Below are 144,179 nucleotides of genomic sequence, written 5' to 3' on the forward strand. Positions count from 1 at the left end.
CTTCGAAGAGTATGTACTTTGACTCTTCCCTGGGGGCCCAGTGTTAGACTCTGATGCACCACAGCAGGTTTACTGTACCTTTTCGACCATCAAATTGGCGATGAAACACAGCAATTGCATCGGGAATCAATACAAAATAAGCAATGCCGATTCATATTGACGAGAGTAACATTTCGGGGACTCTGTTTTTTGGCTCTTCCCTGGGGCTCAGTGTTAGACTCCGATGCACCACAGCAGGTTTACTGGAACCCTTCGACCAGCACATTGACGATGAAACACAGAAATTGTATAGGGCATCAATACATAATTTACAATGCCGATTTCTGTCCACAGGTATACCGTTTCGAAGAGTATGGCTCCTCCCTGGGGGCCCAGTGTTAGTCTCCGATGAACCACAGCAGGATTACTGTTACCCTTTGACCATCACATTGTCAATGAATCACAGAAATCGCATCAGGATTCAATACAAAATTCGCGATGCCGATTTATATTGACGAAAGTAACGTTTTGGGGAGTCTGTTTTTGGACTCTTCCCTGGGGGCTCAGTGTTAAACTCCGATGCACCTTAGCAGGATCACTGGAACCCTTCGACCATGAAATTGACGATGAAGCACAGATATTGCATCTGGATTCAATACAAAATTCGCAATGCCGATTTCTGTCCACTGGAGTACCGCTTCGAAGAATATGTACTTTGGCCAATCCCTGGGGGTCCAGGGTTAGACTCCGATGCACCACAGCAGGTTTACTGTAATTTTTCGACCATCACATTGACGATGAAACACAGAAATTGCATCCGGATTCAATACAAAATTCGCAATGCCGATATCTGTCCACTGGAATCCCGCTTCGAAGAGTATGTACTTTGGCTCTTCGCTGGGGGCCAGTGTTACACTCAGATGCACCACAGCAGGTTCACTGCATCTTTTCAAACATCACATTGACGATGAAACACAGCAATTGCATCCGGATTCAATACAAATTTCGCAATGCCGATTTATATTGACGAGAGTAACGTTTCGGTGAGACTGTTTTTTGGCTCTTCCCTGGGGGCTCAGTGTTAGACTCCGATGCACCACAGCAGGTTTACTGTTACTCATCGACCATCACATTGACGATGAAACACAGAAATTGCATCGGGAATCAATACAAAATTCGCAATGCCGATTTATATTGACGAGAGTAACCTTTCGGGGAGTCTGTTTTTTGGCTCATCCCTGGGGGATCAGTTCTAGACTCCGATGCACCACAGCACGTTTACTGTAACCCTTCCACCATCACATTTACGATGAAACACAGAAGTTGCATCGGGAATCAATACAAAATTCACAATGCCGATTTCTGTCCACAGGTGTACCGTTTCCAAGAGTATGTAATTTGGCTCTTCCCTGGGGCCCAGTGTTAGACTACGATGCACCACAGCAGGTTTATTGTTACCCTTCGGCCATCACATTGACGATAAAACACAGAAATTATATCGAGCATCAACACAAAATTCACAATGCCGATTTCTGTCAACAGGACTACCGTTTCGAGAAGTATGTACTTTGGCTCTTCCCTGCGGGCCCAGTGTTAGACTCCGATGCACCACAGTAGGTTTACTGTAACTTTTCGAACATCACATTGTCGATTAAACGCAGAAATTGCATACGGATTCAATACAAAGTTCGCAATGCCGATTTATATTGACGAGAATTAGGTTTCGGGGAATCTGTTTTTTGGGTCTTCCCTGGGGGCTGAGTGTTAGACTCCGATGCACCACAGCAGGTTTAATGGAACCCTTCGACCATCACATTGACGATGAAACACAGAAATTGCATCGGAAATCAATACAAAATTCACAATGCCGGTTTCTCTCCACAGTAGTATCGTTTCCAAGACTATGTACTTTGGCTCTTCTTTGGGGGCCCACTGTTAGGTTCCGATGCACCACAGCAGGATTACTGTTACCCTCTGACCATCACATTGACGATGAAATATATAAATTGCATCCGGATTCAATACAAAATTCGCAATGCCGATTTATATTGACGAGAGTATTGTTTCGGGGAGTCTGTTCTTTGGCTCTTCCCTGAGGGCTCAGTGTTAGACTCCGATGCACCACAGCAGGTTTACTGTTACCCTTCGACCATCACATTGACGATGAAACCCAGAAATTTAATTGGGCATCAATACAAAATTCGCAATGCCGATTTATATTGACGAGAGTATTGTTTCGGGGAGTCTGTTCTTTGGCTCTTCCCTGTGGACTCAGTGTTAGACTCCGATGCACCACAGCAGGTTTACTGTAACCCTTCGACCATCACATTGACGATGAATCACAGAAGTTGCATCCAGAATCAATACAAACTTCACAATGCCGAATTCTGTCCACAGGTATACCGTTCGGAAGAGTATGTACTTTGGCTCCTCCCTGGGGGCCCAGTGTTTGACTCCGATGCACCACAGCAGGATTACTGTTAACCTTTGACCATCACATTGTCGATGAATCACACAAATTGCATCCGGATTCAATACAAAATTCGCAATGCCAATTTATATTGACGAGAGTAACGTTTCGTGGAGTCTGTTTTTTGGCTATTCCCTGTGGACTCAGTGTTAGACTCCGATGCACCACAGCAGGTTTACTGTAACTTTTCGACCATCACATTGACGATGAAACACAGAAATTGCATCCGGATTCAACACAAAATTCGCATGCCGATTTATATTGATGAGAGTAACGTTTCGGGGAGTCTGTCTTTTGGCTCTTCCCTTGGGCCTCAGTGTTAGACTCCGGTGCACCACAGCAGGTTTACTGTAACCCTTCGACCATCACATTGACGATAAAACACAGAAACTGCATCGGGAATCGATATAAAATTCACAATGCCGATTTCTGTCCACTGGAGTACCGTTTCCAAAAGTTTTTACTATGGTCCTTCCCTGGGGGCCCAGTGTTACACTTTGATGCACCACAGCAGGTTTACTGTTACCCTTCGACCATCACATTGACGATGAAACACAGAAATTGCATCGGGAGTCAATACAAAATTCGCTATTCCGATTTATGTTGACGAGAGTAACGTTTTGGGGAGTCTATTTTTTGTCCCTTCGCTGGGGGCTCAGTGTTAGACTCCGATGCACCACAGCAGAATTACTGTAACCCTTCGACCATCACATTGACGATGAAACACAGAAATTGCTTAGGGAATCAATACAAAATTCACAATGCCGAATTCAGTCCACAGGAGTACCGTTTCGTAGAGTATGTAATTTGGCTCCTCCCTGGGGGCCCAGTGTTACACTCCGATGCACCACAGCAGGTTTAGTGGTACCCTTCGACCATCACATTGACGAAGAAACACAGAAAATTCATCCGGATTCAATACAAAATTCGCAATGCCGATTTATATTGACGAAAGTAATGTTTCGGGGAGCCTGTCTCATGGCTCTTCCCTGGGGGCTCAGTTTTAGACTCCGATGCACCACAGCAGAATTACTGTAACCCTTCGACCATCACATTGACGATGAAACACAGAAATTGCTTAGGGAATCAATACAAAATTCACAATGCCGAATTCAGTCCACAGGAGTACCGTTTCGAAGAGTATAAAATTTGGTTCTTCCCTGGGGGCCCAGTGTTAGATTCCGATGCACCACAGCAGGTTTAATGTACTTTTCGACCATCACATTGACGATGAGACACAGAAATTGCATCCGGATTCATTACAAAATTCGCAATGCCGATTTATATTGACGACTGTCACGTATCGGGGAGTCTGTTCTTTGGCTATTCCCTGGGGGCTCAGTGTTAGACTCCGATGCACCACATCCGTTTGACTGTAACTTTTCGACCATCACACTGACGATGAAACACAGAAATTGCATCCGGATTCAATACAAAATCCGCAATGCCGATTTATATTGACGAGAGTAACGTTCCGCTTTGAAGAGTATGTACTTTGGCTCTTCCGTGGGGGTTATTATCCGATGCACCACAGCACGTTTACTGTAACTTTTCGACCATCACATTGACTATGGAACACAGAAATTGCATCCGGATTCGATACAAAATTCGCAATTCCTATTTAATTTGACAAGAGTAACGTTTCGGAGAGACTGTTTTTTGGCTATTCCCTGGGGGCTCAGTGTTAGACTCCGATGCACCACAGCAGGTTTACTGGAATCCTTCGCCCTTCACATTGACGATGAATCACAAAAATTGCATCCGGATTCAATACAAAATTCGCCATGCCGATTTCTGTACACTGGATTACCGCTTCGAAGAGTATGTAATTTGGCTCTTCCCTGAGGGCTCAGTATTAGACTCCGATGCACCACAGCAGGTTTACTGTTACCCTTCGACCATCACATTGACGGTGAAATACAGAAATTGCATCCGGATTAAATACAAAATTCGCAATGCCGATCTATATTGACGAGAGTACCGTTTCTAAGAATATGTACTTTGGCTCTTCCCTGGGGCTCAATGTTAGACTCCGATGCACCACAGCAGGTTTACTGGAACCTTTCGACCATCACATCGACGATGAAACACAGAAATTACATCCGGATACAATACAAAATTCGCAATGCCGGTTTCTGTCCACTGGAGTACCGCTTCGAAGATTATGTACTTTGGCTCTTCCCTGGGGGCCCATTGATAGACTCCGATGCACCAAAGCAAGCAGGTTTACTGTAACCCTTCGACCAGCACATTGACGATGAAACACTGAAATTGTATCGGGAATCAATACAAAATTCACAATGCCGATTTCTGTCCTCTGGAGTACCACTTCGAAGAGTATGTACTTTGGCTCTTCTCTGGGGGCCCAGTTTTAGACTCCAATGCACCACAGCAGGTTTACTGTAACTTTCCGACCATCACATTGACGATGAAACACAGAAATTGTATCGGGAATCAATACAAAATTCACAATGCCGAATTCTGTCCTCAGGAATACCGTTTCGAAGAGTATGTAATTTGGCTCCTCCCTGGGAGCACACTGTTAGGCCCCAATGCACCACAGCAGGTTTACTGTAACGTTTCGACCACCACATTGACGATGAAACTCAGAAATTGCATCCGGATTCAATACAAATTTCGTAATGCCGATTTATATTGACGAGAGTAACGTTTCGGGGAGTGTGTTTTTTGGCTCTTCCCTGGGGGCTCAGTGTTAGACTCCGCTGCACCACAGCAGGTTTACTGTAACACTTCGACCATCACATTCACGATGAAACACAGAAATTGCATCGAGAATCAATACAAATTACGCAATGCCCATTTATATTGACGACTGTCACGTATCGGGGAGTCTGTTCTTTGGCTATTCCCTGGGGGCTCAGTGTTAGACTCCGATGCACCACATCCGTTTGACTGTAACTTTTCGACCATCACACTGACGATGAAACACAGAAATTGCATCCGGATTCAATACAAAATTCGCAATGCCGATTTATATTGACGAGAGTAACGTATCAGGGAGCCTGTTCTTTTGGCTCTTCCCTGAGGGCTCAGTGTTAGACTCCGATGCACCACATCAGGTTTCCTGTAAACCTTCGTCCAACACATTGACGATGAAACACAGAAAATGCTTGCGGATTCAGAACAAAATTCGTAATGCCGATATAAATTGACGAGAGTAACGTTTGAGGAGCCTGTTACATGGCTCTTCCCTGGGGGCTCAGTGTTAGATTACGATGCACCACAGCAAACTCACTGGAACCCTTTGACCATCACATTGACGATGAAACACAGAAATTGCATCCGGATTCAATACAAATTCGCATTGTTGGTTTCTGTCCACTGGAGTACCGCTTCGAAATTTATGTACTTTGGCTCTTCCCTGGGGGCCCAGTGATAGACTCCGTTGCACCACAGCCGGTTGATAGTAACTTTTCGGCAATCACATTGACGATGAATCACAGAAATTGCATCCGGATTCAATACAAAATTTGCAATGCCGATTCATATTGACGAGAGTAACGTTTCGGGGAGTCTGTTTTTGGCTCTTCCCTGGGGGCTCAGTGTTAGACTCCAATGCACCACAGCAGGTTTACTGTTACCCTTCGACCATCACATTGACGATGAGACACAGAAATTGCATCCGGATTCAATACAAAATTCGCAATGCCGATTTATATTGACGAGAGTAAGGTTTCGGAGAGTCTCTTTTTTGGCTCCTCCCTGGGGGCTCAGTGTTAGACTCCAATGCACCACAGCAGGTTTACTGTTACCCTTCGACCATCACATTGACGATGAAACAGAAATTGCATGAGGATTCTATACAAAATTCGTAATGCCGATTTATATTGACGAGATCAACGTTTCGTGGAGTCTGTCTTTGGCTCTTTTCTGGGGGCTCAGTGTTAGACTCCGATGCATCACAGCAGGTTTACTGGAACCCTTCGACCATCACATTGACGATGAAACACAGAAATGGCTTCCGGATTTAATACAAAATTCGCAATGCCGATTTCTGCCCATTGAACTCCCGCTTTGAAGAGTATGTACCTCGGCTCTTCCCTGGGGGCCAAGTGTTAGACTCCGATGCACAACTGCAGTTTTACTGTAACTTTTCGACCATCACATTGACGATGAAACACAGAAATTGCATCCGGATTCAATACAAAATTCGCAATGCCGAGTTATATTGACGAAAGTAACGTTTCGGGAAGTCTGTTTTTGGCTCTTCCCTGGGGGCTCAGTGTTAGACTCCGATGCACCACAGCAGGTTTACTGGAACCCTTCGACCATCCGATTCACGATGAAACACAGAAATTGCATCGGGAATCAATACAAAATTCACAATGCCGATTTTTGTCCACAGGTGTACCGTTTCGAAGAGTATGTACTTGGCTCTTCCCTGGGGGCCCAGTGTTAGACTCCGATGCACCACAGCAGGTTTACTGTAACCCTTCGACCATCACATTGATGATGAAACACAGAAATTGCATCCGGATTCAATACAAAATTCGCAAATCCGATTTATATTGACGAGAGTAACGTATCGGGGAGACTTTTCTTTGGCTCTTACCTGGGGTCTCAGTGTTAGACTCCAATGCACCACAGCAGGTTTACTGTAACCCTTCGACCATCACATCGACGATGAAACACAGATATTGCATCCGGATTCAATACAGAATTCGCAATGCCGATTTCTATCCACTGGGGTTCCGCTTTGAAGAGTATGTACTTTGGCTCTTCCATGGGGTCCAAGTGTTATACTCCGATGCACCACAGCAGGTTTACTGTAACTTTTCACCATCAAATTGACAATGAAAAACAGAAATTGCACCCGGATTCAATACAAAATTCACAATGCCGATTTATATTGACGAGAGTATCGTTTCGGGGAGTCTGTTTTTTGGCTCTTCCCCACGGGGCACAGTGTTAGACTCCCATGCAACACAGCAGGTTTATTGTTAACCTTCGACCATCACATTTACGATGAAACACAGAAAATGCATCCGGATTCAGTACAAAATTCGCAATGCTGATTTTTATTGACAAGAATAACGTTTTGGGGAGCCTGTTTCATGGCTCTTCCCTGGGGCCTCACTGTTAGACTCCGATGCACCACAGCAGGTTTACTGGAATCCTTCGACCTTCACATTGACGATGAATCACAAAAATTGCATCCGGATTCAATACAAAATTCGCCATGCCGATTTCTGTACACTGGATTACCGCTTCGAAGAGTATGTAATTTGGCTCTTCCCTGGGGGCTCAGTATTAGACTCCGATGCACCACAGCAGGTGTACTGTTTCCCTTCGACCATCACATTGACGATGAAATACAGAAATTGCATCCGGATTAAATACAAAATTCGCAATGCCGATCTATATTGACGAGAGTACCATTTCGAAGAATATGTACTTTGGCTCTTCCCTGGGGCTCAATGTTAGACTCCGATGCACAACAGCAGGTTTACTGTAACCCTTCGACCATCACATTGACGATGAAACACATATTTTGCATCCGGATTCAATACAGAATTCGCAATGCCGATTTCTGTCCACTGGAGTAAAGCTTCGAAGAGTATGTACTTTCGCTCTTCCCTTGGGGGTTGTACTCCGATGCACCACAGCAGGTTTACTGTAACTTTTCGACCATCACATTGACGATGGAACACCGAAATTGCATCCGGGTTCAATACAAAATTCGCAATGTCGATTTCTGTCCACAGGAGTACCGTTTCGAAGAGTATGTATATTGGCTCCTCCCTGGGGGCCCAGTGTTAGACTCCGATGCACCACAGCAAATTAACTGTTACCCTTCGACCATGACATTGACGATGAAACACAGAAATTGCATCCGGATTAAATACAAAATTCGCAATGCCGATTTATATTGACGAGAGTAACGTTTCGGGGAGTCTGTTTTTTGGCTATTCCCTGGGGGCTCAGTGTTAGACTCCGATACAGTACTGCAGGTTTACTGGATTCCTTCGACCATCACATTGACGATGAAACACAGAAAATGCTTGCGGATTCAGAACAAAATTCGTAATGCCGATATAAATTGACGAGAGTAACGTTTGGGGAGCCTGTTACATGGCTCTTCCCTGGGGGCTCAGTGTTAGATTACGATGCACCACAGCAGAATCACTGTAACCCTTTGACCATCACATTGACGATGAAACACAGAAATTGCATCCGGATTCAATACAAATTCGCAATGTTGGTTTCTGTCCACTGGAGTACCGCTTCGAAGTTTATGTACTTTGGCTCTTCCCTGGGGGCCCAGTGATAGACTCCGTTGCACCACAGCCGGTTGACAGTAACTTTTCGACAATCACATTGACGATGAATCACAGAAATTGCATCCGGATTCAATACAAAATTTGCAATGCCGATTCATATTGACGAGAGTAACGTTTCGGGGAGTCTGTTTTTGGCTCTTCCCTGGGGGCTCAGTGTTAGACTCAGATGCACCACAGCAGGTTTACTGTTACCCTTCGACCATCACATTGACGATGAGACACAGAAATTGCATCCGGATTCAATACAAAATTCGCAATGCCGATTTATATTGACGAGAGTAGCGTTTCGGGGAGTTCGTTTTTTGGCTCTTCCCTGGAGGCTCAGTGTTAGACTCAGATGCACCACAGCAGGTTTACTGTTACCCTTCGACCATCACATTGACGATGAGACACAGAAATTGCATCCGGATTCAATACAAAATTCGCAATGCCGATTTATATTGACGAGAGTAGCGTTTCGGGGAGTTCGTTTTTTGGCTCTTCCCTGGAGGCTCAGTGTTAGACTCCGATGCACCACAGCAGGTTTACTGTTACCCTTCGACCATCACATTGACGATGAAACAGAAATTGCATCCGGATTCTATACAAAATTCGTAATGCCGATTTATATTGACGAGATCAACGTTTCGTGGAGTCTGTCTTTGGCTCTTTTCTGGGGGCTCAGTGTTAGACTCCGATGCATCACAGCAGGTTTACTGGAACCCTTCGACCATCACATTGACGATGAAACACAGAAATGGCTTCCGGATTTAATACAAAATTCGCAATGCCGATTTCTGCCCATTGAACTCCCGCTTTGAAGAGTATGTACCTCGGCTCTTCCCTGGGGGCCAAGTGTTAGACTCCGATGCACAACTGCAGTTGTACTGTAACTTTTCAACCATCACATTGACGATGAAACACAGAAATTGCATCCGGATTCAATACAAAATTCGCAATGCCGAGTTATATTGACGAAAGTAACGTTTCGGGAAGTCTGTTTTTTGGCTCTTCCCTGGGGGCTCAGTGTTAGACTCCGATGCACCACAGCAGGTTTACTGGAACCCTTCGACCATCCGATTCACGATGAAACACAGAAATTGCATCGGGAATCAATACAAAATTCACAATGCCGATTTTTGTCCACAGGTATACCGTTTCGAAGAGTATGTACTTGGCTCTTCCCTGGGGGCCCAGTGTTAGACTCCGATGCACCACAGCAGGTTTACTGTAACCCTTCGACCATCACATTGATGATGAAACACAGAAATTGCATCCGGATTCAATACAAAATTCGCAAATCCGATTTATATTGACGAGAGTAACGTATCGGGTAGACTTTTCTTTGGCTCTTACCTGGGGGCTCAGTGTTAGACTCCAATGCACCACAGCAGGTTTACTGTAACCCTTCGACCATCACATCGACGATGAAACACAGATATTGCATCCGGATTCAATACAGAATTCGCAATGCCGATTTCTATCCACTGGGGTTCCGCTTTGAAGAGTATGTACTTCGGCTCTTCCGTGGGGGTTATTATCCGATGCACCACAGCACGTTTACTGTAACTTTTCGACCATCACATTGACTATGGAACACAGAAATTGCATCCGGATTCGATACAAAATTCGCAATTCCAATTTATATTGACGAGAGTAACGTTTCGTGGAGTCTGTTTTTTGGCTCTTCCCTGGGGGCTCAGTGATAGACTCCGATACATCACAGCAGGTTTACTGGAACCCGTCGACCATCACATTGACGATGAAACACTGAAATTTCTTCCGGATTCAATACAAAATTCGCAATTCCCATTTCTGTCCACTGGAGTCACGCTTCGAAGAGTATGTACTTTGGCTCTTCCATGGGGTCCAAGTGTTATACTCCGATGCACCACAGCAGGTTTACTGTAACTTTTCACCATCAAATTGACAATGAAACACAGAAATTGCACCCGGATTCAATACAAAATTCACAATGCCGATTTATATTGACGAGAGTATCGTTTCGGAGAGTCTGTTTTTTGGCTCTTCCCCACGGGGCACAGTGTTAGACTCCCATGCAACACAGCAGGTTTATTGTTAACCTTCGACCATCACATTGACGATGAAACACAGAAAATGCATCCGGATTCAGTACAAAATTCGCAATGCCGATTTATATTGACAAGAATAACGTTTTGGGGAGCCTGTTTCATGGCTCTTCCCTGGGGGCCCAGTGTTAGACTACGATGCACCACAGCAGGTTTACTGTAACTTTTCGACCATCACATTGACGATGAAACACAGAAATGGCTTCCGGATTCAATACAAAATTCGCAATGCCGATTTATATTGACGAGAGTCACGTTTCGGGGAGTCTGTTCTTTGGTACCTCCATGGGGGCTCAGTGTTAGATTCCGATGCACCACAGCAGAAGTACTGTTACCCTTTGACTACACATTGACGATGAATCACAGACATTGCATCCGGATTCAGTACAAAATTCGCAATGCCGATTTATTTTGACAAGAGTAACGTTTCGGAGAGACTATTTTTTGGCTCTTCCCTGGGGCCTCACTGTTAGACTCCGATCTACCACAGCAGGTTTACTGGAATCCTTCGACCTTCACATTGACGATGAATCACAAAAATTGCATCCGGATTCAATACAAATTTCGCCATGCCGATTTCTGTACACTGGATTACCGCTTCGAAGAGTATGTAATTTGGCTCTTCCCTGGGGGCTCAGTATTAGACTCCGATGCACCACAGCAGGTTTACTGTTACCCTTCGACCATCACATTGACGATGAAATACAGAAATTGCATGCGGATTAAATACAAAATTCGCAATGCCGATCTATATTGACGAGAGTACCATTTCGAAGAATATTTACTTTGGCTCTTCCCTGGGGCTCAATGTTAGACTCCGATCCACAACAGCAGTTTTACTGGAACCCTTCGACCATCACATCGACGATGAAACACAGAAATTGCATCCGGATACAATACAAAATTCGCAATGCCGGTTTCTGTCCACTGGAGTACCGCTTCGAAGATTATGTACTTTGGCTCTTCCCTGGGGGCCCATTGATAGACTCCGATGCACCAAAGCAAGCAGGTTTACTGTAACCCTTCGACCATCACATTGACGATGAAACACATATTTTGCATCCGGATTCAATACAGAATTCGCAATGCCGATTTCTGTCCACTGGAGTAAAGCTTCGAAGAGTATGTACTTTCGCTCTTCCCTTGGGGGTTGTACTCCGATGCACCACAGCAGGTTTACTGTAACTTTTCGACCATCACATTGACGATGGTACACCGAAATTGCATCCGGGTTCAATACAAAATTCGCAATGTCGATTTCTGTCAACAGGAGTACCGTTTCGAAGAGTATGTATATTGGCTCCTCCCTGGGGGCCCAGTGTTAGACTCCGATGCACCACAGCAAATTAACTGTTACCCTTCGACCATGACATTGACGATGAAACACAGAAATTGCATCCGGATTAAATACAAAATTCGCAATGCCGATTTATATTGACGAGAGTAACGTTTCGGGGAGTCTGTTTTTTGGCTATTCCCTGGGGGCTCAGTGTTAGACTCCGATACAGTACTGCAGGTTTACTGGATTCCTTCGACCATCACATTGACGATGAAACATAGAAATTGCATCCGGATACAATACAAAATACGCAATGCCGATTTCTGTCCACTGGCTTACAGTTTTGAATAGTATGTGCTTTGGCTCTTCCCTGGGGGCCCACTGTTAGACTCCAATGCACCACGGCAGATTTACTGTAACTTTCCGACCATCACATTGACGATGAAACACAGAAATTGTATCGGGAATCAATACAAAATTCACAATGCCGAATTCTGTCCACAGGAATACCATTTCGAAGAGTATGTGATTTGGCTCCTCCCTGGGAGCACAGTGTTAGGCTCCAATGCACCACAGCAGGTTTACTGTAATGTTTCGACCACCACATTGACGATGAAACTCAGAAATTGCATTCGGATTCAATACAAATTTCGCAATGCCGATTTATATTGACGAGAGTAACGTTTCGGGGATTCTGTTCTTTGGCTATTCCCTGGGGGCTCAGTGTTAGACTCCGATGCACCACAGCAGGTTTCCTGTAAACCTTCGTCCATCACATTGACGATGAAACACAGAAAATGCATGCGGATTCAGAACAAAATTCGTAATGCCGATATAAATTGACGAGAGTAACGTTTGGGGAGCCTGTTTCATGGCTCTTCCCTGGGGGCTCAGTGTTAGATTACGATGCACCACAGCAGAATCACTGTAACCCTTTGACCATCACATTGATGATGAAACACAGAAATTGCATCCGGATTCAATACAAAATTCGCAATGCCGATTTATATTGACGAGAGTAACGTTTCGGGGAGCCTGTTCCTTTGGCTCTTCCCTGAGGGCTCAGAGTTAGACTCCGATGCACCACAGCAGGTTTCCTGTAAACCTTCGTCCATCACATTGACGATAAAACACAGAAAATGCATGCGGATTCAGAACAAAATTCGTAATGCCTACATAAATTGACGAGAGTTACGTTTGGGGAGCCTGTTACATGGCTCTTCCCTGGGGGCTCAGTGTTAGATTACGATGCACCACAGCAGAATCACTGTAACCCTTTGACCATCACATTGACGATGAAACACAGAAATTGCATCCGTATTCAATACAAAATTCGCAATGTTGGTTTCTGTCCACTGGAGTACCGCTTCGAAGATTATGTACTTTGGCTCTTCCCTGGGGGCCCAGTGTTAGACTCCGATGCACCACAGCCGGTTGACAGTAACTTTTCGACAATCACATTGACGATGAATCACAGAAATTGCATCCGGATTCAATACAAAATTTGCAATGCCGATTCATATTGACGAGAGTAACGTTTCGGGGAGTTTGTTCTTTGGCTCTTCCCTGGAGGCTCAGTGTTAGACTCCGATGCACCACAACAGGTTTACTGGATCCCTCCTACCATCACATTGACGATGAAACACAGAAATTGCATCCGGATTCAATACAATATTCGCAATGCCGATTTCTGTCCTCTAGAGTACCGCTTCGAAGAGTATGTACTTTGGCTCTTCCCTGGGGGCCCAGTGATAGACTCCGATGCACCAAAGCAGGTTTACTGTTACCCTTCGACCAGGACATTGACGATGAAACAAAGAAATTGTATCGGGAATCAATACGCAATTCACAATGCCGATTTTTGTCCTCTGGAGTACCGTTTCGAAGAGTATGTACTTTGGCTCTTCCCTGGGGTCCCAGTGTTAGACTCCAATGCACCACAGCAGGTTTACTGTAACTTTTCGACCATCACATTGACGATGAAACACAGAAATTGCATCGGGATTCAATAAAAAATTCGCAATGCCGATTTATATTGACGAGAGTAACGTTTCGGGGAGTCTGTTCTTTTGCTCTTACCTGGGGGGTCAGTGTTAGACTCAGATGCACCACAACAGGTTTACTGGATCCCTCCTACCATCACATTGACGATGAAACACAGAAATTGCATCCGGATTCGATACAAAATTCGAAATGCCGATTTATATTGACGAGAGTAGCGTTTCGGGGAGTTTGTTTTTTGGCTCTTCCCTGGAGGCTCAGTGTTAGACTCCGATGCACCACAGCAGGTTTACCGTTACCCTTCGACCATCACATTGACGATGAAACACAGAAATTGCATCCGGATTCGATACAAAATTCGAAATGCCGATTTATATTGACGAGAGTAGCGTTTCGGGGAGTTTGTTTTTTGGCTCTTCCCTGGAGGCTCAGAGTTAGACACCGATGCACCACAGCAGGTTTACTGGAATCCTTCGACCATTACATTGACGATGAATCACAAAAATTGCATCCGGATTCAATCTAAAATTCGCAATGCCGATTTCTGTACACTGGAGTACCGTTTCGAAGAGTTTGTAATTTGGCTCTTCCCTGGGGGCCCATTGTTAGACTCCGATGCACCACATCCAGTTGACTGAAACATTTCGACCATCACATTGACGATGAAACACAGAAATAGCATCCGGATTCAATACAAAATTCGCAATGCCGATTTATATTGACGAGAGTAACGTTTCGGGGAGTCTGTTTTTTGGCTCTTCCCTGGTGGCTCAGTGTTAGACTCCGATGCACCACAGCAGGTTTACTGTTACCCTTCGACCAACACATAGACGATGAAACACAGAAATTGCATCGGGAATCAATACAAAATTCGCAATGCCGATTTATATTGACGAGAGTCACGTATCAGGGAGTCTGTTTTTTGGCTCTTCCCTGGCGGCTCAGTGTTACACTCAGATGCACCACAGCAGGTTTACTGGAATCCTTCGACCATTACATTGACGATCAATCACAAAAATTGCATCCAGATTCAATACAAAATTCGCAATGCCGATTTCTGTACACTGGAGTACCGCTTCGAAGAGTTTGTAATTTGGCTCTTCCCTGGAGGTCCATTGTTAGACTCCGATGCACCACAGTAGGTTTACTGTAAACCTTCGACCATCACATTGACGATGAAACACAGAAAATGCATGCGGATTCAGAACAAAATTCGCAATGCCGATTTATATTGACGAGAGTAACGTTCGGGGAAGCTGTTTCATGGCTCTTCACTTGAAGCTCAGTGTTAGACTACGATGCACCACAACAGGTTTACTGGAACCATTCGACGATCACATTGACGATAAAACACAGAAATTGCATTCGGATTCAATACAATATTCGCAATGCCGATTTCTGTCCTCTGGAGTAACGCTTCGAAGAGTATGTACTTTGGCTCTTCCCTGGGGGCCCAGTGATACACTCCGCTGCACCAAAGGAATTTTACTGTAACCCTTCGACCAGCACATTGACGATGAAGCACAGAAATTGTATCGGGAATCAATACAAAATTCACAATGCCGATTCTTATCCTCTGGAGTACCGCTTCGAAGAGTATGTACATTGGCTTTTCCCTGGGGGCCCAGTGTTAGACTCCAATGCACCACAGCAAGTTTACTGTAACTTTTCGACCATCACATTGACGATGAAACACAGAAATTGCATCGGGACTCAATACAAAATTCGCAATGCCGATTTATATTGACGAAAGTAACGTTTCGGGGAGTCTGTTTTCTTGCTCTTACCTGGGGACTCAGTGTTGGACTCCGAAGCACCACCGCAGGTTTACTGTAACCCTTCGACCATCACATTGAGGTAGAAACACAGAAATTGCATCGGGAGTCAATACTAAGTTCACAATGCCGATTTCTGTCCACAGGAGTACCGTTTGGAAGAGTATGTCTCTTGCCTCCTCCCTTGGGGCCCAGTGTTAGACTCCGATGCACCACAGCAGGTTTACTGTTACCCTTCGACCATGACATTGACAATGAAACACAGACATTGCATCCGGATTCAAAACAAAATTCGCAATGCCGATTTATATTGACGGGAGTAACGTTTCGGGCAGTCTGTTTTTGTCTATTCCCTGGGGGCTCAGTGATAGACTCCGATGCACCACAGCAGGTTTACTGTTACCCTTCGACCATCACATTGACGATGAATCACAGAAATTGCATCGGCAATTAATACAAAATTCGCAATGCCGATTTATATTGACGAGAGTCACGTATCAGGGAGCCTGTTTTTTGACTCTTCCCTGGGGGCTCAGTTTTAGATTCCGATGCACCACAGCAGGTTTACTGTAACCCTTCGACCATCACATTGACGATGAAACACAGATATTTTATCGGGAATCAATACAAAATACACAATGCCGATTTCTGTCCACAGGTGTACCGTTTCGAAGATTATGTACTTTGGCTCTTCCCTGGGGGGCCAGTGTTAGACTCTGACGCACCACAGCCGGTTGACTGTAACTTTTCGACCATCACATAGACAATGAATCACAGAAATTGCATCCGGATTCAATACAAAATTCGCAATGCCTATTTATATTGACGAGAGTAACGTTTCGGGGAGTCTGTTCATTTGCTCTTACCTGGCGCTCAGTGTTAGACTCCGATGCACCACAGCAGGTTTACTGTAACCCTTCGACCATCACATTGACGTAGAAACACACAAATTGCATCGGAAATCAATACAAAATTCACAATGCCGATTTCTGTCCACAGGAGTACCGTTTGGAAGAGTATGTCCTTTGGCTCCTCCCTGGGGGCCCAGTGTTAGACTCTGATGCACCACTGCAGGTTTACTGTAAACCTTCGACCATCACATTGACGTAGAAACACACAAATTGCATCGGGAGTCAATACAAAATTCACAATGCCGATTTCTGTCCACAGGAGTACCGTTTAGAAGAGTATGTCCTTTGGCTCCTCCCTGGGGGCCCAGTGTTATGCTCCGATGCACCACAGCAGGTTAACTGTTACCCTTCGACCATGACATTGACGATGAAACACAGAAATTGCATCCGGATACAATTCAAAATTCGCAATGCCGATTTATATTGACGAGAGTAACGTTTCGGGGAGTCTGTTTTTTGGCTCTTCCTTGGGGGCTCAGTGTTAGACTCCGATGCAGCTCAGCAGGTTTACTATAAACCTTCGACCATCACATTGACGATGAAACACAGAAATTGCATCAAGAATCAATACAAAATTCACAATGCCGATTCTGCCCACAGGAGTACCGTTTCGAAGAGTATGTAATTTGGCTCCTCCCTGGGGGCCCAGTGTTAGACTCTGATGCACCACAGCAGGTTTACTGTTACCCTTCGACCATCACATTGAAGATGAAACACAGAAAATGAATCCGGATTCAGAATAAAATTGGCAATGCCGATTTATATTGACGAGAGTAACGTTTCGGGGAACCTGTTTAATGGCTCTTCCCTGGGGGCTCAGTGTTAGACTACGATGCACCACAGCAGAATCACTGTATCCCTCCGGCCATCACATTGTCGATGAAACACAAAAATTGCATCGGGAATCAACACAAAATTCACTATGCCGATTTCTGTCCACAGGAGTACCGTTTCGAAGAATATGTAATTTGGCTCTTGCCTGGGGGCCCATTGTTAGACTCCGATGCACCACAGCCGGTTTACTGTAACCCTTCGACCAGCACATAGACGATGAAACACAGAAATTGTATCGGGAATCAATACAAAATTCACAATGCCAATTTCTGTCCTCTGGAGTACCGCTTCGAAGAGTATGTACTATGGCTCTTCCCTGGGGCCCAGTGTTAGACTCCAATGCATCACAGCAAGTTTACAGGAACCCTTCGACCATCACATTGACGATGAAACACAAAAATTGCATCCGGATTCAATACAATATTCACAATGCCGATTTCTGTCCTCTGGAGTACCGCTTCGAAGAGTATGTACTTTGGCTCTTCCATGGGGGCACAGTGTTAGACTCCAATACTTCACAGCAGGTTCACTGCAACTTATCGACCATCGCATTGACGGTGAAACACAGAAATTGCATCCGGATTCAATACAAAATTCGCAATGCCGATTTATATTGACGAGAGTAACGTTTCGGGGAGTCTCTTCTTTGGCTATTCCCGGGGGGCTCAGTGTTAGACTCCGATGCACCACAGCAGGTTTACTGGAACCCTTAGACCATCACACTGACGATGAAACACAGAGATTGCATCCGGATCAATACAAAATTCGCAATACCGATTTCTGTCCACTGGAGTACAGCTACGAAGAGTATGTGATTTGGCTCTTTCCTGGGGGCCCAGTTTTAGACTCCGATGCACCACAGCAGATTTACTGTAACTTTTAGACCATCACATTGACGATGATTCACAGAAATTGCATCGGGAATCAATACAAAATTCACAATGCCGAATTCTGTCCACAGGAGTAACGTTTCGAAGAGTATCTACTTTGGCTCTTCCTTGGGGGCCCAGTGTTAAACTCCGATGCACCACAGCAGGTTCACTGTAACTTTTCGACCATCACATTGACGATGAAACACAGAAATTGCATCCGGATTCAATACAAAATTCGTAATGCCGATTTATATTGACGAGAGTAACGTTTTGGGAAGTCTGTTTTTTGGCTCTTCCCTGGTGGCTCAGTGTTAGACTCCGATGCACCACAGCAGGTTTACTGTTACCCTTCGACCATCACATTGACGATGAAACACAGAAATTGCATCGGGAATCAATACAAAATTCGCAATGCCAATTTATATTGACGAGAATCACGTATCGGGGAATCTGTTTTTTGGCTCTTCCCTGGGGGCTCAGTGTTAGATTCCGATGCACCACAGCAGGTTTACTGTAAACCTTCGACCATCACATTGACGATGAAACACAGATATTGCATCGGGAATCAATACAAAATACACAATGACGATTTCTGTCCACAGGTGTATCGTTTCGAAAAGTATGTACTTTGGCTCTTTCCTGGGGGCCCAGTGTTAGACTCCGATGCATTACAGCAGGTTTACTGGAATCCTTCGACCGTTACATTGACGATCAATCACAAAAATTGCATCCGGATTCAATACAAAATTCGCAATGTCGATTTCTATACACTGGAATACCACTTCGAAGATTATGTAATTTGGCTCTTCCCTGGGGGCCCATTGTTAGACTCCGATGCACCACAGCCGGTTGACTGTAACTTTTTGACCATGACATTGACGATGAAACACAGATATTGCATCCGGATCAATACAAAATTCGCAATGCCGATTTATATTGACGAGAGTATCGTTTCGGGGAGTCTGTTTTTTTTCTCTTCCCTGGGGCTCCAGTGTTAGACTCCGATGCACCACAACAGGTTTACTGGAACCCTTCGACCATCACATTGACGATGAAACACAAAAATTGCATCCGGATTCAATACAATATTCGCAAAGCCGATTTATGTCCTCTGGAGTACCTCTTCGAAGTGTATATACTTTGGCTCTTCCCTGGGGGCCCAGTGTTAGACTCCGATGCACCACAGCAGGTTTACTGTAACCCTTCGACCAGCACATTGACGATGAAACACACAAATTGTATCGGGAATCAATACAAAATTCACAATGCCAATTTCTGTCCTCTGGAGTACCGCTTCGAGGAGTATGTACTATGGCTCTTCCATGGGGGCCCAGTGTTAGACTCCAATGCTTCACAGCAGGTTCACTGCAACTTTTCGACCATCGCATTGACGGTGAAACACAGAAATTGCATCCGGATTCAATACAAATTTCGGAAATCCGATGTATATTGACGAGAGTAACGTTTCGGGGAGTCTGTTGTTTGGTTCTTACCTGGGTGCTCAGTATTGGACTCCGATGCACCACAGCAGGTTTACTGTAACCCTTCGACCAACACATTGACGTAGAAACACAGAAATTGAATCGGGAATCAATAAAAACTCACAATGCCGATTTCTGTCCACAGGAGTACCGTTTGGAAGAGTATGTACTTTGGCTCCTCCCTGGGGGCCCAGTGTTATATTCCGATGCACCACAGCAGGTTTACTGTTACCCTTCGACCATCACATTGAGGATGAAACACAGACATTGCATCCGGATTCAATACAAAATACGCAATGCCGATTTATATTGACGAGAGTAACGTTTCGGAGAGTCTGTTTTTGGCTCTTCCCTGGGAGCTCAGTGTTACACTCCGATGCACCACAGCAGGTTTACTGTTTCCCTTCGACCATCACATTGACGTTGAAACTCATATATTGCATCCGGATTCAATACAGAATTCGCAATGCCGATTTCTGTCCACTGGAGTACCTCTTCGAAGAGTATGTACTTTGACTCTTCCCTGGCGGTTATACTCCGATGCACCGCAGCAGGTTTACTGTAACTTTTCGACCATCACGATAGAACACAGAAATTGCATCCGGATTCAATACAAATTTCGCAATGCCGATTTATATTGACGAGAGTAACGTTTTGGGGAGTCTGTTTTCTCGCTCCTACCTGGGGGCTCAGTGTTAGACTCTGATGCATCACAGCAGGTTTACTGGAACCCTTCGACCATCACATTGACGATGAAACACAGAAATTGCATCCGGATTCAATACAAAATTCGCAATTCCGATTTCTGTCCACTGGAGTCCCGCTTCGAAGAATATGTACTTTGCCTCTTTCTTGGGGGCAAGTGGTGGACTCCGATGCACCACAGCAAGTTTACTGTAACTTTTCGACCATCACATTGACGATGAAACACAGAAATTGCATCCGGATTCAATACAAAATTCGCAATGCCGATTTATATTGACGAGGGTAACGTTTTGGGGAGTCTCTTTTTTGGCTATTCCCGGGGGGCTCAGTGTTAGACTCCGATGCACCACAGCAGGTTCACTGGAACCCTTAGACCATCACACTGACGATGAAACACAGAAATTGCATCCGGATCAATACAAAATTCGCAATACCGATTTCTGTCCACTGGAGTACAGCTACGAAGAGTATATGCTTTGGCTCTTTCCTGGGGCCCAGTGTTAGACTCCGATGCACCACAGCAGATTTACTGTAACTTTTCGACCATCACATTGACGATGAATCACAGAAATTGCAACGGGAATCAATACAAAATTCACAATGCCGAATTCTGTCCACAGGAGTAACGTTTCGAAGAGTATCTACTTTGGCTCTTCCTTGGGGGCCCAGTGTTACACTCCGATGCACCACAGCAGGTTCACTGTAACTTTTCGACCATCACATTGACGATGAAACACAGAAATTGCATCCGGATTCAATACAAAATTCGCAATGCCGATTTATATTGACGAGAGTAACGTTTTGGGAAGTCTGTTTTTTGGCTCTTCCCTGGGGGCTCAGTGTTAGATTCCGATGCACCTCAGCAGGTTTACTGTAACCCTTCGACCATCACATTGACGATGGAACACAGATATTGCATCGGGAATCAATACAAAATACACAATGACGATTTCTGTCCACAGGTGTATCGTTTCGAAAAGTATGTACTTTGGCTCCTTCCTGGGGGCCCAGTGTTAGACTCCGATGCATTACAGCAGGTTTACTGTAACCCTTCGACCAACACATTGACGTAGAAACACAGAAATTGAATCGGGAATCAATAAAAATTCACAATGCCGATTTCTGTCCACAGGAGTACCGTTTGGAAGAGTATGTACTTTGGCTCATCCCTGGGGGCCCAGTGTTAGATTCCGATGCACCACAGCAGGTTTACTGTTACCCTTCGACCATCACATTGACGTTGAAACTCATATATTGCATCCGGATTCAATACAGAATTCGCAATGCCGATTTCTGTCCACTGGAGTACCTCTTCGAAGAGTATGTACTTTGGCTCTTCCTTGGGGGCCAAGTGTTAGACTCCGATGCACCACAGCAGGTTTACTGTAACTTTTCGACCATCACATTGTCGATGAAACCCAGAAATTGCATCCGGATTCAATACAAAATTCGCAATGCCGATTTATATTGACGAGAGTAACGTTTCGGAGAGTCTGTTCTTTGGCTCCTCCCTGGGGGCTCAGTGTTAGACTCCGATGCACCACAGCAGGTTTACTGTTACCCTTCGACCATCACATTGACGATGAAACACAGACATTGCATCCGCATTCAATACAAAATTCGCAATGCCGATTTATATTGACGAGAGTAACGTTTCGGAGTGTCTTTTTTTGGCTCGTCCCTGGGGGCTCAGTGTTACACTCCGATGCACCACAGCAGGTTTACTGTTTCCCTTCGACCATCACATTGACGTTGAAACTCATATATTGCATCCGGATTCAATACAGAATTCGCAATGCCGATTTCTGTCCACTGGAGTACCTCTTCGAAGAGTATGTACTTTGACTCTTCCCTGGCGGTTATACTCCGATGCACCGCAGCAGGTTTACTGTAACTTTTCGACCATCACGATAGAACACAGAAATTGCATCCGGATTCAATACAAATTCCGCAATGCCGATTTATATTGACGAGAGTAACGTTTTGGGGAGTCTGTTTTCTCGCTCCTACCTGGGGGCTCAGTGTTAGACTCTGATGCATCACAGCAGGTTTACTGGAACCCTTCGACCATCACATTGACGATGAAACACAGAAATTGCATCCGGATTCAATACAAAATTCGCAATTCCGATTTCTGTCCACTGGAGTCCCGCTTCGAAGAGTATGTACTTTGGCTCTTCCTTGGGGGCCAAGTGTTAGACTCCGATGCACCACAGCAGGTTTACTGTAACTTTTCGACCATCACATTGACGATGAAACCCAGAAATTGCATCCGGATTCAATACAAAATTCGCAATGCCGATTTATATTGACGAGAGTAACGTTTCGGAGAGTCTGTTCTTTGGCTCTTCCCTGGGGGCTCAGTGTTAGACTCCGATGCACCACAGCAGGTTTACTGTTACCCTTCGACCATCACATTGACGATGAAACACAGACATTGCATCCGCATTCAATACAAAATTCGCAATGCCGATTTATATTGACGAGAGTAACGTTTCGGAGTGTCTTTTTTTGGCTCGTCCCTGGGGGCTCAGTGTTAGAATCCGATGCACCTCTGGAGGTTTACTGGAACCCTTCGAACATCACATTGACGTTGAAACACATATGTTGCATCCGGATTCAATACAGAATTCGCAATGCCGATTTCTTTCCACTGGAGTACCGCTTCGAAGAGTATGTACTTTGACTCTTCCCCTAGGGGTTATACTCCGATGCACCGCAGCAGGTTTACTGTAACTTTTCGACCATCAGATTAACGATGGAACACAGAAAATGCATCCGGATTCAATACAAAATTCGCAATGCCGATTTATATTGACGAGAGTAACGATTCGGGGGTCTGTTTTTTGTCTCTTCCCTGGGGGCTCAGTGTTAGACTCCGATGCACCACAGCAGGTTTACTGTAAACCTTCGACCATCACATTGACGATGAAACGCAGAAAATTTATGCGGATTCAGAACAAAATTCGCAATCCCGATTTATATTGACGAGAGTAACGTTCGGGGAGTCTGTTTCATGGCTCTTCCCTGGGGGCTCAGTGTTAGACTACGATGAACCACAGCAGAATCACTGTAACCCTCCGACCATCACATTGACGATGAAACACAGAAATTGCATCCGGATTCATTACAAAATTCGCAATGTCGTTTTGTGTCCACTGGAGTACCGCTTTGAAGATTTGGTCTTCCCTGAGGGCCCAGTGTTAGACTCCGATGCTCCACAGCCGGTTCAATGTAACTTTTCGACCATAACATTGACGATGAAACGCAGAAATTGCATCCGGATTCAATACAAAATTCGCATTGCCGATTCATATTGACGAGAGTAACGTTTTGGGGAGTCTGTTCTTTGGCTCTTCCCTGGGGGCTAAGTGTTGGACTCAGATGCACCACAACAGCTTTACTGGAACCCTTCAACCATCACATTGACTATGAAACACAGAAATTCCATCCGGATTCAATACAATATTCGCAATGCTGATTTCTGTCCCCTGGAGTACCGCTTCGAAGAGTATGTACTTTGACTCTTCCCTGGAGGCCCAGTGATAGACTCCGATGCACCAAAGCAGGTTTACTGTAACCCTTCGAAAAGCACATTGACGATGAAACACAGAAATTGTATCGGGAATTAATACAAAATTTACAATGCCGATTTCTGTCCTCTGGAGTACCGCTTCGAACAGTATGTATTTTGGCTTCTCCCTGGGGGCCCAGTGTTAGACTCCGATGCACCACAGCAGGTTTACTGTACCCCTTCGAGCAGCACATTGACGATGAAACACAGATATTGTATCGGGAATCAATACAAAATTCACAATGCCGATTTCTGTCAACAGGAGTACCGTTTCGAAGTGTATGTATTTTGGCTCCTCCCTGGGGGCTCAGTGTTGGAATGCAATGCACCACAGCAGGTTTACTGTTACCCTTCGACCATCACATTGACGATTAAACACAGAAATTGCATCCGGATTCAATACAAAATTCGCAATGCCGATTTCTGTCCACTGGAGTACCGTGTCGAAGAGTATGTACTTTGGCTCTTCCCTGGGGCCCAGTGTTAGACTCTGATGCACCACAGCAGGTTTACTGTAACTTTTCGACCATCACATTGACGATGAAGCACAGAAATTGCATCCGGATTCAATACAAAAATCGCAATGCTGATTTATATTGACGAGAGTAACGTTTCGGGGAGTCTGTCTTTTGGTTCTTCCCTGGGGGCTCAGTGTTAGACTCCGATGCACCACAGCAGGATTACTGTTACCCTTCGACCATCACATTGACGATGAAACACAGAAATTTCATCGGGAATCAATTCAAAATTCGCAATGCCGATTTATATTGACGAGTGTCACGTTTCATGGAGTCTTTTTTTTGGCTCTTCGCTGGGGGCTCAGTATTAGATTCCGATGCACAATAGCAGGTTTACTGTAACCCTTCGACCATCACATTGACGATGAAACACAGATATTGCATCGGTAATCAATACAAAATTCACAATGCCGATTTCTGTCACAGAAGTACCGTTTCGAAGGGTATGTACTTTGGCTTTTCCCTGGGGGCCCAGTGTTAGACTCCGATGCACCACAGAAGGTTTACTTGAGCCCTTCGACCATCACATTGACGATGAAACACAGAAATTGCATCCGGATTCAATACAAAATTCGCAATGCCGATTTCTGTACACTGGAGTACCGTTTCGAAGAGTAAGTACTTTGGCTCTTCCCTGGGGGCCCAGTGTTAGACTCTGATGCACCACAGCATGTTCACTGTAACTTCTTGACCATCACATTGACGATGAAACACAGAAATTGCATCCGGATTTAATACAAAATTCGCGAACCCGATTTACATTGACGAGAGTAACGTTTCGGGGAGTTTTTTTTTTTTTTTTTTGTTCTTTCCTGGGGGCTCAGTGTTAGACTCCGATGCACCACAGCAGGTTTACTGTTACCCTTCGACCATCACATTGACGATGAAACACAGAAATTGCATCCGGATGCAATACAAAATTCGCAATGGCGATTTATATTGACGAGAGTAACGTTTCGGGGAGTTTGTTGTTTGCCTCTTCCCTGGGGGCTCAGTGTTAGACGCCGATGCACCACAACAGGTTTACGGGAACCCTTCGACCATCACATTGACGATGAAACACAGAAAATGCATCCGCATTCAATACAAAATTCACAATGCCGATTTCTGTCACAGAAGTACCGTTTCGAAGGGTATGTACTTTGGCTTTTCCCTGGGGGCCCAGTGTTAGACTCCGATGCACCACAGAAGGTTTACTTGAGCCCTTCGACCATCACATTGACGATGAAACACAGAATTTGCATCCGGATTCAATACAAAATTCGCAATGCCGATTTATATTGGCGGGAGTAACGTTTCGGGGAGTCTGTTCTTTGGCTCTTCCCTGGGGGCTCAGTGTTACACTCGTATGCACCACAGCAGATTTACTGTAACCCTTCGCCAATCACTTTGATGATGAAATACAGATATTGCATCGGGAATCAATACAAAATTCACAATGCTGATTTCTGTCCACAGTAGTACCGTTTCGAAGTGTATGTACTTTGGCTCCTCCCTGGGGGCCCAATGTTGGGCTCCGATGCACTAACGCAGGTTTACTGTTACCCTTCGACCATCACATTGACGATGTAACACAGAAATCGCATCGGGAATCAATACAAAATTCACAATGCCGATTTCTGTCCACAGGGGTACTGTTTCGAAGAGTATGTACTTTGGCTGCTCCCTGGGGGCCCAGCGCTAGACTCCGATGCACCAGAGCAGGTTTACTGTTACCCTTTGACCATCACATTGACGATGAAACACAGAAATTGCATCCGGATTCAGTACAAAATTCGCAATGCCGATTTATATTGACGAGAGTAACGTTTCGGGGAGCCTGTTTCATGGCTCTTCCCTGGGGGCTCAGTTTTAGACTACGATGCACCACAGCAGAATCACTGTAACCCTCCGACCATCACATTGACGATGAAACACAGAAATTGCATCGGGCATCAATACAAAATTCACAATGCCGATTTCTGTCCATAGGAGTACCGTTTCGAAGAGTATGTAGTCGTGGCTCAGAGCTGTCTTCGTAGTTCCCAATTTGCAACAGTTGTTGTGTCACTATGGTACTAACTGATGCTCAAAATTGCTGCTTCAGATGCCCCAGAGCCATACGCTGAACACGGCATAGTGTCACATAGCTGATCAGAGACCAGTCTTCCTGTGACCGTACATTCTCATGATCACCGTTGCCAGAAGTCATGTACAGTGGCTAAACTCCTGCCAAGTAGGAACATCCATCATCTTCTCATAGCCCTATTACGTGACCTCGTTCAAACTCAGTGAGGTATTGATAATGGGGCCTTCGTCACCGTAAAGGCATTCTTGACTAACATAAACTCACCACGTCCAGCGTCAAAGGTAACTAATGCTCACAACCGATACTGTGTGTATTCAAAGTAAACTTGATCTCATAGTGGAGCTACTAGTGCCACTCTTACACAACTGGTGCAGAATTTGAGTAGCTCACCTTTAAGATGTAGAAAAACACCTCTCAACTTTTCTTTGTCACACAACTCCTCCTTTGTGTTGCAATTTTTTTCTGTCACTATATGAAATTGTAAATGCCACAAATGACAAAGTAACTGGATAAATAGCTGGGCAACTAGAAGTCAAATATATACAATGGAAGAATTCCACCTTTCCTACTGTGCTGTGGCTGTATGCAACAGTAACCACAGCACTACTGTTATGCCATCCTCTGCGAGCCATCTGTGCAGGTAAGGGCCGTGTTACTTTGTTCCCACCCTACAACACGCTGTTTATCATCCCCATAATATGTTATTAGTTTAGTGTCAGACAGTGATTTGGATTGCAGCTTGAGTATTGATACAGAGGAAAGGTCAGAGATTCTTGGCCTTGATGCCTCAGCCACAACTGTGGAGGGTCCTGCAGCAGCCCTGCTTTTCTCCCGTAGTGCCGCTGTTTCATTGAAGACTCTGATACATGCTGTTGATTAGGAATGGCTGATGTTGTCTGTGTGTATGTTTTTGTTTCTGATTGTTTCCTGGGTTGTTTGCATATGCTTGTGATGACCCTTGATATGCTCTAGACTTTTTGATGTCCACTGTCATCAACCACAAGAACCAGCTGTGTGAACTATCATAAATGTGTTCTACCTATACGAAATAGTATAGAGAAATTAGTTGCCCCTATTCTTTAATATTGTGCAGGTAACTTTTATTGTGAATCTGCTCTGGAAATTGGTTTGTAAAGTGCAAATTGCATTAGATCATCCAAAACTAATTTGTACTATTACATAAAAGACAAGTTGTTGTTTAACTTTGTTAACATAAATCTCAAAAAGTTCTTGACCAATTTACTTAAAAAAATTTTGTATGATACTGTAATGAAAATTCTGATGGATATAGGCTGTGTGTCTTTTTTTAATATACATAAAATATAGGGTGTTTCACAATTCATTTTACACTCTTCTAGATGTTGTAGATGGGACTTAGTAGATCAAGTTTTATGTAGGAATCCATGCGCAGAAATATAATCCAATAACGCTACAGAGTGTCAAAGTTACAGGTGCTGGAGCCTGTAAATGTATGTATTTACAGCATGATTCCATGACGATGATACCAACTTTTTAGGATGATAAAGTAGGCTAAATATATCAATTTGAAGGAAGGGTCCCTGTACTGGAAATGAATAAATTTAGAGTTATAAGTGAAAACCATTCTCATACTTCTGACAGTGGAATATATGTGCTGGTACTTTTTTACTAATAATGTAGGGTAGGCAACTTCCAGAGGTGATAGTATGGATCAAATCAAGAAAAAATGTGTAGTGAACATGGGCATTAAAGTGTGTACCTTAAGTGTTATGAACTCTTATTCAGTAGAGGAGATGTGTTTCAAACTAGTGAAGATGAGAAAGTGATCATAGCTCCTCAGGTAAGTGTTTTAGAATCCATGTTTACTGGACATTTTTTCTTGTCTTGGTCCATACTACCACCTCTGAAAGCTGCGTACCCTACATTATTTGTAACTACAAAACTGGTACATGTATTCTACTGTCAGAGGTATCAGAATGGTTTTCATGTATAACTTTCAAATCATTCATTTCTGATGAAGTGACCCTTCCTTCAAATTGATACATTTAGCCTTCTCAATAATTCTAGAAAGTTTGCAACATCATAACTTTGACGCTCTGTAGCATTGTTGGATGATGTTTCTGGAAAAACTTCATCTACTAAGTCCCTTCTACAACCTCTAGAAGCATTAAGGTATTGCTCTTGCCACATCACATGCACTTGGCAGTACTAACCAAGCATAAAAATATGCTACTCCTAATAGCTCTAATTATTATTCTGCAAATGAAGTGAATACTTGAGTAATGGTATGCAGTACACTGTTCTAACAAAAATATCTGCATTCATATATTTTACACCCTGTATATGTAACTTATAAATGGGAAAAGTTGTTACTAAACATTTCAAAAAGTTCTTGACCAATTTACTCCAAATTTTTACATGATACAATAATAAACATCCAGACAGGTGCATGCTATTAATGTTTTTAAAGGACAGTGTTGTATTTATGACTGACTGGCTTATAATTATGCTACTGCCACAGAACCTGAATTGTCTGAAACTTTGTACTCCTACCCATTCACAGATTAAAACTATGTGAAATACTGTCACTGAGACTACTATCCTCATGGAAACAGCAGCTGGAGAAGTCTGTCTCATGCCCTTCATATCAGTGATTCCAACTGAGTTACCCATTCATTTTAAGCAATTTAAATTCCCAATCAAGGTTTGATTTGCAATTACAATAAATAAGGCACATGGTCAGAGAAAGGGATAAGATGGCAGAGTTGGGTGAGGGGGGGGGGGGGGGGAGGAGAAATTGACATAGACAGGGATATGAGGGATGTAGAGGGGGAAGGGGAAGGAGCTTAGGATGTATATCCAATTCCCACACATATTTAGCAATTGCGAAGCAATGTTGGATCCTCTACTTTCTTCTATTGTCTTGAAAAATATTGAGATTTGTCTTCTAGGAGAACCCTATAGGAGCCACAGTCTAAAACAGGAAATAACTTTGTATAATGGGCTCAAAAAAATAGCACATTCCATTTTTTTGCCTGGAAAAATATTGGGGGCAGTCAAGTGAAAACTGAACCCTTGCCACAATGGGACTATGGATGGTTTGATTCAAATGTAACCATTTATCCCACGTGGAGACCAGTTTCTGTTTTGCAGAATGTGGTCAGCTGCTGAAAGATCCACAACTGCGCCCACTCTTGGAGTCCCCCCTCAGACTTAGACCAATGTCCACATGTCTTACTTCAGGTTGCCAAAGGCATGAAAATCATAAGAGTGAAAGATCCTCCTACTAACAACTGGACAAAGGCTATACTTCACCAATTTGATTGGGAAACACTGCAGCATCCTCTGTACAGCCTGGATCCTTCACTGTGTGTTTTCTCATCTTTGGTGACCTAAAAAAAGACGTGCAATGTTGTCGTGGGTCCATCAGCAGATGACTGTATTCTACAAAACAGGAAGTGCCCATCTTATCTCCCAATGGGATAAATGTCTATTGATTACTTTTCAGTGGAACCATTCCATGATATTCTTGTGTGCCTTTGATTGTGTGGACCACAAAATTGAAATTGGAACACTAAAATGTTATGTCATTAAAGGCATCCATCTAGTAAAGGCCGTGTCTTACCTTCTTTACAAGAAGCAGAGCATCACATCTGTAAACTGCATCACAGAATGAAACTTAGCTCAGAAAGAGAGAATATAAACTGTGGTCACCTATAGGATATATTTAATCTGGACCTTTCCTTAACCTACATAGTTTATAATGTTCGACGGGGATTCAAATGCACTAATCAGAGCCCAGTCTCCACCATTCTGGATACAGCCTGAGAGGTGACTGAATAAGCAGGCATTGAACAAAACATCCTGCAAAAAATTTCTCTTTGGTAGAGCTGGATAACAAGTTAAAATGGAGTCAACTTATGGATAAGCTGATTAATAAAAACTGTTCGGTATGTTTTGTCCTTAGAAATATACCTTGGCAAGGAATAGAAATTTCCATTGCTTTAGGAGATCAACCTCAGCATATTTTACCTAACAAAAATATTCTAAAAGTAAAATATTCTGTACTTGGAGTGTTTCAGAAATATTGTAGAACACTGTTGGTATTTAGTTTCTTCAGCATAGCTCTGACCTAGGTATCTAGCTTAGCTTACACTTTGTTAATAATCTTGTCTTATGCAATATGGAAAGAACAGATTGTTACTCACCTGATAAAGGAGGTCTCTGCACTAGGAGATGCTAATGGCCATGTGTGTGTTAGTTATGTTTATGTAAATGTGTCCATGTGTTCTACTTCTGATGAAAGATGTAGTTTGAAAGCTGAATATTTATAGCTTTCTTTTCATTGTGGCTGTCTGTGACACTACCTTCTCTATGTGGTGAGAAGCAATCTAAACTTTTCATACTGTTGTTATTCCACCTTGAACATTCCATTATTTGATTTAGACAGTTCAATTTCTTTCTTTTTAATAACCAACCTAACTATTTTATATAACATGTTCCTATTTTCAAATTCACATGAGCTGTGCATGAAGTAAATGTTAAATGTTTTACATGTTCTTATACACGATCACATATGAACATAATGTAGTGTTTCTGTTTAGTTTTAAGTGAAATTTGTGGGATTTGTAAGAAAGTGTTGCATTAGCCACATGGGTCAGTGAGCACAGTGTGGTGAAAAATGGGTCTTAATAACAAGTACACAAAAGGATTTTCAAACAGGCTAGCTGTGATTAGTGAAACCTGCACTCTGCAGCTGTAACAGCCCAAGTGGGCAAGACAATGTCACCATGCCAGGGCAAGACCCATGTTGTAAGCTATGTGACCGTGGTCTGGGTATTAGTGCAACAAACGTTCCTCGGGGGTCATATAAATAGCTCCGAATTTTGAGGCAGAAGCATTCAGAGTGCAGCAGGACCATTGCATTGCAAAGCGAGAGCCGTGTGTGTGTGTGTGTGTGTGTGTGTGTGTGTGTGTGTGTTTGTGTGTGTGTGTTCACATATAAAGTTAAACATTCATGTCAGTTTCTCTCATAGGTACCACCATTTACTTTCCTATGTAACTAGTGTTAGTTAGACAGAGTGAAAGGTGATAAATTACTCTCATGGGTTGGAATGCCAATTACTGTTGTAATATGACTTGCATTGTGGTGATTACACTTCAACAAATTGCAGTCAGTATCAAGACCAAGTCTGCAAACAGATTTCTGAATACCTAGAATTTTACACTTTTTTTGGTGTAGATAGCAAGAAAAGGAACAGTTATATAAACAGCTGGGAAAATAATCAATCAGTACTATTTCTGTTTAATTTCATACCAACTTATTACATTGGTGAATTATTTTATTTTTTTCCTGTAAGGAACAATATGTAAGTATGAGAATATAATACATTATTTTCTGGTACATCAGGAAGAGATGAGATATGTAAATTACTTCCATAAATTGTGAGTGGTTTTTTTGGTTTGTATATCAAAGTCCCTTTGTTTCTCAGTCACATGCTTGAGGACAGCATTCACAAACAGTCTATTGTTCCAGTTGGTTTCACTTATTATGTAGCCTGTGGCAGTAAAGAAATTTCACTAGAAACAGGTCATTACTGTCACACTTTTTTCTTGTCAAAAAGGAACTTCATATTACTCAAGCCATCTAAATTCTGAAGTTTTCTCTATTTATCCATTTTAACTGAGTGTAGATGTGCTTGTGAATGCCATCTCTCATCATTCTCTTATCAGCACAACAGAGTGCTTTTACCCTGCATGTTCATAGGCAGAAAAGAAGGAAAAATCATTGCTGGTACATATGTGGCAATTGAAATATTCTGGCAGATATAATTTGTCATGCACTTTGTAAAAATTGCCTTCTTACTGCATTTTACCAGGGTAAGTATTGAATCTAATATACATGCAAATTTTATATAGTTACAATTTTTGTACAGATGGAATTGTGAAATATGAAATTAAATGGACGTCCTTCTGTTCTTGTATAGTTCCTCTTGCATGAGAAAATTATTTTTGGAATACTTAATAGTACTACTGCAAATGAACTATAATGGTAACTGACAAACTTTCATAGAAATAATCTTATTTGTCTTCCATGACATATTTATTTATTCTCTAGAAGGAGGATACGCAACTTTCACTTGACTTGAAAACAATGATGGAATGATTTAACATTGTGGTTGCAAAAGACACACAGAAAATTGTACTAATGTCTGATGGCTGTAATTCACTTAACTCTAACCAAAAAAAACCATAGACTGCATTACTGATGCTCATATCTATTCAAAATATTTAAGTTATATTATACAAGAGTAATAAATGCTTACATTTACTACTTCACTGTTCCGGTAATAAAATATAGAATTTCTAAGAAAATAACATGTATTTTTACAACCTACTTAAATTTAAAAAAAGATATGGCACTACACCAAGAAAATTGCTCTGGTACACTGATACAGAGGTATGGAAGTTGCAGCTATGCTAAACTGGAAATGCTAGCAATGGTGTCTGCTACACTGCATACATAATTTGCTATTTCTGGCAATTGAAAAAAAAGTTCTGGAATGTGAACTGATTATCTCACACAGAAATATCCTAAACTTAAACTTATATCATACACATTGTACAGATTTTTCTTTAGTGTATAATAGCTGAAAGAATAATGATCTGGTGCATTTTTCATAAATTTACTTTAGACATTGATGTGATATAGTATATGGATGAAAAATGTTTGTAGTATTTTGATTTATTCATATAATTTTAGCCAATATTTTCATAGCTATAGAACCGTAGATATTTACTGGTTGCATATTATTAATAGTATTTTGTACATGTTCACAGGAAGTTACGTTTATAGAAAGCACTGGAACTAAAACTGGACTCTTCTAGGACAGAACAACTCAATGTTTACTATACTCAGCAAATAAGGAAAAATCAGGAAAGAGCAATATTTCACTTTGCTCATTGTGTCTCCTTGCCCGGTAAATAGCCGAAGGATTCAGTAGCTAAAGGTGCAACACAGGGGCGATAAATGTCAAAGAAGAAAAATCACTATCACAAAGAGAGTAAGAGCAGTACATACTGACAGAAGGAAGTGAAATGCAGAGGAGAGACTATGAGCAAGGGAAAAATATCTCTGCTTCATTCTTTGAAAGGTACATTTGAAGCCGTAAAATTCAAGTTTCTCTGTCGAAGCTTTGAAGCACGTACTGTGTCAGTTTTACATGTTGTCACATTGCTTAAAGAGTTGGTACAAGGTAACAGAATACTATTGTATTTTTTATGCATAGGAAGTGTGTTGATACTTTCTCAGTTATGAAATGAAATTGCTCTTAAAGTGGTAATTTATGTTCTGTGACAAGGAGGTTTACTATATATCAAAATATACATATGATCTATGTTGTTGTATGGCTATAAAAACTGAACTTTCTTAAGGTATTATGTGAAATGCTGTTTTGTTGAAAACTGACATAGTGAGACATTGGCTGTGTAAAAAAGAGGTTAACTCTTACAAACAAGTAAATCAGCAGCAATTGACTGTTCTCAATAAACAGCATTATTAACAATGGCCTGTTGCTGATTTCCTGTTCTGTAGGAATTAACCTGTGTGATATAAAATATCTAGAAGCAGCAGGAGTGTCGTTATGGAGGAAGATGACCAAAACCAGTATGACAGAGTGAACAACAAATGAAATTGTACTAAAAGTAATAAATCCAGAGAGAGCTCTCAAAAAACAACTGGAAGAGGGCATAACCGGTCTATTAAGATTTTTTTTTGGGGACAACATTGTTTGGAAGGAAGGAAGGAAGAGGAAAATTATGTATGAAAGGTAGGGAGAAATGAAGAGAATTGCAGGCAAGTGGATCGTAGAGACAAGACACAACATTTTTCTGCAAATAGGAAGTTCCACAGCTAAAGTTTATTGTTTAATAATATTATTATTTATACGTTGGGGCTTTTATAGAGGATGTACAATCACTAGTTAGCTTTAGTCTTTACATCTTACCAAAACTTCTTCCTACTTCCATTATTGTCCTAGGTCCATGCATTTTTCATTTTCAGACTTTTTTCTGCCAGTTGTTTGGGCATGAACTTACAAGAGGTGAAATTGTTTTTTTATGCAACCCGTGACTTCCTTCAGATTCTTGGCTAGCTGTTGTACTTGATTTTTCAGGTTACCTTTACTATGACAAAGATTTTCTGTTAATCATGTCACAGATTCATGCTATGCATCCATGAAATTTTAAATGTCTATTTCTTTGTAATTAAACTAAATAATTCTGTTAGGCAGTACAATCTTTCTGGTGCATCCAGATACCATCTAGAATTACAGGACCTGAATGTTAACAATGATGTAGAGAGGGAGGGAGAGACTGGGTGGGTGGTGGGTGAGTGAGTGGGAGGGTGGGTTTATGGGTTCAGACCTGGGTAGGGGTGGAAATTTTTGATGCTGTCACAGTGAGTGCTGTGGATCTTTTCTGGATGTAAAGGGCGACCGGGGCTATGGACTTGCCACCCCTCCCCCTGCTAGTGCTGTGATAGATAGAAGGGCAGCAGTCAGATCTATAATCCAGACACGAGCCTACATCTTCTTGTAAGTGGCCAAGATGTCAAGCTCGAACCTGGCAACAGTGAAGCCTGACTGTGGGCAGCTCGATTGGTTACAACAGTGAGTACTTGGGAATGGGGCTGGATCTCTGAAACAATTTGCAAATAATGATATATAAACAATAAATAGTAACTGTGGAAAAGCCATTTTCAGAAAAATATGGACCCACCCACAAGTTCTCGTTCTAAATTTATGGAGGTTATTATTTCTAGTACAATGATGATTGTGATAGTGAGGGAAAATGCTGTGTCTACGCATGGTCCATTTGTCTTTTATAACAGTTCATTACCTGTAGCAAATAGCAAATACGGGCCGGATTAAGTAAGCAAATAATGCAAAATGCAGAAAAGCAAACAGTTGCCGAGAGGGGCAAGGAGACACGAGAGTGGGGAGGTGACGGGGAACTGCACACTGCATCTCCCAGCTGTCTAGGTTGCAGAGTGGGCACGCGCTCCCACCGCCCCCAGCTCGGAGCCGGCTCGAGTGTCACCGGCGACTTCGCCCTGTCCGTCGTGCCGTCCGCGCGATGACCCCGGCTGTGCCGTGGGCGCGAGGCTCAGCAGCTGGCGCAGCAGCATCTGGTCCTTAGCACTGGCCCCACCCGCGCTGCCGGCACCGAGGCCACCGGGAGCGGGAGCCGTGCGGAGGGGTGCGCCGTTGGCCAGGCCTTCGCGAGCCGCGGCCAGAAGCTGCGGCTTTTCTGACAGCGTGTCCGTCAGCGATGCTATCAGCACGTCTGCAGGTAAGAAATCGTTCGTCACATTCCGTAGATCCCATCGAGAAGTACAACTTCGGAGGACGAGGTGCCAGTATACATTAACATTTGACAAAGACATCATAGAAATTTTATTTGTGTACTGCACTGCCAATAAACGCTACTATACAGCTTAAAGGTAATTGTGAGTCTGCCATCTAAATTTAACAGAGTAAATTACAGGAGAGGTGTATGTGTCAATCAAACAGCAGTTACAGTATACTGTGACGGTGATCTTGTTCACAATTGGGCCGGAGACATCACCTGGATTTCACACAGGGAAGAATTATTGGGAAACGTGAAAAAGGATCAAGTGTGATGAGTGTACCCCAGGAGTTTGGTATTGCTCACAGCAGTTTCACACACTCGGGGAGTGTTGCGAACCACGAGCACTGCTGCCTGATGGAGAGCAGTCGGTTGACCGTGGTCAACTACAGCTGCAGGATTGCAAGGCATGCAGTAGCACGTTGAGTGTGTGAGACTGAGATTTTTGCCTGATGACCAGTCCGTCATGTTCCGCTAACACCTGAACATTGGTTGCACTGTTTGCAATGGTTCCAAGAGCAAAGGGACCGGACCAATTAGAGGAGTGGGGTATGCTCTTCTCAGATGAGTGCAGATTTAATCTGATAAGTGATTCTGGACATAACTTCTTACGGCGACAGATGGGAACGTGTAAAGCACCCGGGAACAATGTTGAACATGAAAGTTTTGGTGGTCCAGATGTTACAGTAAGGCAAAGTGTAATGTTGTTTCACTGTACTGATCTCCAAATGTTTGAACAGAGTATACTTGCCAGTCAACATTGATGTGGCACTGTAATCCTTCACACAGGTGGAGGAGGTCGTCGAATGAGAGGATTTTCGATGAGGGGACTGACCTGCCCTGCCCAATGTAAACCCCGTCAAGCACATGGGGGATGTGTAGGGGGGGTGACGTATTCCAGAACAGCCACATGTGACAACCATCCAGCAGTTGTCAACCGCACTTGCAAAGGAATGAAACTGCCTACCATCCCAGTGGATCCCATACGGGTCCGGGCGTTAGAATATGCCCGAGGTATTCCTGCCTGTCGTAAGAGGAGACTAAAAGGTGTCTCACAGTTTTCAGCCATATCAGTTCAGGTCCCATTTTCTGGTTTGACCTGCCACTTTCCAAATTCTACAGAAGTGCAGGCCATATGGGGAAGGACACCTTACATGGTGCATGAGTTGTCCATAGTGCCCTTAGATTTGATCTCCTTAACCTCTTCTCATGGCTTTGCATCTCCACCTGCAATTCAACTATTTCAGTGAGGATAATTTCCATGGTATGTCATCTTTTTCTGTTGTCTGCTGTCCTCTTTTGCCCCGTGACAATATTCCTCGGTGCCCAATATCCAGCATGGTAGCCAGCCTGTTGTGGTGGGGCTGTCATATACCCATTTGGTGGTAGCCCCCTGACAACACTGCTGATGCCCAAGCTGTAAACTCCCCATGTATGCCAAGGAGTAGATGCCCATCTTTATGGGGCACCCGGACTCCCAGCATGCCAGGTGGCCTTTGCTGTGGCTGGGTGGTGCCCATGGGGAGAGCTCCTGCTCAGAGTGGGTGGCATCAGGGTGGATGACCCACAATGAAGCGGACTAAGTTATCTTTTGCTGGGAACTGAATGCCCCCAGCAGTCTCTAAGAAAGGAAAGGTTGATTACAACACTGACAGGTATGATCCTAAATCATTCCTCTCCCTAGCAACACGTTGCGAGGAACGTAGGGCTTCAGAGTGACAGGATCCCTATTTGCCATGTTACTTAATTTGTAGCAGAGCTGATGGGTGCTCCTTTCTGGAAACAAAGCCTCTGTTTTTTGTTGAGCACCTAGAGGATAACTTTGGGGAAGTGACAGCGCTGTCCAAAATATGCAGTGGGTTGATTTTGATTCAGACGGCATCTCCAACCCAATCCTGGGCGTTACTCGCCTGTGACAAGCTGGGTGATATTCCTGTTTGTCACTCCTCACAAAAACCTCAATATGGTCTAGGGAATTATTTTTCATCATGACCTCCTGTTACAGTCCAATGACGAGCTATGTGCCAATTTAGAATGGTGGGGTGTCCATTTCGTCCGGCACATTTACAGGGGACCCAAAGACAATAGGGTTGCTTCTAGTGCCTTCATCTTGGCCTTTGAGAGTGATTCATTAACTGAAAAGGTCAAGGTGGTGGTGTACTGATGCGACGTCAAACCCTATGTCCCTCCCCCTATGCGGTTCTTAAAGTGCTGGAAATTTGGGCATATGTCCTCTTGGTACCCTTCCAGTGCTACATGTAGAGACTATGGACGTTTGCTGCATCTGAATACTCCATGGGCGCTGTCTCCTGTCTATGTGAACTGTGGACAGCATCACTCCTGCCCCCTGAGGAACTTACACAAATTTCACTCCCTGTGCTTACCAAAAGGAGCGCAAAATTATGGAGTACAAGACCCTGGACAGGCTATCTTATCATGAGGCTAAACTCGAATATGAAAGATTAAACCCTGTTCCCATGCTATCTTCTTATGCTGCCACCGCAATGGCATTGCCATCACTGATGCCATTATGCCCATTGTCTAAGGTTGCTCCACTGGGCACTCAGGGATGCCCATCTCCCTCCCCCATCTAGCTGGCTGGGGGCATGTCGTCTTCTGTTGCTAAAATGCCAGGTACATCGATCCCCTCCCTCCAGCTGGAGAAGCAATGGCATCCTCTACTGTGGAAGGGGTTCCTTGGGACTTTACCTTCCACAGTCCTCACAGTGGTTGAAAGAGCCACTGGCTGCTGGTCAAAGGGCTTCACGATCTTCCTCTGTCCCTATAGCTACTCCGAAGAAGCCCTCACAACAAGTCCCTAAGGAGCAGTGGGAGGGGAAAACTTCAAAGAAAAAGTCTACCAAGAAATGGGAGCCCCCTACACCAGCACTCCCCCATGGCTCTGCAGCCAAGGATGAGGTAGAGACTCTGGCATCCCCTGAGGATCTAGCTCTCACAGATGCCATCGTACTGGATGCCAACACTCAACCAGTAGCAACAGGTGTTGCTGAGGCTTAATTTGCCTCCTTCGTCAGTCCATGCCACCCCAGATGACAGAAAGCATCATTCTCCAGTGGAACTGTGGTCAAATTTAAGCAGTACACCTGCTTTTTGCATTGTCCTTCAGGAGACCTCGTTTCCTGCAATGTGGACCCCCTCCCTTCATGGATACTGCTGGTATCACAAAAACAATCCTGCCTGTGACAGTCTGTATTTTTGTTCTTACCACTGTCTGTAGTGAACCTGTGCCCCTTCAAACATCTTCAGAAGCTGTGGCTGTCAGGGTGAGGACAACACAGGAAATTACCTTCTGTAACATCGACCTCCCTCCAGATGGTGAAGCACAACCCCACATTTTTGCTGCACTCATTTCGCAACTCCTCCCACCTTTCCTCTTTCTGGGTGATTTTAACACCCATAACCCTTTGTGGGGTGGAGTCAAGGTTAATGGCTGTGGCATAGATGCTGAGGACCGTGAATTTTGCCTCCTAAATACAGGTGCCCCCACTCATTTCAGTGTGGCACATGACACATATTCGGCCATTGATCTCTTGGTTTGCAGTCCTGGCCTCCTCCCATCTATCCATTGGAGAGCACATGATGACTTGTTTGGTAGTGACCACTTTCCACTCTTCCTACTACTGCAGCATCTCTCATCTCGGCACTTTCTCAGGTGGGTTCCTCCCAATGCTGACTGGAACACTTTCACATCCACTACTAACATTGAGTATCCGCTGGATGCTACCATTGATGAAGTGATCCATGTCATCACTAATACCATTGTTGCCACAGCCGGATCAGTAATCCCTCATTCCTCCAGTTTCCCCTGGTGGAAGTCAGTACCTTGGTGGTCACCAGAAATCGCTGCAGCCATTAGAGATCGTAAATGGGCCCTCCAACATCGTAAGCACCACGCGTCCCTGGAGAATCTTATTGCCTACAAATGGCTCTAAGCACAGGTTCGCCTCCTCATCAAACAAAGGAAGCAGGAGATTGGGAATGCTATATCTCCACCGTTGGCACACGAACCTCCCTTTCCCAGGTTTGGACCAAGCTCCACCGACTTTACGGCTATCAGAACCCAACAGGTGTCCCTATAATTTGCAAAAATGGAGCTGTATCTGCCAGTGCTGACATTTTTGCAGAGCATCTTGCTGAGCATTATGCTTGCATCTCTGCGTTGGAGAATTGCCTTCCCACCTTTCATCTCCTCAAACGGAGGGTGGAGTGACAACACTTCTCTTTTGCTCCACGCCACCTTGAGCCATATAATGCTCCCTTCAGTGAGTGGGAATTTGTCAGCGCCCTTGCTGACTGTCCTGACACATCCCCTGGCCCAGATGGCATCCATTCACAAATGCAAAACATCTGTCAGCGTATTCCCAACGCCACCTCTTGGTGTCTTCAACTGCATTTGGAGTGTTGGCAAATTCCCATCACAATGACGGGAAAGTGTAATCGTTCCAGTCCTAAAGCCTGGGAAGAACCCACTAGATGTTGACAGCTATTGTCCCATAAGCCTCACCAACATTCTGTTCAAGCTGCTTTAACATATGGTGAGCCAGCAGTTGTGTTGGCTCCTTGAGTCTCAGGACCTCTGGCTCTGTCCCAGGGTGGTTTTTGCCAAGGATGCTCCACCACCAACAACTTGGTGTACCTGGAGTCTGCCATTCGATCAGCCTTTTCCTAGAGACAACACCTCATTGCTGTCTTTTTTGGTCCCACAAAGGCCTATGGTACCACTTGGCAACACCACATCCTCACTACTCTGCACTAGTGGGGCCTTCGGGGCCCACTCTGATTTTTATACAGAACTTTTTGTCACACCACACTTCCAGAATTTGCTTTGGTTCTTCCCATAGTGCACCCGACATGCAAGAGAATGGGGTCCCACAGGGCTCTGTCCTAGGTGTCCCACACATTTTAACTGCCATCAATGGTCTCACGTTAGCAGTAGGATCGTCAGTATCTCCCTATATGCTGACGATTTTTGTGTTTTGTTCTGCGCCTCTTCTACTGTTGCAGCTGGACGCTGTCTGCAGGCTGCAGTCGTGGGCCCTCACTCACGGCTTTCATTTTTCGGCTGCCAAAACTTGTGTGATGCACTTCTGTCATCGTCATACTCTCCACCCTATCCAGAACTTAGTCTCACCATCCAAATTACCGTCTTCTTTTCCCCAACAGGGTGGTCCATCTCCCACAACGGTGGCCCAAAATTGGGCTTAGCTTCACCGTCCATATTCAGTCTCTTCTTCATGAACTCGGCGCTTCCCCCTTAACACCCTTCCTGCAGGCCCCCTTCCGTACACCTCCATGGTCCATACCTTGGCCACGGCTTTGGCCGGATCTATTGCAAGGCCCCAAAGACTCAGTTCCACCTGCGGCCCTCTGTCGGCATTTAATATCTCTTCTTAGCCAGTCTGAGGGCTCAGAAATAATCTAAACTGATGGATCACTGGTCGACGGTCTTGTTGGCCATACTGAACAACACTCCTTGCTGGGTTGCTGCAGTGTTTTCACAGCAGATCCTACTCTATAGTGTGTTCCAGGAAGAATGATCAATATTCAAGAGTATGACAGGAATGATCATTTGAAGCAAAGAAAACTTATATTGACATATGTCCTGCATGAAATCGTTTCCGAGATAGAACACATTTAACGTAATTTCTTATCGATTTTCTTTGTGAGCACTACATCATAGATGCCATCAGCATACACTGTCTCTGCATATTCTTCATTACTATAGTTCTGTGGCATTTTAGCCAATGTGTGTACAACCACAGTGAATTGACACTTTCCTCAAATACAGTCTCAATCTCTTGCACTACTTTACTGACAACGCACTGTGGATAACCGCACATTCAATGTCCTATTTTAATAACAGAAAGATATTGTGGACAAAGAGGTTGGAAGCAATGAGGTAAGTTGGGCTAGAATAAAATGTCAAAGGGGTTTGATGGGTAAGACATACTTATCTGTACCACTGACCCAAAAGCAAATAAACATTAAATATGTTCTACCTTAGAAAACCATTCAGAATAGGGCATATGTCCATATGAAGTCTCTTTGCATCGAATGATCATTCCCTTCATATTTACCATTCCTCCAGGGATGCCCCGTGTGTGGTGAGTAGTGATATCTCCTTTCATGTTGTTGTTATTCCATCCTAGACTAAAAGATTCTGTTTTTCATATCACTTGCTTTTAGTTCCCTTTCGGAGAAATAACTGTATAATTTTTTTTCTGTTTATTTTTCATCCTGCCAACAATTTTCATTTCCTGCAGAGTCAAAACAGTGTTATATTTAAACAGATTTTGTTTGACATACTATAATGAGAGTTCAGTGCCTCCTTGTGCACATTAACGAGTTCCTCGATTGTCTCATCTTTGCTCTCCTGAATAGATGTTATTCTCTATATGTGTCACTTAGTTGCTCAAATCTCAGTTCACAGTAATCACTATTTGACCATTCAGACAAGCTTGTCACCTACATCTCGACAACCAGAAATTTGTATTCAAAATGAAAATAATCATTATAATTGTGACAGACTACTGTAGCACTATTTATATTTTGTCAAAATTTGCCATATTATGCACAGATAATCTGCAAGCCATTTAATCTGAATAAACAGTCATCATTTGCTGTATTTAAAGAACAGTATGGGAAACAAAATAACTAGTAATGACTAAAGCAGAGATAATACAAAATGCAGACTGGCTATAGTTGATGAAAATGAGAAATTTTTAACATCTATTATATATTTAAGCATTAAGGAGTCATTTATGGAAGTGTCTGTTTGGGCTGTACCCTTGTATGGACAAAATAGCATAGAGTCTTGTGAAATCAGGTGCTAAAGATTGTAGAAGATTGTGTGGGCAGATAGGATAACTAATGAAGAGATACTAAATTTAATTGGAGATAAAACAAATTTGTGGCACAAACTGACTAAAAGAAGCAAGCAGTTGATATGAGGCAGTAAGGAATTGTCTGTTTGGTAATGAAGGGGTAACAATTGTAGGAGGAGACGAATGTTTGATTACAGTAAGCAGGTTTGTTGCGCAGATGAAGAGGATTGCACAGGATATGCTAACATTAGCATGGAGAGGTGCATCAAACCAGTCTTTGACTGAAGACAGCAGTAGCATGTTAAGCCTACTATCTGACCACAATAGTACCATAAACACAAATGGTACGACTTTGGGCAGAAAGAATGCAGAGTACTGTCATTTTTCTAAACTTGGTGTCTACGACTGCCAACTGTAAAAGCTATTATGTATTTGACAAAGGAATATTCCTTAAACTTGAGTATTAGCACTAGATCATCTTGAAAAAGCTTGCTTAACTGAAACTATTTGTCTGGGAAGCTCTGTTACAACAGATTTTGATATCTTGCCAATGAACTGAAAGTCTGTCACAGCTTTACCCATGACTGAGTCTATGTGATCATTAATATTAATGTTTGAGCTTTTGGCCTCACACATACGACCATTGTCTCTGTCCTTTCAGACTGTGGTCACGTGTGTGTTTTCTACTTTAGAAGGATGCCTTCGGGCCAAAAGCTCAAATATATAGTGGTAATTTTTTTGTGCCTGCCTGCAAGTCAGTATGTCCTCTGTATGGTGAGTAGCTATCTATACTTTTCAGAATAATGTCATTATTGCATCTTGGCTTTTCCATGCTCTATTTCATATGGTAATACTAATGTTGGTTTACTTAATTATGATGTCTGATTTAGGCAAAAAATATTTTAAATATTGCACAATTTCTTGAACAATGGTTACTGCCTCAAAATTAGTAGTGTGTGTTCTCATTTGCTGACTGAAATTCAGACATTTTGGGAATTTCTCTGTTTTGTTACGTTCCTGTAACATGTGATCCATTGTTTGATTTCCACCAGTGCATGGAAATAGGGCATTGTTAGTTATTCTGAATTGATTGTAGTAAACATTTGGTTTCTTGTGTCTCATTAAAATCACCGTAGAATTATGAGAGATTGGTAATGTGTCCACCAGTGTTTGGTGCACAATTGGAAAATATTATGATGTAATGATTCCTTTGTAGTTTGTTGCCATTCATTCTTCCAGAGTCACTGTTCATGACTTTTGTTCTTTGAAGGTACTGCAGTCTGGATGCATTTTTAACCAAATATTCTGCAAGTTCATTTCTGTTTGAGCTAGTCCAGTTCTTCTTTTGTAACATTCTAATCTTATGTCATGAATAAGGCTGTTATTATGGCTTTGACTCCTCAAAGAATGTGATGTTGTTTTACTGTCATTTTTTTGTAAGCCAGTTAGTGCCTTAGCTTTCCGAGAACTTTTGAAATGTGAAGCATTCTACCTGATTAAGCGTTCAGTTCGCAGTTTATGTTTGATCTGGTATGTTGGCTCTTTGTTCACGAAACCTGCTTTGCCTATCCTACTCCTGTCAGTGAACATTATATCAAGTATTGCTTCCTGTTTTTTCTTTCATTCAAAATGACAAGTCGAGTTCTTATGAGGATCAGTAGTTTCTAATGTTCGCTTAGTATTTCTAAATTTAATTTTATAATTATTGGTGTTATCCCTGACAGAATAAATACACTACTGGCCATTAAAATTGCTACACCAAGAAGAAATGCAGATGATAAACGGGTATTCATTGGACAAATATATTATACTAGAACTGACATGTGATTACATTTTCACGCAATTTGGGTGCATAGATCCTGAGAAATCAGTACCCAGAACAACCATCTCTGGCCGTAATAACGGCCATGATACGCCTGGGCATCGAGTCAAACAGAGCTTGGATGCGACCATCATGATGCTGTAAACAGAACCTGTATTCACCCGAAAAAATGACGTTTCACCATTCGTGCACCCAGGTTCGTTGTTGAGTACACCAACGCAGGCACTCCTGTCTGTGATGCAGCATCAAGGGTAACTGCAGCCACGGTCTCCAAGCTGATAGTCCATGCTGCTGCAAACGTCGTCGAACTGTTCGTGCAGATGGTTGTTGTCTTGCAAACATCCCCATCTGTTGACTCAGGAATATAGACGTGGCTGCACGATCCGTTACAACCATGCAGATAAGATGCCTGTCATCTCGACTGCTAGTGATACGAGGCTATTGGGATTCAGCACGGTGTCCTGTATTACCCTCCTGAACCCACCGATTCCATATTCTACTAACAGTCGTTGGATCTCGACCAATGCAAGCAGCAATGTTGCGATACGATAAACTGCAATCGCGATAGGCTACAATCCGACCTTTATCAAAGACGGAAACATGATGGTACGCATTTCTCCTCCTTACACAAGGCATCACAACAACGTTTCACCAGGCAACGCCGGTCAACTGCTGTTTGTTTATGAGAAATCGATTGGAAACTTTCCTCATGTCAGCACGTTGTAGGTGTCGCCACTGGCCCCAAGCTTGTGTGAATGCTCTGAAAAGCTAATCAGTTGCATATCACAACTTCTTCTTCCTGTCAGTTAAATTTTGTTCTTCATGGTGTAGCAATTTTAACGGCCAGTAGTGTAGTAGTTAATTCCAGACTGATCTATATGCTTTTGCAGTTGTGATGTCAATCACTCATTGTACTTGATATACTTATTGCAATTGCATAGCCTTGTTAGAACATTAATCCATAATGGAGATGCATGTACTTACATAGGTAATATTGAGTCTTATGGATTTGGAGCCAATTATCCAGTGGATTCTGGCTGATTTTAATAATAATGTGTATTTGTCTGTGATGCTCTGTTCTGGTCATTATATCTGGGTACTGTTTGTTTGTGTAATGTTTATTGTAGTGTAGTGTTTGTTTGTACAGTGTAGTACAGCATTTGTTTGGTATAGGTACAGTTTGTATAGTGTAGTGCGATGATTCTAAATTTTGTTCTTGGTGTCTGTCTCTGTGGTGCATTCTATCATTGTCTGTCTGTCTTTCCTTACACTGATAGCTATATTTCAGGATTCACTGCCAGACATCCTTTTCTTGTACCTTCTGAAAATATAATTTCTGAACAATGTTACCTTTTTATACTATTTGATATTTTTGCTCACGCTGTAAGCATGAGGCACTTACCGAGAACCTTCTTCTCGAGGCTGCGCGAGATGTGTCCCTGCTCCGCCTCTGCCTCGAGGAATGCTGTGAACTTCTGTAGTGCACTCTGGGCCTCAGCACTCCCTGTAAACATGCCAACATCACAGATGTTCTCTTTCCTATGTGTCAGATAAGATAAGATACTTTATTGTCACATTGATTGTATAAAAACATGTTTTCGATTAAGTACACTGGTGGCTAGTCAGTCTTTAACCTAAGTTGTTACAGTATTTTATATACCACAGGAAATACATAATACATACATTGCTTATTATAATAAAAATACCACATTATATTTTAAATCTTTTTGTAACTCATTGAAGCATTAACGTAGCCTTCACACACCTGTATGAAGTATGGATGTACTGAATGGGATACAAACCGCCATTCAAACTATAATTCTATATATAAACATGAATACACAGTGAACGTGTATACTTTGTATCTATATGGCTTCGAAAGTATACCATTTGTACTTGTATCTTTACTCCCTATTCCTATTTATAAATTCTTTTAAACTATAACATTGCTTTTTATTCATTTAGAAATTTTCCTAGACTATAATAACATTTGCTTTTTAAGTATGTGTCAAAGGTCTCCAATGTGGATTCTCCAAATATTGATCTTATCTTATTTCTGAGCTTCAGAGCCATGTAATATGGAGTATTTTCATATACTGTCAGGCGGTGACAAGGTAGCATGTATTTCAATTTATGTCTAGTTTCATAGGCATGTGTGAATGTATTTCCTTCAAACAGATGCGAGTTTTTCTGTTCAAAGAGTAGTATTTCATATGTGAAGATTGAAGGGATTGCATGAAGTCCAGGCTTTCAAATAGTGGTTTGCATGAATGTCTACTGTTGGTTCCTGTCATTGCTCTGACAGCACCCCAAAATATTATTCCATATCTTATAAGTGTTATGAAATACATGTGGTATACAGTTTTCTTCACCGTTAAATCTGTTACTTTGTGTAGTACCCTCATTGCTTAAACTAAACTATTTAATCTCTTCAGTAAACTGTCCACATGATCAGTCCATTGCAAGTTTTTATTTAAAGTTATCCCAAGAAATTTGTTAAAAAGTTAAAGCTGTTAACTTGTCAGTATACCATCCAGAACTATGAAAGTGAATGTGAAGTGCTTCAGGACCAAATTAATCTATCATAATCAACAATATCTAAAGCATCAAATAATGGAAAATTGAGGATGGAATGTAACAATATTATGAGAAGGAAAGTTGCTGCTTACCATATAGCAGAGATGCTGAGTCGCAGATAGGCACAACACGCACACAAATGCAACTCGCACACTCATATTGCCCGAGACTGCAGTTGTGTGTGAGAGATGGGTTTGCGTGAGTGTGTGAATGCGTATATATTTCTATTGTTGACAAAAGCCTTAACGGCCGAAAGCTATAATTCTGATAGTCTCTTTGTGCTGTGCCTATCTGTGACTCAGCATCTCCGCTATTCGGCGAGTAGCATCTTTCCTTCTGATAATATTGTTACAATATCTAAAGCATGATAGCTTTGAATTTTAACATTTTGTAATATCTGTTTAACAGGTCTTTAAATAGGTGTCACCCATGTAGGTGCAGTCAGCTGGCATTCAAAGAGTGAAGGTACTACTTTTGTCAGTCCAAGTAATTAAGTTATTTTGCACTGAGTTATGATCTTGTGCACTTGCTTACTAGTCAGTCATTTGTATAAATATAAATTGCCGACCAAAGCTCATTAACATTTTGTTGTCCGCGCGTCTCCTACAAATTTATTCGCTTGGCGCCGGCAGCGCTAATTCCGATTACGTGGCTTGTTGCTGGCCACTTGTCACCTTTCTGTTGATGACAAGCTTCAAATGTATTGACTTTTTTGTGCTTTAATTTTTCGGAAATCCTATATTTTGACCTATCGTTTCACAAACTCAAATTTTCTTCTCAAGTAACTTCTCTGCAAGTTCTACACTGTTATAATAATTATCCATGCAGAGGTGATACCACTTTCCATCAGAAGGTGTCAGTAGTTCTATCACTGTTTTTGCTAAAGGCTGTCCACTGCTGGAATATATCTTGAATGAGGAAATGTATCCCATACTCAGATCACACAGCAGCCAAATAAACATGCCATATTTCGTAATTTTTGAAGGATTCTAAACTTTAAAATTTAACTGTCCATGCCACAGTATCATTCCTTCACCAACTGAGATGTTTTGACTTAGATCAAACTTTTCTTTAAACTGTTTGGAAAAATAATCAATTATGAATTGCACTCTGACAAGCTGGTTGGCATTACCCAATTTATTGTTGCTGTCGGATAAATGTAAAAATGATAATATTTGTCCAAATTGGTTGCAGGACATCGTTTTGCGAAATATTGGTGTGTTTATCAACGGATTTGTTGACCTATAATCATCAATCTTTGCTTTTTTTATAGTTACCATAAGGATAGCAAGCTGAAACCATTTTCTAAGTTCGGGTCCCATAATGTTGACAAATTTGGCATTTATTTTTTAATCCTTCTATTGCAATTTTGACTGTAGTACTTGTTGGTTTTGTTTCTAATATATTCAAATAGGTCATTCTGAATATATAATTCTATGATATCCTTGATGCTCTGGACCCAGGGATCCTTCAAATTTATTATTGGTCATCAGTAAATCAAAGTCCGTCCACTGTGCATTGTCTGATTCAGCCAAATCAGTTAGCAACCGTGGTGTTCGCCAAATTCTTCTTGGACGGATTTCACTATCTTCGTACAATTCTGCTTCACTTTCATTTTTTCGATATCCAATGTCTTCTTCCCATTTGGCCAAGTTGTCCGGAACATCAGTCAAGAAGTCCACACATTCATCATAAATAATCCTGTTGTCTCTTTCGTCCATTGTGATGAAAGGGCACAAGTACTTATAAAAACAAAAAACTTGTTGATGTGTGTAACTTATTGTTACCTAAACAAAACACCAACAGAATGCAAAAGATACTAAAATGCAGTCATTGGCAACTGCGTGGTAGTATGCTCATGACACCACTGTGGTGTCGCTGGCCACTGAACAATACCATGCAGATGGCACTACTGTAATGTTGCCGGCCGTTTACCGCTTTTTCGTGCACGACACCACTGTGCTGTCGCCGGACAGCATAGTGTTAAGCTTACTGACCAGTGTTGTCACATCTTTATGAGTCATAGCAAGCGAGCTGATCATCATGGCATTGTATTGAATTCTTTAATAACTGTTTAAAGCACCTAATAATCACCAAAATGGTAGAGGTGTAAGAAGCATTAGAAGACTTGCAAAATATTGGCATGGGTCATCAAACCTTACAGTTTGTTCCACATTTAGAATTTAGCAATATTTTCCATTCATTCAGACTCTCAGTAATGGCTTTACTTTCCACAAGCTGCAACTATGGCCAAAATGTACGACATTGCGTGGTGTATTGTAGACTTGAATAAGGTAACTTACCCCTGGTGAGAGACTGTGTGAACATGATCTTGGCCAGCTGGTAGATGACTTCTTCCAGCGAGTACTCTGTGTACAGGAAGTCCACCACCTTCAACCTCTCCAGCAGCTCCTCGTAGTCCTCATCAGAACTGTCAGAAACTGGAACAAGGAGTTGCAGTTAAATGTTGCACCTTCCCAGCACCGGTATCGACTAAAGTCCTCATGGGCACCAGCAGGGTTAAAGTGTCAGAAACAATATTGCTGCAAAATAACTTTTCATCACCAGTAGATGCTGCTGATATCCTGGGCTGTTAAGGGAGCTCCTAAACTTTTTATACCTTTGAAATGTTACTGCCAATGCTGTGTAGTATCAGAATATATGATACTCACTACTAATGTGGAACACAATACACATATATATGTTTCATTTTTGCAACTTAACTTTTAATTACCATATATATGCATCTACCCATGCAGGGCATCATTCAAAGTATTGCTTTTTTCTATAAAATTTGCTGTACTGTCTTTAATTACACTTTCTATTATTTTAGATAAGACAGAAGTGATAGTTATTGGTTGGAAATCTCCTTGCTGCCTCCTTTGAAAATAGGGATCACCTTACTATTTTTTATAAACATGTTTATTCCTTCTAACAGAGCTAAGTGTGGGAGAAAAGTTGGAGACTTTACCACCCACTGCAGGCAGCATGTAGTATGTCTACTAGATGTATTTTTTGTTTTTAATTGGTTTATTTGTTTCGCCATTTCAGGTTCATTTGTTGGGAGAAGGAACAAACTATCTGTCTCATGAGGAGTGCTTTTGTGACGTAGCAGTCTGTTCACAGTCACAGTATCAACCAGTTTCTTTTGCAATATTTGAGTGATATGCTACCAGCTTTGTACACAAAAGTCTATACATGATTTAGAAGTGTGTGTTAGTTGTCTCATCCAAGTCTCTCTTTCTATACTTTGAATCAATGAAGGGAAGTAATAGTTGAGAAGTGGGTGGGACAACATGTAGTCTACCTCCAATATTATTGTCTGTTCATTGAGCAAGCAGTGAAGTGAACCAAAGAGAAATTTATGGATGGAATTTAACTTTAAAGAGAAAAAGATAAAAATTTGAGGTTTGCCAGTGACATTGTAATTCTGTGACAGCTGGCAATGGACTTGCAAGAGCAATTGGACAGAGCGGACATTGTCTTGAGGAGGTGTTATGAGATAAAAGTCAACAAGGGCAACGGAATGCCTTCAGTTCAGAAAATGCTCAGGGAATCAGATTAAGAAATTAGATACTACAAGTATTTGACGAGTTTCACTATTTGGGTAGCAAAATAACTGACAATCGGCAAAGAAGAGAGGATATAAAATGCAGTTGGGCTATACCAATAAAATCATTTCTGAAAAAGTCATTATGGAATGTGTCTGTCTGGAGTGGAAGTAAAATGTGGACAATAAAGAACTTGGAAAATGATAGAATAGAAGCTTTTGAAATATGGTACTACAGAAGACTAGAGTAGTAGATCAAATGTATTGTGGAGGTACTGAATCAAGTTGAGGAGAAAAGAAATGTGTGGCTAAACAAAGGGATCAGGTGACACAACACATTCTGAGGCATCAAGTGATCACCAGTTTAGTATTGGTGCGAGGAGGGGGGGGGGTGGGGGGAGGTAGTAGTGTACATGTGGGGTGGAGGGTTAGAAATTGTAGAGGGAGACCAAGAGATGAATACAGTAAGTAGATGTAGGCTGTAGTCATTATTCGAGGTGAAGAGTCTTACATAGGATAGAGCAGTGAGAACAGCTGCATCAAATCAGTCTTCAGACTGACGACCATAACATCATCATTCAGAAATCAAACCAGGATTTATATTACTTTGTTATGTAGCATTAAAGCGCATAAAACAGGTATATTAAAATTCAAAACCATTGTGTTAAGGATTAACATTATTTTTTTCACCTTTGGCAGACATGCACCTTTTTGCAGGAGTAACGATGTGAACTTGTAGTGAGTAGTAACTTGAATTTCATAGAAATCAACTGTGTGTAAGACTTGTTAATGACTTTCTGGAAGAAATGTATTGAGAAAGTTAAAATAAAATTTATGTAAGATTTTTCATCAACCAATGACACAGTTCTTCATCTCATACTGAAATATCCAACCAACATACAACATTTGAATCTAGTACAGAACATGGGGACGAGAAGAAGCTGGATGACAGCTAGCTAAGACAATGAATGATTACAAAGAGAAAAACAAATAACTTCAAATTTGAAAATTTTTGGTCGAGACTGATAGCGACAGGTATGGATATCAATTAAAACAATGATTGACTGTAATTATTAACAATTCATTATTCTTTCCTCTGCATATTTTGGAGGATTGTACCTCCATCGTCAGGGAAACTCAATAAGGCATGGACAGTTTGTGTCTACAGCTTTTTTGTGGTTCGGTTGTTCGAGGGAAGAGACCAAACAGCGAGGTCATCAGATTAGGGAAGGGAGTTGGCCGTGCCCTTTCAAAGGAACCATCCCGACATTTGCCTGGAGCGATTTAGGGAAATCACAGAAAACCTAAATCAGGATGGCCAGACGTGAGATTGAAGCGTCGTCCACCAGAATGTGAGTCTAGTGTGCTAGCCACTGTGCCACCTCACCTGGTAGCTTTTTGTGGCTATATCTTTCTGTGGATATATACAGGGTAGGCAAAATAAGACTGTACCAGAAAATATTTGCAAGGGTAATGTGGATTTGCCTATTGTTGATGCACGACAGAATGGCCCATCACAGAAAATGCTGAAAACTGACATTTTGTTGCACATCTGTGCACATCTATCTCTCATATGCTCTGTGCTGAGTACTCTGATATGCCTTTACATTTGAGTAAGAGAGAGGAACAGACCCTGTTTAGTGGGCAGTGAACTGAAAAAGAAAATGGTGTCCACAATGAAGCTCTATATTGTCGAGAGTTGTGTCAAGACAATTCACTGACAATGTGAGCGGAACTGTTTGTGCAAGCGGTTAAGATGGAAATGCTTCGGAAATATCCAGCAAAGTTTGCAGTGAAAAACCTAGTGACTACAAGGACAGGCACACGCATCGTCAAGTTTCCAGTTCAGCACGCCTGACCAGCACAAGGGAAGATTTCTTTACTGTGCACCAAACATGCTGTAGCTCTTTCATGTCAGTGCCTGCCATCTGAGAACAAGTAATGGCTTGCCCGCACCATTGGTCGGTAGCGGCTGCTGGACTGGAGAATTACTGTCCTGTATGTAGGAAACCGTTAACATCACAACGCAAACCACTGTGTTTGGAGTGGTGCTGTCACTCGGATGCATGGACTATGATGAATGGTGTCACATTGTGTTTAGTGATGAATTACAGTCTTGCACTACCATCGACAGTGAGTATAGTGGCAATCTGGGGACAGGCTTAGCTCTGTTACTTCAGGTGTCACAGTTTGGGGAGCTATTGGACATCACTGAGATATTCAGCAAGTCTCAGAATGTTTACCAGAAAGACAGATTAGATGCCATTGGAGGGGGGAGTGTTCATTGCAGTCAGCAAAAATATTGTCTCTACTGAGGTTGACATTGAGTGTGATAGTGAAGTTATCTAGTCATACATAACAGGTCTGAGCAAAACAAAGTTAATTGTTGGATGTTTTTACCTCCCACCTGGCTCATCTGTGACAGTTCTGGCGTAATTCAAAGAAAGTCTATGGTCAGTTGTGCATGAATACCCAGATTATGGAATACTAGTTGGTGGTGACTTCTATCTACCCAGTATGGACCGGGACGTGTATAGATTCATTGCAGCCAGACAATCTTGTGAAGTATTTTTGAACATGATTTTTGAAGACTGTCTTGAGCAGGTAGTTCAGCAACTGACATGCAATGGAAGTGTCTTGGACCTTGTAGCATTTTAAATTCCATGTTTAAGAAATTGTTCATGCAGGGTAATCTTACGAATGTACTGTCGTTTGACTTTCACACACAGTCCTGTCTGGATGAGATAGTAATAAGCATCCACGGCATAGAGAAACAACTGAAATAGTTGAAAACAAATAAGTGGAATCCCAATTCAGTTTTGCAAAGAGCACTCTACGTCATTGGCCCCTTACTTAGTTTGCATATATTGTGAATCTCTTGCCAAGCATAAAGTGCCAAGTGACTGGAAAAAAGTGTAGATGACTCATGTATATAAGAAGGGTAAAAGAACAGACCTGCAAAACTACAGGCTTACATTATTAACATCAGCTTGCTGCAGAATTCTAGAGTATATTCTGAGTTCCAATACAATAAATTTCCTAGAGACTGAGAAGCTCATGTCCACAAATTAGCACAGCTTTAGGAAGTATTGCTGGTGTGAAACTTAGCTTACTATTTTCTCACATGATATATTGTGAACTATGGATGAAGAGCAACAGGCTGATTGCATATTTGTAGATTACCAAGATGCATGCGCAATGTTACCCCACTGCAGACTTAACAAAGGCACATGGATACTGAATGGGCTCCCAGATATGTGACTGGCTTGAGGTATTCTTAATTAATAGAACCCAATACGTTATTCTCGATGGTGAGTGTTAATGAGAGACAGGTGACATCAGGAGTGCCCCAGTGAAGTATGATAGGACTGTTGCTGGTTTCTACATACGTAAGTGATTTGGTGGACAGGATGGGCAGCAATCCACAGTTGTTTGCTGATGATGCTGTGGTGTACAGGAAGGCGTCAAAATCAAGTGACTGGCGGTTGATACAAGATGACCTGGACAAAATTTCTAGTTGATGTGATAAATGTCAGCTCGCTCTTAACATAGAAAACTGTAGGTTAATGTGGGTGAGTAAGAAAAACAAACTGGTAATGTCAATGTTCAGATACAGCATTAGTAGTGTCCTGCTTAACTCAGTCATGTCATTTAAATATCTGGTCATAACGGTTTGAAGCAATATGAAATGCAAAAGCATGTGAGGATTGTGGGAGGGAAAGCAAATGGTCGTCTTCGGTTTATTGGGAGAATTGGTCACTGGTAAAGGAGACCTATTCTTGAGTACTGTTTAAGATCTGAACACCCCATATTGAAAGAAGACATTGAAGCAATTCACAGATGAGCTGCTAGATCAGTTATCAGCAGGTTTGATTAGCATGCAAGTGTTATGGGTAGGCTTCAGGAGCTCAAGTGGGAACCTCTGGAGGGAAGAAGACATTCATTTCGGTGAACACTACTGAGAAAGTTTGGAGAAGTGACATTTGAAGCTGACTGTGGAATGATGCTACTGCACCAAGATGTATTTCGTGTAGGGATCATGAAAATAAGATAAGAGAATTTAGGGCTCATACGGAGGCATATAGATATTTGTTTTTCCCTTACTATATCTGCGAGTGGAACAGGAGAGGAAACGACTAGTTGTGTTAAAGGGCACCCTCTGCCATGCACTGTACAGTGGCTTGCAGAATATGTACACTATGTAATTAAAAGTACCTGGACACCTGGCTGAAAATGACTTATAAATTCATGGCGCCCTCCGCAGGTAATGCTGGAATTCAATACAGTGTTGCCCCCCCCCCCCTCCCCAATTAGCCTTCATGACAGCTTCCACTCTTGCAGGCATACGTTCAGTCAGGTGCTGGAAGATTTCTTGGGGAATGGCAGCACATTCTTCACTGAGCGCTGCACTGAGGAGAGGTATCGATGTCAGTCGGTGAGACCTGGCAAGAAGTCGGCATTCCAAAACTCCCAAAGGTGTTCTATAGGATTCAGGTCAGGACTCTGTGCAGGCCAATCCATTTCAGGGATGTTATTGTCGTGTAACCACTCCGCCATAGGCCGTGCATTATGAACAGGTGCTCGATCGTGTTGAAAGATGCAATTGCCATCCCCTAATTTCTCTTCAACAGTGGGAAGCAAGAAGGTGCCTAAAACAGCAATGTAGGCCTGTCCTGTGAAAGTGCCATGCAAAACAACAAGGGGTGCAAGCCCCTTGCATGAAAAACATGACCACACCATAATACAACCGCCTCTGAATTTTACTGTTGGCACTAGACACATTCACAGATGAAGTTCACCGAGCATTTGCCATACCCACACCCTGCCATTGGATTGCCACATTGTGTACAGTTATTCGTCACTCTGTACAACATTTTTACACTATTTACACCAAGTGAGCATCGTCTGGCATTTACTGGCATGATGTGTGGCTTATAAGCAGCTGCTCGACAATAAAATCCAAGTTTTTCCACCTCCCTTGCGACTGCCATAGTACTTGCAGTGGATCCTGATGCAGTTTTTAATTCCTGTGTGATGGTCTCGACAGATGTCTGCCTGTTACACATTATGGCCACCTTCAACTGTTGGCGGTTGTTGTCAATCAACAGCCGAGGTCAACCTGTACGCTTTTGTGCTGCACGTTTCCACTTCACTGTCACATTGGACCTAGGGATGTTTAGGAAATCTTGCATAAAGATGTACGACACAAGTGACACCTGACCACGTTCGAAGTCTGTGAGTTCCGCGGAGTGCTCCATTCTGCTCTCTCTCTCGATGTCTAATGATTACTGAGGTCACTGATATGTAGTACCTGCAGTAGGTGGTAGCACAATGCTTGTAATATGAAAAACATCTGTTTTTGGGGGTGTCCAGATACTTTTGATCACATAGTTTATGTAAATGCAGACTTCAAGTGACACCTGGTAATGCTTGAAGAAAAACCGATGGCACAGTGGTGTATCTGCATCCGTCATCCTTGCTTGTGGCAAATCGTGCTTGATGCTGAGGTTCTCCCATGGTCAGCATGATGAATATGTAAACATATGTGGGACCAGCTCAGACATCAACTCCTTCCCAGTGCCAGTATCCAGGATCTCAAGGACTTGTTACACCAACTGTGGATCGACTTGCCTCAAGAGAGGATACAACATCTTGAGGACACTCTTCTCAATGGAATCAAAGCTTGCATTCAGGCCAGATAGTGACAAGTGGGGTCATACTGCAGGTTCAATTTGACTCAATTTTGTAATAAATCAAACAACATAATGTACCCTCTTAAGTAGTGAAGTTTCACTACATTTCTCCCTCCCTTTCTGTTAGGAGCTTAAATTTTAAAAAATGTAAAGAGTTGGCAATATTGTAATAAGTTGTTCAGTTGCAGCATTTCTCTATGACACACCCACTGTCAAGCCGTGTAACAGTAGTTCTTAGCCAAACACAAGTCTGCCACATTAGATGAACTGTCAGCGCATTGGAATGCCACACACAGGGGCCCAGGTTTGATTCCTGGCTGGGGTGGGAGATTCCCCCCCCTCAGGGACTGGGTGTTGTGCTGTCCTCATCATCATTTCATCCCCATTGTCAATGCACAAGTCACCCAATGTGACATCACGCTCAATAACACTTGCACGTGGCCGCCGAACTTCCCGCCTGGGAACTCCTGACCACTGATGCAATACAACCATTTCTGTAGCCAAGCACAAGTCAATCATGTTTTAAGAGAGGGACACAGGCATCTCATTCCAAGTTTGCCACTTGGTGTAAAGTGAGAGAGAAATAAATCATGTTACAAAGAAAACTATGAGATAATGTTATATCACTGTGAAAAATCTAACCATATAGAGTACTTAAAGATGAAGAAAAAGGACTGATAGCAAAGAAGACTGATTTCAATTTATGAACAAAATGACTAGAAAAATGCATCTGTACTTCTCACTCTCACATAATTTGTACTACATTTCCAAGAAATTCGCCGATGTTAGAGCATTATTTCAAAGTATACAGTCTAAGGGAGAGGAAGGTGAGTGTCTCTGCTGCTTGTCTCCATGCTTGCCAAATCCTATCTTGCCCAGCAAGGGTGCCAGATCTCTCTCCAATGGAGAAAGATGGTAGCATTCAGCATTATGGGCAGGACCCTCCAACAAGCTTGGGATTTTGATGGTTTAACATGCCTACTGGACAGAATTTGGAATGATATTAATCAGAATGACATTCAACAACTGTGTCAATCCATGCGAAACATAAGGGCCAGGGCTGGACCAACGTGTTATTGACTTGCATAATTTGCAAAGCACTTTCTCTTGACTAAATCATCAAATTTTTCTGTGTCTACCAATTTCTGTCCCATTCAGATAATTCCTTGGAGTGTATATGGAACTGTAGAGCAAAGGGAAAATGTTTGAATTGAATTTCTCCCATCGGGGGTGGGTGGGTGGAGGGGGGGGGGGGGGTGCATGTGGATGTGTGGTGTGATAAAGCGCAAACTTCAGTTGTGTGGCTTGGGAGGGGTGGGGGTGGGGGGGCAAACGCAGACAGCAGGTGCTACCTAGGGATAGACTGCATACACAACGTCTGTACTCTACAAGGCATTTTATGGTGTACTAACATTCCCCCCTGTCAGTGCATTCAAGAAGGCAGATGTGAAGAACTGTGATCATTCCACCATCCTGTGACATTTGCATGCGTAACATAAAGCCTGTGCGCATCCACACGCATACACAAAAGATAATGTTATGCATCTGGTGAACAGTGACAGGGTGGAGTGCTACATGTTGCTTCCCTGAGGTGTAACCATCACTCTTGACATTATTTTATTGGCAACAACTGAGACATCTTGCAGACACAGTTGAATAAAAATCGCGAGGAAGACTGTGTGAAGTGAAGCTACTGCAGGATAATGCCTGCCCGAATTCTGCTAGTCTGACAAAAAACACTATACAGGAGTTGGGTCGGGTAATCATTCTCCACCCACCTCATTTACATGATTTTGTGCCCTCAGATTTTCATCTTTCCTGCTCTCAGGTGAACAACCTTCAAGGAACTTCCTTTCCAGATAAAAATGCGCTCTGAACATGGCTTGATGTGTTCATCACCTCAAAGCCACACGATTTCCACAGTCATAGAATCGAAAAGTACCCCAGCATTGGCAGGGTGTTGTAAATAATGAAGGAGAATATGTTCTTGATGATTAAAGTCTCTGTTATGTGTATCTGTTGTTAAAACTTACGCACCAGTCTAATTTATAAATTTCAGAAGGACTGAACGGACTTTGCAAGTAACAGTATTGTGTAACAGTTGTATGTATATCTCATGATAAAAATAATTGATGTTCAACAGTAATTTAATTATAGTTATGAACCTGTATCTTTGTCAGAGTTTTTCCAAAGAATATCCTACTTTTAACTACAACATAATTAATTATATTTCAGTTGCTACGTGGTACAGACAAATGTTTATACCATGGCTGTTTCTCCTGCATTTTGCCACAATTTTCTAGCAATGCAACTTCTCTGCATATAACAGGGTCATTTGTAAAATGCCTCATGGAATTTCCAATGATATCCACTAGGTTGTTTGTACACTCCTGGAAATTGAAATAAGAACACCGTGAATTCATTGTCCCAGGAAGGGGAAACTTTATTGACACATTCCTGGGGTCAGATACATCACATGATCACACTGACAGAACCACAGGCACATAGACACAGGCAACAGAGCATGCATAATGTTGGCACTAGTACAGTGTATATCCACCTTTCACAGCAATGCAGGCTGCTATTCTCCCATGGAGACGATCGTAGAGATGCTGGATGTAGTCCTGTGGAACGGCTTGCCATGCCATTTCCACCTGGCACCTCAGTTGGACCAGCGTTCGTGCTGGACGTGCAGACCGCGTGAGATGACGCTTCATCCAGTCCCAAACATGTTCAATGGGGGACAGATCCGGAGATCTTGCTGGCCAGGGTAGTTGACTTACACCTTCTAGAGCACGTTGGGTGGCACGGGATACATGCGGACGTGCATTGTCCTGTTGGAACAGCAAGTTCCCTTGCCGGTCTAGGAATGGTAGAACGATGGGTTCGATGACGGTTTGGATGTACCGTGCACTATTCAGTGCCCCTCGACGATCACCAGTGGTGTACGGCCAGTGCAGGAGATCGCTCCCCACACCATGATGCCGGGTGTTGGCCCTGTGTGCCTCGGTCGTATGCAGTCCTGATTGTGGCGCTCACCTGCACGGTGCCAAACACGCATACGACCATCATTGGCACCAAGGCAGAAGCGACTCTCATCGCTGAAGACGACACGTCTCCATTCGTCCCTCCATTCACGCCTGTCGCGACACCACTGGAGGCGGGCTGCACGATGTTGGGGCGTGAGCGGAAGACGGCCTAACGGTGTGCGGGACCGTAGCCCAGCTTCATGGAGATGGTTGCGAATGGTCCTCGCCGATACCCCAGGAGCAACAGCGTCCATAATTTGCTGGGAAGTGGCGGTGCGGTCCCCTACGGCACTGCGTAGGATCCTACGGTCTTGGCGTGCATCCGTGCGTCGCTGCGGTCTGGTCCCAGGTCGACGGGCACGTGCACCTTCTGCCGACCACTGGCGATAACATCGATGTACTGTGGAGACCTCACGCCCCACGTGTTGAGCAATTCGGCGGTACGTCCACCCGGCCTCCCGCATGCCCACTATACGCCCTCGCTCAAAGTCCGTCGACTGCACATACGGTTCACGTCCACGCTGTCGCGACATGCTACCAGTGTTAAAGACTGCGATAGAGCTCCGTACACCACGGCAAACTGGCTGACACTGACGGCGGCGGTGCACAAATGCTGCGCAGCTAGCGCCATTCGACGGCCAACACCGCGGTTCCTGGTGTGTCCGCTGTGCCGTGCGTGTGATCATTGCTTGTACAGCCCTCTCGCAGTGTCCGGAGCAAGTATGGTTGGTCTGACACACCGGTGTCAATATGTTCTTTTTTCCATTTCCAGGAGTGTATTTTGTGAAACATAATAGTCCTATATCACTAACTTGGAGAGCACAGGAATTTACATCTGAAGATTCTCCACTGTTAAGAATGACAGGTGTCCCATTTGCTAGGAATTCTCGAATCCCATCACAAAATTGGCATTATATTCTGTGGACTCCTATTTTATTTTGTGCTGAACTGAGGGCAGCTATGGGAAGCAGAGCGAACATTGCTGGAGGAGCAGCAGGTATGAGCAACTCATTATATAAGCAACATCTGATGATGACACTGAGCTGTGCTGGTCAGACAGCACCATCTCAATGAGTGGTTGTGAAGTACTGTATCTACACAGTTACAGAATTTGATGTGGACACCTTTCCATTATGTGTTTTTAAACCTTTTCCTTTTAAGAACAAGACAGTTTAAAATTCTAAGTCCTTTTAGGCACTGAAATTGTTATATGCAGCTATTTGTTACAAGGTTTGTACTTCAGTATGCATGAGTAATCTGGTGACAGCTAGAGACAAAACCATGAGATGTTTTTCTGATGCTGTCATTCACAGTACTCACCTTTGTTTGTTTCAATATGTGAGCCAGTATTCTTCTTGTCATTCTGCAGTACTTCATTGTCCTGTGGGAGCAGTTTGGGTTCTGAAGTCACCGGAACTTCTGGCTTGTCAAGACCCAGTGCCTTCTGAAGAAGTGTAGCCCGATCCTAGGAACAAACATACCATCAGCTGTGTTTGCGGCAGGTATATCTTACTATTACTATAGATTAAGAAAAGTATTTGATATTTCTTTCGTGCTCATATTTTGTTTTACTGGTAGCATAAGATTAAACTCTGAATACTCAGTATTCTACCAAATATTACCATCAAAGAATTCAAAAAGGTCCTAAGATAGGTACATAATCACTGAAATTAGTAAATCATATTTGCATTCAGTTACTTTCCAGCAGGTAACTTAAAGATTGTGAGGCTTGCTCTGACCAATATGTAACCTTGTAATGTAATATCATGACCTGTCAAACTAAACATTCAAAGCCTTTATTATGTACTGATAACAACTTAAACAGGAAAAATTGGATGACAGTAGCTTTCAGACAAAGAAACATAGTAAAAATCATTAACTGACACTTTTTCTCACTGTAATTTCAATGAATTATCATGATTTCTGTGTCTTCTAAATCTACATGGTTACTCTGCAATTCACACTTAAGTGCCTGGTAGAGGGTTCATCAAGCTATTTTCATACTACTTCTCTACCATTCCACTCTTGAATGGCCCATGGAAAAAGGGAACACCTAAATCTTTCTGTTCAAGCTCTGATTTCTCTTATTTTATTATTATGATCATTTCCCCCCCATGAACCATGGACCTTGCCGTTGGTGGGGAGGCTTGCGTGCCTCAGCGATACAGATGGCCGTACCGTAGGTGCAACCACAACGGAGGGGTATCTGTTGAGAGGCCAGACAAACATGTGGTTCCTGAAGAGGGGCAGCAGCCTTCTCAGTAGTTGCAGGGGCAACAGTCTGGATGATTGACTGATCTGGCCTTGTAACATTAACCAAAACAGCCTTGCTGTGCTGGTACTGCGAACGGCTGAAAGCAAGGGGAAACTACAGCCGTAATTTTTCCCGAGGACATGCAGCTCTACTGTATGATTAAATGATGATGGCGTCCTCTTGGGTAAAATATTCCGGAGGTAAAATAGTCCCCCATTCGGATCTCCGGGCGGGGACTACTCAAGAGGACGTCGTTATCAGGAGAAAGAAAACTGGCGTTCTACGGATCGGAGCGTGGAATGTCAGATCACTTAATCGGGCAGGTAGGTTAGAAAATTTAAAAAGGGAGATGGATAGGTTAAAGTTAGATATAGTGGGAATTAGTGAAGTTCAGTGGCAGGAGGAACAAGACTTTTGGTCAGGTGATTACAGGGTTATAAATACAAAATCAAATAGGGGTAATGCAGGAGTAGGTTTAATAATGAATAAAAAAATAGGAGTGCGGGTTAGCTACTACAAACAGCATAGTGAACGCATTATTATGGCCAAGATAGACACAAAGCCCATGCCTACTACAGTAGTACAAGTTTATATGCCAACTAGCTCTGCAGATGATGAAGAAATAGATGAAATGTATGATGAGATAAAAGAAATTATTCAGGTAGTGAAGGGAGACGAAAATTTAATAGTGATGGGTGACTGGAATTCGTCAGTAGGAAAAGGGAGAGAAGGAAACATAGTAGGTGAATATGGATTGGGGGGAAGGAATGAAAGAGGAAGCCGCCTTGTAGAATTTTGCACAGAGCATAACTTAATCATAGCTAACACTTGGTTCAAGAATCATGAAAGGAGGCTGTATACATGGAAGAAGCCTGGAGATACCGACAGGTTTCAGATAGATTATATAATGGTAAGACAGAGATTTAGGAACCAGGTATTAAATTGTAAGACATTTCCTGGGGCAGATGTAGATTCTGACCACAATCTATTGGTTATGAACTGCAGATTGAAACTGAAGAAACTGCAAAAAGGTGGGAATTTAAGGAGATGGGACCTGGATAAACTGACTAAACCAGAGGTTGTAGAGAGTTTCAGGGAGAGCATTAGGGAACAATTGACAGGAATGGGGGAAAGAAATACAGTAGAAGAAGAATGGGTAGCTCTGAGGGATGAAGTGGTGAAGGCAGCAGACGATCAAGTAGGTAAAAAGACGCGGGCTAATAGAAATCCTTGGGTAACAGAAGAAATATTGAATTTAATTGATGAAAGGAGAAAGCATAAAAATGCAGTAAATGAAGCAGGCAAAAAGGAATATAAACGTCTCAAAAATGAAATCGACAGGAAGTGCAAAATGGCTAAGCAGGGATGGCTAGAGGACAAATGTAAGGATGTAGAGACTTGTCTCGCTAGGGGTAAGATAGATACTGCCTACAGGAAAATTAAAGAGACCTTTGGAGAGAAGAGAACCACTTGTATGAATATCAAGAGCTCAGATGGCAACCCAGTTCTAAGCAAAGAAGGGAAAGCAGAAAGGTGGAAGGAGTATATAGAGGGTTTATACAAGGGCGATGTATTTGAGGACAATATTATGGAAATGGAAGAGAATGTAGATGAAGATGAAATGGGAGATAAGATACTGCGTGAAGAGTTCGACAGAGCACTGAAAGACCTGAGTCAAAACAAGGCCCCGGGAGTAGACAACATTCCATTAGAACTACTGATGGCCTCAGGAGAGCCAGTCATGACAAAACTCTACCATCTGGTGAGCACGATGTATGAGAGGCGAAATACCCTCAGACTTTAAGAAGAATATAATAATTCCAATCCCAAAGAAAGCAGGTGTTGACAGATGTGAAAATTACCGAACTATCAGTTTAATAAGTCACAGCTGCAAAATACTAACGCGAATTCTTTACAGACGAATGGAAAAACTGGTAGAAGCCGACCTCGGGGAAGATCAGTTTGGATTTCGTAGAAATGTTGGAACACGTGAGGCAATACTGACCTTACGACTTATCTTAGAAGAAAGATTAAGAAAAGGCAAACCTACGTTTCTAGCATTTGTAGACTTAGAGAAAGCTTTTGACAATGTTGACTGGAATACTCTCTTTCAAATTCTGAAGGTGGCAGGGGTAAAATACAGGGAGCGAAAGGCTATTTACAATTTGTACAGAAACCAGATGGCAGTTATAAGAGTCGAGGGGCATGAAAGGGAAGCAGTGGTTGGGAAAGGAGTGAGACAGGGTTGTAGCCTCTTCCCGATGTTATTCAATCTGTATATTGAGCAAGCAGTAAAGGAAACAAAAGAAAAATTCGGAGTAGGTATTAAAATTCATGGAGAAGAAGTAAAAACTTTGAGGTTCGCCGATGACATTGTAATTGTGTCAGAGACAGCAAAGGACTTGGAAGAGCAGTTGAACGGAATGGACAGTGTCTTGAAAGGAGGATATAAGATGAACATCAACAAAAGCAAAACGAGGATAATGGAATGTAGTCAAATTAAGTCAGGTGATGCTGAGGGAATTAGATTAGGAAATGAGACACTTAATGTAGTAAAGGAGTTTTGCTATTTAGGGAGTAAAATAACCGATGATGGTCGAAGTAGAGAGGATATAAAATGTAGACTGGCAATGGCAAGGAAAGCGTTTCTCAAGAAGAGGAATTTGTTAACATCGAATATAGATTTAGGTGTCAGGAAGTCGTTTCTGAAAGTATTTGTATGGAGTGTAGCCATGTATGGAAGTGAGACATGGACGATAACTAGTTTGGACAAGAAGAGAATAGAAGCTTTCAAAATGTGGTGCTACAGAAGAATGCTGAAGATAAGGTGGGTAGATCACGTAACTAATGAGGAGGTATTGAATAGGATTTGGGAGAAGAGAAGTTTGTGGCACAACTTGACTAGAAGAAGGGATCGGTTGGTAGGACATGTTCTGAGGCATCGAGGGATCACAAATTTAGCATTGGAGGGCAGCGTGGAGGGTAAAAATCGTAGAGGGAGACCAAGAGATCAATACACTAAGCAGATTCAGAAGGATGTAGGTTGCAGTAGGTACTGGGAGATGAAGAAGCTTGCACAGGATAGAGTAGCATGGAGAGCTGCATCAAACCAGTCTCAGGACTGAAGACCACAACAACAACAACAACATGATCATTTCTCCCTATGTAGGTGGGTGTCAACAAAATCTTTTCGCATTCAGAAGAGAAAGTTGGCGGTTGAAATTTCGTAAATAGATCTCACCGCAAAGAAAACCCTTCTTTGCACTTTTTCGATGTCCACCGTCAATCCTACCTGGTAAGGATCCCATACCACCCAGCAGTATTCCAGCAGAGGATGGACAAGTGTAATGTATGCTGTCTCTTTAGTGGGTTTGTTGCATCTTCTAAGTGTTCTGCCAACAAATTACAGTCTTTGTTTCACCTTCCTCACAATATTATCTATGTCGTCTTTCCAATTTAAGTTGCTCGTAATTGTAATTCCTAGGTATTTAGTTGAATTGACAGCCCTTAGATTTGTGTGATTTATTAGATTTCTTGTAGTACCCATGTGAACACCCTCACTTTTCTTTGTTTAGTGCCAATTGCCACTTTTTGCATCATACAGAAATTCTCTCTAGATTGTTTGTAATTGGAAGTCATCGTCTGATGATTTTACTAGATGGTAAATTACAGCGTCATCTGCAAACAGTCTAAGGGGGCTGCTTAGATTATCACCTAGATCATTTATGTAATTCAGGAACAGCAGAGGGCCTATGACACTACCTTGTGGAATGCCAGTTATCACTTCTTTTCTACTCGATGATTTACCATCTATCACTACGAACATTCTTTCGGTAATGTAATAGTAGTAGGAACTGGTTCTGCTGTAGGTAAATTAGCCTTTCCACTACTGAATAAATTATTTTGATTATAATTATTATAAACAGTATCTCTTGTGATGCATGAGAGTCAAATAGAAATTAAGTTTCCCTTTTATTTAAAATAAGAAAATATATTATGCTGAAAATATGTCACATATGTATCAGAACAGTGATGTAACAATACTATGACAGCCAACCAAGTCTTCCCTGTCAAAAGCGGCAGCCAAGAATTGCAGATCTTCTTCTTCCTCCCCACTGACTGTAAGATTTGGTCTGTGATAAAGTTTCTTAAAGCATAAATCACAGCACTGATGGAAATTTGCATCAGGTGTACAGGCTGAAGGTCACAAGGAAATAAGTGCTGCATCAGTGGTGGAGGCAATTATTTTTGTACGCCCTCAGTGTCCATATTGGTTCTGCTGTAGGTAAATTAGCCTTTCCACTACTGAATAAATTATTTTGATTATAATTATTATAAACAGTATCTCTTGTGATGCATGAGAGTCAAATAGAAATTAAGTTTCCCTTTTATTTATTGAATAAGAAGAATTGCAGATCTTCTTCTTCCTCCCCACTGACTGTAAGATTTGGTCTGTGATAAAGTTTCTTAAAGCATAAATCACAGCACTGATGGAAATTTGCATCAGGTGTACAGGCTGAAGGTCACAAGGAAATAAGTGCTGCATCAGTGGTGGAGGCAATTTTTTTTGTACGCCCTCAGTGTCCATATTGAAGAGGGCTATGGGTGACGATCCCTCATCAGTGACGAACTTTTGGAGCTGCTGCAGCAGCACAGTACGGAGGTCCGTCACTGCACGAGTCTGGATCTCAGCAGCCATCCCACAGACGTCTGAATTGTTCTTGTATGAAATATGTCCTCCATTTGCTGCACGGATGACATCTAGCCAATAGCCGAATTCATCCCAAACTGAGCATAAGGTGTCTTCTGTCGCTGAAGCTACATCAGCTGATATTCTGGTTTTTAGTTCCTCAGTGTCATGAGGTAAGGGAGGAACATAAACACATTGTTTAACATATCCCCACTGGAAGAAATACAGGGTGTCAAGTCAGGGGACCTAGGAGGCCAAGAGTGTAATGCCTGGTTTCGCGGTCCTGTACACCCTATGCAACGTTTAAGCACGTTGGCACTGAGGAAACTGCACGTGTTGTTGCCGTGGTGCTCCATCTTCTGACTGACAATTTCATCTGAGTCAAGTTGAGGGAATAACCAGTTCCGTAGCATTGCAAGATATGATTGTCCTCTTATGGTTTCTTCCTCAAAAAAGTAGGGTCCATAAAACTTGCCTTGCGAAACAGCACAAAAAATATTCACTTTTGGTGAATCACGTTCATGTTCAATTGTTTCATGAGGATTTTTGAGCCCCCATATACGCACATTATGATGGTGAACCTTACTGCTAATATGGAAAGTTGCCTTATTGCTGAATATCAACCATGGCATAAAAGTGTCATCTTTCATGTCCTCTAGAATAGCATTGCTAAAGTTCACTCACTTCACTTTGTCAGTATCTTGAAGAGCTTGTACCAGCTGTAATCAGTGTGGTCTGAGGACTAATCGATGCCACACGGTAATGCACGTTCTCAGCTAGCATGATGTGTAGACTTGTGGAGGCTCTGCTCAAATGCTCGTCGGATTTGTTCCACTGTCTGTTCAGGAACGCGTGGCAGGCCAGGACTTTTGCCTTTACAGAGGCACCCTGTTTCTTCATACTGTTTATACTACCACCGAATGTTCTTTGGTGATGGTGGTCGAATGTTCTTGGGTGATGGTGGTTTAGCACGAATTTCAATATGAAACACCTGCTGAATTTCGATCACTGATTGAGTACAACTAAATTCAATAACACAATATTCCTTCTGTTGCGTAGATGCCATATTGCACGAGACTGGTTGCACACTGCAGGTCAGCGCTCGTAGTGACATCTAGTGAATTTTTTCTGAAACTCTAGTCCATGCCGAATACATCTAGAGCTGCTTCAGTTACCTAGTGACATTTTTCTCAATGTTATTACAAGTTAAAATTGGCTCATTCTTTTTGGGACACCCTGTATATGTGTCTTCAGATTTAGCTTTGTTGTTATTTGGAAGCTCTGGACTGTTGCACCTTGTAATTAAGTTTTTGTGTTGGACTGTGGAACTGCAGTTTGAGGGACTAAATTACTGCTGCAGTTGTGAGATATGATCAAGCAATTCGTGACTTTCTACCAATGAATGGGAAATAATTCTTCTGCCAATGACTCCTTGTATTGTGTCACAACGTACAATATTTCGACACTTAGTAAATGGGGACAATGCTCGTCTGTCCACCTTGAGATCAAACTTCATATTAATAACATTTTTGACAATTCTGCTGTGATGTCACTCAGCACTGTCATTTCTTTGATGGTGCACTGCACTACTCCAAAATGGGACACCAACTCAAGGAGATTATACAGTGTCCACATAGGCAGTGTAACACTGTGCTGTTCCACCTTGAATATGTGTGGCATCCATCCACATACACAATACATGCAAACAGGTGACAAAGAAGCTAAGTAGATGTACGGTTATACATCTCTCTACCAGAGTGTTACTTTACAACACACTGCTCACCAATACCATTAAACGCTGTGAAAATTGTGACTAGCTATTCAAGTAAAGAGGTATAGAGTGCTCAACACTTTCTGTGAAAGTGCTTGCCGACATACAGTTCGGCGCACAACAGTTTTTATGAAGGGGCTGCTTCATCATCAGCCATATAGTCCTGGTCTTGATACCAATGGTTTCCATCTTTTCTTGCACGTCAAGAATCTCCTGCCTAGTCAGCATTTTAATAATGGTAAAGAGCAGACTGTCACACAATGGTTCCTTTCACAGGCCACAGGAATACAAAAATTGACCCCATGATATGACAGGTGTAAAATTCTGGTGATGACTCTGGTTCAGAAATAGCTCAGACATTGTTGTATCTGTTTGAATAAATAAATAACTACAGCAGCTGTCATATGAAGATTTACTAATTCTCTGTTTGTTCACAACTACTTTCATGACTATAAAGTCACATACTCAGGTGCAACATAATTAACGTTTTTAAACATTGAAGCCCTCCATCAACATTACAGGCTGTCCTCATACTGACTACAGCATAAAAATGCAACTGTACAAACCTGATAATATGTAGTCCAATGTCAAGTTTTGATGGTTGCATTTCTATTCTATGATGAGGACAGAGAACATCTGTGTTTTATTGAGGGGTGGCTTACATGTCTAAAAAGGTCAATTGTTTGGCACCTGAGGATGTGACTATACTTGAGAACCAATGGGGGATCACTAAATCTTCTCATGGCAGCTGTTATGGTTATTTCTTTATTCAAATGGATTTTTCCAGCTGTGGCTTTCTCACTCGCCCAGTGATTTGTAACTTGTTGTACCTGTTACCAATAAAGTTTTGTTGTCTATCTATTTCTTTTGAAGAAAAGGGAAATTTAATTACTGGATGACCCAAGTACACTCTATTACAAAAAAAGAAAAGATACACCACAAATGAATTACCCAAAGGGGGTGGAAATTGGTAGATGTGACGTACATGTATACAGTTTCAGAAAAATGTATTTTTTTTTTCTTGGAGTGTATTAGCTGTCAGTTACATGGAGTAAAAAGTGAGTCCCCATGCACTCAGCTGTGATACAGGGCTGAGATTTGTGGTGGCGTGCCCACCTTGGCCATTTGCTGCTCCTGCTGCTTCTGCTGGGAGAACTGCTGCTGCAGCAGGTCCAGGTTCAGCTTGATGTCCTGCAGGAAGCGGATAGCCTCCTCCCGAGTCATCTGCAACAGCGACAGTGTCGGTGAATGTCAAAGCCGTTTCCTCACCTCTTGTTGCACCAATTACACCACTGATTCTCAACCTGTGCATTATTGCCCCTGGGGTGCACTACGATGTCTTGATGGAGTGCGTGAATGGAAAGGGGTGCGGACATTGGGGGCAGGAGTTCTGTGTTTGGTATGCTGATTCTTCTTTTAGTTAGTACCAGAAAAAAAAAATAGGTGAAGTTGACTTCCTAAATATTGTTACTATATAACACATGATGGTTTGTAATAAAACTGGTCAGTGTTACACTCTTACTGTTTACTAAGCAACAGCAATAATTAATATAGGACACAATATATTAAAATACTGACAGAGAAAAATATCACAGCACCAAAACTAATTAGTGAGAGTAATGAAATTTCAAGAATACATTTGTCTAGGTAACAATATTATGTGGAGGAAAGTTGCTAAGCACCATATAGTGGAGATGCTGAGTCACAGATAGGCACAACAAAAATATTTTCACACTTAAAGATTTCGGCAAATGGCCTTTGTCAACACTAGAAACACTCATGCAAACGCAACTGACACACACGACTGCAGTCTCAGGCAACTGAAACCACACTGCCTATTGTTGACAGAGGCCATTGGCTGAAAGCTTTGAGTGTGAAAATCTTTTTGTTGTGCCTATCTGCGACTCAGCATCTCCGCTATATGATAAGAAGCAACTTCCCTTAGCATAATATTATTACATTCCATCCTGGATTTTCCATTGTTTGATTTTTGTCTAGGTAACATATTTAAGTAATTTACATTGCTAGACCACAGGTTAATGTAAATGTGAGATAAGTCATTGCAAATATGAAATGCTGCAATATTAGCACCCAGTGTAACCACCAGAATGTCGAATGCAGATGTACATGCATTTTTTGGTACAGGTGCCCGATGTAAGTTTCTGGGATGGGTTCCGTGCCTTATGCACTTGGTCAGCCAGCACAGGGACAGTTAATGCTGTTTGTGGGTGATGCTGGAGTTGTTGCCCGTATGTGCTCAACTGGAAACAGATCTGGTGATCAACAAGGCTAAGGTAAAATGCTGGCACTCTGTAGGACACGTTGAGCTAAAACAGCAGTATGTGGGTAATCATTATTCTATTCAAAAACACCACCTGGAGTGCTGTTCACAAACTGCAGTACAACAGGCCGTATCACCAGGTTGACAATATGCAATCAGGGTGCACGAGATAGCCATGACAGTGCTCCTGCTGTCATAAGAAATCACATCCCTGTCCGTAGGTTCATTACATCTAGCATGCAGACAGATTGGTTGCAGGCCATCAACTAGCCATGTCACAACCAGTACATTCTGCCGTCATAGGAAATGAGGCAGAACCAGATTTCATCAGAAAAAAACAACAAACCTGCACCCTGCCTTCAAGTGAGCTCTCACTTGATACCACTAACGTCACAAATGATGGTGGTTTGAGGTCAGCGAAATGCACCCTACAGAGTGTCTGGCTCAGAGCTGTCTTTGAAGTAACCAATTTGTTACAATTTTTTGTGTCACTGTGGCTCCAACTGCTTCTGTTGGTGCAGTACGATGCCCCAGAGTCATACAATGAGTGCTATCGTCTTCCTTTTTTATAAATGATCTACCATCATGTACATGCCTGCCATGTAAATTTACATTATTTGCTGATGATACCACAATTTTTATGAGCAGTAGAACAGACAACACTCTTGAGAAACTCATTAATCACATACTCTCAGATACGGTTAATTGGTTCAAGGTGAATGGTCTCTCATTGAATTCCAGTAAGACCAGCTTTATTCAATTCTGTACAAAAACAGAAAAAGAGAGAGAGATAAGTGTGACATGTGGTAATCAACCAATAGTTAGAATGGAAACAACAAAATTTCTTGGAGTGCACATTGACGAGAAAATCAACTGGTCTTCACATATTATTGATCTCTGTAAGAGGCTTAGCTCTGCTACCTATGCTTTACGGGTTGTCACTACATGTGTTGAACCTAACACTGCAAAAGTGGCATATTATGGCTATTTTCATTGTCTCATTGAGTACGGAATTATTTTTTGGGGCAACCAGCCATTAGCAAGGAAAGTGTTCATTTCACAGAAGCGAGCTTTAAGAATTATATGTGGATTGCGCCCAAGAGACTCTTGTAGAAATAGTTTTCGTAATCTTAAAATATACGCAACTAGATGCCAATATATTTTTTCTCTCATGTGTTTTGTTTGTAAAAATATAGATATATTTCAACCAAACAGTCATTATCATGAGCATAACACACGGAGGAAGAATGACATACACAGTGAACTCAGAAATTTGAGCTTGGCACAACAGGGTGTCCACTACACTGGAGCAAAACTCTTCAATGCTCTTCCTCTCGAAATAAAGACAAAGATTCATAACAATAGTGAGTTTAAGAAAGCACTAAAAATATTTTTGCTAGAAAAAGCTTTTTACAGTCTACATCAATTTTTAACTAAATAAATTGTAATATTTTAATACTATATAATACAAGTTGACATAATGCCACTATCAATTTTATTTAACCTGAGCTCTGTAACTGTGTGTGCTCCATATCTGTTTTCTGTAGTGTTTTAATGATTCTAAGAAAATATGTATTTTCTTTTTCTGTATTGCTGCCCAAAGAATTTACTGTATACATTTTTATATAATTATGTACTCAAATTTCTGTATATGCTATAAGATTATCAGACTGTATTTGTAAAAAAACTGACTCGTTCCACGTCCTTGTGTATCCAACACAGTTGGACTTATGGAACACGAAATAAATCAAATCAAATCAAATCAACTCCTTCTTGGTAGTGCATTGTGGCCGTCCAGAGCACTGTCTTCCTGTGACAGTACACTCTTGTGGTTACCGATACCAGCAATCGTTTACAGTGGCTACATTTCTGTCAAGATTTACTGCAGTATCACAGAAGGAACATCCATCATCTCATAGCCTTATCACACATCAGTGAGGTGTTGTAAATGACATCTTTGACACCTTAAAGTCATTTCTGAGTAACATCAGCTCACGATGTCCAGTCTCAAACATAACTAACATTAATGGCCATTAAAGCAAACCTGAACTGCATTAGCATTGCACTACTAGTGCCACTCTTATGCAATTTCTTTTTGTCAGTGTGCTTCATTCCTATGTGTCTGACAGGGCACAGTACCAATATTTTCCAAAAGCTGCAAGTGAAATTGTGATATTTCAGGGAGCTGTCCTACAGCACAGGGTCAAAATGTAAACATTACACTCTTCCTCAAGCTCAGCAAAGTTGGTTGATTCTTTTGCATTGTGTGCGGTCAATGTTGGGTCTTAAGTGGCTTATTTGTTCATGGGCAGTTCCTGAGAAAACAGAAAATATCGATTTTTTTTTTCTGATACAAAAGTACCAGTTGTGTGGATGGCAGCTTCTCTAATTTCGATTTTGAAACTTGTTTCAGTGTCATTATCTGATACTGAGATCCAGAGGTTCAAAGTTACTGCACTTAAGCATGTAAAATATGCACATACTATCCAGACTGAGACATAAATGTAGTTTTAACTGAAGCAGTGATCACATGGCAAAGGGTTTGGGGTCATCAAAAGGATTCTTTCACCAAACTGCCTTGTTGGTCAGCATATGTTTTACCAATAAAACTTCGTGATGCACTCTCTATGTACAATGGGCATGTCATGCTGTTACTGACTGTCTTGTCATGAAAATTATTCTATGGTGGTACAAGAACCTTACAAAAAATCATTCTTTGTACTTGCAAATCAAACATTGCATTTTTTGGTACACTGTAGGTGTAGCCTGAAGTGAACTTGCTCTGGATGGGAGATGGTTTTGTTTTAAATTATGCATTTGTCATTTATATTTGTCAAAGTATATAAACAAATTTTCAACACTTGACTGATCTACAAAATCCATTTTATATAAGCTGGTGAAGCTACTGTAACAGCAAAAGAAATGCTTCTGTTCGACCACAAAAAAGACCTAAAGAAGAGCATATCAAAGACTCTGACAAGAATGTGGGGAACCGGCTGCCTCAATCCTCATTCCGCCTTACTCACCAAAAATTTTGGGGTGCACAGATGTTCACTCTTTTCTGTGCTGAAAGACAGTGGCACGTGCACAGTGATGGTGAAAGAGAGAGGAGAGAGACAGTGTCAGCAGGACAGAAAGAGAAAGGGGACAGTTATGGTGGGAAAGTGGATGTTGCATTAAAAGAGAAAGAGAGATGGGGTGGTGGTAGTAACAAAGAGAGAGGGGAGACAGTGGAAATGAAAAACAGAGATGGGTGGAGACCATAAAAACGCTTGGAGGCCAAGAAGTGGGGGTGACTGAGGAAGGTTTGGACACACTAAGACTGACAAATTTTGTCCACATTCCCTATATCCTAGTCTAGGGGTCAAAACACTGTGCATAGAGGATACCATGGGATTTGAAGAGAAAGCCAGCAGAAAATGAGAAAGAAAAATACAGTAGCAGTGGGAGCAAAAATGAATGGGACAAAGACAATGGCAGTGGGACAGAGAGACAGCAAATGTGGCAGAGAAGGAGCAAAACAAAGAGATCAAGGCACTGACAGAGGGCAGGAAGGGGGGATAAGAGAGAGAGCTAGTGGGAGCGACTCATATAGCTAGTGGCAGTGAGAGGGAGATACTGAGTATGAAGGCTGAACTACAAAGAGAGACCATATAAAAGGATTTATAATGTTCTGTATTAAAAGAGTGTGAATATATTTGCATGCCAGAATTTTTGGTGAGGAAGGCAGGCGAAATGTGGATTGAGGCAGCAGCTTCCCCACTTCTCCGTCTTTTAAAGAGTAGCATATTTACATTTTTTGTGTTCTGGCAGCTGTATGTTTTTTTGCTGTGTACTGTTTTTGTTATTTATTTGTATAATTTATTATGATGTAAAATTTCATTATTGTTATTAGTACTATTTTAATGATTATTGATTACTGAGTCATGTGTAAAACATTGGAGGAATGTGAAACATAGATGTACTTGTTTTCTTAACAATGTGATAATTATCTTTGATGTAACTCCTTTGATGAAAATTCTTGGTGGCAGTTGTGCAGTTTATGAGTTGCACTCAGGACCTTGTGTGGATTGGATGCGATTATTAATAAAAAGCTAATGTGGCAAAATGAAACAGTCTGTGACATCTACTATAAAATATATTTTGAAACAAACAGAACCCTGAAATTGTTTTCCCAAGAAGGATCAACCAACTAGGAGAAAACTGTTCCAGCAACAAGAACAAGTACTAACGGACAACCAGTGAGGGTAAGCAAAAGATCATTTTTAACAACTCCAATTTAAACTGATGTACAATGTAACATTTTTCTCTTATTTGTTCTCAAGCTGTTGACAAAGTATGGTGCACCAAAATCATAGACAACACTTGTGAGGTTTGCTATATGAAATGATTTCTTGTAAGTTGAAAATAATAATTTTACTACAAGTATTTGGGCTTCAGCATTTACACCACAATATTGTGATGGATCATTTAAAAGTCCCCTATTGTCCCAGTGACATTTGTTTATCTGCAAACCTCTGCACTTGTCCATTAGATGCTGCTGAGTGTACCGTGCTAAATTTGACACTTTTCTGCTGCTGTGCCAGTTGAGACCAGTAGAAATGGTGTGGTGTCTATGTGTAGTTAAATTTCGTGTAATTTTCAGATGGGCCAGTGATTGGTAATCAACCCAGCTAATGTATTGCACTTGGTTGAGAAGAAGTTACAGTGAACTCTTTTTTGTCAATATGGTATTGGTGTGTAAGATGAATCATTTGCATGTCTTCTGGTATCTATTATAGTGCAAAAATACACTCAACATTAAGAAACGGATACTGTTGTAACACTAACACATAATTCTAATGCTAGTGATGATAATGGCGAACACTTCATTGGAGGTGGTAGTGATATGCGAAGTTACAGAACAGTCAGTGCAAGTAGTAAAAGGGAATTCCAACCTTCTTCTGATACTAAGTGTCATCAGAATGTTTGATGCCGACACACGAGAGAAGTTAAGCGATGATTCTCTGTCAGAAGTTTAAATGCATGTGACAAGCTCCTGAAGGCTAAAAGGAATATTAACAGCATACTGGAGTACATGCCAAAGAAAATAGAAGGCAATACAGTTTTCAAAGGAAATCACATGCTGTAGTTCAATATCATCAAGCAGTGTGCATTGGTGAAGCACAAGAATGCAGTTCTTGTCTCCATTATTGTTAATTACAACACTGGACATAGCGATGAATCTCAGGTTTACAGGATTTACTGGGTTTTATTTGATTTCAAACGGTGGAAGCACTGGTGGGTCAAATGAATTAGTTGTGATGGAGAGTACTTTGAACTGGATAAGGTTGTTTTGTAAACAGTTTGAAAATATACAGCTTTTAAAAAATAATTCTAGTTTCTTTTGGTACCCCTTCATATGTTGCTACGTCAATTGATGGACAATTGACAAACTGAGTCTATATATGCTTCCAAGAACCAAGTACAAAGTTTGAACCCTGTGTGTCAAGGGAAATGGAAAAATGATGTCCCCCAAATGTCTATGCAGACACAAGCAGAAAGAATGCCTGAAGACATTTTTTCCTGTCAGCTCTGAATCCACATTTGGCGACAGTCACTAGTGTTTTGTGGCTCCTGTTATGGATGTGCAAGTACTACTGGAAGCTCCTGGAGGAAGAGATGTAGTTTCAAAAATCATACTACAAAATATGTGCAACCTCCTGACATTTATTTTTTCAGTCAACACGAAATACATGCAAAGAGAATAACAGATTTTCCTAAACTACATTCTAGGGACATGCAGCCAAAATTGTGACACTCTTTATTACAAAAATGCATTCTGTCATTTACAACCAAGTATCTGCTGAAGTATATACACCAGTACTTCATTACACATGGCAGAGTGCTGACTTTGATATTGGTGAACTTATGGATCACTTCAAAAGTGTCAATAACATGGCGTTCAGTGATACTATTGTAGAATGTGCAGGTATGATGTGCATTTTGTAGTAATTCATCTTGTTATGACCATTTTATTGAAAATCCTCACATATAAGTATGTTCATTAGAATGCAGATACTTTCCAAGTTAGTTAAATCAGAGGCAGGTAGGAAGTTAAATCCTTTAACTTTGGTTAAAATGATGCTTTTAAATACAATTTTGTAGCAATTAATACCTAAAGGTACCTCGAAACTGTGACCACAGCTGGGACGCAAACCTGGAACATTACTTACCGAATGAGGTACGCAGAGAAGTTCAAAAAGTATAAGATTACATACCGACACAAGTAAAGCAGTGAGGGTGGGTTGCACTTTATACCTGGGTATCTCATTCGGTAAGAGACTGGTGGTGAAAGGCAAACTTCTGGTTTCATGTCCTGATGCTGCACACACATTTCACATGCCAGGAGTGAAACATTCATTCTGGAAATTAATATTTTAACTTCTGTAGGCTACTGTGATGCCAGTACATGTTCTATGCTGCACTCACAACTCTGAAAAGGGGATTGCCTGACCCAGTTTGTTATGTTGTGCCAATTTAGGGACAGTGAAGCTGGGTGTACATTGTGGTATGCTCTACCTGTATTCAATGGAAATTTATAGTGTCTAGTCAGTTACATAATCTGTACTTTTTTGGGAAGCTATTTTGCTCAGAATGGTTGGCAAAATGATGTACCTGTAATATGCAAATGAATACTGATAATTATAGATTCATACCCCTGTCTGAAAATTGTGCCTCAATTTATAAAAGGTGATCAGAAGTGAATGTAAGAAGCCAACAGGATTAAATGATCACCTTTGAAAATTGCATTTTGGCAAAATACATACACCAATTTGTTTTTCTGAGGTTCGAGACATGCAACACAGCAGATAAGTGATTCTCAGTGTAGACAAAGACCATGTAGTTTCCAATAAAGTCTTGTTAGTATGCAATTTTCCTTATTATTATTCAGAAAGATAATCAATGATAACATGTTACAAATATAAAATTCAACAAAAATGTGTTTCAGTATTAGGAAAACAATTAATTAGTTTTAAAAAAGTATACTTTGACTAATGTAACTGAAATTCTTTAAAGAAACTTTCTTTGGATACAAGTTTCTTTATCTTAATATAAGGTTATTATGTGTAAAAACTTTACTGTTATTTTTGGAGTTCTTTGTTCATACACATTACCATGTATAGAAACCCTCCTGCTGCATTTAAATGAGGATTTGAGGTGACAATAGCAGGTAGCATGATGGAAATGAGTGGTGGCATGGGGGGGGGGGGGGGGTGCTGACCACCTTTTACAGGCAACAGTGTAAATGTAAACTCTGTCCATAGACCCCATCAGTACTGATCGGCCACTGTGTCATCCTCTGCCAATTTCGTCATTGGATGCGACGTGGAGGTATGGGGGGTCAGCACACCAGTCTCCTGGCCATTTGCAGTTTTAGTGATGTGGAGCCCCTCAACTGGTAGCACGAGGCTGACTGCACACCGTACCAGTCTTCTAACCAAGGAAAAATCCCTGGCTGTACCAGAAATCGAACCACAGACTTCCTTACGGCAGTCTAGCACACTGATGCACGCATCTATGGAGGTGCAAAATTACAGATCTTTGAATGGCTTAAACTTTTTCATCTTTTCATTTAGTGCTTAAAAAAATTTTGGGATTGATTTTGAAAACATAAAAACATGAAGTAAAAGTAAAAGTAAAAGTCATATGGTGTGAATGGATGTGATATCCCAGGTTCAGTCATCTAATTGAAAAGGTTTTTCCCTATCCTTTACACCCGCAGGCACTTTTATTTTACACAAATGAGAGTTGTGTACATGGCGGTAATGGTTTCATGAGTTGCCTGGCCTCCGATGGGGTAGGATAAGCCTGTGACAGGACTGGAATAGGAAGTGCTGGGTGAGTGGACTGGGCAAGTCTTGGTACCTGGGTCTACCACAGGCACCAGGCTGGGATTGGGACTGGACTAGGATGTTGTGGAAGTTGGAATACCACTTTAGGAGGGGTGGGAATGATCACGGGTACAGTATCCCTCACTTGGGGCATGACGACAAGTAATCAAAGCCCTGGTGAAGGAAGTTGTTCTAGTTTGGGATGGTACTGGGGGACACTCCTTTGTAGCTGGTTCTTGGGGATGTGAAAGAAAATGGTATTACAGACCTGTTTGTGAACTAGGTCTGGGGAGGCCTTGGTGAGACTCTCAGCCTACTGAGGAAGGGAGTTGTTGACACTGCAGATATGCTGTCTTTGAATGGCAGGATGTATGGGAGGGATGATAGATGTCAGAACCCAGGTACTGTTGGTAGGTGTAGTGTGGACAGATGGAGCCATCAGAGAGGAAGTGGTCAACATCAAGGAAGATGGTAGAAGCCATAACAATTGATGGGTGTCCAGAGCAGGAATTGTTGGTCGCCTCTACTTGCCCCCCTCAGCAGTCTTCAACCACATTGAAACTTGTGAAGATGATAAAACAGAGCCACCACAGGTATGATGGATAAGTTGATTGGTACTGGTGTAACTTTTGCCTACTTTGCTGCTGAACCCGATCACGCACCATTGTTTGAGCATTTGCTCCATTATGCGTCATGATATAGTTATTAGGACAAGTAGAGAGAGAGAAAAAAATACACAACTGTTACGTGTAGCAGACTGACCTTGGGTACATTGTGAAGGCAAGTATAAATTGACCTCCCCTTCCACCACATAGCCCAAGTGGTCTAAACTGTCACTTTATTCACAGCCACTAATTACATAACAGAGAACTGTAGAAATGACCTTACGCATTGTCATATCCTTGATAGATTGAATCAGTTCAGTACATGCTGCATGAAATTGTTTTTGCTTGGATATACCCACCAGTCCTTCCTGCAAGAACTCTTCAATGGCCAGCGTCACTCCCTTCTCATCTCCAGTCCAGAACACGTACTCTGCCATGTCTTGTGGTGAATACTGGATCCCGGCATACGATGACAATTTGTCACCCTGTGGACAGTGCAAACATTTAGAAACATGTCTCTTTTTTCCTCACTAGAAAACATACGTAAATGTACTATCACAGTTATAGGCATGCAGCACCACTGAATTATTGTGCCATTATTACATGAAGAGGTAGGGAAGAAACTTCTCACAATCTGCATGGACTACCATACACTACAAATATGGGATTGCCAGTAGTGTTGTATGGAAGTGAGGTTTTGAGACACAAAAAGAAAGATGACAGTAGAGGTTAGGTTTTTATGGAGCATAGAAAAAAGGAAATTCTGCTTCACGCTAAGATCCAGAATGTAAATACCAATACATATTTCACCACCTGAAGATGATGGTGTGAACCAAAATACACAGTGGAACAGTAAATGACATATTACCATTAATGTGACTGTTTTCCAAATGACACATACTCTTCTACTGTAGACAGCATTGAAATATAGCAGCGATATGTTCACTTACTAAGATATCACTACTAACATATTTTTCTTTTTTGCTTTCTGTTCCATATGTAATACATAGAAACCTTCAAAATCATTGTCAAGCTGTTGATTTGCAGAATGTTTGAATCATAGAAAGCAATAATTTTGAAATTTCAGTTATTTTCTTGATGGGGTTTTGAAATCCCAGTGTGTACTCCAGCTTCCACTTGATTATATTGTATTATCTTTGTAAACATTTAAAGACATTCAACCTAATGTCTTTGCTAATACTTATCTATATTCTATACTTTTTTATTATCAAAAATAAAACACACAAAAATAGCTCTGGATTGTTACATTTTATGGTAATTATTCTTGTTGCATCTTTAAACAGACCTTGGCAAAACAGTTTTTGAAGGTTGCAAAAATTCATGAAAAAGCATTCTTATTGCAAACAGTATATTTTCACAAATTTTCTCAATCAAACCATGATTGATAATGGAAGGACACCCATTCCACGCCAGTATTACTGAATGCACTTCAGTCTGTGGGTTCAGAGATCATCTTAAACATTTTTGAACAATCACTAACAATTGTAAATACAAAACAGTCAGGCTGTAATGGCATCAGCAGAAAGGCAATGAACCAGAGAGACGAGTGCAAAGGGTGCTTGACTTCTTTTGTTAGGTAGTGTATTTAAAAAATATCTTCTAAACCATTTATGTTCTAGAGTGAACTTTCAGAAGTAGAAGGCTACTGAGGAAAGTGGTTTACAGGTCAGTAAACTTCCTAAACATAGGTCTGGTCAGGCGTACTGGTGGGTGGCTGTTTGTGCGCTGCCGTCATACTATGACACACAGGCACCTCTATCACCATAATCTTTTCTGCTTACGTCAAAATCAATGTACTTATGTTTTTGTGGTGAAATATTGATTCAGGCTGTGTCAGTCACATCGTTATGGAAGCAATGTACAATTTGTTATTTGCAGTCTACAGTGTGTAAAATTATTTTAGACAACATTAGGTATTATGTTTTTATATGAAGTCTAAATGTACGTCTGTCAGAATGAAAAATGAAAGTACCGAAATTTCAAGCAAATTAGCATGCTGACAAAAATGCATGATCAGTCCAACGTCAATGTGTTCATTTCCAGATGGTAATCTACTGACTTGTTCATTTTGATACATCTCTAAACCAACTGGTTTTTTTGAAGAAACTAATTCTTTGCTCACCCAACAGGCATTGTGTGCCTCACAATAATTATTTTTTTTTTTTGTTTTAAGGTTTTCACTAGGGTTGTTACTCAGCAACTGTACTAGTTTCAACATAGGATTTTACAGCCAAACCCCTTGAAAATTACTGTTTGGTACATTGACCCAGGTTTCGACGCCTACTAAGGGTGTCTTCATTGGAATGAAATTTTGATAAATCCTATAAAATAATCATAATTTGATTTGGGTCTTTATCCCACTCCAACGCGGGGTCGGCCTTGTTACTATGTATTTGGCGATGTAAGTGTCAGAGGGTGGCCGCATGCCCTTCCTCTCGCCACCCGGAATCCCCCTACGTGAATTGAAAATATCTTCAAAGTTAAAACTGACGCTTAAGTGTCCATTTTAGGCAACAATGCTGTTTCTGACAGTAACGAGTAAAAAGATGTTTCTCGAGTCCATTTTTAGATCCTATTTCATATAAAATTCGTAGTTTTCTGATTGAATCCATAGCTAGCAAAAATGTTTCGTTCACAATCTCGAGTCTACTGCTGCTCCTGTACACAATTCAGGAGCGTATAAAACCACTTATACGTGTCCCGTTTATTATATACGACAAACCGGAAGGTCTTTTAGTGTCAGGCACGAGTAACATTTATTGGGAAAACGAGGCACTAACGTACACAATTTACTATTGCTGATCATCTGCTAATTTCCGGACAAAAACCAAAAATCGCTGAAGACATTTCCATTTTACATGGAGAAATGAAGGGTTATAGGCTCCATGTACTCGGAAGAGCTGCATATTTTCGAGCTTATTTCTAAAGACGGTGGTCTCATCCTAAATGATTATGTAACAAAAATTTTTCAAAGGTTTTAATCCACTGCTCGCGGGATTTTGATTGCTTAATTTTACCGTATTTACTTTCCTCTTGTCCCGAAACATTTTCTTTGAATCTCATAGATATGTACTATGCAAAGATTTTCTGGATTGTATAGCTGTATGTACAAATTTTTTGTATAATTTTACGTGATTCTGATGTGTCTAATAGACGGCTCTTATTTCTACTTAATCTATTTTACTAGTGTGCATTTTCAACGATACATTAATCTCTCTTCCTTTGTTTTCAAAACAAATATAAACTGTCGTTTTCTCCAGTTATTTCTGTTGTAATTTTTCAAATGAGGAGGAGGAGGATATTAGTGTTTAACGTCCCGTCGACAACGAGGTCATTAGAGACGGAGCGCAAGCTCGGATTAGGGAAGGATGGGGAAGGAAATCGGCCGTGCCCTTTCAAAGGAACCATCCCGGCATTTGCCTGAAGCGATTTAGGGAAATCACGGAAAACCTAAATCAGGATGGCCGGAGACGGGATTGAACCGTCGTCCTCCCGAATGCGAGTCCAGTGTGCTAACCACTGCGCCACCTCGCTCGGTTTTTCAAATGAGCACATATCACTGTCCGCGGCCCAACTTGTATTAATAGCAATGTAAGCCATTGGGCCGATCTGTCTGATGTTCCTAACTAGGTGTAAGTGGCAAAGGCTGGAACGCTACATTTTATTTTTTGTCTTGGGCATAGCTAAAATCGGACTACTGTTTTTTATGTAAATTTACGTAAGTAACCTTCGTACCGCATGACAACTGCAATCATGGTTAAAGCGTTTTTTTTTCACACTAAATTTTCCTCTGTATTATTTTCTAGGGTTTATCAAAATTTCATTCTGATGAAGACACCGTTAGCAGGTGTCCAAACCTAGGTCAGTGTACCAAACAGTAATTTTCAACGGGTGGGCTGTATGATCTTATGTTGAATTTTCAGTGAATGGTTTTGACTTACGCAAGTTTTGTCAAATAGTCATCTGAAGTACCCAGCGGATTCATCATTTTGGAGTCCAATACGTCACTTGACTGCGTTCATTTTTCTGACATTGAGTGCTTGCCATTGTTGTAAAATTAATAGAATGTCCGCCTGACAACATCTTTTGATAAGTCGTTTAGTTTGGTTACTAATATTTTTTTGTGGAAAACTGATTGTGATAGATTTCTCCTCACGACACACACGGTGGATAGTTCTTCAAGCTACGCCACAACTTGCCTGTACGGTAGCAAGGTTTTTCTTTCTTTTAATTATTGCTTCTACTCCGCCGGTAACATATCACTGCATTTCTCGATAGCATTGGACTATGGATTTGCTTTGCTGCTGGAACTCAGTCGCGTTCTTACTGCTGCCCAAGTCTTTCTTGTTTGGGAATCCGACCAACATGGTGTAATTTGAAAAACGGGAACAAACACTTTCGCTCAATAATAGGAAAAAAGTATACACAAATAATATCACGAGATACTTTAACACGAAGTAAGAAACTGCTGGAAATCAATAAGGCAAAGAAAACAGGAACTGCGTGAAACCCTACACACCGTCTCGCTACGGGCGCTCGAACTACGTAACTTTGGATGTTCCGCTTTGCCATTTTGGAGCGTGTCGTGTGTGTAAGAGAGGAGGGGGAACGAGCTACGCGGGACTAGGCACAAGTGTGGCATCGGCACGTTTGCCCACCCGCCGCTTCTAGCGACGGGCAAGTCAGGTTTACGCCAAACCGAGTTAACATTTTTGAAAGTTTGTGTAAACCGAGTTGCGACGAAAAAACTGAGATAGCATTCAACGCTGTGCTCTCTTTTACCTCTGCGCAGATTACGTTTCAGTTCAGTTAACCAACCCATCAGCGATTATACACTCCTGGAAATTGAAATAAGAACACCGTGAATTCATTGTCCCAGGAAGGGGAAACTTTATTGACACATTCCTGGGGTCAGATACATCACATGATCACACTAACAGAACCACAGGCACATAGACACAGGCAACAAAGCATCCACAATGTCGGCACTAGTACAGTGTATATCCACCTTTCGCAGCAATGCAGGCTGCTATTCTCCCATGGAGACGATCGTAGAGATGCTGGATGTAGTCCTGTGGAACGGCTTGCCATGCCATTTCCACCTGGCATCTCAGTTGGACCAGCGTTCGTGCTGGACGTGCAGACCGCGTGAGACGACGCTTCATCCAGTCCCAAACATGCTCAATGGGGGACAGATCCGGAGTTCTTGCTGGCCAGGGTAGTTGACTTACACCTTCTAGAGCACGTTGGGTGGCACGGGATACATGCGGACGTGCATTGTCCTGTTGGAACAGCAAGTTCCCTTGCCGGTCTAGGAATGGTAGAACGATGGGTTCGAAGACGGTTTGGATGTACCTTGCACTATTCAGTGTCCCCTCGACGATCACCAGTGGTGTACGGCCAGTGTAGGAGATCGCTCCTCACACCATGATGCCGGGTGTTGGCCCTGTGTGCCTCGGTCGTATGCAGTCCTGATTGTGGCGCTCACCTGCACGGCGCCAAACACGCATACGACCATCATTGGCACCAAGGCAGAAGCGACTCTCATCGCTGAAGACGACACGTCTCCATTCATCCCTCCATTCACGCCTGTCGCGACACCACTGGAGGCGGGCTGGACGATGTTGGGGCGTGAGCGGAAGACGGCCTAACGGTGTGCGGGACCGTAGCCCAGCTTCATGGAGACGGTTGCGAATGGTCCTCGCCGATACCCCAGGAGCAACAGTGTCCCTAATTTGCTGGGAAGTGGCGGTGTGGTCCCCTACGGCACTGCGTAGGATCCTACGGTCTTGGCGTGCATCCGTGCGTCGCTGCGGTCCGGTCCCAGGTCGACGGGCACGTGCACCTTCCGCCGACCACTGGCGACAACATCGATGTGCTGTGGAGACCTCACGCCCCACGTGTTGAGCAATTCGGCGGTACGTCCACCCGGCCTCCCGCATGCCCACTATACGCCCTCGCTCAAAGTCCGTCAACTGCACATACGGTTCACGTCCACGCTGTCGCGGCATGCTACTAGTGTTAAAGACTGCGATGGAGCTCCGTATGCCACGGCAAACTGGCTGACACTGACGGCGGCGGTGCACAAATGCTGCGCAGCTAGCGCCATTCGACGGCCAACACCGCGGTTCCTGGTGTGTCCGCTGTGCCGTGCGTGTGATCATGGCTTGTACAGCCCTCTCGCAGTGTCCGGAGCAAGTATGGTGGGTCTGACACACCGGTGTCAATGTGTTCTTTTTTCCATTTCCAGGAGTGTACGTATACTCAAGAGTGTGATGCGAACTACACAGGGCGAATTTTTTGACCTTTCGACTTGCTATTTTGAAGAGAGACTTGCGTACAAACCTGAAACTTGCTGCTTAGATTTTGACAGCTATCGGGCGATGGTAAGGTAGTGAATTTCCTGTTCACGAACATGACTGTGTGGTGTGCAGGCACCAATTTTGGGTCTTCCGACATGAAATTTTGAAGGTGGTAATACTCACGGAATTTGCTGTAATGGTTTGTCGGCGATGTGACGATCTTAAGGTAGCCAAAATGCCTCGTGAAATGCATGAATTGTCGCTGTGCTACAGGCTGCAATCCGAAATTTCTGGGTGTCTCATTAGCAAGGATTTTGACAACGATCTGCTGATTTTAAGGTAGCCAAATACGGGGTGGAGCAGAAAAAAAAGCCATGTTTTTCACTACTGAATGACTCGAACACGGTTTGATAAAAATAATAAAAACAAGCATTAAGTGACAGAGGTTTGAAATATACATACTTTAATTAGGATAGAAAAATGTCTTTGAGATGACGTCCGTCTTGTTGGATACAAATTTGGATCCTCTCCCTGAAGTTACGCATGGCTCTCACCAACATTTCATTCGGCACGGCTTCAATTTCCTGACGAATGGAATTCTTCAGGTCATCGATTGTGCGAGGCTTGTTCATGTACACTTTTGATTTTAAATATCCCCACAAAAAGAAGTCGCACATCGACAAATCGGGTGAGCGAGGGGGGCCAGTAAACATCACCATATCTACACTCCTGGAAATTGAAATAAGAACACCGTGAATTCATTGTCCCAGGAAGGGGAAACTTTATTGACACATTCCTGGGGTCAGATACATCACATGATCACACTGACAGAACCACAGGCACATAGACACAGGCAACAGAGCATGCACAATGTCGGCACTAGTACAGTGTATATCCACCTTTCGCAGCAATGCAGGCTGCTATTCTCCCATGGAGACGATCGTAGAGATGCTGGATGTAGTCCTGTGGAACGGCTTGCCATGCCATTTCCACCTGGCGCCTCAGTTGGACCAGCGTTCGTGCTGGACGTGCAGACCGCGTGAGACGACGCTTCATCCAGTCCCAAACATGCTCAATGGGGGACAGATCCGGAGATCTTGCTGGCCAGGGTAGTTGACTTACACCTTCTAGAGCACGTTGGGTGGCACGGGATACATGCGGACGTGCATTGTCCTGTTGGAACAGCAAGTTCCCTTGCCGGTCTAGGAATGGTAGAACGATGGGTTCGATGACGGTTTGGATGTACCGTGCACTATTCAGTGTCCCCTCGACGATCACCAGTGGTGTTCGGCCAGTGTAGGAGATCGCTCCCCACACCATGATGCCGGGTGTTGGCCCTGTGTGCCTCGGTCGTATGCAGTCCTGATTGTGGTGCTCACCTGCACGGCGCCAAACACGCATACGACCATCATTGGCACCAAGGCAGAAGCGACTCTCATCGCTGAAGACGACACGTCTCCATTCGTCCCTCCATTCACGCCTGTCGCGACACCACTGGAGGCGGGCTGCACGATGTTGGGGCGTGAGCGGAAGACGGCCTAACGGTGTGCGGGACCGTAGCCCAGCTTCATGGAGACGGTTGCGAATGGTCCTCGCCGATACCCCAGGAGCAACAGTGTCCCTAATTTGCTGGGAAGTGGCGGTGCGGTCCCCTACGGCACTGCGTAGGATCCTACGGTCTTGGCGTGCATCCGTGCGTCGCTGCGGTCCGGTCCCAGGTCGACGGGCACGTGCACCTTCCGCCGACCACTGGCGACAACATCGATGTACTGTGGAGACCTCACGCCCCACGTGTTGAGCAATTCGGCGGTACGTCCACCCGGCCTCCCGCATGCCCACTATACGCCCTCGCTCAAAGTCCGTCAATTGCACATACGGTTCACGTCCACGCTGTCGCGGCATGCTACCAGTGTTAAAGACTGCGATGGAGCTCCGTATGCCACGGCAAACTGACTGACACTGACGGCGGCGGTGCACAAATGCTGCGCAGCTAGCGCCATTCGACGGCCAACACCGCGGTTCCTGGTGCGTCCGCTGTGCCGTGCGTGTGATCATTGCTTGTACAGCCCTCTCGCAGTGTCCGGAGCAAGTATGGTGGGTCTGACACACCGGTGTCAATGTGTTCTTTTTTCCATTTCCAGGAGTGTAGAAATAACGTGTCCTGGGAACATATGTCGAACCACTTCCACGGATGCTCTCACCGTGTGAGAACCATATTTCTCTCAAGTTCACTTGACGCCTTTCAACTTCTGGACGAAGAAACTTGTTTAACATAGCACGCTGATGTCACAGTAACTGCAGTTCCTTCCTCTTAAAAAAAAAAAATAGGGCCCAACAATCCCCATCTTTGAAGTGCAGCACCACACTGTTACTTTCAAACTGTGGAGAGGCCTTTGGTGTAACTCATGTGTGTTCTCCGGCGCCCAATACCGACAATTTTGAACATTGACGTAACCGTCTACATGAAAATGTGCTTCATCACATCACATCACCCGACAAAACTCTCTGCGCTGCACAAAATCCCCTTCACTAAGCTGCTGCACGATCATTATCTTGTACGGGTGAAACTTAAGGTCATCATGTAAGATGCGGTGAAGCGAACGACGTGACAAACCCAGGACTACAGCCTGTCGCCTAGCCGATCGTTTCGGACTAGCAAGAACTGCCGTTCTCACTCGGTCTACATTTTCCGGAGTACCAACTGAACGGGGAAGACCAGATCGAGTACTTCTAAACGCTGCAACCCACCGGAGTACAGTATTTCGATCAGATACTGCACCTCGACGTCCACCTCTAACATTTTGACGCAAAAGACGTTGCACTGTGACTACGGAATCACAGTTTCTAAAGTACTGCTCGACAACGAACACACGGCGCTCCATAGTGAGCCGTGTGTCGGCTCTCAACATATATCACGCTGTTAATATTGTTCTGAGTCCTTCCATTCCATCTTTCATATTTATAGTTATGCTGCGTACGATTCTGTTGAGATCCCCCTCTGGCGGCGTGTCTGGTCTTATCGATCTCCGAGTCGTTGCTTCCCCGTTAGCCTTGTGTAAGGGAATAAGATCTTTGGGGGGATGGCCGGTTGGCTGCCTAGCGGTGACGAGTCGGTCGGTCGGTCGGTCTTAAAAATCGGGAATTAAAGAATGTCGTAGGATGAGACCGCGGCGTGGCGTGGTTGTGGAGAGTTGGCTGTTGTTCCTAGAAGCTGCGTGGTCTGTCCTGGCGGTGCGAGACGAGTGGGACGAGTTGACGGGAAGGCTGTAAGCTCTTGCTGTGAACACCCGGGGGCCACGGCTGTGGTTCCGAGTCACTACTTGGTGGGAGCGGCACGGCAAAGGATGTCTTTAAATTGTCCGTCTGGAGGCGGGAATGATGGACCAGTAACTCGCCTAACCTGAGGAGTGGTATTTCGCCGCCGTGGGTGCAGAGAAGACGAAGGCTCCGGTGACAGAGCGCGTGGCTGCGTGACTGTGCCCAGTTGGGTACGCTGGCGACGTGGACACGGTCGGATGTGAGGAACCTTTGCATCGGAGTTCACCTGCTGTTTCTCTGATAAACTGGAAGTTAAGCTGGTTAAAGGTTTAGATGTTAATTGAAGAATTTTGGTTTGTGCAACCAGCGCCTTTTCTGCCTTGTGGCCTCTTGCGTTCGGGTTTCCTGTCCCTGTCGCCGGTGTAATTATAGACAGTGATATTTTGACTTCTTATTAGTACTGCCTGGGAGGAAGTTTAATTTTGGCCAGGGATTATGGTTCCTGATTTGATTCCTCCTCCTCCCCTGGCCTCGCGTGGGGTCGATGTGAGGCTTTGTGGGTCTGTTAGTCCGCTTCTAGCCTGAGCATCCTTCGTGAGACAATTGTGGCCGCCCTTACACCCGGTCGGTTAATTATTTCTATCCCAGGTCATGGTATTAAAGTTGTTAGTTATTGTAAAATGTTAAATGGTTGTATTTTACTCCGATTGTATTTGGTCACTGTTTAAAAAGGTTAAGTTTGCCTTTCATTGGTGGTTTTTTAAAATTACGTGGCTTTAAAACTGTTAGTTATTTTACAGTAACTTTGATTACTTTAATCTACTTGCCATTCTTTGGAAGTGCTAGTTCTGCCTCCCTGTTAGCGAGCAAATGTAATTTAACATCTTGTTGTGGCAAAATTTAAAAGAAGTTGGCTCCCTACATGTTCGGTTGCGATATTGTATGCAGTTGGTGTTTTTGTTTTATTACTTGGAAAGTTTTAATTTTGTTATTAAATGCTTTATCAAAGTCTGTTTCAAGTAAAATGGCTTGGCTATTAACGGTAAAGTAAAGTTTATAATTTAATTACTTGGAAAATTTATATTTGTCACCAATGTTTTATGACAGCCGGTTTTAAGTAAAATGGCTTCGCCGTTAACTGTAAAGTGAATTGTTTTGAAAAGGCACTCATGCCTGCTAGCTTTTTGGATCTGAATGACTTTTAATGGTTGAAGTAATGAATAAAGAAATTAAATTGCAACTCTACAGTGACCAACTAATTTTGGCCCCGTTTCCCAACTGGGGGTTTTCCTCGATTAATCGTAACACCCGTCTCACATAGTGACTGAAACTGCATTGTATGGGCAGTCTCTCGACATACATTCAAGGTCAATACCTCACTCTCGTCGCCGCGTACTAGCGGTTGAAAAAACATACGTTTCCTCTCCTCCACCCTGTACCACAGCTCGGTGTAAAGTTACCCCTTCCTCATCATTTCCCTGTCACTTTTGAGTGCCGTGACGCTATTCTTCACGAATATGAAACATAGTAATTCTTTACAGACGAATGGAAAAACTAGTAGAAGCCGACCTCAGCGAAGATCAGTTTGGATTCCGTAGAAATATTGGAACACGTGAGGCAATACTGACCTTACGACTTATCTTAGATGAAAGATTAAGGAAAGGCAAACCTACATTTCTAGCATTTGTAGACTTAGAGAAAGCTTTTGACAATGTTGACTGGAATACCCTCTTTCAAATTCTGAAGGTGGCAGAGGTAAAATACAGGGAGCGAAAGGCTATTTACAATTTGTACAGAAACCAGATGGCAGTTACAAGGGTGGAGGGACATGAAAGGGAAGCAGGGGTTGGGAAGCGAGTGAGGCAGGGTTGTAGCCTCTCCCCGATGTTATTCAATCTGTATATTGAGCAAGCAGTAAAGGAAACGAAAGAAAAATTCGGAGTAGGTATTAAAATCCATGGAAAAGAAATAAAAACTTTGACATTCGCCGATGACATTGTAATTCTGTCACAGACAGCAAAGGACTTGGAAGAGCAGTTGAACGGAATGGACAGTGTCGTGAAAGGAGCATAGAAGATGAAAATCAACAAAAGCAAAACGAGGATAATGGAATGTAGTCGAATTAAATCGGGTGATACTGAGCAATTAGATTAGGAAATGAGACACTTAAAGTAATAAAGGAGTTTGGCTATGTGGGGAGCAAAATAACTGATGATGGTCGAAGTAGTGTGGATATAAAATGTAGACCGGCAATGGCAAGGAGTGTGTTTCTGAAGAAGAGAAATTTCTTAACATCCAGTATAGATTTAAGTGTCAGGAAGTCGTTTCTGAAAGTATTTGTATGGAGTGTAGCCATGTATGGAAGTGAAACGACGAGAAGAGAATAGAAGCTTTCAAAATGTGGTGCTACAGAAGAATGCTGAAGATTAGATGGGTAGACCACATAACTACTGAGGAGGTATTGAATAGAATTATGGAGAAGAGATATTTGTGGCACAACCTGGCTAGAAGAAAGGATCGGTTGGTAGGACATGTTCTGAGGCATCAAGGGATCACCAAGTTAGTATTGGAGGGCAGCGCGGAGGGTAAAAGTCGAAGAGGGAGGCCAAGAGATGAATACACGAAGCAGATTCATGAAGGATGTAGGTTGCAGTAGGTACTAGGAGATGAAGAAGCTTGCACAGGATAGAGTAGCATGGAGAGCTGCATCAAACCAGTCTCTGAAGACCACAACAACAAACGTAAGGTACTGCAGTTTTAAAAATGACAGTGAGTGATGTCCCGTTATGTGAGCATAGATCCGACTAGGTCCAACTCGGGTTCGGTCGGCGCGATGGCGGTAAACTCCAACCTCTCGGGAGGTCCTCATCCACAGTGGCGGCCCCCGCCCGCCGCGTGAACGCAAATTGAGTTAGACTGCTACTAACTCTGGTTGACTTGAAACCCCAGTTAACCCGATTAGCTAACTAGAGCTGACCCACCTCCGGCAGCGGACAGTGGTACTCACCGCGGTCTCTGGGGGCGCCCTTCGGCGCTGCTGTGGCGGCATGGCGGCGGCCGCAGCCCGCGCCGCCTCCTGGTTATTCCCCGGCTGGCGCGGCTGCTGCTGGGGGGAATCCCCGGCGACTGCGTGCACGCCCAGCTGCGGCAGGCTCAGCTCGACGCGCGTCCGCGTGGAGGGTGTCGCCCCCACCGCCGCCTCCCCTTCCGACGTCTTGCTCAGGTGCGCCACCACGCGCCCGTCTTCACGCGCTGGACACAGAACGACAATTAGCCTAGTTGAATTGGCTACTCACCTGCTCATCTACTGTACCGTTTGTTCACAACGTCCTGAACCATACTCCCTAGTTTTGGATCGGTAGGAAAGACCTGTACCCAAAGACTGGAAAGTTGCACAGGTCACACCGGTATCCAAGAAAGGTAGTAGGAGTAATCCACTAAATTACAGGCCCATATTATTAACGTCGATATGCAGCAGGATTTTAGAACATACACTACTGGCCATTGAAATTGCTACACCACTAAGATGACGTGCTACAGACGCGAAATTTAACCGACAGGAACAAGATGCTCTGAAATGCAAACGATTAGCTTTTCAGAGCATTCACGTAAGTTTGGCCCTGGTGACGACACCTACAACGTGCTGACATGAAGAAAGTTTCCAACCGATTTCTCATACACAAACAGCAGTTGACCGGCGTTGCCTGGTGAAACGTTGATGTGATGCCTAGTGTAAGGAGGAGAAATGCGTACCATCACGTTTCTGACTTTGGTAAAGGTCGGATTGTAGCCTATTGCGACATTGCTGCTCGCGTTGGTCGAAATCCAATGACTGTTAGCAGAATATGGAACGGTGGGTTCAGGTGGGTAATACGGAACGCCGTGCTGGATCCCAACGGCCTCGTATCACTAGCAGCCGAGATGACAGGCATCTTATCCGCATGGCTGTAACACATCGTGCAGCGATCTCTTGATCTCTCAGTCAACAGATGGGAACGTCTGCAAGACAACAACCATCTGCACGAACAGTTCGACGACGTTTGCAGCAGCATGGACTATCAGCTCGGAGACCGTGGCTGCGGTTACCCCTGACGCTGCATGACAGACAGGAGCGCCTGCGATGGTGTACTCAACGACAAACCTGAGTGCACGAATGACAAAACGTCATTTTTTCGGATGAATCCAGGTTCTGTTTACAGCATCGTGATGGTCGCATCCATGTTTGGCGGTGAACGCACATTGGAAGCGTGTAATCGTCATCGCCATACTGGCGTATCACCCGGCGTGATGGCATGGGGTGCCATTGGTTATACGTCTCGGTCACCTCTTGTTAGCACTGACGGCACTTTGAACAGTGGACGTTACATTTCAGATGTGTTGCGACTTGTGGCTCTACTCTTCATTCGATCCCTGCGAAATCCTACATTTCAGCAGGATAATGCACGACCGGATCTTGCAGGTCCTGTACGGTCTCTTCTGGATACAGCAAATGTTCGATTGCTGCTCTGACCAGCACATTCTCCAAATCTCTCACCATTTGAAAACGTCTGGTCAATGTTGGCCGAACAACTGGCTAGTCAGAATACGCCAGTCACTGCTCTTGAGGAACTATGGTATCGTGTTGAAGCTGCATGGGCAGCTGTACCTGTGCACGCCATCCAAGCTCTGTTTGACTCAATGCCCAGGCGTATCAAGGCCGTTATTGCGGCCAGAGGTGGTTGTTCTGGGTACTGATTTCTCAGGATCTATGCACCCAAATTGCGTGAAAATGCAATCACATGTCAGTTGTAGTATAATATATTTGTTCAATGAATACCCGTTTATCATCTGCATTTCTTCTTGGTGTAGCAGTTTTAATGGCCAGTAGTGCATATTGTGTTCGAACATGATCAATTACCTCGAAGGAAACGGTCTATTGACACACAGTCAACATGGGTTTACAAAACATCATTCCTGTGAAACACAACTAGCTCGTTATTCACATGAAGTGCTGAGTGCCATTGACAAGGGATTTCAGACCGATTCCTGCATTTCTGGAAGGCTTTTGACATTGTACCAAAGAAGCGGTTCGTAGTAAAATTTCGTGCTTATGGAATATCGTCTCAGTTATGTGACTGGATCTGCGATTTCCTGTCAGAGAGGTAGTAATTCACGGCAAGTCACCGTGTATAACAGATGTGATTTGTGGCGGTCCCCAAGGTAGTGTTATAGGCCCTCTGCTGTTCCTTATCTATATAAACGATTTTGGACACAATCTGAGCAGCCCTCTTCTGTTGTTTGCAGATGACGCTGTCGTTTATCGACTAATAAAGTGATCAGAAGATCAAAACGATTTAGAAAAGATATCTGAATGGTGCGAAAAGTGGGAGTTGACCCTAAATAACGAAAAGTGTGAGGTCATCCACATGAGTGCTAAAAGGAACTCGTTAAACTTCAGTTACACGATAAATCAGTCAAATCTAAAAGCCGTAAATTCAACTAAATACCTAGGTATTACAATTATCAACAACTTAAATTGGAAGGAACATATAGAAAATGTTGTGGGGAAGGCTAACCGAAGACTGCGTTTTATTGGCAGGACATTTGAAAAATACGACAGATCTACTAAGGAGACTACCTACACTACACTTGTCCGTCCTCTCTTAGAATACTACTGCGCGGTGTGGGATCTTTACCAGAGAGGACTGATGGAGTACATCGAACAAGTTCAAAGAAAGGCAGCACGATTTGTACTATCGCGAAAAATGGGAGAGAGTGTCACAGAAATGATACAGGATTTGTGCTGGACATCATTAAAAGAAAGGCGTTTTTCGTCGCGACGGAATCTTCTCACGATATTCCAATCACCAACTTTCTCCTCCGATTGCGAAAACATACTGTTGGCACCCATCAACATAGGGAGAAGTGATCATCACGATAAAATAAGAGAAATCAGGGTTCGCACAGAAAAACGTGATTTGCAGAGTATCCATGTAGATGTAGAAGGCTACTGCTTGCTGCCAACAATGGGTATCTTACACAGGCCCGCACGAGTGGTCGACTGTGAAGAGTGGACAAATTGAATAGCTGGGCGGCGGCCATTAGAGTGGTAAACTGACGCGCGGAGTTCGAATATTTATATATCGCTTTTGGTTATAAAATGCCTTCCCTTGATTTAGGTCACAAACATAATGCCTCATTTAAATACGTTACTACAATATACTTCTTAATTTATGAACAAACAGCAACTAGTCACTGTTTATGAATTTATCTTACGTACTACGTGGAATCTGCCGTAGCTAAAAGTTATGTATTGGAGCCCTAGCAGTTTTCGTAGTTCATTTACGATAGATGTACGCAAAATGCATCAAAATACTCGAAGATTTGCCCACTGTATTAATAGATATTTTCTGACTCTACCTTGCTTTAGATTTTATGACGCGAAGTGCGTTATATATGGCATAGTGCTTTGGCAACTCACGACCAAATTATCAAGTTTCAACCTAATCTAGACCATGAAAACACTACCGATCAGCCAACTTTTTTCAAAATGATCAGAACATATAAAATTGTTTTCTGTCGGTCGGAAATCTTGCCTCCTTGCCTCCTAACAGCGTGTAACCATTTTTGTAACAGCTGTGGTTTTGAGAAAGGAAACCTGCAAATAGATGCACAGACATTATGCTAATACCGTGTTACAAAACACTTATTAAGCAAGTGCACTGACATACAAAACAACTTAAAATATTCACATATCTGTGAAATGTAATATTCGTTCCTTTCTCGAATTTATTTGTACAATTATTCGCTGCACAACTCGTCACCGTTGTACTTCTTTTGATTGGAACGTACACACAGTAGAATTACGAGTAACAAATACTGTATGTACGCCCCAACAAATATACAACGTTGAAACAGGGTCTTCATAAACAACAATACTACACAACACATCAGACTACAACCACTATAATGGCGTCCAACCGAAGGCTCAAATTGTCCCGCGACTGCAGCGCCATCAGTGAGTCTAGTTATTTTTTACAAGGTCTTCGATCTTACAGTACAATACCCATGTGGAAGTGATTGTCTTACTGTGCTGTCAGCACTGTACGACGAAAGGGAGGTTTGTTCCCCTCATACTACCACTGAGCCAGGAGGCGCTGGGCAAAGCTTGCTCCTGCCTCAGAATACGTTCAGTATGTTGTGAACGAAATATACTTTACACCTACATGTGCACGCTTTACTGTTGCAAGGTGTAGAGGAGGGTGGGATCTGTTTTGTACCTTGGTTGTATCAGTGTATCAAAGAATACAAAACAGGACATTTTGGAACCATAAAGAATCCAGTTAACGAAAAGTAGTATCACATAAATAAGATCTATCTTCGCGTGTCTATCTTAGACACACTTCGTAACCACTGTGACAAAACAGGTAGTAATTCTCCATGAATTTTCGATAACTCTCAATCTTTGTTAATTACATATTGTCACTCAAAATAACGCAGACATATAGACTTTATGTTGATGATGTTTAAAATAAACATGTGCGGACGAAACGTTTTAAGGATGTCACTATTCATTCCTGCAAGAACATGGCATTTAAAAAGTTTCATGACAACACACATATCAGTTATAAGAATGCAAAGTGGAGACACGTGTTGTCCTGAACATCTCAACAGAAGCTAAGTTTTCTCAGGTAGGCCTACATCGCCATTACTGCTCTGCTGTTCCCGCTACGTCAGCTAGCAGGCCAAACTCCACAACGCAATTCTCTGACTCGGAATTCCCCTACACTGCCCACAACGGTGACAGGCCCGTCTGACAGCTTAAAAAACACTTTCCACACTAATCAAGCGATACCGAGAAAAATTATCTGAACTAATTTTTGCATTTGGCGATTCGTTTACTATACGCGCAAACTAAGTTGACATGCGGCACAGTAGCTGATGAGAGTGAATGGGAATGGGAAATGCCTTCACGGTCGCTTCATTAGCTACTGTCCCGAGTGTCAACATAATTTGTATGTGTACCACATGTAGTCCTATTTGTCACTTATTTGCAATAATCAACTCACGATAAGAGTGCCAGTTATCATCAACATAAAAAATTGTATATGTCTGCGTTATTTTCAGTGACAATATGTAATAAACAAAGACTGAAATGTATCAAAAAATTCATTGCAAACATAATATACAAATATATAATTAAGAACATATTTAATAACAATATAATCGGCTAATTAGTCAGGTAGCTGAAAGCCAAATAAGTGCAACTGAGAAAGAGGAAGTACCAGTAAAGTCAGGCTACTGTAACTTCGCACGCGGACTCCGTGTATCAGATCGGTAACTGTCGGGAGACTTCGTGTCGTAGGGATTTGCCGATACACGTTGACAACTGCGCCCGTATACGCTGCTTTGTTGCTGAGCTTTGCAGTGGATGTGTTTTGTTGCGTGACAGTTTCGAAAATGGGTCGTGTTGCCGTTGCTGGCCCTTACCGCGTGTTACCACTCACTCCAGTTCGGAAAGGGGAGGCGGTTTTCAGGAACTGCTGGAAGCTCAAAGCAAAGTTTATCCCGCTCCGCCCCCCCCCCCCCCCCCCCGCAAAAAAAAGAAAAGAGCCCTACTCCGCTAGTCAGAGGCCAAGTTATAACTTCCGGGTAGTACTTCTTCATTTATGGTACTGCCAATCTCAATAATCAATTCTGTGCTTCAATTTACTGTATTACATGCTGTTTTCTTTCTTTCTTTCTTTTTTTTGAGTAACTGAAGAAATTACTACAGGTTTCTTACAGGGTATAAGTACGAATCCAAAAAATATTGGAGACCCCTATTGCCTTGTGCCAGTTTTGGTTTTGCACAAGCACTAATCGTATGTGTAGGCTAAGGAGCTCGTTTGCCAACACCGTTCTTCTTCCTTGCACTGTCACCCACGAAAAGTGCACATAACTCGCAGACGAAAATTTCTCTTCAGTTTTTTCATCCTAAGGTTTAGTCAGAGACAGCAAACGACTTGGAAGAGCAGTTGAACGGAATGGACAGTGTCTTGAAAGGAGGATGAACATCAACAAAAGCAAAACAAGGATAATGGAATGTAGTCGGACGCTGCTGAGGGAATTAGATTAGGAAATGAGACACTTAAAGTAGTAAAGGAGTTTTGCTATTTGGGGAGCAAAATAACTGATGATGGTCGAAGTAGAGAGGATATAAAATGTACACTGGCAATGGCAAGGAAAGCGTTTCTGAATAAGAGAAATTTGTTAACATCGAGTACAGATTTAAGTGTCAGGAAGTCTTTTCTGAAAGTATTTGTGTGGAGTGTAGCCATGTATGGAAGTGAAACATGGACGGTAAATAGTTTGGACAAGAAGAGAATAGAAGCTTTCGAAATGTGGTGCTACAGAAGAATGCTGAAGATTAGATGGGTAGATCACAGAACTAATGAGGAGGTATTGAATAGGATTGGGGAGAAGAGGAGCTTGTGGCACAACTTGACCAGAAGAAGGGATCGGTTGGTAGGACATGTTCTGAGGCATCAAGGGATCACCAATTTAGTATTGGACTGCAGCGTGGAGGATAAAAATCGTAGAGGGAGACCAAGAGATGAATACACTAAGCAGATTCAGAAGGATGTAGGTTGCACTAGGTACTGGGAGATGAAGAAGCTTGCACTGGATAGAGTAGCATGGAGAGTTGCATCAAACGAGTCTCAGGACTGAAGACAACAACAAGGTTTAGTCAATAACTGAGGCACTTGTAGGAGAATGGGTGTAAGTCAGGAAAGATAGACTGTCTTTCCAGTTCCTTTTTTCAAATATAAGAGGCGGTCAAAAAGTTACCATTCATTGGGCGTACAGTCCAGAGAAGGTACGCCAATCGGGTAAAATCGCCTTGAGGACTGAGGACTGAGGCAATCATCTCGCCGATGCACCACGTTGGAGATATCCGTTTCGTGGGACACCGTATCCTAGTGCGTGAAGACGTTCGTAAACTGCTTGCTGCACGTCCCCGGCCGGCAGGGATAGTCGCCCCTTGAAAGCTTTTATTTTTTTGTTAATGGGCCGAAGGCGTGATAATTGCATGGGGGCAGATTAGGACTATAAGCCGGGTGCTCGGGTGTCTCCCACTTGTGCGATACGACATTTTCCATATGGGGACGCGCCTTAAATCAGTGGTGATTTTCGACAGACACACTGCCCTCTGCACATCCTTCATTTATCCGATGGATGATCCGGTGCATGTCCTACGGCAGCTAAGGCAAGAATAAAAGCACGTTAACGTTGCCGCACACACGTCAGAAGGACACCAATACCTTGCCTATATATGTCGGTACTTACATACCCGCATCAGTCACGCTACGTTGCCCAAGCACAACTCACGACCCGTCCTCATAGCTTTAATCTGCCAGCAAGTTTCCTATCAGCGTAAGTCCACATCGGAGTGATAATTTCATTCTGGATTCGTTGTTTTGTATTTCTGTTTCTTTATGTAATACTTATCAATTACAAACCAAGTCAACGTTGTATGAACCTTCCTAGAGACTAATGTGTGTACATTTACACGGATATCTCAAAATTAGCATAAAACCGCCACTTCACCGCATGTACATGATAAACGGCGGTGGTCTTGGACGAGGCTGGTGCAGAATTGGGTGTGGTGATCGCAGCTCGGTATAGCGAGCGAGAAACAACGGCCAACTCACCCTCCTCGTCGGTCTGCGAGTGGGCGCGCCGCTCCCCGTTCACGTCGGAGTAGGTGGCGGAGTGTGACTTCAGCACCGAGAACGTCTTGCCTGGAAAACAAGGGCGGCGTGAGTTGCACAGTTCACTGAGTATTGACGCTTGCACAATATACGAGGGGCGTTCGACAAGTCCGAGAGATGGCACCACCGCCGCGTATCGAGGCCGTGCTTAGTTAGTAGCATCTTTGAAAAGTACGCACACCAAGTTGCAGTCATATTGGTCTATTTCTTTGTGTTTGGCATTCGTGTGGATCAAGGAAGTCGAGTGATGGACGAAAAAAACGTTTCGTGTGGTGATTAAACATTACTTTATGAAAGGCAAAACGCCTCAGGAGACTAAAGGGAAGTTTGATAAAAATTACGGTGACTATGCACCTTCGATTAGAACAGTTTATAAGTGGTTCCAGAGTGGCCATATGGGCACAAGTGATGCTGGACGCCCTGTGGAGGTTACGACTCCAGAAATCATTGATAAAATCCATGATATGGTGATGGATGACAGAAGAGTTAAGTTGCGAAAGATTTCTAGTGCTGTGGGCACCTCGAATGAACGGGTACATAAAATTTTGCATAAACATTTGGACATGACAAAGCTATCCGCAAGATGGGTTTCACGCTTGACGAAAAACGGAATCTTGTGAAGTGTTGCAAGGATGATTTCCAGCTGTTCAGGAAGAATCCGCAGGACTTTAAGCGTCGTTTCGTCACTGTGGATGAAACATGGATACATTACTATACTCCTGAGACCAAGCAACAATCTAAACAATGGTTCACCAAGGGAGAATGTGTACCAAAAAAGGCGAAGACCATTCCTTTGGCCAGAAAGGTTATGGCGACTGTCTTTTGGGATTCGCAAGGGATAATCCTCATCGACTATCTGGAAAAGGGTAAAACTATTACAGGTGCATATTATCCATCGTAATTGGATCGTTTGAAAGCCGAGTTGCAAGAAAAACGCCGACAATGTGCAAGCACACACCTCAGCAGTTGTGGTCGCAAAATTAATGGAAATAGGATTCCAACTCGTTTCACATCTCCTCCCTAACCCCTGTTCTCCAGACTTGGATCCCTCGGATTAATATTTGTTCCCAAATTTGAAAAAAATGGATGGCGGGACAAAGATCTTAAACGAGGAAAAGTGTACGATCGTCCATGTTCACAAACACTATAATACTCTTACAGGAAATACAAAACGAACAGCTACCACAGAAGTGGAAACGGACCACAAAGTGATTCTAAAAGGGTTCCGTTCTTACCGACTGAGGTACAGAAATATGCACGTACGCCTTTTGTAGGAAGACTCTCAAAATAAAACAGCCAGTATCCTCAAAAGTACAAATATCAGTGTAAGTTTCTTCAGAAACAGTAAGATGCCCAACATCAAGCCATCCTTAATATATTTACTTCCATCCATCGCCGTAATAAATCTGATATACACAAACTACGAGGTGCATTCAAGTTCTAAGGCCTCCGATTTTTTTTCTAATTAACTACTCACGCGAAATCGATAAAACTGGCGTTACTTCTCCGCGTAACCGCCCTGCAGACGTACACATTTTTCACAACGCTAACGCCATGATTCCATGGCAGCGGCGAAGGCTTCTTTAGGAGTCTGTTTTGACCACTGGAAAATCGCTGAGGCAATAGCAGCACGGCTGGTGAATGTGCGGCCACGGAGAGTGTCTTTCATTGTTGGAAAAAGCCAAAAGTCACTAGGAACCAGGTCAGGTGAGTAGGGAGCATGAGGAATCACTTCAAAGTTGTTATCACGAAGAAACTGTTGCGTAACGTTAGCACGATGTGCGGGTGCGTCGTCTTGGTGAAACAGCACACGCGCAGCCCTTCCCGGACGTTTTTGTTGCAGTGCAGGAAGGAATTTGTTCTTCAAAACATGCACCTGTTACCGCAGTGCGCTTTGGAACGCAATGGGTAAGGATTACGCCCTCGCTGTCCCAGAACATGGACACCATCATTTTTTCAGCACTGGCGGTTACACGAAATTTTTTTGGTGGCGGTGAATCTATGTGCTTCCATTGAGCTGACTGGCGCTTTGTTTCTGGATTGAAAAATGGCATCCACGTCTCATCCATTGTCACAACCGACGAAAAGAAAGTTCCATTCGTGCTGTCGTTGCGCGTCAACATTGCTCGGCAACATTCCACACGGGCAGCCGTGTGGTCGTCCGTCAGCATTCGTGGCACCCACCTGGATGACACTTTTCGCATTTTCAGGTCGTCATGCAGGATTGTGTGCACAGAACCCACAGAAATGCCAACTCTGGAGGCGATCTGTTCAACAGTCATTCGGCGATCCCCCAAAACAATTCTCTCCACTTTCTTGATCATGTCGTCAGACCGGCTTGTGAGAGCCCGAGGTTGTTTCGGTTTGTTGACACATGATGTGCTGCAGTCATTAAACTGTCGCACCCACAAACGCACTTTCGACACATCCATAACTCCGTCACCAAATGTCTCCTTCAACTGTCGATGAATTTCAATTGGTTTCACACCACGCAAATTCTGAAAACGAATGATTGCACGCTGTTCAAGTAAGGAAAACGTCGCCATTTTAAGTATTTAAAACAGTTCTCATTCTCGCCGCTGGCAGTAAAATTCCATCTGCCGCACGGTGCTGCCATCTCTGGGATGTATTGACAATGAACGCGGCCTCATTTTAAAACAATGCGCATGTTTCTATCTCTTTGCAGTCCGGAGAAAAAAAAATCGGAGGCCTTAGAACTTGAATGCACCTTGTATTTGTCCCCCAATTTGAAGAAATGGCTGGTGGGACAAAGATTTTATTCAAACGAGGAGGTGATTGCAGCAACTAATAGCTATTTTGCAGACTTGGACAATTCCTATTAGTCGAAAGGGATCAACAAATTAGAACAGCGTTGGACGAATTGTATAAGTCTAAAAGGAGACTTTCGAAAAATAAAAAAGGTTTACCCAAACACGTAGGTAGTTTTTATTTTTGCCCAGACTTTTCAAACACCCCTCGTAGCGTTCCCTGTAAGGGTGGTGTGCAATGACTCCCAGTACCTGTAAGGGTGGTGTGCAATGACTCCCAGAACCTGCACAGAGAAAAAAAATTCAATTCGCTGTGCATGAATTTCCGCAAAGAACTGAAAAAAGGAAGTGATGAAAGATCAGGGAGTGTGCAGGATGGGTATTAATTCCTGATTGTTGAGGAAATTACAAATAATTTGTTGTCCACAACAACAGAAGAAACTGAAGATTATGGTGTCGAGACAGTGAGCAGAAATGTTATTTCATCTGAAGCAGTTTTCAGAATTGGAAAATAAGATCAGGTCAGGACAGCTGTCCAGCGAGTAAACATCCTTTTCTTCTTACAAGAGATGTCAGACCATGTAAGCTTTCAGTCAGTAAATAATTGTTTTAATCAAATGAAAGTATATGGTTTCGGAGACCTTTTTGAGTCTCAAACATCTATGATGTATTTATGCAGACTAAAGCGACAAGTGAAAATTTTTACCAAGGCCAGTAGTGCAAAGCCACTGTTACAGGGTGGCGTAGCGGTTAGCGCATCTACCTAGCAAGCAAGATACCCGCGTTCGAACTTCAGCATTGGTAAAAATTTTCATTCGTCGCTGCAGACTGCATCAGTAACTGTTTCATTTCGTGTGCAGCAGTAGAGAAATACACAGAAGATAGCACATGCACACGATAAATAACACAGTTAACGAACCTATGCTATAGCTATGAGCCCCTAGTCCATTGAAATGTTCACTGGAGGCTTATTTCTTGCATTTCGCATGGTTTCTGTTCGAGTCCTGCAGGGCAAGCAACTCAGTCACAATAAGTACTAGTCGCACATCGCCGAGCTTCAACGTGTTCACTGCTACAGAAGATTATTGACACGTCTCCGGCCATAAATATCGCTCAAAATATTATTATTATTTTGCCCCACAATATATTGACACAGTGTTACTGGACAATACATATTAATATCTTAAGTGTGTGAGGGTGGGGGTTGGGGGACTTTTAGCCGTTAAGTAATATAGGTGTCAAACATTTCCTTAACAAAACGACAGATCTGGTTTTGAACCTTTCTTTTTGAGCGTTGTGCCAAGTACATCTATTTAGCACAAAGAGCGGAAGGAAGCATAATAGCACAATAAATACATTGAAGCGCCAAAGAAGCTGATACAGACATGCGTATTCAAATACAGAAGTATGTAAACAGGCAGAGTACGGCGCTGCAGTCGGCAACAAGGCAGAAAGTGTCTGGCGCAATTGTTCGATCAGTTACTGCCGCTACAATGGCAGGTTATCAAGATGTAAATGAGTCTGAACGTGGCGTTATAATCGGCGCTCGGGCAATGGGACACAGTATCCCCGAGGAAGGGGGGATTTTTCCCATATGACAATTTCAGGAGTGTACCGTGAATATCAGGAATCCGGGAAAATATCAAATCGCGGACATCGCTGAGGCCCGAAAAAGATCCTGCAAGAATGGGATCAATGACGACTGAAGAGAATTGTTCATTGTGACATAAGTGCAACCCTTCCACAAATTGCTACACATTTCAATCCTGGGTCACCAGCGTGTGAACCATTCAACGAAAAATCGTCGTACGGGCTTCTGGAGCCGAAGTCCCACTCGCGTACCCTTCATGACTGCACGACACAAAGCTCTATGTCTCGCCTGGGACCGTCAATACAGTCATTGCACTGTTGACTACTGAAAAAATGTTGCCTGGTTGGTCGAGTCTCCTTTAAAATTTTATTGAGCGGATGGACGTGGACGCGTATGGAGAAAATCTCAGGAATCCATGGCCCCTGCTTATCAGTAGGGGGCTGTTCAAGGTGATGTGGGGCGTGTGCTGTTGGAGTGTTGCGTACATAGTTCCGCGTAGTCAGCACGTACACAACTTTCCCACTAGAGCGTGCCCCGCTAAGCACAACAGCGCAGGCACAGCGCTCGTCCGTCTCTGCACTACGAGATGGCGCTGCCTTGGAGACGGACCAAATTCTGCTTCCGCTGATCCGCGTATTAATATGTAACACAGCCAATGAGATCGCTGCTAACGTAGAACCTTTTCTCCTCGCGGCTCACACTCGCATTGTGGTACCTGAACACGCTAGGTATTATAACAAGTGTACAGACCTCTGATTAGTCAGTCTGCATTAGTCTGTAGTCAATTTTCAGTCTGCGCCTAATAAGGTTATCATATTCCTGTACATAGCCATGAAGATAGATGTATAGACACTTTGTCAGGTATCAGAGATATGTGAGAATAAGATTAATGTACCAAGACCAAAGGAACTTCAGATTGTCAATTGAAAATAGCATCCAGGATCAAGTTAAGTAAGGTTTATGATTGTTATTATTTTAATAAATTTGTGTGAAAATTAATCAAGCTGTGTTTAAAGTTGGTCACCGTCAATCTGCTACTCTGAGTGTGCAAGTGGCATTTCTATCGTCTGACCCAACGGCAGAAGATAAACACGTCACAATAAGACCACGAGACATATTGCTGACACTCGCTTACTTCGTTAGAGCGACAAGTCAAATAATCTGATGGTGTGTGTCCCGAAGGTCTTACAGTACACACACCACATGGAGTGATATGGGACTCTGACAGGTGACACGTACTTAAACATCCTGTCTGCTCACCTCCATCCATTCCGTCGGAATGCCCAGCTCCAGCTGGACAATGCGACACCCCCACATGTCCAGAAGCTCTAGGAACACTCTCCTGAATTTAAATGTTTCGCCAGGCCACCAGACATGAACATTATTAAACAGATCTGGGATGCCTTGCAACGTGCTGTTCGGAAGAGGTCTGCACCGTGTCGTACTGTTACGGATAGTCCTGCGGCATTCAAGGTGTAAATTCTGTGCAGGACTACTTCAGACATTAGTCGAGTCCATGCCACGTCGTGTTGCGGCACTTCTGCGTCGGGGGGCCCCTCATGATATGAGGCACTTATGCCAGTTTCTTTGGCTCCTAGTAATTTGATGTTTCAGTAATGAAACAACCAAAATAACTTCCGTGAAAGTTTGTAGGGGAAAACTAGCGCTCGGAAAGAAATCGGTTCTGTATACAAGGAGTTAGGTATTTAACATGTTCTGAAATAAGCCGTGCAGTACTACCCCGCTGCGAAGTTCTTTTAAGTACATATTTTCTATAGCCGATTAATTAAACACTGTTTCATTACAGTTGGCAAGTTGCGCCAAGTCTTAGACAAAGAGGAGAGTTACTCACCGAAGGAATTCTTCAGGTCTTCGAGCTGCTTCACCTCGTCGAAGTTCTGCAACAGAGAACAAGAGGCGCCGAATTAAAAGAAGGTTCTCAGCTCGCACGCTAATTAATGACCGGCTCCGAAGAGCAAAGAAAAACACACAAAAAAAGGAAGGTAGGTAGGTAGAGGTCTACCTACCTTCCTTCCTTCCTTTTTTTAATTAGGTAGGTAGACCTCTACTGCATTTGGTAACGTCGCTCGGCAAGTGATTTAATCAACGAGGTGTTAAATTTATTATGCATATTGTCGCATAAGAAGCTGAGTAGCACCGTGGTGTAGTGGTTATGATACTAAACTGTTGCTTGGAGGGTCGTGAGTTCAAAACTGACATGGACTGTACAATTTAATTTCTATATTCAGTTCGAGTACATTCTAGAAGTATCCAAAAATATCAAGCATCATTGTACTGAGGGTTCTGTTGCTGGTGATGAAAAAGTCAGTATAAATTTGAAAACTGAATAAACCACGGAATAATGTAGACAGAGAAGTACAAATTGACACTCGTGCTTGGAATGACATGGGTTGAGGAATAATGTTGTGAACAGCACTGTAAAGCATGTCCGGGGTTATGGTGAGGCATTGGTGTCGGATGTTGTCTTTCAGCATCCATAGAGATGTCGGTCAATCACGATACACTTGCGACTTCAGGTAACCCCAAAGCCAATAATCGCACGGACTCAAGTATGGGGACCTGGGAGGCCAAGCATGACGAAAGTGGCGGCTGAGCACACGATCATCACCAAATGACGCGCGCAAGAGATCTTTCACGCGCCATCTGTCGGACATTTTTTGAACTTTTGTATTTTTCTGTTCTAATAAAACCCCATGTCATTCCAAGCATGTATGTCAATTTTTACCTCTCTGTCTACATTATTCCGTGGTTTATTAAGTTTTCAAATTTATACTGACTTTTTTGATCACCCTGTATACTGTATGTTTTGTGGCCGGATGCAGTTCGCTCTGTGCTCTTGTATGTTCAAGTGCTGAATAAACCTTCGTTAAGTGAAGTTATTGTTCGTTATTCATGTAAGTACACCTTCCTTATTTGAAAAATAAAAGGTCAAAAATTGTCTTCCTCTGTGATAAATAATACACACTCACAAAAAATGTTAGCCGATTTTGAAAATCAGTGAAGTGGGACATAGGTTGGTGTTTTCGTGTGAAGCTAGGATTTTTTTGCTGTCAAATTTTTAAAATGGTTTAATCAGGATGGAAATTATGGGAAGAGTACAACGAATTAATACCAAAACACATTTATTCCTCCGACAATGAAAAATCCTACAAAAGTTCACAACATATCTACATATGTTGTCTTTGGCACAACACACACCAATGTTTTTTACATTATATGAAGTTTTCTGGGGCATATACGTCCCACTAAGTACAAATCATCTGAATTACTGAAGGGTGTACTAATGTTTCAAAACTGTGTCTATGATGTATAAGAAAAAGCACTTAGTTACTTCACTCTTGGAACGGAGAAGATGGTTTGATCTGATTTCTGTAAAACATACACACATAGCTCAACTCTGGGTCTAACTTTAGTGGGACATATGTGTCGCATCAATAACGAAATATTATTGCAATAAACGTTTCTCGGACAAATTCCAGCGTACGATTCCGACCGTCAGGTTTGTCCATTGACATCATATGGGACCCAAAGATGCCTCATACACGGCGGGGACAAACTAAAATCTAGCCCAACAATTGCAAAATCAAATAAATGGTAACATATATAAAAGCCGTCAGTGGCAGGAAGCAGAGGAAGATCAACGCAAAAGAAATCGACAATTGCAATTCACCTACATAGTACAGTTGTAGTTGTCGGTTCACAAGATTTGTTGTAAACACAGTTTCGAAATTAGGGTAAAAGATGGGTCACGGTTAGCACAGCGAGCAATATTTCACAATTTCTACATGTACTGACAGCCCACAAAAAAAGGCTATTTACAAAAGGTGTCAAAATAACATTTGGAAATCTTTTTTTTTTTTAACAGCGTTGACAGTCTGTTCATCGAGGACGTTGTGAGACAAAATCCTTTTATTTGTAAATATTTCTTCAATGATATTCATAATATTACCATTGTTTGAATATTGAAGGATCCTTAACTATGTGAGCAGCAAAGGCGGACTTGTTAAGTCGAATTGCACTGAGGTGCTTCTTAAGTGGAAGCCTGTGCCTGTCTAGCTAATGTAGAAATTTGGACAAGATTGTCGTACTATGAGGTACATTCAAGTTCTAAGGCCTCTGATTTTTTTTTCTCCAGACTGGAAAGAGATAGAAACATGCGCATTGTTTTAAAATGAGGCCGCGTTCATTGTCAATACGTCCCAGAGATGGCAGCACCGTACGGCAGATGGAATTTTACCGCCAGTGGCGAGAATGAGAACTGTTTTAAATACTTAAAATGGCGACTTTTTCCTTACTTGAACAGCGTGCAATCATTCGTTTTCTGAATTTGCGTGGTGTGAAACCAATTGAAATTCATCGACGGTTGAAGGAGACATGTGGTGATGGAGTTATGGATGTGTCGAAAGTGCGTTCGTGGGTGCGACAGTTTAATGAAGGCAGAACATCGTGTGACAACAAACCAAAACAACCTCGGGCTCGCACAAACCGGTCTGACGACATGATCGAGAAAGTGGAGAGAATTGTTATGGGGGGTCGCCGAATGACTGTTGAACAGATCGCCTCCAGCGTTGGCATTTCTGTGGGTTCTGTGCACACAATCCTGCATGACGACCTGAAAATGCGAAAAGTGTCATCCAGGTGGGTGCCACGAATGCTGACGGACGACCACACGGCTGCCCGTGTGGCATGTTGCCAAGCAATGTTCATGCTCAACGACAGCACGAATGGAACTTTCTTTTCGTCGGTTGTGACAATGGATGAGACGTGGATGGCATTTTTCAATCCAGAAACAAAGCGCCAGTCAGCTCAATGGAAGCACACAAATTCACCGCCACCAAAAAAATTTCGGGTAACCGCCAGTGCTGAAAAAATGATGGTGTCCATGTTCTGGGACAGCGAGGGCGTAATCCTTACCCATTGCGTTCCAAAGCGCACTGCGGTAACAGGTGCATGTTTTGAAGAACAAATTCCTTCCTGCACTGCAACAAAAACGTTCAGGAAGGGCTGCGCGTGTGCTGTTTCACCGAGACAACGCACCCGCACATCGAGCTAACGTTACGCAACAGTTTCTTCGTGATAACAACTTTGAAGTGATTCCTCATGCTCCCTACTTACCTGACCTGGCTCCTAGTGACTTTTGGCTTTTTCCAACAATGAAAGACACTCTCCGTGGCCGCACATTCACCAGCCGTGCTGCTATTGCCTCAGCGATTTTCCAGTGGTCAAAACAGACTCCTAAAGAAGCCTTCGCCGCTGCCATGGAATCACGGCGTTAGCGTTGTGAAAAATGTGTACGTCTGCAGGGCGGTTACGTGGAGAAGTAACGCCAGTTTCATCGATTTCGGGTGAGTAGTTAATTAGAAAAAAAAAAAAAAATCGGAGGCCTTAGAACTTGAATGCACCTCGTAGTTTGTGTATATCAGATTTATTACGGCGATGGATGGAAGTGTATGTATTAAGGATGGCTTGATGTTGGGCACCTTATTGTTTCTGAAGAAACTTACACTGATATTTGTACTTTTGAGAAGATTGGCTGATTTATTTGAGAGTCTTCCTACAAAAGGCGTACGTGCATATTTCTGTACCTCAGTCGGTAAGAACGGAACCCTTTTAGAATCACTTTGTTGTCCATTTCCACTTCTGTGGTAGCTGTTCGTTTTGTATTTCCCGTAAGAGTATTATAGTGTTTGTGAACATGGACGATCGTACACTTTTCCTTCAAATTTTTCGGCTGTCCACGTCTGAGTCTTAAATAACCAGTTGAAGAGGGAGCTGCCCCGAGGGTTTTTCAGCACAGGCAGATGTAGACGCAGGAACAGCAGCCAAGTTAACCGGGTTTTCTCCGTTGGGCCATTTTGACTGCAGCCTGGAGCAATTCAATTTGCATTCAGCTGTCTTTACTGCGGGCTGCCTGTTGCATTTTTGAAAAGGGGTTTTCTTACCGCCAACAGCAAACGCAATACTGTTCCTATTTGCGATTTTCAGCTATGCGACCCAATTCTATCTTCTTCCACTTACGTACGGAAGACAGAGAGGAGAAGGGATTTCTGTGGAGAAGAGTTACACCGGTTTGCAGTTAATTAGAATAGGCCTACGTCCTCCAACAGCTGCAGTGCGAACGTTTAGACGACTATTCGCGCCTTTTTTTTTGAACGGGCTAATGAGAAGGAAAAGTACTTGTCGGTCTGAATACAGACATTTCTTTTCAACGTATTTTTATTTTTTAAGTAATTTAATATTTGTAAACTCACACGTGTTTTACTTTTGTTATGGAATTTCCTGTTACGGAAATCTACGTCTACATGTACACTCCGCTAGCCACCAACCGGTGTGTGGCGGAGAGCACAATTCGCGCCAAAGTCATATTCCCCCCCCCCCCCAACCCCTCTGTTCCACTCGCGGATCGCGCTAGGGAAAAACGACTGTCTGAACGCCTCAGTACGAGCTCTTATTTCCCTTATCTTTGAATGATGATCATTACGCGATTTAAAAGTTGGTGATAATAGTATATGCTCAACATCCTCGGTGAAGATCGGATTTCGGAATTTACAGAGCAGCCCCTTCTGTTTAGCGCGTCGTGTATGTGCAAGTGTGTCCCACTTCAAACTTTCTATGAGATTTGTAACGCTCTCGCGATGGCTAAATGTACCAGCCACGAATCTTGCCGCACTTCTTTTGACCTTCTCAATCTCTTTAATAACACCCAGCTGGTAAGGGTTCCATATAGACGAACAATAATCCAAGACTGGACGAACAAACGTATTTTAAGCAATTTCCTTCGTTGAAGGATTGCATCGCTTCAGGATGCTACCAATAAGCTGCAATATAGAGTTCGCCTTGCCAGTTACTTGTCTAATCTGATCATTCCATTTGAGATCATTTCGAATAGTCACACCCAGATACTTGACTGATGTTACCGCTTCCAAAGACTGATCATTGATTTTGTCCTCGTACATTAATGGGGATTTTCGCCTTGTTATACGCAGTAGATTACACTTACTAATATTGAGAGATAACTGCCAGTCATTACACCACGCATTTATTTTGTGCATATCCTCATCGATTTCTTGACAACTTTCGTGTGATACTACTTTCCTGTAGACTACAGCATCATCGGCAAACAGTCTAAGGCCGCTGTCAATACCATCAACCAGATCGTTTATGTAAAAAGCAGTGGACCTATTACGCTGCCCTGGGGCACACCTGAAGTTACTCTTGTTCCTGTTGAAGTTACCCGTTCAGGACGACATACTGCTCCATGTCTGTTAGAAAACTTTCTATCCAATCGCATATGTCATTGGATACACCGTAAGCGCTCACTTTTTGTTGCTTAAGGAGTCACTGGTTTCTGTAAATTCAGAGAACCGTTGTTGTGTGTTGAATGATTCCAGACCGCCAGCAACTGTCAACTTTTGGTTTATTTTTTCGTGTTACCGTTCAATTTCGGCACTAGGCTGTTTTCAGGTACTTAGGCATCTGTCGTTGTAAATAACCTAAAGCCGAATCGTACAACGAATAGCGTAGTCATCCAAAATTATTTTAGCTGCTGCGCTGTAGGACGATGAGAATCATAGCGCACATCTAAATTGTTTGAGGCTTGTCGTCCCCTAGACCTGATGATAAGATTCTATTGTCAAGTGAATCTTTGTACCACGAAGGTCTTAATCGATTTTCACATCAAATCCTGTTACTTGATTAAACTGAAAGTTTTGGCCATGTGCAGAATCAATGACAGCGCCGTATTACATTTCCATGTGACAAAAGTGTAAGAACACGACTCCGAATTAGTGTACAAATTCAATATTTCCAGTCTAATTTTATTCAGAATTCGTATCCCAGTGCTTTCTCAGGTTTACCGTTCGTTTCAAACTTGTTGCCTTACAGTTTCCAGTATACCTCTATATAGGACTACAACTTTGCTCGGGTGCATATTGTTATGTGTCACGCTGTCCTCGACTTAAAGACTCAACACATTTGGAAATGACTTGTCACTGAGCCGTGGGCGTCCAAAAGCTTGTGCCTTGGTCGTCTTTCTGTTATCACAGATAAAATCAGTATTACAAAACTTTATAAAAAGGCTTCAGTTCCTAGTGGAATCCATAAAATGATGACAATTTAACATTATTCGTAGGGGATCAGGATGGCTGTATGTGTTTTTCAGAGCTGACTTCAACGAACCTGCCGCGCGGGATTAGCCGAGCGATCTAAGACGCTGCAGTCATGGACTGTGCGGCTGGTACCGGTGGAGGTTCGAGTCCTCCTTCGGGCATGGGTGGCAGTGTTTGTTCTTAGGATAATTTAGGTTAAGTAGTGTGTAAGCTTAGGGACTGATGACCTTAGCAGGTAGGTCCCATAAGATTTCACACGCATTTGAACATTTTCAACGAACCTTGATGTGAAGTCAATGCTCCTAGTTCTTGCATCAGAGCCCGTTTAAAAGAAGGGAAAAAATCCATCTACAGGCACTGACGTTTCTTTCATTAAAAATAAACTAGCTGACAACCCGACGTTGCCTGGGCAATCATTTTGTCAGTTTCCTATTACAATCGGAAAAAAATGAATTTTTTTCATATTACACTACGAACACACTTCATTTCCATATATTTGCGGAAATAAAGTTTCAAATATCAGGCAATTATACAAAGAAATGTCCGAAAGTAAAGATCCTTCTGGTGTCTACATCGCTATGGCTCTGTCGACGGCTGTTGTTTTCGTCTATAGCCAATTGTGTTTTGCAATTGAAAGCTGTCAAAAGCGCTAACAAGTGTTACGGATTTCCCTAATTGGACCTGACTGTTCGAACATCTTAGTACTGAAGAATAAATGTATAAAAACTTCACGCATCTATGTGTTCCAGACGTTATATCTCTTGAACTGTTCGTCGTAAATTATTTATTTGTGAAGTAAATTTAGCCGTATATTTGAATACTGTACGAGAAGAATGTTACGAATACAGTTAGTGGCAAAGAAGAAAATGGTCGAGCGGTTCTAGGCGCTTCAGTCCGGAACCACGCGGCTGCTACGGTCGCAGGTTCGAATCCTGCGTCGGGCATGGATGTGTGTGATGTCCTTAAGTTAGTTAGGTTTAAGTAGTTCTATGTCTAGGGGACTGATGACCTCAGACGTTAAGTCCCATAGTGCTCAGAGACATTTGAAAGAAAAAAAAATAAATTTAAACATCATGAATGATCCAGCAGTAGTTCAAGCATCTCATTGTTTATGACGTTATATCTCCTGAATTGTCATAGGTGGTCCTTACCCCACACAGAGAATGTTGCATGACGGTAAGGAATATATGTACAGTTTGGCTGAAATCGGTCCTGTGGTTTATGAGGTGTCGAATACACATTTACTTATAGAAGTAAAAACTTCAAAAGCCAAGACTCCTTTCATCTTATATGTGAACATGAACTTGTGTAGTCGTTCCAATACGTATGATATTTTGTGAAAATCTTCATTTTATTCTTGACAGGAATGTACAAATGGCCAAACGTGATACACAGCTGTGGGTAACAGAATCCATACATATTATAAAAATGTATGTATTACGTTGGTGCGTAAGCTCGTAGTATGTTGCATATTGGTGTCCGGGTTGCTATGGGTTTATTTATCTATTGTCGTTTTTCTTGTTTGTAGTACAGTATAGCTATTTGAGTTTAGATTTTGTCATCTGGAGATAGTAAGTGGAGCTGTGCTCGCTAGAAGATGGAGTGCCAAGTGGGGAGATCAGAACATTTCCTATATACAGGGTGTTTATAAATGAATATCGGGATTTTAACGCTTTAAAATATTTATTACATTAAACTTACAGTTAGAAATGAAAGAGCAACTCAAACAGTTTTACCAAGAAAATTATAAATGTTCAATGTGAACACCATTTGTTAACGACACACATGAAGTCTATTTACCCATGTACCCATGCGCTGGATAGGCCGCAAGGGGCCCAATGACAGGGCTTGCTTTGCATAGCCTCCACATTCACCTGACGTAACGCCATGCCATTTTTTTCCTTTGGGGCTTCATCAAGGATCGTGCGTACGTGCCTCCGTTACCAGCAGACCTCCATGAATTAAGAAACCGGATGGAAGCAGCTGTTGCTACAATCACTGAAGACACACTTATCAACGTTTGGGAAGAACTCGGCTATAGACTTGATGTGTGCCGTGTGACAAATGGTGCTCACATTGAACATTTATAAGGTTCTTGGTAAAACTGTTCGAGTTGCTCTTTCATTTGACATACCATTTATAACTGTAAGTTTAATATAATAAATATTATAAAGAGATAAAACCCCGATATTTATTTATAAACACCCTGTATTATTCTGATTCAGTTCAAGAGAGCGTTGGCGGCTGGAAACGTTTGCGCCGTGCATGGACTAACGCCATTGGATAGAGCACGACAAGGAAATAGTTTTGATATTAGTGACTGTACGTTCCGGAAGACCTTCAGCATTTAATGAAGATCGTTTAAACGCATTAACCCGCAATGAATCACGTCAGTGTACTCACGAACTGCGATCATTGCGACATTTGCATGCAACGGAGAAGCTTCTGCGAGTCGCCATATGTGCATCTCTGCCGGCTCCTGAACGACACTGGCAATTCCTTTCGTATAACGTTACGAATCTGGTGGAACGGCGATGGTGTGGTGTACTACGAACTGCTTCCCCAATGTGTAACCATCACTGCTGACACTTATTGTCAACAACTGAGACGCCTTGCAGACCAAGGGCAACGAACAGGGAGACTGCGTGAAGTGATGCTACTCCACGATAGACGTTCGAAAAACAGTACACAGGAGTTGTACTGAAATGCAGGAGGATTTGCAGCGAATTGACGCATGGTGCAGGGAATGGCAATTGAATCTCAATGTAGACAAGTGTAATGTGCTGCGAATACACAGAAAGAAAGATCCTTTATCATTTAGCTACAAAATAGCAGGTCAGCAACTGGAAGCAGTTAATACCATAAATTATCTGGGAGTACGCATTAGGAGTGATTTAAAATGGAATGATCATATAACGTTGATCGTCGGTAAAGCAGATGCCAGACTGAGATTCATTGGAAGAATCCTAAGGAAATGCAATCCGAAAACAAAGGAAGTAGGTTACAGTACGCTTGTTCGCCCACTGCTTGAATACTGCTCAGCAGTGTGGGATCCGTACCAGATAGGGTTGATACAAGACATAGAGAAGATCCAACGGAGAACAGCGCGCTTCGTTACAGGATCATTTAGTAATCGCGAAAGCGTTACGGAGATGATAGATAAACTCCAGTGGAAGACTCTGCAGGAGAGACGCTCAGTAGCTCGGTACGGGCTTTTGTCAAAGTTTCGAGAACATACATTCACCGAAGAGTCAAGCAGTATATTGCTCCCTCCTACGTATATCTCGCGAAGAGACCATGAGGATAAAATCAGAGAGATTAGAGCCCACACAGAGGCATACCGACAATCCTTCTTTCCACGAACAATACGAGACTGGAATAGAAGGGAGAACCGATAGAGGTACTGAAGGTACCCTCAGCCACACACCGTCAGGTGGTTTGCGGAGTATGGATGTAGATGTAGATGTAGATTCCGTATTCACCTGATCTTGCGCCCTCAGATTTTCAACTTTTATGCTCTCTGCCAAACAACCTTGAAGGAACTTCCTTTCCGGATGACAATGCGCTGTGAAGATGGCTCGACGAGTTCTTCGCTTCCAAACCACGTGATTTCTACAGTCGCGAAATGGAAATGTTCCCCATCATTGGCAGACTATTGTAAACATTGAAGTAAAATATATTATTGATGATGAAAGTCTCTGTTGTGTGTTTATTGGAGTTACGGAAAAACGCTACTAACTTACGCAGCAATACAATATAATTAACTATCTTGCCTGTTGAAGATTTTAGTTCTGCATTTCATATTACTCTAGATAGCCCCAAACTTGAGTGATTTCAAGCATATACAAAAAAAAGTCTTGGGGTATGAAAGTGATTCTTAAATAAATTTAATGAAGGCTTTGCTGTGTGTGTGTGTCTTCCTGAAATATCGTATCATGTAGTAGCAGGTTCACAATAATGACGCAGATGCTAATTCAGTAATGTATGTACACGTAGTACTGATCAGGACAACTGAGAATTTATCGTGAGTTGAGACTGCAATTACGAATTAATTATCCAATAATTTGTCTCGTTGATGAGCGAACTACTGCAGTAAATGTCTACTACTCAGTAAATGTCTGAAGATGGCCTTGTAAGCCGAAAACCGGTTAGCAATAAAAATCATATTGTAGAACAAAAGCAAACTGGTGCTTTTCATTGATTACTGCAGTCTGCTTTGTAATACGTTTCAATTCCGAGTATTTACGTACTTTAATAAATATTTTCTGAGTTTTATCTAGTTACAATTTTCTCGTTATTAAACACCAATGCTCAGAACTGTGTTTCCCTTTTCGTAACGTTGTTAGCTGTTCCCAGTAGAAGATTTCCTCCGACCACCAGCAGGAGTTTCTGACGTCAGCTAATTTGCCACAAGTCGCAGTTGCGGAACAGTTGAGAGGAGCTGTGGAAGTTCGAGCGCACTCCGTGGCCCACTTACTGCGACTGCGGTCCAGTGCAAAGTCGGTGGCAGGCAGTCGGCACGCTTCAAAGGGAAACCAGACCGAGGCACGTCGCCTTACAGATTTTTCTGTTTTCAGTTCACTAACTGAAATGTACTCGCTTTTCTTGATCTACTTTTTTCTTTCGTGAAATGGACAGACAGTGTGCAACTGATCATCTCATTCGTATAGAAACTAGCTTAAACTGGACGAATATGTTTTGTGGTCATCCAACACGCTACATGCGATTGTTCCCGCGACAAACACGATTCTTTTCAATTTACTCTGCAGCAATGGAACTTTTCCCCTTGTGTTTTACTGATAGTCACACTAGTCGGAGCGTTTGAAAGCTGAATAGAAACTTAATTGGACTAAATACTGACTTGCCTTTTTCATTTACGCCTCTGTTTTGTTGTTTAAAGGCTTTTTTCTTAACGATTGACGAGGAACACTGGCCGATTTTAGGAATTCTGTTGGGAATTGAACGCTTCCGTCTTGCTTCGTCATTCTATCACTTTAATTTTTTTCCCCATGGTGTTATATTCTGTTTTCGCTGCTCGTTTCTCGAAATACGTCATATTTTGTTCCTAAATTGTTGGCTCACACTAGCATTCTTTATTTATGCACACTACTGGCCATTAAAATTGCTACACCAAGAAGAAATGCAAATGATAAACGGGTATTCATTGGACAAATATATTATACTAGAACTGACATGTGATTACATTTCCACGCAAATTGGGTGCATAGATCTTGAGAAATCAGTACCCAGAACAACCTCCTCTGGCCGTAATAACTGCCTTGATACGTCTGGGCATTGAGTCAAACAGAGCTTGGATGGCGTGTACAGGTACAGCTGCCCATGTAGCTTCAACACGATACCACAGTTCATCAAGAGTAGTGACTGGCGTATTGTGACGAGCCAGTTGCTCGGCCACCATTGACGAGACGTTTTCAGTTGGTCAGAGATCTGGAGAATGTGCTGGCCAGGGCAGCAGTCCAACATTTTCAGTATCCAGAAAGGTCCGTACAGGACATGCAACATGCGGTCGTGCATTATCCTGCTGAAATGTAGGGTTTCGCAGGAATCGAATGAAGGGTAGTGCCACGGGTCGTAACACATCTGAAATGTAACGTCCACTGTACAAAGTGCCGTCAATGCGAACAAGAGGTGACCGAGACGTGTAACCAATGGCACCCCATACCATCACGCCGGGTGATACGCCTGTCATCTCGACTGCTACTGAAACGAGGCCGTTGTGATCCAGCACGGCGTTCCGTATTATCCTCGCGAACCCACCGATTCCATACGGTGCTAACAGTCATTGGATCTCGACCAACGCGAGCAGCAATGTCGCGATAGGCTACAAACCGACCTTTATCAAAGTCGGAAACGTGATGGTACGCATTTCTCCTCCTTACACGAGGCATCACAACAACGTTTCACCAGGCAACGCCACTCAACTGCTGTTTGTGTATGAGAAATCGGTTGGAAACTTTCCTCATGTCAGCACGTTGTAGGTGTCGCCACCGGCGCCAACCTTGTGTGAATGCTCTGAAAAGCTAATCATTTGCATATCACAGCGTCTTCTTCCTGTCGGTTAAATTTCGCGTCTGTAGTACGTCATCTTCGTGGTGTAGCAATTTTAATGGCCAGAAGTGTGTTTTTGATAGGGCCTGACCACTCATGAGATGAGATGTTCCCCTGGTGTACGCAGAATACGGGGCTGTAAATTCCGCACTTAAGGTTTTCTTAAGGGCAAAAGGGGACCATACCCTAATCACAAGTAATACCCCATATTTATCTGTTAGCACTCACTATATATGATGGCAGGTAATGTCCTCTAGCCATTCGCAAAGCCTTCCATAGGATAGCCACAGGGTATAACGTCATTCGTTAATCAAAATCACTCGTTTCCACTTGTGTCTTTCTTCACACCAAGTACGGCTTATTATTGATTATAGAATGAGGAGCTACTCGGCCGATCTTTTACGAGGGTTGTTTTTTAAGTAAGGGTCGTTTTTATTTTTAAAAAAAGATACAAATACTTTTGTAAAAAAACTTCTATTTTCTGATTCTACACACTTTTACCTATTTTTCCACATAGTTGCCTTGTTTATTTAAGCACTTGTCATACCGTACAACTAAGTTTTTAATTCCCTCTTCAAATAATTCGGCCGCCTGCTCCGACAGCGAAGAGTTCACGGCGGCTTTCACTTCATCGTCGTCATTGAAGCGCTGCCAGCCGAGATAGTGTTTCAGGTACCGAAAAAGATGAAAACCGCTAGGAGCAAGGTCGGGGCTGTATGGTGCATGGTCCAAAACTTCCCAGCCACAAGAATCAATCAAATCCCGAGTGTTTTGAGAGGTGTGAGGCCTAGCGTTATCGTGCAGGAGCAAAACTCCTTTTGTCAGCATGCCGCGCCCTTTGTTTTGAATTGCTCTGCGGAGCTTATTTAGAGTTGCACAGTAGGCATCTGAGTTGATTGTCGTTCCTCGTGGCATAAAGTCCACTAGCAAAACACCGCGCCGGTCCCAGAACACAGTTGCCATAATCTTGCGCTTTGACAGCGTCTGTTTGGCTTTGACCTTGACGGGTGAGGTTGTGTGTCGCCATTCCATCGATTGTCGCTTGCTTTCGGGAGTGATATGGGATACCCATGTTTCATCTCCAGTGACAATTTGACTCAACATGTCATCCCCTTCTGCCTCGTAACGAATCAAAAAGTCCAATGGAGTGTCAAATCTCTTCCCTTTGTGGTCCTCTGTGAGGAGTCTGGGTACCCACCGACAACACAGTTTCTTAAAGTTTAGGTTTTCAGACACAATTTTGTACAAAACCGTTCTTGAAACTTGTGTAAATTCCAAAGAGAGAGTGGAAATTGTGAATCTTCTGTCCTCACGAATCTTTGTTTCGACTGCAGCCACCAAATCATCAGTGATCACAGAGGGCCGGCCTGAGCGTTCTTCGTCATGGACGTTTTGACGGGCATTTTTAGACTCTCTAACCCATTGACGCACTTTATCTTCACTCATTGCAGTCAAGCCATAAACTTCTGTTAACTGACGATGAATTTCTGCAGCTGATAGGCTTCTCGCGGTCTAAAAACGTATCACTGACCGTGACTCACACGCGGCGGGCGATTCAATAATCGTAAACATTATAAAGTAGCACAGCGATGCGTACACGTCAGCTACAGAGCTGCAACTTGCATCAGTGTGAACGGGAAGGATGCCGGCAAGTGGCGCGGTGGCTTGTTGCGGCGTCCGCGCGAAGTACGGGACTATACGCGCGAACGGCCCTTACTTAAAAAACAACCCTCGTATATCACGAATGATCCGCTGATTTGATGCGACCTCTTTTTACAACCGCCCTCTACAATGCTGGTCGGGTCTCTGTCGTCGGTACACGGAGTCTGTCTGGTCCTTGATTTTGCTGTGGTCGTTCCTTGACGTTTCCACTTCAATCACATCACCACCAACCTACATGGGCCGGTTGAAATATTCCTGATGGATTTGTTACTCTGGTGACGTCCAGTTACTGACCGAATCATTCTGCTGTTAGTGCTTCTCTTCTGACAACGCAGTACGCCCCGCCTCCCATCAGTTTAATAAGCCACAGCTGCAAAATACTAACACGAATTCTTTACAGACGAATGGAACAACTGGTAGAAGCCGACCTCGCGGAAGATCAGTTTGGATTCCGTAGAAATGTTGGAACACGTGAGGCAATACTGACCCTACGAATTATCTTAGAAAATAGATTAAGGAAAGGCAAACCTACGCTTCTAGCATTTGTCGACTTAGAGAAAGCTTTCGACAATGTTGACTGGAATACCCTCTTTCAAATTCTGACGGTGGCAGGGGTAAAATACAGGGAGCGAAAGGCTATTTACAATTTGTACAGAAACCAGGTGGCAGTTGTAAGAGTCGAGGGGCATGAATGGGAAGCAGTGGTTGGCAAGGGAGTGAGACAGGGTTGTAGCCTCTCCCCGATGCTATTCAATCTGTATATTGAGCGAACAGTAAAGGAAACAAAAGAAAATTCGGAGTAGGTATTAAAATCCATGGATAAGAAATAAAAACTCTGAGGTTCGCCGATGACATTGTAATTCTGTCAGAGACAGCAAAGGACTTGGAAGAGCAGTTGAATGGAATGGACAGTGTCTTGGAAAAACGATATAAGATGAATGTCAACAAAAGCAAAACGAGGATAATGGAATGTAGTCAAATTAAGTCCGGTGATGCTGCGGGAATTAGATTAGGAAATGAGATACTTAAAGTACTGAAGGAGTTTTGCTATTTGGGGAGCAAAATAACTGATGATGGTCGAAGTAGAGAGGATATAAAATGTAGACTGGCAATGGCAAGGAAAGCGTTTCTGAAGAAGAGAAATTTGTTAACATTGAGTATTGATTTAAGTGTTAGGAAGTCGTTTCTGAAAGTATATAGTTTAGACAAGAAGAGAATAGAAGCTTTCGAAATGTGGTGCCACAGAAGAATGCTGAAGATTAGATGGGTAGATCACATAACTAATGAGGAGGTATTGAATAGAATTGGGGAGAAGAGGAGTTTGTGGCACAACTTGACTAGAAGAAGGGATCGGTTGGTAGGACATATTCTGAGGCATCAAGGGCCGACCAGCTTAGTACTGGATGGCAGCGTGGAGGGTAAAAATCGTAGAGGGAGACCAAGAGATGAATACACTAAGCAGATTCAGAAGGATGTAGGCTGCAGGAGGTACTGGGAGATGAAGAGGTTTGCTCAGAATAGAGCTACATCAAACCAGTCTCAGGACTGAATACCACAACACCCACGACAGAAATAGTTCAGAGAGATACCTATCACCATTATGCTCAGGCACTAGCTTGGAAGGAGGTTTATCCAATTCGCAGTGTTTGTATAGTAGATACACGACAACGAATCCGCGCCTGCCGCTTACGAACGGCCTAACTTCAGCACGTGGTAACCTTGATTACGAGTTAACTGTTCAGAAATTGTACGTTAAACCAGGCACAAATGTAAGTAATTTTAATGGTGCAGTAGCAGAATGATTTTGCCGTCACGAAATAAAATTAACTCGGCAAGGCAGAAACCCTCCCGAGGAGCTAAGAACTGTACTCACCAACCGCTAGCTGCAGTGTGTCCTTTCTCCACGGAGCTTCGCCTGACTACCGGTGCAACGGAAGCTGCCAGAGGGGTAGGCTTCCGCCACCAACCTGACAGACAGATCAATCTCAGACTAAAAGGGGTAAACCTCTCTGTCCAGGTACTGGGATCCTAAGTTGGTCATCCTGTGCTGCCCTCCAAACGAGAAGTAAACATCACCTGTTCCTAGCAGACGACAACCAACTCAGCGTCCCCCACGAAAGAAACCCGAAACTACTCGTAAAAACACTCATTCAGTCACATTTACGCACACACAGGGTAGGGTGAAGGGAAAAACGTAATAAATACAGGTCATGATTTCCTAAGGAACACAAAAAAATCAAACATAATATCATTTAATAAGCCTTACTTTGATTGCTCAGTCTTTCTGGGAGAGTTAATATATTAAACCGCAATCAGAAGCGTTTCAACATTGCCGTATCGGGTACTTTAGACCTGAGTGTGTATCATGTATTTTCAGTTAATTACAGAATGCGAAGTTTCTTTCTATTCCTAACTGTTGCGTGGAGCTAGGGCCTGCTTTCGTTGTTAGCTTTGTGTTGGAGAATTTTTTCGCTTTTATCGACTCGCGCTCGGATCGACGGAACTTGATTGTCGAAGCGATATACTAAAGTCATCAAGATTGTGCTGCAACATTTATATCGTCGAGGTTGTTTTCTCGTTAGATTCCTAACAGTACTTGTTCACTCTAACAAAAAAAAAAAAAACTGTTAATTTTTTTACGATGCTTTCAGGAGCTGATGCTTGAAATTCTTTTGTTTAATCTCAGTGGTACGAACCACAATAGCCATAGTTATACACTTATCGCTTAAAAACAAAGAAGCAAGTAATGCACCAACTGTGGCGGTTCGTCTCCGCATTAAATAAATCTTTTATCCCCCATGAAGCAGCGGACACGCTCTTGTCGGATTTTACTAGGCCGGAGAATTTCAGTATGCGGGAGCACGAAGCCCGACCTGTCAGAAGAAAAAAAGAATATTCAGGGCACGTTGTGGCAAGGCGTCCAATTAAATAAATGTCCAAACCGGGCTACTTCGGGGCTCGCCCGGTAGCAGAATTTCGACGGAAAATTTTTAGCCCCGCTCACGGTCCAATTACGCACTACTGTTTTCGCGTGGCGCTTACCGTGTCCTGCGGGCGTCACATCAGAATTAGTTTGGCGGGTATGCCACATGTCCCTGATTGGTACGAAAGTGTGCATGATTTGGAAAAGAAGAAGAAAAAAGCACACAGTCATAAATATAAGTGGCGACTTTTACATGTGTGTTAACGACGCAAAGGTAGACCGAATCTGAAAGTTATGTACCATCATTCACATGAACTATATGTTTTGTGTTACTTGGCCTACAGATTTTGCTATCTAAAACACATGTTTACTTTCAAAACTTAATTGTATTTACAGAATTAAGAGCTCAAGCTGTACAATAGTCAACATCGCTGCACGAACTAGCTAGGCTGAGTGCCTTCCCCAACACAAACTTCAATTCATTTTTCCCTTACATATTTACACTACTGCCAGGGCTCTCCGATATTGGCAAGCGCCCTAACATCTGCTTCGATCATTATCGTAGATAATAAAAAAGAGACTTAAATGTCTCAGGGAAACATTTAATTATAAGATCTATAAGCTCACCAATGGTACAAGGACGTCCCATTACGCCGACCTGAGTGGCCGAGCGGTTCTAGGCGCTACAGTGTGGAGGTGCGTGACCGCTACTGTCGCAGGTTCGAATCCTGCCTCGGGCATGGATGTGTGTGATGTCTTTATGTTAGTTAGGTTTAAGCTGTTCTAAGTCTAGGGGACTAGTGACCTCAGATGTTGTCCCATAGTGCTCAGAGCCATTTGAACCATTTTTTGATCATAACTGATAGAGAGAAATGAAAATATAAATACTATTAAAAACCTGCACATTTTTTCCTATACTATTAGACAAATTAACACTCTCTTTCGTAAACAAAAAAAGAACCTGACTGAGAGAATTAGAATCCTATATTAATGAACGCCTTCAAACGTTGCGATATTTCATAGTCAAATTTGAGACACGAAAACAAGACGCAGATTACATCAGCTCCTGACACTTACATGCAGGAGAACGGAAAATGATGATTCTATGTCGTCGTAGAGATAAACAGTCATGGTTAAAGTGGGGTCTAATGATGTCTTACAGTTTATACTGACATTTATAGAAAAGTATGATGAACAGGAAACAGAATGAGTTTTTTTTCTCTCTCTTCACGAACATCTACAGGACTGTCGAACGTGAAGCAGATTCCTCGTTTGCTACTTCCCATCCCAACAGCAACATGAGAAATTCGTTACTTCTCTATTGCAGCACTCTTATTAATAAGAAAAATGTCTTTTTCGTTTAATTTAAAAAAGTATTTTTTTCTCTAGATCCATAACTTCTAGGTATTTTCCAGTAAGTTTTGTATGGTGCAGACATAACTGTAGCTGTATGAAGTCGTCTTTCCTCCACAGAATTTAGCCAATATATCATCTCTGGCGCCTACATGTGCTTTGTCAATCATTACAATAGGATGTGGTGCGGATTATCCAAACAGATCGACCTCATCCGCGCTGTCGCCACTCTTGAATGAGTTATCAGACTCCTCAGTTTCCTTCCATTTTTGTGTGCTTGCCGCAGCTTCGATCAGATGCATGGATATCCCGCTTTTGGCCTACTCTGTTCTAGTTTGGAAGATTTTCTCTTCCAGTAATTTTACTGCTGGCGGTGTGGTCTGCCGCAATTGTGTTGCTAGAGTAGGGGAAGTCCGGCAACCCGCAGTACACCAGTGTGCGGCCGGTAGCTGCGACGTAGGCAACAGTGTAGCGTATTTGGAAATAGTACGGATGTATCATACTTGTGGATTATACTGACTGCTTGCTAATTATCTCCATATAACAAATGTGTCAATAGTGATCAGTTCACCAGATAAAGCACAGTTTCCTGTGTATGTAACACAAATTTGGCAGATATGTAATCAATATCTGTGCAAATGTGGCTAATGTTCTAGAAGTATGTGCACATTTATTTTCAGCCTGTAAGAGCCGTTTGTCTAACTGAAAAACAAATTATAACTAACTGTTCCTAAACAATTCTAGCAGGTAGGTATGGTTTTATTATTAAGTAGTTTAGTACCCGCTGCTTCGTTCAGGTTGGCTGTATGGTCTGCACAGATTCTTTTGTTTTCCTTTAATCGAATTTTTATGTTGTTCACAAATTGCATCATCATCTAACCTTTCCACGCTAATGAAGACCATAGAAGCCTGTTTTTTTTTTTTTTCGAATGTACGTATGACCAAAACGCGATTCTGGCAGCTGGAGTCGGAGATCTTTGTTAATGCTGGCTTTTGAGTTCTTGGGGTGATATTTCCACAGAAATTTTCATCCTCTAACTCATATTTATTTAGAAATCTAATACAAATCTTCATAGATTTAGCTTTAAAATGTTTTAATATAACGAAATATTTTCATCCCCATAGGGGTTGAATTTCCAAAAAAACTGAAGTACATTTTTTTTTGTAATGTTCTAATAGGGAAGCCAGATACCAATCTCCATAGATGTAGCTTTAAAAATGCTTGATTAGGACTTACGTAATCATTTATTTTTCCAAAACAAACTCTCAGCCACTATTGTTGTCTTCGTGGTTGAATTTCCTAAAATGCCGAAGCACACACATTAATTTCTGGCAGAATTCAAATGCCAATTTTTGTAGTTCTCGCTTTAATGCCGATGTATTTTCAACAAACCTTTCATCCCCAACTTCGCCTCCTTGGTGTGAAATTTTGAACGATCCCTTACTAAACGGCGCCCACAGTGAAAGGTCAACACCCGCTGCAAATTTCAATATATATACATAAAAGACAATCATGTTTTGGAAGGTTTTGGGTGTACCAGTTTTAGGTCACCTTACCTTACATATCATAATTAATAGTGATGAAAGCAGAGGATAAAAGAAGTCAATTTTGCATCTGATTACGTTACCTCAAAAGGAAAGGAAAGATTAAACATAGTTGGTGATAGCAATAAACACGCAGTCAGAAGTAATTTGCCTTGTAGATAGTTCCTGTGAATTAGTGTGGGTAGAGGTTAACTTGACAATCAGAATAAATGAATAATTTTTTCGACCCCGACTAAGATGATGGAATTGCCTTACAGTTCAAACACAACTTGAGTCCTCTTTCAAACACGTACCCTAGTGATACAATTATAGTTGAGGAGGCTTCAATTTACCCTCGATATGTTGGCGAAAATATAGTTTTATAGTCGCCGTTAGGCATAAAAAGATCATTCATAGTTGTGCTAAACGCAGTCTGTGAACATTATTTCGAGCAATTTGTCCATGAGCCCATTCGAATAGTAAACGGTTGGGGAAACAACGTTGAAATATGATCCTGACAGATACAGGTATTACTAAACACGAGATTGTTGTAGCCAGACACCGTAACATCTAAACCCATGCAAAATACATCTACTTAAAAACGCAGATAACTTCGCAAGAGACAATCTCCACATGTGGTTTGAATTCACAGAAATAGTATCGACGGCAATGGAGAGAAATATACGAAATAAATTAGTAAGAAATGGTACTGATCCACCATGGTACACCGATCAGGTTAGAACATAATTGAAGACGCAACGAAAAAACCATGCAAAATCTCTAAGAGTGGCGAAGTTTTACAGAAGCTCGAAGTTTAGTGTGAACTTCAGTGCGAGACGCTTTTAATAATTTCCACAACGAAATTCTGTCTCGAAATCTGCCAGGAAGTCCAAAGAGATTCTGGTCGTATGTAAATTGCAGCGGTGGCAAGACGCAATCAATACCTTCAGTGTGCGATAGTGATGACAGCGCCGCTAAAGAAGAGATACTAAACAGAATTTTCCGAAATTTCTTGACAAAAGAGGACGAAGTAAATATTCCAGAATTCAAATCAAGAACAACTGCCAATAGGAGTAACTTCGAAGTAGATGTCCTTGCTCTAGCGAAACAGCTTAAAACACTTAAGATAGGCAAGGGTTCTGATCCAGATTGTATGCCAGTCAGGTTACTTTCAGAGTATGCTGATACACTATGTCCATACTCAGCAATCATATATAACATCTCCCTCGTCGAAAGATCCGTGCACAGAAACTGGGCAGTTGCACAATTCACATTAGTATCCAAGAAAGGAGGAATCCGCTGAATTACAGATCCACATTACTAACGCCGGTTTGTAGTAGGATTTTGGGACGTATGTGCTCTAAAATTATGAATCACCTCGTGGAAAATGATTTATTGACAAACGGCCAACACGGATTCAGAAAAAAACATTCTTGTGAAACGCGACTAGCTCTTTATTCTCACGAGGTAATCAGTGTTTTGCACAGGGGACGCCAAATTCAATCCGTATTTCTAGATTTCCGGAAGTATTTTGACACTGTCCCTCACAAACGACTCCTAATCAAATTGCGCGCCTGTGGAATATGTTCTCAGTCGTATTCGTGATTTCCTGTCGGAAGGTCACGGTTCGTAATAACTGACGGAAAGACGTCAAGTAAAACAGAATAGTATCTGGCATTCCGGAAGTGTTATAGTCCCTCTGTTGTTGCTGCTCTTCTACATAAATTGTTTAGGAGATAATGATGCTGTCTTTTAAAATCGTCAGACAATCAAATTGCATTGAAAGATGATTTAGACAAGATATCTGTATGGTGCAAAATGTGGCAGTTGAGTCTAAATCGTGAAAAATGTGAAGTCACTCACATGAAAACTTAGAATCCTTTAAATTTAATGTGGCCGAGCTGTTCTAGGCGCTTCAGTCTGGAACCGCGCGACCGCTGCGGTCGCAGGTTTGACTCCTGCCTCGGGCATGGATGTGTGTGATGTCCTCAGGTTAGTTGGATTTAAGTAGTTCTAAGTTATAGGGGACTGATGACCTCAGATGTTAAGTCCCATAGTGCTCTGAACCATCTAAATTTAATTTACACGATAACTCGACAAATCTAAAGGCTGTGAACTCAACTAAATATTTAGAGATTACAATTAGAAGTAACTGAAACGATCACATAGATAATGTTGCGGGGGCAATCAAACCAAAGACTGCAATTTATTGGTGGAACACTTAGGAAACGCGTTAGACTTACTGAAAAGAGTGCTTACACTACGCTTGTACGGTCTCACGTGGACTTTTGCTGTGCGGTGTGGGATCCGCGTCAGATAATTATGTTTCGTTTGTGGGGCGCGGTTATCAGCGTCCGTACAAATTCCCAATGTTTACACAGTTCAATATCGCCGCTTTCGTGAATGATGATACACGCAGTCTCCGGGAATCGAACCACAAGCTGCGGACGTATCCGCGTCATATAGGATAGATGGAGGGAATCAGAAATGTTGAAAGAAGGACAGCTCGTTCTGTGCTAACGCGAAACAGGGGAAAGAACGCCACAGATCTTCTTCTTTTGCTACTGCCTTTGTCGCGCAGGATCGGCAGGGTTAAGTACGGATTTGGCGTGGTTAATTATAAGGGGTGGACAGATGCTCTTCCTGCCGCCACCCCATACCCCCCGGACGGAATTAGTGTACCCCAACTGTCTGTGACTAGTGTAATCCACGGAATAGTGTGAATGTGTTTCAGATATCTGCGACTCGTGTAACTGAAGCGGGGCATGGGGACCAGCCTGGTATTCCCGTAGTGGGATGTGGAAAACCGCCTAAAAACCACATCCAGGCTGGCCGATACACTGGCCCACGCCGTTAATCCGCCAGGCAGATTCGATCCAGGGCCGGCGCGCCTACCCGAGTCCAGGAAGCAGCGCATTAGCGCTCGCGGCTACCCTATTGGGTCAGAAAGAACGCCACGGATGTGATCCGTGAATTGGGGTGGCACTCATTAAAACAAGGGCGTTTTTCACTCCGGCATGAGCTTCTCATGAAATTTCAAACAACAACTTTCTTCTCCGAATGCAGTAACATTTTGTTGGTGCCCACCTACATATGGCAAAATGATGGTCATAACAAAATAAAAATAAATCAGAGATTGCACGGAAAGATTTAAGTGTTCGTTTTCCCCTCTCGCTGTTCGCAAATGGAACGGTAGAGAAATTATGTGACTGTGTTTCGATGATCCGTCTACCGCGCACTTAACTGTGAATTTTAGCCCTGTAGATGTAGAGATGTGTCAAACGGATGTTTTACACACGGGAGTGCGAGTCCTTAAAGAATCGGGGGATGGGGTTACTGGCGAAACTTATAAAATTATCAAAGTTCTGTTTACGCGCACACAACATTTAACTTTCCACTGAGTCATTCTTGTGAAGTGTCAAGTCCTCTTGGAAGTAGATCTGCTGCCGAAATATTCCCATCCATCTCGGTAATGTGAGGCAGCCACTACGACGCCTTGTTTTGTCGTACCGGCAGAAAACCTGGAAACCTGGCACAGGCGGGCGAAGCGCGCTGCTCCGGCCGTAATCTCCGCCGCGTGCGGCCTACACAGAGTGAGGGGGAGGGGGCGGGGCACACTTTTCGCGAAGTTGTTCCTGCGTTGGGGAGGGGGGGGGGGTTGTTGGCGCAGAGTTTTACAGGCCAGGCCGCGGGCTGTTGGCTCAACTGGAGCGCTCCGGAACTCGCTACACGCAGCGCCCGAAAAGAAATTCTCTTCGCCACACTCAACAGCGCAGCTTCCTGCAACAGGCGGCTGCAGACAAGGTTAGCCTACAACAGCCTCCGGTACGGTAATACTATTAACTGACTGACTGACTGACTGAAATTACTATCCTAATCGGTTATAGATATACTAACATATACACTATTGGCCATTAAAATTGCTATAACAAGAAGACATGCAGACGATAAACGGGTATTTATTGGACAAATATATTATACTAGAACTGACATGTGATTACGTTTTCACGCAATTTCGGTGCATAGATCCTGAGAAATCAGTACCCACAACAACAACCTCTGGCCGTAATAACGGCCTTGATACGCCTGGGCATTGAGTCAGACAGAGCTTGGATGGCGTGTACAGGTACAGCTGCCCATGCAGCTTCAACACGATAGCACAGTTCATCAAGAGTAGTGACTGGCGTATTGTGACGAGCCAGTTGCTCGGCCACCATTGACCAGACGTTTTCAATTGGTGAGAGATCTGGAGAATGTGCTGGCCAGGGCAACAGTCGAACATTTTCTGTATCCAGAAAGGCCCGTACAGGACCTGCAACATGCGGTCGTGCATTATCCTGCTGTAATGAAGGGTAGGGCTACAGGTCGTAACACATCTGAAATGTAACGTCCACTGTTCAAAGTGCCGTCAGTGCGAACAAGAGGTGACAGAGACGTGTAACCAATGGCACCCCATACCATCACGCCGGGTGATACGCCAGTATGGAGATGACGAATACGTGCTTCCAATGTGCCTTCACCGTGATGTCGCCAAACACGGATGCGACCATCATGATGCTGTAAACAGAATCTGGATTCATCCGAAAAAATGACGTTTCGCCATTCATGCACCCAGGTTCGTCGTTGCGTACACCATCGCAGGCGCTCCTGTCTGTGATGCAGCGTCAAGGGTAGCCGCAGCCATAGTCTCCGAGCTGATAGTCGATGCTGCTGCAAACGTCGTGGAACTGTTCGTGCAGATGGTTGTTGTCTTGCAAACGTCCCCATCTGTTGCCTCAGGGATCGAGACGTGGCTGCACGATCCGTTACAGCCATGCGGATAAGATGCCTGTCATCTCGACTGCTAGTGATGCGTGAGCGTTGGGATCCAGCACGGCGTTCCGTATTACCCTCCTGAACCCACCGATTCCATATTCTGCTAACAGTCATTGGATCTCGACCAACGCGAGCAGCAATGTCCGGATACGATAAACCGCAATCCCGATAGGCTACAATCCGACCTTTATCAAAGTCAGAAACGTGATGGTACGCTTTTCTCCTCCTTACACGAGGCATCACAACAACGTTTCACCAGGCAACGCCTGTCTGCTGCTGTTTGTGTATGAGAAATCGGTTGGAAACTTTCCTCATGTGGGCACGTTGTAGGTGTCGCCACCGGCGCCAACCTTGTGTGAATGCTCTGAAAAGCTAATCATTTGAATATTACAGAATCTTCTTCCTGTCGGTTAAATTTCGCGTCTGTAGCACGTCATCTTCGTGGCGTAGCAATTTTAATGTGCAGTAGTGTATATTGTGATCTGAGTCTATATGTGCTCCTGGGTACGCCTCACAATCCAGTATCTGATTTCGGGATCTCTGTGTGACCATGATGTCATCTATCGGAATCTTCCCGTATTGCCTGGCCTTTTCAAGTATACCTCCTTCTCTTGTGATTCTTGAACAGGATATTCCCTATTACTAGCTGAGACTTGTTAACTCAATTAGTCTTTCTCTTCTCTCATTCCTTGTCCCAAGCCCGTATCCTCCTGTAACGTTTTCTTCTACTCCTTCCCCTACAACTGCATTCCAGTCTCCCTTGACTAGTACATTTTCATCTCAGTTTACATACTGTATTGCCCTTTCAATATCCTCATACCCTATCTCTTCATCTTCAGCTTGCGACGTCGGCGTGACTACCTGTCCCTGAACTGTTCACAGTAACTCACTTCTGACCTACCTTCTTACTCCTGTTATACCACTTTCTGCTGCTGTTGATATTACCCTATACTCGTATGACCAGAAATCCTTGTCTTTTTTCCACTGCACTTCACTTCACTAACCCCTCCTATATCTAGACTGAACCTTTGCATTTTCCTTCTCAGATTTTCTAGATTCCCTACCGCGTTCAAGCTTCTGACATTCCGCGCCCCGACTCGTAGAACGTTATCCTTTCGTTGATTATTCAATCTTTTTCTCATGGTAACCTCCCCCTTGGCAGTCCCCTCCCGGAGATCCGAATGAGGGACTATTCTGGAATATTTTGCCAATGGAGAAATCATTATGACACTTCTTTCAATTACAGGCCAAATGCCCTGTGGATACACGTTACGTGTATTTAATGCAGTGGATTGCATTTCCTTCTGCATCCTTATGCCGTTGATCATTTCTGATTCTTCCGCCTTTAGGGGCAATTTCCCACCCCTAGGACAAGAGAGTACCCTGAACATCTATCCGCTCCTCCGCCGTCTGTGACAAGGCTGTTGGCAGAATGAGGCTGACTTCTTATGCCGGAAGTGCTGGTGGTGATTAGTGTTTAACGTCACGTCGACAACGAGGTCATTATAGACGGAGCGCAAGCTCGGGTTAGGGAAGGATTGGGAAGGAAATCGGCCGTGCCCTTTCAAAGGAACCATCCCGGCATTTGCCTGAAACGATTTAGGGAAATCACGGAAAACCTAAATCAGGATGGCCGGAGACGGGATTGAACCGTCGTCCTCCCGAATGCGAGTCCAGTGTGCTAACCACTGCGCCACCTCGCTCGGTTTTATGCCGGAAGTCTTCGGCCGCCTATGCTGATTATTAATCAAAATTTAAGTAGCGGCGGGATTCGAACCCGGGACCGAGGACGTTTTGATTATGAATTAAAGACGCTATCCTACGTAAGTTATTTTTAGGTGTAGCGATTTTTTTCACTTGTCGTATGTGTGTTTTTAGCCCCAAAAGACACACAGAGATTTGTATGCGAGCGGCATATATCAATGTTCTGGGGTTAGCAGCTTTGTTCTGAGCACGTTTTCGAGCGGTCCTGGTCGTTCGAGGTGACGCCAGCGCCTGTGAACACCCTTTCTGTGCTGCCTACGAGACACATCTAGCGATTGGGGAGCAGATCACGAACAGTGTTTGGAGAACTCGAGTCCCCGAGTGCAAATCGAATTGCGCGCCCCCGCGCGGGTTGGCAATATTGCTCCGCCGGCTAACAGGATTGGCGGCTCGTTAAACGGCGTAATGTGATTGGCGGCGCGAAGCGAGACGGCAGCGCGAGCAACCTGCCCGCCCCATTAGCCCGTCTAATGGCCGCTTCCCGCCTCTCTCCAGTCGCCCCACATCCGCTTCGCCCGCCTGCTGTACTTACTGTTAGTGCAGTCGGCGTCGCTCCTGCTTGCAGAGACCATTACGGAGCTGTCCCTTTACCGCTGCTCGCCTGTTTGTTGACCGTTTGCCTGGAGTAACTTGGGAGAGTACTGCAGCTAATACAGTTTCCACCAGTCCTCTTACTTGTTGCCGAACCGGATTGTAATATTCAAACGTATTTGTCTGAAACCCGCAGGACAGGACAGGTAGTTGGAATTGTGGAAAGAGGCCAAAACGTTAGTTACACTCGAACACATATAAACTTACTTATTCGGCCAAACATTACAGTACACATTATTGAACTTAGTTATCGGCTGAATACGCCACACTATTTCATGCCTTAAGGGCACAACCACTTCAATTAAAAAAACGGTTAACAGCCATTAACTCAACATTGAGACGCCATAAAGAATATTTAGGAAGCAGAAGGCCTCGCGTTAAGCAAGTTCTACAGTTTGGCTGAAGGCCCAAAATCTAACACTTGAAAAGCAACAACCTTAATTTGAAGACGGCTGGAGGCTTATGATTTAATACTCAAGGTAAAATTAAATACAGAAACACAAGGGAGAAGGCCTTATCTTCAGTTAGGATGAAGGCCCCAAACCGGAACCGCGCGACTGCTACGGTCGCAGGTTCGAATCCTGCCTCGGGCATGGATGTGTGTGATGTCCTTAGGTTAGTTAGGTTTAAGTAGTTCTAAGTTCTAGGGGACTGATGACCACAGATGTTAAGTCCCATGGCGCTCAGAGCCATTTGAACCATTTGAAGGCCACAAACAGCCCTATGCTCGAAAGACAAAGATCCTTAATTTAAAAACTGCCGAAGGAGCCACGACTTAAAACTCAAGGTAAAATAAATTTAAACAACACAGCCTTATCTTAAATTAGGCTGAAGGCCCCAAACAATCGAATACTTGAGAAGCAAGGAACTTTAATTTTGAAACGGCTGAAGCCCCATTGCTTAAAACACCACTAAAAACAATTCAATTTTAATTCAAAACCATTGGCTATGAGCCATACAAATACACACTACAGCAAATAAGAAAAGGCAGTGCAGCTAACGGAGCTCAGAAGTTTCGGGGGTCGGCCAGCACTTGAAGTACTAACGGTCACTTAGGTGAGACAGGCAGTCGGCCCAACTATTCTCGATACGACGACAACCCAACCAACCAACAGTCAACGGACCCACTGACGAGGTAACTTGCGCTCCACTCGACCAGAACGCAACTGGGAGTTCAATGCAAACTCAAAAGGCGTGGACGCCCACAACCAAGCATACATTGAGCTGTCAAACTACACACCATGCCCATTATAATTATCCGGGCTGTTATGCCGTGGTCGGTTGATGAATTCTGTGGTGATTCCCAACGTTTCGTCTCCGACTGCGGGAGAAATCTTCAAGGGGGTCCGTAGCTTGATGGAAGGTCCAACACACACACTGGCTCGCTACTGACTGAGTCAGTAGAGAGCCAGTGTGTGTGTTCGACCTTCCATCAAGCTACGGACCCCCTTGAAGATGTCTCCCGCAGTCGGAGACGAAACGTTGGGAATCACCACAGAATTCATCAACCGACCACGGCATAACAGCCCGGATAATTATAATGGGCATGATATTTCCGGCCGTGAAAGTTTACATTTTAGTATCAAACTACACACCGTGCTGGACGGCGTCTACACAGTGAGGAAAGGACACTGCCTACATTTACGTCAACGGCCAGTGCAGGTTTTACGGCCACAAGGCAGAAAATTCCGCTGGTGCATTTCAATTGTAAATAACCAAATACAGTTAGACTCCACCAGATGGCGGCTACACCCTCGCCAACTCGAACACACATGTTGTTGCTCGCGGGAATGTCCCAACAATGAGAACCAGACCGCACAATGTGAACAGTCCTGACTTGCTGATAAATTAAATCCAAACTCAACTTTCGTGTCCAGGGTCGGTGAGCCACGGACCTCGTAGCAATGGGAACAGCCACCCACACTCCGACACTGCACAGAGACCGGCAGCGGGCCTGGCCAAAATACTCCCCGCGGAGATTTCCTCGCTGCTCCATGCCACCCGACAGACTGCTCGCACACAGCACAGCCCGGAAACTATAAGCACCAGACCAAAGACGGTACAAGGTGCGAATAACGATACACATCGCTGCTGTCTCAGAAGGAGAGAGTAAACAACGGCATAATCGCATTAACTGCGGGAAAGCAAACACACAATAGGAACCAAGGTTTTAACCAACGCATAACATGAGCCCAACACGGCTCATGTCTTCTATGCGTGCCAGTATATAAATCAGTCACCTGCCTTGTATGTTCGGGATGGTCTCAGGAACTACTGTAGCGATTTTGATACGGCTCTCTCAGATTCACGCAGAAGTTTTCTCTAACACCTGCTAAGTCACCGGACCAATTTCAACCAAATTTCGTACACTTATCACTTATTGTCGGAAAAGAATGGATGCGGGGATAAGAGCCACCTAGATGTAAAAGGGGTAGTGGTGAAAAAGAAGTGCAGTCAACGACGCGTGAGTCACCAGATTTTTTTTTTCTCGCTCACAATCCCCACAATATGATGAACTGCAATAAAGTTCATAGTTCATAACATTTTCGCTGCTTACGCAGTAAAACTGGCGAATCTACATTAAGTTTTAATTTATTACTTCTTTACTGCTAACTCTCATGCAACACATTTCCCAGACAACTTCCACCTACAGCCCTGAGCGTACCTTCATAATTACAACGAAGAGCTAAAGAAACTGATACAAAATTGTTAAGGCTTTCGTGGCCACTTGTTGACAAACTGCCTATTGGCTTCTGTCTCGGGTTCTTCGGCCGACGTTCATCTAATGATTTTTCTGACGTTTCGCCAGCACGAGTGGCTGGCATTGTCAGAGCTTCACCCTCCATTGCCGGTGGTGAACTGGAGGCGAGCTCGCGGCCGCAGACTATATTTACCTGGCGCGCCAACGTCCGAGGGCTTCTCCGCGGTCATTTCCGGTGCGGATCTCCTCTTGCTACCTGCGACGGTCGTTCGCTGCAGTACGGGAAGCCAGGATCCGTTTACCTTAAGGCTTTCCTCTTTCTTGTTCAAACTGTTCGCGTGTTTTTGGATTTCTACAGCTTCTCTGAACAAGCGCGTGTGATAGTGCTTCTCTACAGCCAGAACTTCCGTGTCGGCGAATTTTACTACGCATGTGCAAGGTATACGGTATATTCCCGACATTGCAAGTGGGTCTCTGTTCTCCTTTGCCGATCTAAGACACTCTTTGATCTTCCTTGTCGGTTTGAAAATCGTCTTTATGCAACAGCTCCGTCTTTACGGAATATACCGTATACCTTGCACATGCGGAAAAGCTTATGTCGGAATGACTGGATGATCCACTAACACCAGGATCAAAGAGCATAAGCGACATTGCAGGTTGGGGCAGGTGGAGAAATCGGCCGTGGCAGAGCACGCACTGAATGAAACCTACCACGTAGTAAAATTCGCCGACACGGAAATTCTGGCTGTAGAGAAGCACTATCACGCGCGCTTGTTCAGAGAAGCTGTAGAAATCCAAAAACACGCGAACAGTTTCAACAAGAAAGAGGAAAGCCTTAAGGTAAACGTATTCTGGCTTCCCGTACTGCAGCGAACGACCGTCGCAGGTAGCAAGAGGAGAACCGCACCGGAAATGACCGCGGAGAAGCCCTCGGACGTTGGCGCGCCAGGTACATATAGTCTGCGGCCACGAGCTCGCCTCCAGTTCACCACCGGCAATGGAGGGTGAAGCTTTGACAATGCCAGCCACTCGTGCTGGCGAAACGTCAGAAAAATCATTAGATGAACGTCGGCTGAAGAACCCGAGACAGAAGCCAATAGGCAGTTTGTCAAACTGATACACCTGCCTAATATCGTGTAGGGTCCCTGCGAGTGGGTAGCAATGCCGCCACACGGCATGGCATGGACTCGACTAATGTCTGCAGTAGCGCTGGAGGGAACTCACACTGTTAATGCTGCAGGGCTGTCCATAAACTTGTATGAATACGACGGAATGGAGATCCTTCTGAACAGCACGTTGCAAGGCATCCCAGATATGTTCAATAACGTTCATGTATGCGGAGTTTGGTGATCAGCGGAAGTGTTTGAATTCAGAAGAGTATTCCTGGAGCCACTCTTAGCAATTCTGGACGTGTGAGGTGTCGCATTGTCCTGCTGGAATTTCCCAAATCTGTCGGAATCCACAATGAACATGAATGAATGTAATCTTCGTTGATCCACTATGGACCATGGGACAACGGTTGGCATGCAATAATTTACCAACAGCTGTATGTATTGCAGAAATTTATTTTATGTACGTATGTGTTACGAGTTCCGGCGTTACATTGATGCCATCTTCAGGTCCCTGGCTACCAAGACCTGTTGCATAACGATTTGGTTCACGGATCCAGTTATATGGCTCCTTCCGTGTATAGCGATTTTACGACTATGGCGTGTGGGGCCTGAACATGGCATCAATGTAATGCCGAAACTGGTAGCATATAAGAAGTTCATGAAATAAATTTCTACAATACATACGGTTTTTGGTAAATTATTGCATCAAGAAAAAAATGAATGGATGTAGGTGATCAGACAAGATGCTTATGTACGTGTCACCTGTCAGAGTCGTATCTAGATGTATCAGATGTCCCGTATGACTCCAAACGCCCCACACCATTACAGAATCTCCACGAGTTTGAAATATCCCTTGCTGAAATACAGCGTCCATAGATTCAAGAGGCTGTCTCCATACCCGTACACATCCATCCGCTCGATACAATTTCAAACGAGACTCGTCCGTCCAGGCAACATGTTTCAAGTCATCAACAGTGCAATGTCGATGTTCATGGGCCCAGGCGAAGAGTAAAGCTTTGTGTCGTGCAGTCGTGAAGGGTACAAGAGTGGATCTTCGGCTCAGAAAGCCCATATCGATGACGTTTCGTTGAATGGTTCGCACGCTGACACTTGTTGATGGCCCAGTATTAAAATCTGCAGCAATTTGCGGAAGGGTGCACTTCTGTCACGCCGAAAGATTCTCTTCAGTCGTCGTTGGTCCCGTTTTGCAAGATCTTTTTCCGGCTGCTGCGATGTCGAAATTTGGTATTTTATCGGACTCCTGATATTTACGACACACTCGTGAAATAGTCGTACGGGAAAATCCCAATTTCGTCGTTACCTCGGAGATGCTGTGTCCGATCGCTCGTGCGCCGACTATAACACCTCGTTCAAACTCACTTAAAATCTTGACAACCTGCCATTGTAGCAGTAACCGATCTAACAACTACAGCAGACACTTGTTGCCTTATATAGGCGTTAGCGTAGCATTCTGCCTGTTTATATATCTCTCTATTTGAATACGCATGCCTATACCAGTTTCTTTGGCGCTTCAGTGTATGTATGACACACAGTTAAGGAGATAGGACGCCTGAAAGCGGAACTGAGGCCGCCCAGCACAACGGGAATGTTGTGCGGGTCGTATCGACATACCTCGCAGGGGTTACCTATGCAGGTCGCGAATGGACAGTGGTAGGAGGCGGTGGAGACAGGGATGAGAGGCAACATGTAGTGCGGGTAGTATCAGCAGGCTGTGCAGGGGCTACATGCGCAGATGTATGAAAGGGGGGAGGAGATAGTGTGAGAGGGGGAAAGATGGGGTAGACAGAAAAAGTGAAAGGAGAATGTAGAAAGAGGCAGATGGCAGGATGAGGTGGACACAGTTGGGCTGGGGGTAGAAAATTTGTGCCATGTATGTAGTGAAAGGCCAGTTTATAAATACTGGGTGTATCAAAAAGAATCATCCGATTCTAAAAAAAAACATAACTATTATGTTGTTTGAGATATGTGCTTGAACAACGTACTGTTGGAAAGAGCAAACTCTCGAGTTTAACGTAGTTCCCGCTAGTTAGCAGCAGTGTGGGCTCACTTCAGTTCACGTAAAAATGGTGTCGGGACAACAGAGAGCATTTTGTGTTTTACGTTTCGCGCAGTGTGGGTCAGTAATAACTGTTCACTATGACTTTCGTACTAGGTATGGTGTGGATCCTTCTACACCACTGAACTTTAGACGACGGCATGAGCAATTCCGAGAAACAGGTTGTTTGTGTGAAGGCAAATCGCCGGGCCGTCCATGAGTGTCTGACACAGACGTTCAAATGGCTCTGAGGTCATCAGTCCCCTAGACTTAAGCCTAACTAACCTAAGGACATCACACACATCCATGCCCGAGGCAGGATTCGAACCTGCGACCGTAGCGATCGCGCGGTTCCAGACTGTAGCGACTAGAACCGCTCGGCCACCCCGGCCGGCAACACAGGCGTCGAACGCATCCGCCATAGTTTCACAATGAGTCCGCAGAAATCCGTCCGCCGTACAGCTCGATAGCTCAACATGTTCCCGATGTCCGTCTGGCGTGTGTTGCTTCGACGTTTACTCACGAAACCGTAAAAAATTCAGCTACTGCAAGCTCTTCGTGAAGGTGACAAGCAACAATCAACGTGTGGAGTTCTGTAATATCGTTCTTGGCAAGATGGAGTATGACAGTTTTATTCCATGCTTAACGTTTAGTGACGAGGCAACATTCCAAGTAAATCGGAAGGTGAATCGTCATAATGAGAGAATATAGGGTACGGAACAACTACATAAACTTGTACAACATGAGAGGCACTCTGCAAAGTTTAATGTTTTTGTGCAGTTTCATGAGAAGCGGTGTATGGTCCATTTTTCTTTGCCGAGAACACTGTTACAGGAAGCACATATCTCGATATGTTGAGAATTTCCTTTTCCCACAGTTGGAGACTGATTTCGAGCAACTTCATTTAGCAGCAGAATGAGGCACCGCTACACTGGGATCTGCAAGAGCGGAAATTTTTAAATCAAAGGATTACTGAACGATGGATCAGTCGCACTGGACCAAATGATTCAGCCTCAAATTACTGGCCTCCAGGTCACCGGAGATGACTGTATGTGATTATTTCTTGTTGGAATTTATAAAAGACTCTTTACGTGCCTCCGTTGCCAACAACACTGAATGAACTGAGACATCGCATACGAAAGTCTGTCGAAGCTGTAACTGAAGGCATGCTCGCTGCAGTGTGGAAATAATTTGAATGCCGCGTATCTCACGGGTGGCGTACAGAACACCTACGAAAAACCTTTTTTTGAGTTTCCCGTTCACACAAAATTGATTTTGTATGTTAATTAATTTGAAAAATATAGACGTGCCAAATCGGATGATTCTTTTTGATATGCCCAGTATTTCTTGCAAACAGGCTGAGCTGTGATGAATTCAACGAGTACGCCCACTGCTATGAAAAAATTTCATTATCATCTACAGGTAGTGGTGAATGGCACAACTCCTTGCGATAATCCATTCAGGCCATAAGGCTGCCTGACACCTTTGTCCCAGTGGGAGCTACCTGCAATGCTGGAACGAGCTGCGACGCACGACGTACTTGATATTAAGCTGACAAGAACAGATCTTTTGGTATTGTTTAAGGGGGTGCTCGGCAAGTCTTGGCGCTACCTGTGTGAAACCAGATGGGTCACTAATCTTTGAAAATGTTAAAAAGTGTGTGAAATCCTATGGGACTTAACTGCTAAGGTCGTCAGTCCCTAAGCTTACACACTACTTAACCTAAATTATCCTAAGGATAAACACACACATCCATGCCCGAGGGAGGACTCGAACCTCCGCCGGGACCAGCCGCACAGTCCACTAATCTTTCATAAAAGCTTGTGGACCACAACTTAAACAAGATTTTATGTTCACTGGGCCGGCCGGTGTGGCCGTGCGGTTCTAGGCGCTACAGTCTGGAACCGTGCGACCGCTACGGTCGCAGGTTCGAATCCTGCCTCGGGCATGGATGTGTGTGATGTCCTTAGGTTAGTTAGGTTTAAGTAGTTTTAAGTTCTAGGGGACTGATGACCACACATGTTAAGTCCCATAGTGCTCAGAGCCATTTGAACCATATGTTCACTGTTTGTTGTACAAAACCCTGAAATTAAAGTAATTCGCACAATAAAACACATTTCCTTGATCAGGAAACTTAATAGTCAATTTTCAATCAGTGTTCCAATAAAGGTTTCTGAGCAAAATCGAAATTCACGTGGTACAGAGTGACACACGGGGGACGGACGGTTTTGAACTGCGTAGTACAGAGGTTGTGATGGGGATAGTTCTGATCCACACAAGACGCCATTTCATTTAGTCAGTCACTATGGAGCAGTGGGATTTGCAACGTCGAGTGTGTGTCTATGACAGTTTCGTGAAATGTGGTGAGTCTATCATTGCTGCGTAGCGATTGTTTCGTGCGCGGTTTAATATCTGTCGACATGGAGCTGTTCCCAGCCGTAACACAATCCTCAGATGGGTGGAAAAGTTCAGATCAACTGGAAACATGCTGGATAAGAAGCATCCGGCCCCGAGACGCAGAGTAACGACACCAGAAAATGTTGAAAGGGTAAGGCAAGCGGCAGTCAGAAGCCCAGGACGGTCAGCTAGACGTCATGCTAGTGAGTTACGAATCAATCGTGAATAAGTTAAACGAATTTTGCGTAAAGAATTAAAATTCCATCCCTACAAAATGCTCATCGTCCAACAACTTGAGGAAACTGATTTTGCTGTACGAGAAGACTTCGCTTACAGAATGTGAGTGATTTTGGGATGGAATGAAAATTAAATTTTATTGATGAACGATGAAGCTCATTTTCATTTGAACGGGACCGTGAATAAGCAAAACCTGCTTTAGTGGGCTCCAGAGCATCCACACCTTATCCACCAGCGTCCCCTACACTCAGAAAAAGTAACAGTCTGGTGTGCTCTTGGCTCTGTTGGCATTATTGGACCTTATTTTTTTTTATTTATTTTATTCTTTTTAAGAGAACGGGGCCCCAGCTACTGTTAAATCGGTTCGTTACATTCGTATGCTCGAAACATTCTTGAAACCAGAACTAAGAAGGCGACGAGTCCATTTAAAACGAGGTTTGGTTCCAGCAGGATGGGGCAGCATCGCACACCGCAAACACTTCAATGACAATTCTTAGACGCATGTTTCCTGGCCGGATTATCTCACGTTTTGCCAATGTTCCATGGCATCCCAGATCTTCCCGACTTGTCACTATGTGACTTTTTTCTATGAGGGGTACCTGTCGGGGGGATCTGTATCTATAACCACAAACCACGAAATTTGGACGAGTTGAAGACTGCTGCCATCCCCGCAGAGATTTTAGTCCGTGTGATGGAGGATTTTGAGAAGAGACTTGAGTCTGTGATGTAACAAAATAAAAGTGATGTTGTCATTCAATGGAAAAGTTGGAATTTGACATTTCGCTTACTCTTTTATCAATCACAATTGGCATAAGAATCATGAATTGACCATTGTCATAAAATATTGCATTATGAAATGTGAATAGCCTTTACTTGCAGTTTCGCGTGGCTTGAAGCACTCTCAGCTAGCGTGCTATTTATTAAGAAATTGCATTATCGTCTAATTACTTCATGAGCGTAGATACGATCATACCCGGTCTTGAAGTTATTGTTATGACAAACCAATATCCTAAGGGACCAGAAAGTTCTTAAGGGCGCAAGAACAACTGTAACGTCACACAAAATGGAAATTCAATATTAAAGCTGATGCAAGAAAAAAGACGATAAAACAGTTTTCTTTTTGTCAATGTAACACGCACATTGGACTGCTGATCTTGGTGTCTGAAATCTTAGCAAAATGCATAATTAAAATGAAAATAATACTGAGGAGATGATAGGAATGAGCACTGCTAAATGATTCAGTTCTCCAGAACGCCGGCCGGTGTGGCTGAGCGGTTATAGGCGCTACAGTCTGGAACCACGCGACCGCTACGGTCGCAAGTTCGAATCATGCCTCGTGCATGGATATGTGTGATGTCCTTAGGTTAGTTAGGTCTAAGTAGTTCTAAGTTCTAGGGGACTGATTACCTCAGATGTTGTCGCATAGTACTCAGAGCCATTTAAACCATTTCCAGAACAAATATTTATTATAACTAATTTCCCAAAGATATGATAGTCGCATGGAGCCAGGTCAGGACTGTAAGGCGGGTGTTTCAGTGTTGTCCATCCGAGTTTTATGACCGCTTCCATAGTTTTTTGACTGACATGTGGCCGTCCATTGTCGTGCAACAGCAAAACATCCTGCTTTTGCCGCTGTTGTGGAACACGACTCAGTCGAGCTTGAAGTTTCTTCAGTGTCGTCACATATGCATCAGAATTTATGGTGATTCCACTTGGCATTATGTCCACAAGCAAGAGTCCTTCAGAATAGAAAAACACCCTAGCCATAACTTTTCCAGTAGAAGGTGTGATTTTGAATTTTTTTTTTCTAGGGTGAATTTGCATGATGCCACTCTATTGATTGCCTCTTCGTCTCTGGTGAAAAATGATGGAGCCATGTTTCATCACCTGTCACAATTCTTCCAAGAAATTCATCTCCATCATTCTCGGACTGTTCCAAAAGTTCGCTGCATACCGTTATTCTTGTTTCTTTGTGAGCCACTATCAACATCCTGGGAACCCACCTGGCACAAACCTTTTGTAACGCAAACACTTTCAGTATTCTGCAAACACTTCCTTCCCCTATCCCAACGTAGCGTGCCAATTCGTTCACTGTGATGCGTCTGTCAGCGGTCACCAATTCGTTAACTTTCTGCATATTGTCTGGAGTGTGTGCAGTACGAGGCCTGCCGCTGCGAGGACAATCCTCAATATTGCCGTGCCCGCTTTCATCACGTAACCTGCTTTCCCACTGACTAACTGTACTGCGGTCGACAGCAGCATCTCCACACACCTTTTTCAACCTCTTGTGGATGTTTCCCACTGTCTCGTTTTCACAGCACGTTGCTTCTGACGAACGGGCTATCTTGAAGACATGCTGTGACGGCGCCACTCACGGGAACATGTTTAACTAATTTTGGAAACAATCGGGCTCAATGGCTCAAATGGTCCTGAGCACTATGGGACTTAACATCGATGGTCATCAGTCCCCTAGAACTTAGAACTACTTAAACCTAACTAACCTAAGGACAGCACACAACACCCAGCCATCACGAGGCGGAGAAAATCCCTGACCCCGCCGGGAATCGAACCCGGGAACCCGGGCGAGGGAAGCGAGAACGCCACCGCACGACCACGAGATGCGGGCAAACAATCGGGAAGGATGTATCTACACACATACAGTATTTTTACAAAAATAGCGTACATTTCTTTTGCAGTGACCCTCGTACAAGTAGGAACACGTGACAGATAATTGATCTTTGGCCTAGTAGCATAGTAAGAAACCAAGACTCTATGCTTTTGTTGTTTGCAGTAGGTTTACGTCGTCCGCTCGTGATGAACCCTAGAGGCGTTGTTTATTTTGTTTGTGCGTGCAAGTAGCCTACTGCGGTCCATTATTACACACGTCAGTGGCTCTGGGAGACACGCTTACAGCCTCTGGCGGTTACCCCTCATTACAGGCAGACGACTACTTGTCG

General features: G+C 43.1%; 1 protein-coding gene across 1 annotated transcript; it reads right to left on the reverse strand.

Annotated features, from left to right (window-relative positions):
* Nucleotides 1-34,613: 34,613 nt before the first annotated feature.
* Nucleotides 34,614-105,787, reverse strand: LOC126151609 (uncharacterized; the record flags this gene model as incomplete). Its single annotated transcript, XM_049915954.1, has 9 exons — nucleotides 34,614-36,162; nucleotides 46,295-46,396; nucleotides 49,773-49,910; nucleotides 61,062-61,206; nucleotides 69,573-69,680; nucleotides 79,576-79,701; nucleotides 91,805-92,049; nucleotides 99,471-99,560; nucleotides 105,742-105,787. Coding segments are annotated over 9 exons (1,308 nt in total), but the record flags the coding sequence as incomplete, so codon positions are not given.
* Between the last annotated feature and the right edge of the window lie 38,392 nt (nucleotides 105,788-144,179).

This window comes from Schistocerca cancellata, unplaced genomic scaffold (genome assembly GCF_023864275.1).
Source record: "Schistocerca cancellata isolate TAMUIC-IGC-003103 unplaced genomic scaffold, iqSchCanc2.1 HiC_scaffold_1076, whole genome shotgun sequence".
NCBI classification, from domain to species: domain Eukaryota; kingdom Metazoa; phylum Arthropoda; class Insecta; order Orthoptera; family Acrididae; genus Schistocerca; species Schistocerca cancellata.